The sequence below is a fragment of the Ambystoma mexicanum genome, chromosome 1p (assembly GCF_040938575.1).
Source record: "Ambystoma mexicanum isolate Mex_15411 chromosome 1p, UKY_AmexF1_1, whole genome shotgun sequence".
NCBI lineage: Eukaryota > Metazoa > Chordata > Amphibia > Caudata > Ambystomatidae > Ambystoma > Ambystoma mexicanum.
Genome location: NC_090921.1, coordinates 1,233,825,651 through 1,233,969,829, shown reverse-complemented (window position 1 = coordinate 1,233,969,829; position 144,179 = coordinate 1,233,825,651).

Genomic DNA, 144,179 nt, shown 5'->3' with positions numbered 1-144,179 from the left:
CAATGAACTGATCCTCCAAAATCCCCATTCATATACAAAGCAATGCAATTTAACACATACAGTACCTCTTCCTACAAACAACGTCTCTTTCAAATGTAACTCATCTATTCTTGAAGTGCCATTACTGTGGAATTAACAGACATATGTACTAACTTCCTTCTTTCACAATTGCAGTGAAGACCACACCCCTGAAAACCAGTAGCATCTGAAGTACAAGACAGAACCCAGAAGCAACCTACTCTTTGCATCCAACAAAGTAAATGCAATACTCTCTTAGTGTTCTGTTACTCAAACAATGTAGTATTCTAGTATTGTAGAACAAACAATTGTATTAACCCTGCAGCATTATATTCAGTATTACTGATTGCACCTCAGCAGGTGTACAATTTGTATTGTCATCTGAACACCAGTATACACGCAAATACGATAATATCCTTCCCAACCTGAAGTAACAGCCCATTTCACAATCAGACACCACTACATACATGCCTACCATCATACTCAGACACTCATGCACAATGCACACATAGATTGCACAACTTCCCAACCCATACTTTCTTTTTTCTCCAACAGATACCAAAGAATGCCTACCAAAAAGCAACTCTGTAGAAAGCAACACAGAAATAGAGCAAATCAAAATAAAAGTGTACAACATAAGCATCCACCTCTAGCAGAATGTATACAAAAAGGTCAAACAAAACATCTAATACAGTCACTAAGCGAAACTAAAGCAACTTGCAGTAAAGAAACTTTGACTCCTCTTTCAAAACATAAAGCTAAACAGACAGTTGTTAAGAAGACTACAGCTACCACTTGTGCTAACACTGAACCTATAACTCTTGATGTAGCCACAAGTAAGCATACCAAAAAAATGAATATACAAAAAATCTTCCACCACAGAGCTCTTCAGAACCTTATAAAAAGAGGAGAGAAATCATCCTCAACCCTTAAAACCTACCGCAGAAAACTAATCATGAAAGCTCTCATAGAAAGTGCAATCATTCTCAAAATGAAATTTTTTCTATGAGTTTTAAACAGAATGAAACCACTAACAAAACGAACTACTAAACTACAACAAGGACATCTCAACAAAAGGAATATCAACAAAGATAGCTTTGCAAACATCTTTGCAGGTGAGATGAGTCACACCACTAGCACAGAACCATATTTCAATGAAGACGCATACAAACAAAAGCAAACAAACCCAATTGCCACACATAGCAGTGGACGAGGGTATGGAAAGGTTAATAATACCATCATGGAACACGAAATGCTGCTCACACAAATATCTCCAGCAAACTTAGCATCAACTCTCCATTCCACTGAACCAATACGTTCAGTCTACAAATGGCTGTGCACATCAATGTGTAACAGAGGCAAACAATCTCATCTTTACACCAGTTCCTCAATCAATATGTGAGAGGCAAAGACAAATTGAAAATAAAACTATTACAAACTATGGATTCCTGTCCAGTGCGAAAATACACAGAACTACACGGACATTCATTAGCCTGCATTTCCGAACCTATTTGCAAAAGCACCTTCCACCATATCAAAATGATAGGAACACACCATTCAACTGTTCATAAACTGTACTATGCCAAACGTCCTGCTTTAGCACTGGCCAATTTAAATAACATTCTTCTACATGGTACAGCCAAAGAACTACTCGAAGAAATAGAGAACATCCAGAGGAAATATTTTGGAAGTGAAAACCACTTACAAAATTCAATATCTTTAGAACAGACTAGCAACAACTTTACAGATGGCAGCCTTCTACTACACACATACAAAAAAGAAATACTAAAGTTTAAAAGCACATCTGCTGAAGTACCAAACCATGTGTGTGAGTGTTGCCACAGGACTTTTTTAATAATAAATAGCACAAAAACTGTAGACATGATGTACAAAATAGAAGACAATGAATATTCCAAGTGGTTCCAATTGGCTCTCTACTTATAGCAGAAAAAATATATGAAGCTACTAACCCCTCAATACTTTGCAGATACTGCACTTCAAAAGTTGACAACAACCAAATACCTTCACGTGCTATCACTAATAAATTGGAATTATTCCCACTACCAAAACCACTGCAACAACTTAACTTCAATGAGAGCATTATGATTCAAACAGTGCACCCATTTCAAGCAATAATACGCCTTTAACCAAAAACAGCAAAACAACCTCCCTCTGAATTACTAAAAGGCATTTGTGGCAAAGTAGCTTATTTGCCATTAGATCTCAGTGAAAATGTACACACTCTGGGAGTGAAACGCCCAATAGATCAATCTTTGATTATCCTAGTAAATGGCATACATACAAAAGGCAAACATGCGTGGTGCAAAAGAATACTGGTTCTGACGACATGCAGAAGTACAGTGTATTGCAGAAGTACAATGTATGATAAGAAACCTTGCGCCACCCACACGGTTTGTGTCATTAAGTTGTGCAGAATATGTATGGGAATATTTGCACGATTTCCTACTCACAGCAAACAAAAACAAAACAAATATAGATTCAAAAACACCAGGAGAACTCTGCTCTCTAGATCTTGTAAATGTATCAAGATATTTCCATCATCGCTTTATTGTCATGCTACACTTCATTTGTAATAAAACAGTGCCTCCCCTCGGAGAAGTGCAACACTTCTTTTGGAGAAAAGATTACCAAGCCAGAGGAGCACCACACATCCACATGCTTTTGTGGATCAAAGATGCTCCTAAATTTGGTCAGGACAGTGATGCCACTGTTTCGCCGTTCATTCAGAAATATGTCACTTGTGAAATCCCATCACAAATTACACATAGTGACCTACATGCAGAAATTTTACAATTTCAAAGACACAAGTGTGGGAAGTAATGTCGGGGCAAAAAGGGAAATACTACACCAAATGCTGCTTTGGTTTCCCTTGACCAGTTTCAACAACAGGTCAACTGAACAACTTCATGTCTTCAGATAGACATAGTGTCACAGATAAATCACCCAAGAACATATACTGCATAAAAAGAACAGAATGATCAAGTACATCAATCATTGCCCTCCTATGGAATGTAAATATAGCTGTGCAATACATTGCAGACAATTCCACTGCAGTTGCAGAATATGTCACAGCCTACTTAACTTAAGTAGAAAAAACAGAGCTCAAAGACCTCTGGGACAACATATCATCTGACAAAACACTGACACAGAAATTGTACAGCTTAGGCAGAGAAATGCTCTCATATAGAGAATGTGGCTGCTACAAAGTCGCAGACTGTTTAACCAGTACTGCTTTGTATGGAAAATCTGAAAACATAGTATGGCTAAGCCTTGGTCCGGCTAAATCCAGAAAAAGTATTCTCAAATCATATGAAGACATAGAAACAATAGCCAAAAATGATCCCAACAGCCAACACATTTTGAAAACAATTTACTAGACACATACTACCCAAAAAGGAGTACCACTTTGGAACCATGTGTCTATACAACACAGCCCAAAACTTCACATACAAAAATAATATTAAACCAGATGACAAGAAAGGTAGATGCAGAGTCGAAAATTGTGAAGGCAGCCTATTGAAACTTACCGAACAAAACTTAATTAATCATATGAAATTATCATTAAAAACTCCTCAACATAAAGAACTGTATTACATGTCCCTACTACAACCTTTTAAACTGGAAGCCAAGAACCACTTGGACAGCCACTTATAGCAAATGAGGCTGAATTAGACATGACTGAAGTAGAAAACACCATGTACCAGTATGAAGGGTCTACAGAAGACTTTGCTATACTCAAATCACAATTAACCAATGAACAGCATAGCACTGTCCTAGAAATAACTAAACAAATTGAACATGGTATGCAGCACAGAACTAAACGTTTACCTGCCAAGACTACAAACCTATACGGCTATATGTGAGTGGTCAAGCTGGTTCAGGGAAAACATTATTAATAAAAATCATAAGCAAGTTCCTCCAACAATTGACAAACAACAAACTGTCAACTGTTGTAACTGCCCCCACAGGTTTAGCTGCCTACAACATAGGTGGTGTCACTTTACACTGATTACTACTCCTTCCAGTAGAACAGCAAAACAAATTAGACTACTACAAACTTTCTCCAGAAGCTGCAATAGAACTACATGGAGTTTTGAAACAAATGATAATGCTGCTAATAAATGAGGTGAGCATGATCATAACTCGTGAGCTACTGATGTAATTTTGGAAACAAAAATATAAACTGTATGTCCTTGATGCCAACTATTGCAAGCTGTGCGCAATTCAATGAAACAATGTTGAAAAAAGAAATGCAACCAATAGTTAAAATTTGCTCCACAGAAAAAACTGGACGTGCACGGTATGACACTACCCATGTGTGAACAAGCCACAGCACGACTAAATACCATAGAAAACTCTATCTCTAACACAGCTGGTTTAGAAAAAATATTAAAATTATCTTTAAACTGTAGAGTAATGCTCAAACGTAACTTTGACGTGGAGCAAGGACTATTTAATGGAGCACTTGGTACAGTTGTTGGCTTTCAAACATACCCACGTGAAAACAACATTCAGTTTGACAAACTGTCAGAGGTTAAAAGGATAGGGCGCTCAACAGCCCGATTCCTTCTTTTCAAAGACATGTGTGTGCACAGAGAATAATTTTCTCTATCTCTAGCATACGCAGTCGCAGTCACTATTCATAAATCACAAAGTCTTACCCTAGATCAAGCATTGATAAATATTGGCAGCACAGTGTTTAAAGAAGACATGAGCTATGTAGCACTATCATGCCTACGTACACTTGAAGGACTATTTCTAGTCCATTTTGAAGCAAGTAAATGTAAACGCTGATATTCCTTGCATTCTGGAATACAATAGACTATGTGCACTCTACGCACCCCATCTCAAAACATATCCTGTTCCTCAAAAAGCAAAAGTTTGTAAAAGAAAACTAGTTCAGACTAAAATTATACAGGATCTCACAACCATACCTACAAAGAAATTAAAAGATAATACTTCATCAATGACCACAACCGAAGAAGGATCTACTGCACAAACAAAACCAACTACCTCTTCAAAGAAACAACGCACACTTCCAACAAATGACTTAGATGCAGAACTGTCTGGTTCATTCACATTTTCAAATACAACTCGTCTAAATTGCTATGCAAATGTAGCAATCAATATTCTATGCCAATTGCTACCAATTATTGAAAACATTTACTTAAACAGGACAGACCAATCATGTTTGCAAATGTTAGTCCTTCACAGAAATGCAACCAACAATCCTGACAACACTTACAGTGTTTCTGGAATATCGCAGGAATTGGACTACTGTGCTGGAATGGTGAGATTCACTATAAACACACAAGTAGATCCACAAGAATTTCTAATGTACTTACTACAAGTACTGGAAAATTAAAACATACCTTTGAATTAAATCTTCCAGATTTCATACATATGAAAAAATATGAAAACATACATGTACTCTCTGCAACTATGTGGTACAGGAACAAATCCCTAATGAATGCTTTGTGTATATATCCATACCAAAATCAGCAACTTGTACAAAATGAAAACCATGGCAGATTATGTAATACTTGCAATTCTGATAATCGTTCCATCTAACAAACACAGTCACATAGTGAATACATAATAGTAATGCTTTTGCGTTACAATGCAGATGGTACCAAAAACAACTACAAGCTGACTGGATTCACACATGGACAAGTATCACTTGGTAAGAAAACCTTCACAACACATAGGCATAATGTACCACACAGGAGCCACAACCAATGCAGGTCACTACACTGCAGACATAAAAAAGAAATGTGGATGGTTCGAATGTAATGATACTTCCATTACTCTAAAACAAAGATTACCAGTAAATCTTGGAAATGCTTACTTAATATTCTTAAGACCAAAATGTATTCACTAATCAGAGTATAAACATCTACAAAATGTCCTTAATAACCATTAAATCCATAAACTAATAGAATCAGATAACAGCTATGTAACAGTAAAAGCTATTAACAGTTAGACTACGCCAACTGGTATCTAACTAGACAACTGCAATATACATTTTTCTAAGGAAACCCTACACCACTTATTACATATAAAAATGCCCTCAACAACTTCAGAACTATCAACAGTTAGAATATGGCAACAGGTATCTAACTGCCCCAAAATTCAGCAACAACCAAACAGATAAATGAATACTGCTAAAATGCAACAAGAAACACAAAGTTAGAATATGCCAACAGGTATCTAACAGCCCCACAATTCTGCAACAATCAAACAGATAAATGAATACTGCTAAAATTCAACAAGTAATAAACTATTACAATACGCCAACTGGTAACTAATTGCAACAATAGTACCACCACTTCCAAACCAAAAACCATGCACCTATTCAATTCCTCCTACTGAAATCAACCACCCAAAAATATTGTACCATAAAACCAAAAACTGTAAACCTATTTAATTCCTCCTACTGAAATCAACCAGCGGAAAATATTGTACCATAACGTAGAATGTTTTTTTTAATACTGTATGGATTTATTTTCCCACAGACCCAAGATTTTACAAAACACTGGTTTGAAGCAGAGTGCTTGTAAAGTGCTAACCATGAGGGTCGACAAACACTTGTGTATAGGCACATTATAAATGCTATATCATATCATATCATATCATATCATATCAAGTACAGAAATGTCAACTATGCAATGTAATAACTCATTACAATCTACCTCAACTAATATGTGATCTTTTCTTTTATCACAGAGAATGAAAAAACAATGTCTGCTCCAATTTCCCATATCATGAAAAAAACTGCATACAACCTCAAACAAAGCAAACCGTAAGTATACAATGATTGGAGTCACACACACAGCAACATAACACACCCATGAAAGCAAACCCTGACCACTCACCACAACCCAAAATGTTTGCTTGCATGGGTGCCTTATGCTGCAGTGGTTGTGACCAGTGCCTACAGTCTTGGGTGCATGGCATGGACAAAACACTGCATACAGCCTCAACAAAGCAAACAGTAAGTATACAATGATTGGAGTCACAACCACTGCGACATAACACACCCATGCAAGTGAACACCTGACCACTAACTACAACCCAAAATACCTACAGTCTTAGGTACCAACATTCTGAACACAATCCAACAAACCAACTACCACACACCATTTTCACTGTCCTATAAATACTTTTACACTAATGTCAACCAGTACACAAACTTTTGAAAAATATACCCCCTGTGCAGCCCACATACCACACTCAATGCACCCAAGACTCTAGGCCCTGGCCACAACCAACGCAGCATAACACACCCATGCAAGCAAACACCTGCCAACTGACCACAACCCAAAAACATAACACAACCACCTCAAACCCTATCCACTTCACTTGACATACTAAGACAGTACTTGCAGCCAATGCACAAACTCTTCAATGCATGTCCTCTCCACTCAAAACTCAACTAACTACCCAAAACCAATACATCAGAGCCTAATAAAATACCCAGTAGTGCAGTCAGTGGTTTGTATGTCTGCGAAAAGCCGCGTTGACCACAGACACCGCAATCACATCACAGCCTTCTTCCACCTAAACAAATACAGCATTTGACCCATCTCTCACCCCCCCACCCTCTCCAGCTACTCTTCCACACCAACACACTCCCCAAAATAAGATTTTTGTTCTGTTCCACGTCACGCTATCCACAGATGTTTGTGGATCCAACATGGAGGGCACATCGGCAAAATGTGACGCACTTCACGCTTCACTCCAACCAATCAGCGAACATGTTGCCTGTCCGTGGACATAACGTAGGCCCTCTGGCCAATCGGTGTCCTGTACATGGACCAAACAGGGAAGTGTTTCCGCAGAGCGGATCCAGATATCACTAATTTTTTTGGACCTATTTTTTGGTGGTTTTAAAAAAAACTACTGGATGGATTTCCACCAAATTTACAAAAGCACACTTTTGAGACCAAGCCGCCGCTCCTGCCACAAATTTGATAAAAATACGTCCAGTGGTTTCGGCTGTAGGCGTGAGCAATGTTTTTCTCTATTCAGTCTATGGGAAAAAAAGAAATGTTGGGACCCCCCCTATAAATTTGCCCCCCCTTGACCAAACCTCACCAAACTTTGCAAAAAAAACTCAGAGCAGGTCATAAACTTTTATTGCATAGTTTGGTGTGGATTCGTCCAGAGGGAGCGAAGTTATAAGCTCACCCAAAAAGTGCTCTTCCTATGAGATGAGCAACTTAACCATAACTACACGGCCGCTACCTCAGGCTGTGTAATATATAAATAGAAAGCACTTTTTCCGCGGTTTATAACTTTGGTGCCGTTCAATGAATCCTTACCAAACTTTGCAGAAAAAGTATAGGGCCACCTTGGAATGATGTTGTGAAGTATGGTACGGTTGCGTCCAGGGGGGCAAAGTTATAGGGGGGTTCCCAAAATCCTGAGACATAATGGAAAAAAATGTTGCTCATGCCTAATGCCCAAACCTCTGGATGAATTTTCACCAAACTTATCTGCGTGCTTTTGCAATTTTGTTGTAAATCTGTCAAGTCGTTTTTTACAAAATTGGTAAAAAGTAGGTACACAAACATTTGTGATATATGTGTCTGGTCCACTGACTTATTTCCTGGTTCGGTGTCCTCTGACATCTCTGGACCAATCAGGTGTTGGCTTGTTGTTCGTGGACATCAAACATGCATGCTGACTGGACGTTGAAAAATGTGAGGTGTATCATCAATTTTTTAACCAGTTGCCATACTGGATCCGTGGACCATGGCCTTTGACTGTGCGGTGAGGAAAAAGTCTACAAAATAAATGTGGGGTTTTTTTGTGGCCGAAAGAGTACCTGGAAAGACTGGGGGATTGGAAAAAAGTTCATATTGAGCTGTTTTTATTGGTGAAAAAAAGCTGTTCAGGTGTCGCTGAGTCCACAGTCAATTTTCCTTTTTGCGGGTGCAAACATATATCCACGGGTGTAATTGGAAATGAGGGACGGATGTTCTGGGTGAGTCATGTTATTTGAAGGTGTATTGCACATATTTATTATATGGTGTGATTCTATTGTTGCAGTTGTGACCAGTGGTCAAGAATCTGGACACTGGCTATGACAGTAGTAATATGCGTTTAGTAATTATGTGTACTGTAGGGGGAGTATACAGTATTTGTAATATGGTGGAATTATATAATTGAAGTGTACATGGTATTTATGATCATAGTACAATTGAGTATACTGCTTATGGAATGTGTACTTGTTTCTTTCCGAAGAAAAAAAAGTATAATGCTGGGTATGGATACTTAGTTGTGTATTGTAATAAGGCTGGAATCTCTGGTTCTTTTTCCTGTGAAGGAAACAGTATAATTTGTTCAACAAGATAGTTTAAAACCTTTAATTGTATACAATTGTACATATAGATTTACTTGTTTGACCCTCATAAATTTTATGTACAATGTTTGGTAAAACATCAGTGTGTGGTGCACTAATGTATTAACATTAACTGCCTGATTCATGGAATTATTTGCGTGAAAAACGCAGATTTGCGCACCTTTCTGCCCGAAAATCCCCATACTAGAAACAGGGATTCCATGAATCGGGCAGTAAGTAATCATTGGGTCATTGAGAAAAACATTCCATGGTGGATTAAAAAAAAACCTACTGTATTTACATGCAGTTTTTGGCATTTACATGGTTTTAAGTAATATGCATGTTACAGAATACATGTGTCTGGCAGCATGGATATATTATGTGAGTGTAAGTGTGATAGGACATTTGAAGTGTATTGTAATCATTGGTATGTTTAAAGTTGTTGCATACCACTTGGCATATTCTAACTGTCTTGGATTTATTTAAAAGTACTATTGTAGTATTATGGATGTATTTTGCAAGCATGTTTGAAGTGTGATCTAATTAAGGTATGCTTAAAGTAGTTACATACCCGTTGGCATATTCTTTTTATATTGGATTTTACAAGTAGTATTGTAGTAGTATGGATGTATATTGCAAAAAGTAACTGTGGTGGCATATTTTAAGTGCAATATAATGATGGGTATGTTTAAAGTAGCTAGATATCCCTTGGTGTATTTTAGTGTACAGCTAGTGAGATTGCAGTTATTTTTGGTACCATCCGCATTGTACCTATGAAGCATTAGTATGACATATTGCCCATGTGGTTTTATTTGTATCCTGTAACGATTGTTTGAATTGCAAAAAGGGCATAATATGCTATGATTTGTATACTGCAGAAGCTAGCGAAATGGAATGGATTCATAATTTCTTATGGATACATGGACAAATCCTTCATTAGGGATGTGCTGTTGTGAAACATGGTTGCAGAGTGTGCATGTATATTTCCACATGTATGAAATCTGGAAGATTTTGAATTATAGGGATGTTTTTGGTTTCTAGTACCTGTAGTAAGTACAGTTGGAATTCTTGTGGATCTTATTGTGTGTTTATGGTTACATTTACCATTCCTGTACAGTAGTCCATTTCTTGCCTTATTCCTGAGACACTGTAGGTGCCGTCAGGATTATTTGTGGCATTTCTATGAAGGACGAGCATTTGCAAACACAACTGGTCTGAGCCATTTAAGTAAATGTTGTGAACAATTGGTGGCAATTGGAAGAGAACCTTGATTGCTACATTTGCATAACAATTTACTGCATTTGTGTTGCTGAATTTAAATAGATCATAGAGTTGTGCCTCTGTATCCTTTAATGGGCCTGCAGTTTTTTTTTTAAAGAGACATCTGTTTATTTGTCTTTTGATGGATGTGCAGTTGCTGTACTAGAGAGTTTTGTGGTTGTATTATTTGATGGATCAGCAGTTATTTATTTTTAGTGGTATTGCCAGGAGATCCAGTATAGTTTCTGTTCGTATTCTTTTTCTTTTTAAAGGTTTTCTTTATTGAGATACAGGGTACATATCTATATGGAGGGTGAACAGTGCACATAGCCTGTTGTATTCTAGGATGTGAGGAATGTCAGCATTCACTTTGTTTGCATAACAGCTAAATAAGAATAGACCATTACGTGTACGGGGACATGAAAATGCTGCCTATCTCATACCTTCTTTGAAGACTTTGCTGCCAATGTCAATCAATATGTGATCTAGAGTTAGACCTTGTGATTTGTGAATGTGAAAGCATATGTAAGAGATAGAGAGAATTGTTCTCAGCGTACGTACATGACTTTGAAAAGAAGGAAACATGCTATTGTGTGGCCTATTCTTTTAACTTCTGCAAGTTTGTCATGTGGATATGTTTGGAATCCAACAACCGTACTAATTTCTACATTGAATAAACCTTGTTGTACGTCAAGGTTATCTTTTAGAATCACTCTGCAGTTTAGACACAGAATTCATAGATTTTCTAATATCAGCTGTGTTGGAGATGCATTTTTCTTAGCTATTTAGTTGTGCTATTGCTTGTTGACACATAGGAAGTGTCATGCCATGCACTTCTAGTTTTTCTGTGGAGCTGATGTGCACTATGTGTTGCATTTATTTATTCAATATTGTATCGTGGAATTGTCTACAGCTTGCAAGGGATGGCATTAAGCACATGCATTTTATATATTGCTGAGTTAATTGTTCCATGCCATCAGGGACAGATGTTTTTTGTACATATAGCTTATGGATTAGCCTACTTTGTAAGATGGATTTTGCATCTTTAGTAAGCAGTCCAGTTCTAATACTTTTAAAAATGTTAGCACAGATTAGATTTGCACATTGATGCATGCATGTAGCAAAAATGTTGGCAGAAATTTATATTTCGAATGCTGCCAAATTTATTATGGCATTGTTTGTGTCCTAATGTTTTCAAAATAGGTCGACCTATTACTGGTGTTATCTGTAGGAGGTCTCCAAAAAAAATAATGTGTTTTCCGCCAACCAGTTCTTCATATTCGGTTGGAAACCAGGCTTACTTCATCAATCAGTAGGACTTTCATGTGTTGAAGATTTCTGTAAAGCAGATTTTGCTAATAATTTTTAGTATTCTAATTTGTTTAGGTGTTCTGCTGGGAGGAGAAGTAGTCGGTGTAAGTTTACACCTCCTATGTTGTAGGTGCTAGACTTGTGAGGGCTGTTATAACAGCTGAAAGGTTGTTGTCTGTTAAGTCTTATAGAAATGTGCTGATTATTTTAATTAAGAACATTTTGTCAGAAACAGCTTCAGGAGCAGAGGTCTATAATGTTTACAACTACAAGTTTTAGTTTCATTTTTAAAACCATGTTAATTTATCTTCAGTGACTTCTAGATGAATGGCATGTTGTTCATCATTTAGCTGTGATTTCAGCACTGACAAGTCTTCTTCAGATTGTTTAGATTGATACAGGGTATTTTGTACCTCAGTCATGTATATTTCCACTGCATTAAGAATGAGTGGGTCTCCAAGTGGTTATTGTCTTCCTGTAAGAGAAGGTGACTGCCTTCAGGAGTGTCTTTATCCCATAGAATTCCAATGTATTCCTCTTGTTGGCATTCATTGTCCAACAATTGTTTGTATTGTTGAGGTTTCCTATACCGTTTAAAGTTGCATTGAATGCAGCTTCAAATGAGTAATTGTCACCTAATAATTCTTCTTCTTTTCTCCAATGTTTGAAAAGTTGTAGTAGGGCTATATAATACATTTCTCTGTGTTGCTGAGATTTAAATGATAACTTTAAACAATTCATTATGCTGGGTTTGGTAAGTTTTACTAGGCTTCCATCGCAAGTTGAGACTGAATATTTGCCAGTTGTCTCCTATGGTGTTACATTGTTTTTGTAGAAGTCATTTTGGGCTATGTTGTACAGGCACATGTTTTCCAAAGCAGTACTTTTGTTTGGGTAATATGTGTCAATTTCTTTTTTTTAAAATGTCCTGGCTGTTGGGGACATTTGTGGCTTTTGTTTTGATCTCTTGTTTGGTTCTTAGTACCCATTTTGTGATGAAGGTGGACCAAGGTTTAGCCAGACAATGTTTTCAGATTTTCCATATAAGGCTGTACCTGTTAAACGGTCTGCAGCTTCATAGCACCCGCATTCTCAATGGGATGGCATTTTTATACCAAAGCTGTACATTTTTTGTGACAGGGTTTTGTCAGATGATATGTCATCCCAGAGGTTTTTTAGCTCTGTCTTCTCAGCTGTGACATATCTTGCAACTGCAGTGGAATTATCTGCAATGTATTGGATGTCTATATTTGCATTGCACAAGAGGGCAATGATTGCATTGTTATCATTGATGTACCGGGAAGCTTTGTCGCTTTTAATGCTGAATGTGTTTTGACGGAATTTCCCTTTTACACTGTGTCTAACAGAAGACATTCTAACAGAAGACTTCAAGATATTTACTTGTCTTTTTGTGCAAACTGGTCTAGGGAAGCCAAAGCAACATTTGGTATAGTATTTATCTTTGTTCTTATATCAACATTAGCAGTATTTTCCACACATATCTTTTTGAAAATTTAGGTTTTGTTTACATAGGTCACTATGTTTGGTTCCTGAAGGGATTCCTCAGGTAATATATTTTTCAATACATTGTAAAACAGTGGCATCACTGTCATGGCCTCATTTGAGAGCATCTTTCATCAACAAAAGCATGTGGATGTGTGGTGCTCCTCTGGATTGATATTCTTTTCTCCAAAAGAAGTGTTCTACTTCCCTGAGTGGAGGGGTAGATTTATTGCAGATTAAGTGCAGCATGGCAATTAAGCGATGATGAAAGTACCTTGATACATTGACTGGGTCAAGAGAACAGAGTTCTCCTGTTGTTTTTATATCTATTCCCTCTTTATTTTGGTTTGCAGAATGTAAGAAGTTATGCAAGTCATCTCACGCATATTATGCACAACTTAAAGTAACAAACATGTGGGTGGGCATAGGTCTCTTTGCATACATCATACATCACTGTGACATCAGAACCAGTATTCTTTTGTACCACACATGTTTTCCAAGACATTTGTGATACTTGACTGTGCAACTTTATCTTTGTATTTTATCTTTTGAAGCAGTTGGGTAGTGGACATGTTTAGGAAATGAGAGCCTGTTTTAATGTGTTTGCAACTCCATAACAGAGTAGCTAGCTCACTTTCGAACAGGAGGTGGAAAATGTATTCTTCATTTTTTCTAAATCTTGGGTCTTCAGAATGCATTCATAAAGAGCAATATTCTGATTCACTAATGTGTGTGGATCTTTCATCATATCTTCCTCCTTTTCCTGTAGGAAAGAGTAGAGGAAAATAATGTGCTTCTACACTTTTCTCCCATATGCTCATTGGAGATCCTTTGACTTGACACAAAACGCACTCGCGATCACAGCATGTTGGATGCACCTGCACCGTTATAAACGGTGGCGGTGCATCCGTCCTCCCAATTCTCATTCAGCCCTATCGGGCCGAATGGGAACGGGATTTTTCCGGCACCTGCAAATGGACTATTAACGATTCCGGTAGGGCCGTAATGACCCAGTAATTGCCCATTCGCCCATTCACCCAGTAATTGCCCATTCGCGGGCAACAGAAATTTCTAATGATGCCCAATGACTGCAATGACTGCAAACATTTTAAAGCAAAGCCATTGAGAGAAGTGCTCATATGTTTCCAGAATGCTGTCTGCCACCTCTTTAACTTGCCCTGCTCACTTTCCCACGGTAAAACTTAATTTTAAAAAGTAGAGAAGCACGTGTGTGACTACTCGATCAGTCCCATGCAAATCGATAACGTCCACCCTATCAATGTCCTTGGATGATATTGCTCTCAAATGAGGTACTCCTCCCATTAACCGAAGGATGCTTGATCTATTCAATGTTATGTCTCTGTTCTCAGGTGAGAGACTCTCAAAAGGGACTTTGTAAGGTGGACTTAATAGAAGACCATAGTTTTGAGAGCCTCTGTCTGCTTCCTTATCAGGCTGTGGAGCAATAGGGAGGCAAGCACTCCAAAAACCGTTAAAACTGTCAGGCCTTTTGAATTTTTCAGCATGCTAAAGACTTGTTTGGACCCTTTCATCTGATCACCCTCACAGAATTTCAAGATATTGGTCTGATCTATGTTGCCCTGCAGTGTGCTATTGATAGTGGGTGGATCAGTGCAAGCTGTTCCATATGTCAACACTTCCTTATACGTTGGCCTTGCTCTGAATTCGAAGGCATTTACCTCGTGTAATGAGGCACCCGTCATGGATATGGGCATGGTAATGGAAATCTGAAATGCATCAGTTTGGACTGAGTGCGAAACACACTGTCTACCAGGGGGTGCAATTAAATACTTTTCCAGAGAAAGAACCACCATGTCTTCTTCAATTTGAGTATCACCTTCTCCATTTTGTGACTTACAACACTTGCTAGGCAGCACTTTACTCAAAGTGGCCATCAGCTTTGGTTGTCTGGTAAAGAGGACACGATCATTATATTGATGATTGTTTTGTTTGATTCGACAACGGTTTATTTTGAGGTTTTTTCTCAATGCCCACTTTACTTTTGGCTTTAACTGAGGTCTTTCTCGTTTTAACACCTGTTACCAATGTTGTGTCAATTGGGTGAAGGAGCACTTCATATTCCAGAGTAGGATCATTGGAACAAAAAACCCTACTAGCTCCACCGGCAGTCATAACATCATTCCCAGTCAACCAATCTAGAGTCATCATTATCATCATAAGTAAAATCAATGTCCCTGATTCTTTCAGCCCTCACGAAAACCCCAGGCAATTTCTCACTGCTTCACTGGATTGCTGGAGCCTATTGCTGAGAAGTAGATGGTTGCAGGAAGTCCTCAGTGCATGTTGTTCTAATTATACCAATTGGCTTGATTGTCCAGGTGGATTGCTCACACATAATGATCCTGATGATTTAACGGAACAGTCTATTAGGTGTTGCGAATTCAAAAATTCTTTAAGTTTATCATGGACACTAATGTTGTCGAACTTAAAGAGTAAAGAATGCAATAGGGTTGAACGGGTCCTGGATTCAGCTTTTTAACCCTCAAAGAGGGTAACCAGGACGCAAAAAATCTGATTCATTTTGTTCTGATTAATGAAACCACCCTCCCTCTTTCTCCTCCTTTCCTCTCTTCTCCCCCGATGAGGTCACAAGACAAGTCCAATCCATGAAAGCCTCATCAAAACAGGTCCATCCCTGTTCCTCTAAAACCATTAAGGACCACATCGATACCCTTGCTCCGGCCCTTGCTGATTTCTGCAACCTCTCCTTTGCCTCTGAGTCTTTCCCCTCCCCTCTGAAGCACTCCCTTGTGCATCCTCTCCTCAAGAAACCCACAGCTGATCCTTCTTGCCCGGCTAACTATCGCCCAATTTCCATAACTCCCTTTTGGGGTAAGCTCCTGGAAATGCTTGCCATCTCTCAGCTTAACCTTCATTCTGACTCTGTTGGCTCTCTCCACGACAACCAATTTGGCTTCAGATCAGCCAGAAGCACGGAAACTGCTCTCCTGAACATCTGTGAAGACCTGCTCTCCAACCTTGACTCTAACATTCCCTCTGTCTTCATCCTACTTGATCTCTCCTCTGCTTTCGACACAGTCAACCATACCACCCTTCTCAATCGTCTCTGTGACAACCTGGGTATCACTGATCAGGCTCTGGCCTGGCTGGCCTCTTTTCTCTCTGATCGACCCTCCCAGGTACAACGTGGGTCCTTCCTATCTTCTATGTCCCTCTCTAACTGTGGTGTTCCCCAGGAGTCTAACCTCTCGCCCTGGCTTTTCAACCAATACCTGGCAACTCTCGTATACTGCATTTCCATCTTTTGCTCAAATTTCCAGTGCTATGCTGATGACACCCAACTCATTTTCAGGCTTCCTTCAGCCACCTCCTCTCCTTCCCTCATCTCTGACTGTCTCATCGCCATTCAAAATTGGTGTGCTGCCAACGATCTCTGTTTAAATGCCAACAAGATTGAGATCCTCCTCATTGGTACATCCTCTCCATCCTTTCCCCTCACTCTCTGGCCAGCCTCCCTTGGCCCTCCTCCTGCCCCTACCTGCAAAACTAAGGACCTCGGGGTCATCTTTGACTCCACACTTTCCTTCTCCCCACACATCTCTGATGTCTCTAAAAAATCAAACTTCTTATTGCGCCTCCTTAGAGGTACTCTTCCTTTCCTCACTTTCCCTCAGAAGCTCACTGTCTCCCAAGCTCTGATTCTCTCTAAGTTGGACTACTGTAACAGCCTCTTTCTAAATCTACCTGCCTCTACTCTCCGCCCTTTACAACTAATCCAGAACAAGACTGCGAGACTTGTCCTTGGCCTCAAGCCCTGGTATCGTATCTCTCCAGCTCTGAAATCCCTTCAGTGGCTCCCAGTGGATGCAAGGATTACATTTAAAACCCTTTGCATTGTCCACAAGGCTTTCTGGGCCCTGGGTCCAAAATACTTTCAACTATCCCTCCGTAAATACCTCCCCTCTCGAGCCCTTCGCTCCTCTACCTCTAACTCCCTCAGGGTCAGTCATTTTTCAAAGAAACGAGCTGGAGGTAGATCTCTGTCTTCGGCCAGGGCCTCCCTTTGGAACTGTCTCCCTGCTACCTTGAAACTTGAGGAGGACCATCTACGGTTCCGGAAGCTCCTCAAGACCTTCCACTTTGCTTTTGCCTTCGCCCCACTTCTCCCCTGCTGATCTGCCTTTTTCCCTTCACACTCTGCACCTGGCCACCTTCTGCCCTTCGGGCCCAGGTACCTGCTCACCCTGCAATCCTCCTGCACTACCTCCGGGCCACCACTTGCACTGGGGCCTGTGTCTGTACCCATAACGTCCCCCCCACTCTTCTTCTGCACTTATCAGATACTCCCTATCTGACTAACCTAGCACATTTGCCTCTTACAGGCTGCACTACCACTGCTAACACTCTATTTAATTATTTATATACTTACTATTTATTTTGTTTCTCTCCTATGCTCTGCACTATCCCCCTTTTTCCCTTCCCCATGCACTTTACCCCTTTTTCCCTTCCCCATGCACTTGCACGTTCTCAATGCGCTGGGCCTAGTAAGATCGTGGTTTTTGTTTCTCCCCTGTTCCCCTCCCTTTGCCTGGTCGCGCTGTGAAACACCTGTGTAAGAGCGCGATATAAATAAAATATCATATCATATCATACAAGAAGCTGTCTTGACCGTGCCCAAGTTTCTCTGACACCTTGTTAGCTACTCTTTTCAGTATTGCAGATAATGAAGATTCCCCCTGCTAATAGCGCAGGGAGCTCTTGATTCTATTAAAGACAAGGAGGCGAGCATTAAGCTTTCATCTTCTTTATTTTCCACTCTCCAGCAGTTTCAACAAATATAAACTTTGTAAAACTTTCATTTTAAATTTTGACTTTTTTTTTTCTTTTTACAAATAAAACTTCAAGTCCCATCATTCTTGTAGTCCCCTAGTCTGTGGCCATGTGACCTAGTCCTTCCTGTTCCTCTGTCCTTCCTCTTCTTTGACTACTTGAACTGTAATCCTTCTTTAACTGCGTAACCAACTGGTGAACGTGTGCTGAACTTCCCGCTTTGTGCTGGATTGGTCTCTCACATTCGAACTTGCAAGTTTGCTCCAGACGACCTGATCTGATTAGGGCTTTCAGCTGTTCTTTTGCTCATCCCCTAAATCCAAGAAGAAACAAAATTGTGTATGTTAGGGCGGGAATACACACCCTATTCTGGAAGAAATAGTCATGTTAATTATCAACAATGCATCACATCATTTATTTCCTCATTGCATCCATTTGTGTATTCGGGATGGGAATTTAATGCTCGCCTCCTTGTCTTTAATAGAATCAAGAGCTCCCTGCGCTATTAGCAGGGGGAATCTTCATTCTATGTCAAGACGGAGGCGAGCATTAAGCTTGTTCAAAGCTTCTTACTACTACTTCTGCCATTGCATTAATAGGTCGGTAGTAAAATGTTCTGAATGTCATATCACTAGCCCAGTCTGCAGCTTTCATAATGTCTTGTAACGTTGCGCCTTGTCCTAGTGCTTTCGAGGCCATTGCTCCTCTAACTGAGTGTGCACCAAATCTTGTCATGTCTACGCCTGCTAAGCTCATGATGTTTCTGACCCAACGTGCTATGGTGGCTGTTGCTACTCCTCTGTGTGGTTTTCTGCACGCAATTAACAATTGGGTTGTACCTGCCGGTCTTAGTTCGGCTGTTTTATTTTCGTATTCCTTTATACATGCTGCTACACACCATTTCAGGTGCTCTTGCATGTACGGGTACGTGATGGTGCTAGAATCAGTTTTAGTCCCTCTGGCTAGGTTAAACGTTACGCCTTCCGGTCCGTACGTTCTCCTATTCCCTTCTAAAGCTCTCCCATCTGCTACTCTCCTGCATGACACCATGCATAATAGCATGGCCAGTTTTTCCGACAGCTGTCCTAGAGACAAATACTTGTTATCGGGCCAATCCGCTAGTAGTTTTAGTACCACTGATACGTCCCATAAAGATTCATATCTCGGCTGCGGTGGCTTCCTGAATCTTATTCCTCTTAGTAGCCGTATCACTGCTATATTTTCTCCCACTGGTACTCCTTCCACTGGTAGGTGACCTGCCGAGATCGCAGATCTGTATACCCCTATTGTTCTGTATGCTCTGCCGTCCTGGAGGAGTTCTGCTAAGAAATTGAAGATCTCAACTAAAGGGGCAGAAACGGGATGAATATATCTCCTTCTGCACCACGTCGACCACTTGTTCCAAGCTGCGTCGTAGCTCCTTAGAGTTGGTGGAGCCCATGACTCGGAGATGAGGCTTGCAGCTTGTGACGAAATGCCCGGGAGATTCCAGCATCTCCTGCTATCCTGCACGCCATCAATGGCAGTGCACCCTTCACTCTCAGAGGGCGAGATGACCCAACTGGGTCCGTGAGGAGGCGTTCTCCTTGGGGCAAGACTCTCGGGTAATCTGCTATTAGCTCCATGAGTGCTGGGAACCATACTTGTGATTTCCAGATCAGAGTCACTACTATCAGGTTTGCTGCCTCTCTGCGTACCTTTGCTAGAACTCGGTTCATCATTATAAATGGGGGAAAAGCGTAAAGTGTCTGCTCCCTCCAGTCTTGTAGGAAAGCATCCACTCTGGCTGCCGCTGGGTCCAATCTCCAACTGAAGAACTTCTCTTTCTGAGCGTTCAGCCTGGACGCAAACAGGTCTGTGTATATTGGACCCCAGAGCTTTTCCAGTTTCTGAAATATCATCCGGTCCAGCATCCAGTCGTTGGAGTCTGAGAGATGTCTGGAGTTCCAGTCCGCCACTACATTCAACAAACCTGATAAGTATTCGGCTACTGCCGAGATCCCTGATTCTAGGCAGGAATGCCAGAAATCCTTGGCTATTTCCGCTAGTAATTTGGATCTTGTTCCTCCTAAATGGTTGATGTGTTTGACTGCCGAAATGTTGTCCATTTTCAGCAGAATACAGGAATTCACTTTCCCTTTCGTAAATGCCCTGATCTCAAAGGATCCGGCTAGTAACTCCAGGCCATTTATGTGTAATTGGAGTTCCGTTGCGCTCCATCTCCCTCCTGTCTAGAGATCCCCGCAACAGGCTCCCCAACCTGCTCTGCTGGCATCCGATTCTATTATCAAGTCTGGGCGGTCGCCGAAAATGGCTCTCCTGTTCCAGGCCTCCATGTTCGCTAACCACCATTCCAACTCTGTTCTGGACTCTTGATCCAAGAGTACCAGTTGGTGGTAGTGTAGACCTTGGTAAAGATGTTGTATTTTCATCCTCTGTAGGGCTCGGTAGTGTAATGGCCCTGGGAAAATTGCTTGTATTGATGCTGCTAGTAAGCCTACTACTCTCGCTATAGTGTGGAGTGATATGCTCGTTTTTCTGAGACATGCCCTTATTTCTCTCTTTATGTCTCTGATCTTTTTGTTTGGGAGTTCCAATGTCGCCGACTTGGTGTTTATAACAAACCCCAGGAATTCTATCCGCCTTTCCGGAGTCATCTCCGACTTCTCTCGGTTTACTAGGAAGTCCCTCTGTACAGGAATCGTAAGATAAGCATCTTTCAAGTCTATCCTCGCCAGCCAGTCGTTCTGTCTGAGCGTGTCTCTGAGCTGGTGGATTCCTTCCATTTTGAAGTGGTTGTAGACCATCAAGCTGTTCATGTGCCTTAGATTTATCACTGGCCTCACTTTGTCTTTTCGGTGAACCAGGAACATGTTGCTCACAAATCTTGGTGGGGATATGCATGGTTCAATCGCCTGTTTCTCTGCTAGGCTTTGCAGTTCTGCGTCTAGCAGCTCTTTCTGGGTCTGTGTCGTAACTAAGGGGCGCAGTGCTTGCTCCTGAAAGGGAGTCCCTGTGAATTCTATACACATGCCTTTCAATGTTTGTAGGACCCAGGTGTTGCTGGAAAGTGAGCGCCAGTTTTCCCAGAATATAGCTGTCCTCCCCCCTACTGGCGGATATGTCCGATTTCTCACCTGTGGGGAAGTTTTGTCCTCTTCCCTGTCCTCTGCCTCGCCTTCCTCTAGGGAAGCGGCCTCTTGGGGTAAAAAAGGTATCTGGCTGCCTGGTCTCCCAGTATTGGTTTCTGTTGTTTTGAGGCCTTCTAGATGCTTGGTACCGACCGGTCTAGCGACCTCTGTAGCGACCGGTCCCGCCAAAAACTCTCCCTGGAAATGTTTTCTTCATCAAAGCCTGTGCTTTCTCAAGGGAGGTGTAGGTCCCTACGAACCTCCCCATCTCTTTACCAAATGTCTCTCCGAACAACAGGCCCTGAGCTGCCTCGCCGGCTTCATATGACGATAGATCTCCAAATTTACGGTAAATTTTCAGAAGGAGGTCTCTCCTGCGCTCCGATGAAATTGCGCAATTTGCGTTTCCTAAAATACATACGGCTCGTTGGGACCAATTCCCTAGAACTCCAGGGTTTACCTCCTCGCCTGTATCTTTGGCTCGCTCGGCCAGGTCCATTATTTTAGCTAGAGGACCGGCTAGGTCGAGGAGTTTTTCTTGCAATTTCTCCAGAAGCGGTCTATGTCGTTTCTCTGGTCTCTCTTAGATTTGGAGACAAACAACAACATTTTAGGGTCCAATTCCGGGGCCTCCGCGACCTTGCCTGGCAGGTCTGGTCTTGGACATTCAGCCCTCAGTCTTTGTCTGACCTCTTTTTTGAGAGCTTTCCTCAATCTCTGCGTCATGTATTTCGCCACTCGGATTTCTGATTTCTTCCGGTTGAAACATATCTACCGTTTCATCTTCTTCTATGTGGTGGAGTTTTCATTGCCTTTTCTTAGGCAGAGGCTGGCCCCCCTCATCCCCTTCATTATCTGCATCCTCTTGGGTGGATGTGGGGGATATCGGCAGCTCCTCATCTGGGAAGCCTTCTGGGGATTCCTCCTCTGTACAACCCATATTGTCTTCCCCTGGGTAGGGGGTCTGGAGGCTCGGCACCTGAGAATCTTTCATGAACGCTTCATTTAATTTGAGGAATGCGCCAGTAGCCTCTGGGGCTCTTGTACCTGCCCCTTTCGGTTGGCCCGGGGGGTCAGAAGAGTCTTTGCTCTTCCGGGCCTTATTAAAAGGTGCCCTTGTGGACGTGTTTTCTTCCTGCCTGGTGCGTTCTTCCTTCTGGCTCAGGAATAGTTCTATGGTATTTATCCTTTCTTGTAAAGGCCTCACTCCTTGGGCCACTGCCTCTGTCAGTGAATCTCCCAGCACCTCTTTTAAGCTATTGGCTAAAGGGTCGATTCATGGAATTAATGTGCGCCGAAAGATCCCGCGCAGAGGTGCCAAAACGTGCGATTCGCAGTAAAAGTGCGAAAATAGCAGTGCAAGTGCAAAAATCGCAGAGAAACCAGCGCACATCGATTCATGGAAGTCCGTCCGCGAGAAAAACATTGGATGTGCGCTAAAAATGTGTGCCGCGCACGCTGGTGCACAGGTCATCCAACAGCGTGCGCCACGGCCACTGCGAAATCGCACATAGCGCGGCGCACATCACAAAAGTAGGCGGAACACGAGGCGTAACACTCGGAATGGGGAACAACGTGTGAAAATATGGGCGTCATGGGGGAAGTACAGGAGGCAAGTGCGCGGAACGCCCACATGCTCGCCTACAACCCGTATTCATGGAATCGAATAGGGCAAACCAGCACACGGTCAAAGACGCGCACAGGGCCAAACAAGTACGCCACAAGAAAGCAGGCAGTAGCGCCCCTGCGCCTGAAAAAAATGTGCGCCAAAATGTGCGCTAACAAAAAGCACCCATATACAGCCATGATGAATGGTCCATACAATGTCCCTCTAGGACAAATGAGGTGCAAAGGGGTACCGACAAACACGGACACCCACTGTGTGAAAAATAGCGTGTGCGTGTGTTCCTGGGTGCGTGGGAAGTTCCACACGCGATTAGCCTAGGTACGTGTGTTTCGGGGTGCGCGGGAAGTTCCACACGCGATTGGCCTGGGTACATGTACTTCAGGGTGCGCGGGAAGTTCCACACGCGATTAGCCTGGGTACGTGTAATACAGGGTGCGCAGGAAGTTCTACACACGATTAGCCTGGCTATGTGTGTTTCAGGGTGCGCGGGAAGTTTGACACGCGTTTGGCCTGGGTATGTGTACTTCGGGGTGCGAGGGAAGTTCCACACGCAATTGGCCTGGGTACGTGTACTTCGGGGTGCGCAGGAAGTTCCACACGCGATTGGCCTGGGTACGTGTACTTCGGGATGCGCGTGAAGTTCCACACGCGATTGTCCTGGGTACGTGTACTTCTGGTGCGCAGGAAGTTCCAGACGCGATTGGACTGGGTACGTGTATTCTGAGGTGCGCGGGAAGATTCACACGCAATTTCAGCAGGGTATGTGTATTTCGGTGGTGCCGGGGAATGCTACATGTGATTTGGCCATGTGGGTCCTCCCAGGTGTTCCCTCTACACCCTCCACGGCCCCTGCTGGCAGCCCGCACCACAGGGGACTACCCTGCACCCCTGCTCATGTCCCACAGGCAACCCATCCACCATGGCCATGCCCACCAGCCAACCCACATGTCACCTTGCACTACTGATCACCAACACATGTCTCCCAGCACCCCCACCCCCCAGCATCCAGGGGCACCCTCCACCAGGCCCCCACACATGTCTACCACCACCCCAAACCCCCACTATCCAGGGGCACCCTCCACCAGGCCCCCACTCATGTCTCCCTGCACCCCCAAACCCCAGCCAGCAGGGGCACCCTCCACCAGGCCCCCACTCATGTCTACCACCACCCCCACCCCCCAGCAGTGCAGGGGCACCCTCCACCAGGCCCCGACTCATGTCCCCTATCACCCCCAGCCCCCAGCAGTGCAGGGGCACCCTCCACCAGGCCCCCACTCATGTCTACCATCACCCCCACCCCGCAGCCACCAGGGTCACCCTCCACCAGGCCCCCACTGATGTCCAACTCATGTCTCCCACCACCCCCACCCCCCAGCCACCAGGGGCATCCTCCACCAGGCCCCCACTCATGTCTACCATCACCCCCACCCCCCAGCAGTGCAGGGGCACCCTCCACCAGGTACCCACTCATGTCTACCATCACCCCCACCCCCCAGCAGTGCAGGGGCACCCTCCACCAGGCCCCCACTCATGTCTCCCACCACCCACACCCCCCAGCCACCAGGGGCACCCTCCATCAGGCCCCCACTCATGTCTACCATCACCCCCACCCCCCAGCAGTGCAGGGGCACCCTCCACCAGGCCCCCACTCATGTCTACCATCACCCCCACCCCCCAGCAGTGCAGGGGCACCCTCCACCAGGCCCCCACTCATGTCTACCATCACCCCCACCCCCCAGCAGTGCAGAGGCACCCTCCACCAGGCCCCCACTCATGTCTCCCACCACCCCCATCCCCCAGCAGTGCAGGGGCAGCCTCCACCAGGCCCCCACTCATGTCTCCCACCACCCCCACCCCCCAGCATCCAGGGGCACCCTCCACCAGGCCCCCACTCATGTCCAACTCATGTCTCCCACCACCCCCACCCCCCAGCAGTGCAGGGGCAGCCTCCACCAGGCCCCCACTCATGTCTCCCACCACCCCCACCCCCCAGCATCAAGGGCCACCCTCCACCAGGCCCCACCCATGTCTACCATCACCCCCACCCCCCAGCAGTGCAGGGGCACCCTCCAACAGGCCCCCACTAATGTCTCCCACCACCCCCACCAGGGGCACCCTCCACCAGGCCCCCACTCATGTCCCCTACTACCCCCACCCCAGCAGTGCAGGGGCAGCCTCCACCAGGCCCCACTCATGTCTACCACCACCCCCACCCCCAGCCACCAGGGGCACCCTCCACCAGGCCCCCACTCATGTCCAACTCATGTCTCCCACCACCCCCACCCACCAGCCACCAGGGGCACCCTCCACCAGGCCCCCACTCATGTCTCCCACCACCGCCACCCCCCAGCCACCAGGGGCACCCTCCACCAGGCCCCCACTCATGTCTCCCACCACCCCCACCCACCAGCAGTTGAGGGGCACCCTCGACCAGGCCCCCAATCAAGTCTCCCACCACCCCCACCCCCAAGCATCCAGGGGCACCCTCCACCAGGCCTCCACTCATGTCCCCTATCACCCCCACCCCCCAACAGTGCAGGGGCAGCCTCCACCAGGCCCCCACTCATGTCTACCATCACCCCCACCCCCCAGCCACCAGGGGCACCGTCCATCAGGCCCCCACTCATGTCTACCATCAACCCACCCCCCAGCAGTGCAGGGGCACCCTCCACCAGGCCCCCACTCATGTCCCCTATCACCCCCACCCCCCAGCAGTGCAGGGGCAGCCTCCACCAGGCCCCCACTCATATCTACCATCACCCCCACACCCCCGCCTCCGGGGGCACCCTCCATCAGGCCCCCACTCATGTCTACCATCACCCCCACCCCCCAGCAGTGCAGGGGCATCCTCCACCAGGCCCCCACTCATGTCTACCATCACCCCCACCCCCCAGCAGTGCAGGGGCAGCCTCCACCAGGCCCCCATTCATGTCTACCACCACCCCCACCCCCCAGCAGTGCAGGGGCACCCTCCACCAGGCCCCCACTCATGTCCCCTATCACCCCCACCCCCCAGCAGAGCAGGGGCACCCTCCACCAGGCCCCCACTCATGTCTACCATCACCACCACCCCCCAGCCACCAGGGGCACCCTCCACCAGGCCCCCACTCATGTCCAACTCATGTCTCCCACCACCCCCACCCCCCAGCCACCAGGGGCACCCTACACCAGGCCCCCACTCATGTCTACCATCACCCCCACCCCCCAGCAGTGCAGGGGCACCCTCCACCAGGCCCCCACTCATGTCTCCCATCACCCCCACCCCCCAGCCACCAGGGGCACCCTCCACCAGCCCCCCACTCATATCGCCTATCACCCCCACCCCCCAGCAGTGCAGGGGCAGCCTCCACCAGGCCCCCACTCATGTCTTCCACCACCCCCACCCCCCAGCCACCAGGGACACCCTCCACAAAGGCCCCCACTCATGTCTACCACCACCCCCAGCCCCCAGCAGTGCAGGGGCACCCTCCACCAGGCCCCCACTCATGTCCCCTATCACCCCCACCCCCCAGCAGTGCAGGGGCAGCCTCCACCAGGCCCCCACTCATGTCTCCCACCACCCCACCCCCCAGCATCCAGGGGCACCCTCCACCAGGCCCCCACTCATGTCTACCATCACCCCCACCCCCCAGCAGTGCAGGGGCACCCTCCACCAGGCCCCCACTCATGTCTCCCATCACCCCCACCCCCCAGCCACCAGGGGCACCCTCCACCAGCCCCCCACTCATATCGCCTATCACCCCCACCCCCCAGCAGTGCAGGGGCAGCCTCAACCAGGCCCCCACTCATGTCTCCCACCACCCCCACCCCCCCAGCCACCAGGGACACCCTCCACAAAGGCCCCCACTCATGTCTACCACCACCCCCAGCCCCCAGCAGTGCAGGGGCACCCTCCACCAGGCCCCCACTCATGTCCCCTATCACCCCCACCCCCCAGCAGTGCAGGGGCAGCCTCCACCAGGCCCCCATTCATGTCTCCCACCACCCCCACCCCCCAGCATCCAGGGGCACCCTCCACCAGGCCCCCACTCATGTCTACCATCACCCCCACCCCCCAGCAGTGCAGGGGCACCCTCCACCAGGCCCCCACTCATGTCTACCATCACCCCCACCCCCCAGCAGTGCAGGGGCACCCTCCACCAGGCCCCCACTCATGTCTCCCACCACCCCCACACCCCAGCCAACAGGGGCAGCCTCCACCAGGCCCCCACTCATGTCTCCCACTACCCCCACCCCCCAGCATCCAGAGGGACCCTCCACCAGCTCCCACTCATGTCTACCACCACCCCCACCCCCCAGCCACCAGGGGCACCCTCCACCAGGCCCCCACTCATGTCTACCATCACCCCCACCCCCCAGCCGTGCAGGGGCACCCTCCACCAGGCCTCCACTCATGTCTCCCACCACCCCCACCTCCCAGCCACCAGGCATAGCTCTCAACCATTTGTCTCGCAAAGGCGGGTGAAATCACCCGATTTTGTTTCTGGCGGGTGAGACGCCCATTGGAATGAATGGGCGTGCAGGAGACTTGGCGGGTGAGTCAGCCCTTTGCAAGGCGGGTGACACCCGCCAAAAGCGGGTGAGTTGAGAGCTATGCCACCAGGGGCACCCTCCACCAGGCCCCCACTCATGTCTCCCACCACCCCCACCCCCCAGAAGTGCAGGGGCACCCTCCACCAGGCCCCCACTCATGTCTCCCACCACCCCCAACCCCAGCAGTGCAGGAGCAGCCTCCACCAGGCCCCCACTCATGTCTACCATCACCCCCACCCCCCAGCCACCAGGGGCACCCTCTACCAGGCCCCCACTCATGTCCCCTATCACCCCCATCCCCCAGCAGTGCAGAGGCAGCCTCCACCAGGCCCCCACTCATGTCTACCATCACCCCCACCCCCCAGCCACCAGGGGCACCCTCCACCAGGCCCCCACTCATGCCTACCATCACCCCCACCCCCCAGCAGTGCAGGGGCACCCTCCACCAGGCCCCCACTCATGTCTACCATCACCCCCACCCCCCAGCAGTGCAGGGGCACCCTCCACCAGGCCCCCACTCATGTCTACCACCACCCCCACCCCCCAGCCACCAGGGGCACCCTCCACCAGGCCCCCACTCATGTCTACCATCACCCCCACCCCCCAGCAGTGCAGGGGCACCCTCCACCAGGCCCCCACTCATCTCTCCCACCACCCCCACCCCCCAGCAGTTCAGGGGCACCCTCCACCAGGCCCCCACTCATGTCTCCCACCACCCCCACCCCCGAGCAGTGCAGGGGCAGCCTCCACCAGGCCCCCACTCATGTCTCCCACCACCCCCACCCCCCAGCATCCAGGGGCACCCTCCACCAGGCCCCCACTCATGTCCCCTATTACCCCCACCCCAGCAGTGCAGGGGCAGCCCCCACTCATGTCCAACTCATGTCTCCCACCACCCCCACCCACCAGCCACCAGGGGCACCCTCCACCAGGCCCCCACTCATGTCTCCCACCACCCCCAATCCCCAGCAGTGCAGGGGCAGCCTCCACTAGGCCCCCACTCATGTCTACCATCACCCCCACCCCCCAGCAGTGCAGGGGCACCCTCCACCAGGCCCCCACTCATGTCTCCCACCACCCCCACACCCCAGCCACCAGGGGCAGCCTCCACCAGGCCCCCACTCATGTCTCCCACCACCCCCACCCTCCAGCATCCAGAGGCACCCTCCACCAGGCCCCCACCCATGTCTACCACTACCCCCACCCCCCAGCCACCAGGTGCACCCTCCACAAGGCCCCCACTCATGTCTACCATCACCCCCACCCCCCAGCAGTGCAGGGGCACCCTCCACCAGGCCTCCACTCATGTCTCCCACCACCCCCACCTCCCAGCCACCAGGGGCACCCTTCACCAGGCCCCCACTCATGTCTCCCACCACCCCACCCCCCAGAAGTGCAGGGGCACCCTCCACCAGGCCCCCACTCATGTCTCCCACCACCCCCACCCCCAGCATCCAGGGGCAGCCTCCACCAGGCCTCCACTCATGTCTACCATCACCCCCACCCCCCAGCCACCAGGGGCTCCCTCCACCAGGCCCCCACTCATGCCTACCATCACCCCCACCCCCCAGCAGTGCAGGGGCACCCTCCACCAGGCCCCCACTCATGTCTACCATCACCCCCACCCCCCAGCAGTGCAGGGGGACCCTCCACCAGGCCCCCACTCATGTCTACCATCACCCCCACCCCCCAGCATCCAGGGGCACCCTCCACCAGGCCCCCACTCATGTCTACCACCACCCCCACCTCCCAGCCACCAGGGGCACCCTCCACCAGGCCCCCACTCATGTCTACCATCACCCCCTTCCCCCAGCAGTGCAGGGGCACCCTCCACGAGGCCCCCACTCATGTCTCCCAACACCCCCACCCCCCAGCAGTTCAGGGGCACCCTCCACCAGGCCCCCACTCATGTCTCCCACCACCCCCACCCCCCAGCAGTGCAGGGGCAGCCTCCACCAGGCCCCCACTCATGTCTCCCACCACCCCCACCCCCCAGCATCCAGGGTCACCCTCCACCAGGCCCCCAATCATGTCTCCCACCACCCCTACCCCCCAGCCACCAGGGGCTCCCTCCACCAGGCCCCCACTCATGCCTACCATCACCCCCACCCCCCAGCAGTGCAGGGGCACCCTCCACCAGGCCCCCACTCATGTCTACCATCACCCCCACCCCCCAGCAGTGCAGGGGGACCCTCCACCAGGCCCCCACTCATGTCTACCATCACCCCCACCCCCCAGCATCCAGGGGCACCCTCCACCAGGCCCCCACTCATGTCTACCACCACCCCCACCTCCCAGCCACCAGGGGCACCCTCCACCAGGCCCCCACTCATGTCTACCATCACCCCCTTCCCCCAGCAGTGCAGGGGCACCCTCCATGAGGCCCCCACTCATGTCTCCCAACACCCCCACCCCCCAGCAGTTCAGGGGCACCCTCCACCAGGCCCCCACTCATGTCTCCCACCACCCCCACCCCCCAGCAGTGCAGGGGCAGCCTCCACCAGGCCCCCACTCATGTCTCCCACCACCCCCACCCCCCAGCATCCAGGGGCACCCTCCACCAGGCCCCCAATCATGTCTCCCACCACCCCTACCCCCCAGCCACCAGGGGCACCCTCCACCAGGCCCCCACTCATGTCTCCCACCACCCCCACCCCCCAGACGTGCGATTTGCCTGGGTACGTGTATTCCTGGGGTGCGCGGGTAATCTCCCATGCGATACCATCAGGGTACGTGTATTATGGGTCCACATGAACTTCCACACGTGATACCAGCGGGCTACGTGTTTCACGGGTTCGCTGGAAGTTCCACACACAATTGCCCTGGGTACATGTATTTCGGGGTGCACGTGAACTTCCACACGCGACTGGGCCTGTGAGAGTGGGGTATGTGTATTCCAGGGGTGGGCGGGAATATTTACTCGTGACTGGGCCTGGGAGAGCGTGCTACGTGTATTCCTGGGGTAGGCGGGAAGATTCACACGTTCGCCTACGACGCGCCGAAAAATAAATGGTCCAATCCTGAAAAAACGTACGCCAGCATGAAGCAGGCGTACGTCGACCCGCGCAGCATAAAAGTGCGCGCAAACAACAAACAAGCTCAGACGCCAGGATGAATATACCGTTCCTAGCAGCAGTGGCCGTGGGTTACCAAAGGAGGAGGAGGAGGATAGTGAGGGCCCGAATTTCCACTCCCAGAACCAGCCTTTTTGGGATGCCTGATGACCAGGTGTATGGGAGGTATAGGTTTCCACCACACATAATACTGGACCTGGTCAGTGAGTGGGAGGATGACCTCACATCACCCACCCTGTGCTCCCAAGCACTCAGCCCCCTTGAGAAGGTCCTCAATGTACTGCAATTCTTGGCCACAGGATCATTTCAGCGGACAAGTGCCATAGTGGGTGGGGTGTCACAGGCCACGCAGTCACGCTGCCTACACCAGGTCTTGAACATCATCACTGCACGCCCATCAGTCCGTAGGCACATATACCTGCCCAGGACACCTGCAGAAAGGCAGGCTGCCACCCTCGATTTCTACGGTGTGGTACAATTCCCAAAATTGCTAGGTGCCATTGACTGCCCCCATGTGGCACTACGTCCCCCCAGGGCATCTGAGCACATCTATAGGAACCGCAAGCACTGGCATTCCATCAATGTGCAGGTAGTTTGTAATGCCAAGGGAATCATCACCTCAGTATATGCCAACTATCCAGGGTCCACCCACGACAGCTTCATTTACCGAATATCTACCCTAAGCCGGGACGTAGAAGCTGGGCGGCATGGCGATACATGGCTGCTTGGTGAGTATGAATGCCACTGCACATGCATGCATGTCAGATGCAGAGTTATGTCACTACCCCACTAATGATACCCATCACCTCCTCACCAGGGGACAGTGCCTACCCTCTGAGCACCCACATGATGACGCCAATTCGGAACCCCATCATGCCTCCAGAGGTAAGATACAACACAGCCCATATTACAACCCTGGGCATAGTAGAGCGCACATTCAGAGTGCTCAAGTCACACTTTCGCTCCCTTGACCGTTCTGGCGGGCAGCTGTTATATGTGCCCCCAGTAGTGTGCAGGATCATAGTGGCAGCATGTGTCCTGCACAATGTTGCAACACGCCGGGGCCTGGCTGTGGAGATGGTGGTGCCCCCACATCCCCAACCACATGCACGCCCGCTGCGCATGGGAGGGGAGAGGGCATGGGGTGAGGCAGCCTGTACGCAGCTGGTGGCTAATTACTTCACATAGAAATCACACCCCTGTGGAGTGCACACAGCCCTGGCACATACCATCTGATAAGCAATGATGACTCGACCTGACAATTATGACGAACAAAGGGACAGTCAACTGTCAGAACCATAGCAGCCTGAGATTGTTCATGTGGAAGTGTCACAATGCGTGCATCCCTACCTACACAAACACCACCAATGCAGTGTCATCAAAAGACACACTTCCATGAAGCAGAAATGAATACCCACTTGCAAAATACTACATGAAAACAGTGCCATGTCACCCAACCCCTCCCCGGCACTGCCACACAACACACCGTGACATGTCATGCAATGTGAGAGCAAACAAATTAATCCCCACAACATGCCCCAAGTGTCACCAGCTACAGTGTCCCTAATGGAAACATGGCCACACATGAAATGCTCACAGTAATGCAGGACCTACAAAACACATGACCAAATACTTACCAAGAATACCAATCACCTACACAACCTCCAACCTACCTTAAACATGACATTACAGACTTAAAAATTTGCTAGCCTCATTACCTGATGATGCCAGCACTCCGAACACTTCCAAGTATACAGTGTTAGCGCCACGCAAGAGTGTAGGTGCACTGCTTACAACATGGACTCCAGTTCCAAGGTGGACCGCCTTGTGAAGACATGAGAAATGGACTTGCAAATTAGGAGGATGAGATGGATGCAGAGGCACATATCAATACACCATGCAGTGTACAATACAACAACAATATGCACTATGAATGTATACACAGTATTGACTACAGACTGCCCACACATCGAATGGGAGTCCAATGTCACCATGTACGTCAATGTCACTTGGGCACACCCTTTGCAAGCCCATGGGAACGGGAAGCAGGAGGGGTGTGTGTCACAAAAACCCAAGCTTCTGAACCAAATTCATGACAAGCCTGCATGTGCCCAGCCACAATGCAGTGTATGCCCACGGGAGCCACACAAGGCAACACACTGTCCCCAAAAAAAAAAAAAAAAAAAAAATGGCCATTAATGGGGGTGGGAGAGGCCACCCAGGAGGTCCAAGGACAGGGTGCACACCAAAACCCACCTTTGTGGATCTTGCAGAAAAAAAACACCTCCATGGGCTCATGGCCTACACGGCTACCCTATTGTGGGAGAATTACAGCTGTCGCTCTCCTCACCCATTGCAGCTGCATCAGGAGGTGGTGGCACTATGGAAGGCAGCCCACGCAAAGCCCTAGTCTGTTCCTCCATGGCTGCAAGCATGCGGGTGTGGTAGGTCTCGTTCTGGAGGATAATTGTGCGGGGGTCCCCATGCAACAACTCACGGGATGCCCGGACCTCCGCCCTAGTTGCCTGCATCTCAGCTGAGAGCGTACGTGTGAGATGCTCCAGCTGCTGTTCTGTCCTTCTGTTTGTTGAAGCCTCAAGCTCAACAAGAGTCATCCTGAGGTGAAGGAGTTCCACCCTCAGGGCTTCCCTGTGGCCCTGGGACTCTATGGAAATGGCTTCCTGCAGAGTCGCCAGTGCCGCCCGCCTGTCCCTGTTGGACGCCAACATGTCCTCCCTGTGTGACTGGCAGATGGAGTCTGTTGCCTGCTGTAGTCGCTCCATCAGCCTTTCGGGGGGGACAATGGAAATGGCCACCCTATCCATGGCCTGAGCCATCATCTCTGATGATGCTGCCTGTTGGGTTGTCATATCGTATATGGATTGCTCCCATGCGGTATTGCCAGGTGGCTGACGGCCACCACGTCGGCGGGCACCACACCTGTCTGGGGCAAGGCGAACTGCGCCTTGCTGTGCCGGCACTGCCTGAGGCTGCAGGACTGCATTCCCCCTCTGATCTGCTGGCCCAGGAACAGGATCAGATGTCGCGGAGTGTGACCCTGCATCCGTAACCACCAAAGGCGTACCTGCCAACACTGACATCCCCATTGAGGGTTCTAACCCTGGTGCAGGTGAGTCGGACAGAACAGAATCCCTCCCAGGAACACTCACCTGCGACGGCACATAGGTCTCATCATCTGAATCGACACCTGAATACAGCTCAGGTTAGGTGCAGCCAGAGACACCCCTTGCAGAGACCTGCAGCAGTTGTGGGTTCTCACCCACCACCACACCACGTCCCTCACTGGTGGTCGGTCGGCCCTCAGACCCCTCCTGGGTCTGCACCATCTCCACAACCCCAGCAGTATCAAGTGCGTCATCCCCTGCAAAGACATAAAAGAAAACAAATGGAAACAAGCATTAGCACTATGGCACACAATTAGGGCTGAGAGGCTACAGAAACAGTACTTGATTGACACATGTCCCACATGACTAAAACCCTCCCATGCATGCACCGTCACTGCGTGTGAAGGGTAGGCAGATGGCACACATTGATGACACCAAGATGGAAGATGAACACATTTGCTGCATGCTGCCTAGCAGTGGCATCACACATTGGCCAGTGATTGGCAGGTCAACTACACATGCCATCACACAGATGGCATGTACCCTAGCCATGAAGTGAAGAGGGAGAGGAGGTCACCAATTGTTCATTCAGTCCAGTGTGCTCATGAAATTGATTTTTTCATTGAAATGGTTCAAATGTTTAACCTGGAGCTGCCAGTCCAAAATGGTCCTATAGCACAGGGACATGTCTAAACAAATCATGTCCAGGAAACAAAGCCAGTCCACTGTACCATAGCCATGTCAGACATGTGACAATAGGACTGAGAAATCCCGAGTAAAAGTGGTGGTATGCAAACAATCTGCCTGAATAAACAGAGGTAAATAAGCAACAATGTTGTGGCAAGATGACACTTCAAGGGCAACTGGCGTGGTGTTGGTCTGGATGTCTAATGTTGGCAGAAGGGATGCTGCTATACCCAAATGCTGGTGCGCAGAATGTATAGGATGAGGCACATGGGTGACCCAAACCACTCAGGCACACACACCCTCACCTGGCACCCAAACAGAAGCCCTCCCACACACACCATGCACATGAATGACACACACATGCATGTGCACTCACCGGACAATGCCTCGTAATCTGCCAGTTCTCCCACGCCTTGGATCTCTTCCTCCGTGATGTAGGTCCCAGCAACCTGCTCATGTGGAGTGAGTTCTATGTCCTCTGCTGGAGACCCACCTCCAGTCACTAGAGTTGCGGCATGACTTGAGGCCAGCTTATTCTTTGCCCTGCGCTTCAGGTCATTCCAGTGCTTGCAGCATTCAGTAGCTGTGCGCCTCACGATTCCAAGGGCACTTATGATGTCTGCAATGGTCTGCCAGTGTTCCTGACGTTGTGCAGGTGTGGTCTTGGATCCTGCAACAATCACCATTTCACGGTCATGTGCGGACACATACTCGACAATTGCGTTCAGTTCGGCCTCATTGAAGCTGGGCTTCCTTGGCGGTCTGGACTGTGTAGCCGTGTCTGGGGCATCAGCCTCTACTGGACGAGCACTCTTCCTCTTCCGCTTGGAAGGAGGTGGGGATCCTGAGTGTCCTATGCCACTCTGGACACTAGGGGCAGGAGCCCCGGTAGACTCTGTACTAGGAGTGTGGGATTGCACACTCAGCATGGGAGTTGGTGCAAGCATTAGCTCAAGTGTGATGGTGTCAGGGGGAATGTCAGCATGATGGACTTGGACCGACACTGTCCTGGCTGGGTGTGTGAGAGGTGGGGTGGATGGAGCCGCAGCTGCCCCTGGGGCCTCCCCAGCCTGCCTACGTGGGGCAGCAGATGACCTAGTTGCCCCTGATCCACGTGGCCTGATGACACCAATGTTCACCGGCGCACGTGGCCTAGACCTGCTGACCTGGAAGTCAGCCATGGAGTCACCCTGTGCCAGGTCTGGTTCCACAGTGAGCTGGTCCAACAAGGGCTGAGCATGGATGGTGTCAGCCACGTTAACCTCAACCAGGGGGGGGCATGGGTGTCCCTGACTGCTCCTCCACACATGGGGGGCTAGGGGCCCCCTGCAAGTCACGGCCACGTCCCCTACCGGATCCACCACGGCCACCACTTGGGGCTCGGCCACCTTTGCCACCCTTACAGCTTGTTCGCCTCCCAGCCATGGCACTGATGTTATTGTGCCTATGGGAGTCGATGTGAACTATTGTCCTGGGCAATTGGGGGTCAAAGGGGTTGGGTACCAGATGGTAATCGTACCCTAGCGCTCTAGCAAGGCTGTATGTCACCCCTGGGGAAAGATGATGGGTCACGCAACGCACAGGCAGCCCAAAAAAGGGAAGTAAGGTGCACGCAACCCCTCCTAGACCACGTGCGTGGAAAAATAAACATGCACTACGCTGTGGCACCCAGAAACACAAGAATGAATGTATGCGTTTCACACGCAGCCTAGAATGACCTCTGAAGGGGTACGCGACACACGGGGCAAGCACAGATGTTAAATACGTGCACGACTCACCGTCTGCCAGGAACAAAAGCGTGAAAAATATGCGCGTGTGCACGATGGCAACACCCCCACCAAAAGAAGAATTGTACGCTGTCTGAGGAGACAGGACAACAGTAGAAGGGAACGCTGTTTGAGGAAACAGGCCCAGGAAAAAGAGGAAAAGAGAAAAAGCTGTCAGAGGTAACAGGGAGTACGAACTGGAAACGCCGTGAAGTAAATCGCGTGTGAACCGACAAGAAGTACAGATTTCACCCACTCGCGCTCCACGAAAAGCACGTACAAGGAAATGGCGTTCTACACGTACCTTTTATACACACGTCACAGACGCGCATACGCGATGAGGCCATTTCCACCAATTACACGCTTTGACACTCGGAAGTGTATCTTTTTTTTTTACACGCGCCATTCTCTACAGCCATGCGCGTGACGTCACAGCTGCACATGGGGGCCTTTGGGCCAATGAAATCGCGTATGCGTGCAGACGCGCTTACACGCTAAGGGCCTTTCCTCAAATTACACGCAGATGTGCAGGACTTTTCACGTGCCAAATCACTCCGTATCAAGCTGGCCATGCGTAAGCACACGGAAGACCAAGCTCCTGCTCAGAAAGCCGATTTACTGCTCCCCAGAGCCCCGAGCACGCTCCCACCTGCCATCTGCTGCTGCCTGACTGCCTGCTGCCCACGTTCCCTGCCATTTGCTGCCTGCACATCAGCCAGGGGTGCTGTTGCTGTGACCACCCCTGCTGGAACCGAAGACTCCCGACTGGGATTCCATCGCTCCACAGCCCAGCCCCAGGACCCAGTTGCCCACCCACTCCTGCCTCTGGGGTTGTCATGTCGGGCACTGCAACATCTGGCACCACTGACAACCCCCGGCCAGAGAGGCAGAGGGGCACCAGCTTCAGTGCCAGGGAAGTTGGTGTCCTGCTGGAGCAAGTCCTGGGGCAGTATGATGCCCTCTACAGAAGGTTGCGCGCCGACAAGGAAGGATGGACTCGGATCTGGACGGACATCGTGACTGCCATCAACGCGGAGGGGCTGGCAGTCCGCGACTTCCAACATGTCAAGAAGCGCTGGGAGGACTTCAGGTCCAGGACCCTGAACAAGGCCCGGCGCCTCTTGAAGGCAGCAGATGCTAAGGGGCGCCGGGGCCACTTGTCGGAAGATCAGATGAGGGTCCTGGAACGCATATCCCCAGCGCTCAACGTCCAGGTCCTTGAGAGGCAGACCCGTCTGGAGTCGAGCGGTAAGTGTACATGCATCATGATTGTAAGCTGTGCGTGTGGTGATGTGCCAGTAGTGTGCCGGTTGCACATCTGTTTGTATGGGGCCGAGTATGGTTGGGGGTATACAGGACCGTGAGGCTAACACATGCGAGCGCTGTCATGTGTGAGACATGGATGGTGCTTGTGTGTGTAGGCTTGCATGCCAAATGCAGTTGTGTGGGCACACATGTTTGGATGAATGTGTATGTAAGAAGGCATGTTCGTGATGTCACGCATGTATGTTGTTTTCAGCTGCATGCATCAGCACTGTGTACATGTGCATGTGTGTGTATTTGACAAGGGTGCAACAGTGATGCAACATGGATGCATGTGACAGCAGGATGTGGAAGCCTGATTGCCAGATGTGACATGGATGCCCATCGGAACACTGCGACAGTTGGCTGAGGTGTACACATGCATTGAAGTGTGGTGGTGTGCGTGCATATGTAGTGCACTTCCTGTGTTGCATGTGATGTCTGGCTCACCTTTGCCTGCTCATGCTGTTGTATGTGTATGGATGGTGCTGACAGTTGCGATGTGGCTGTGGTATGGCTCATGTGTGCATGTAGAAATGACATGTGTGTTGCCAATTGTGATGCCATGTCTGAGGTTTGCCAATGTCACTCATGTGCAACTGTCATGTGTGTATGTGCCCATTGTACAGTGCCCTGATGCCTGTGTTTTATTTCTCCCTGTCTGCAGCGTCAACTGATGAAAAGGGCGGAGAAGTTGCTGTGGAGCACAGCGGCGGGGATCGCACAGCCAGCTGGAGACGCAAGGCCCGGCTCCCATCCCAGGTTGTGATCTTGTCGGGGAGTGAGGAGTCCGGTGCCACATCCCAGGCCGCAGCTGCCGGGGGGAGGTCCAATAGGCGGAGGTCGGAGTTGGACTCCTCGGCAGCAGAAGGGGCAGCTCGGACCCCACAGGGACCAACGGGGGAAGATGGCACGGAGTCATCCAGGTTGGTGGGGGGTTTGGTGGAGGAGGAGGCCGTGCAAGCAACAGAGACGGGGTCTGGAGGTGGGGATTCCACTGGTGCTAGTGGAGCAGCGCAGGACCAGGGACAGGAGGCAGCACAGGTCGCCGCGGAGGTGCCTGTGTGCAATCCTGTCCCTGATCCTGTCACTGCATCATCTTGCACCAGCAGGGATGCCTACGTCCAGACCCGTTTTCAGGCAGGGGATGAGCTCACGACAACTGGCCTTCCTCTGCCTGCGGACGTGGCTATCCGGGTCCGGGTTGAGCCTGTCCTGACTGGTGTGGCGTTGCGTCAACGGGCCATGCGAGGTGACCTGCAGTCTTTTCATGAGGAGACTGCACGTCATCTCTAATGGCTCGTTGACCGCGTCGGCCTACTGGGACAGGTCACCCAGGCCAGATTCCTCCGTTTGATGGGGCTTGCTCAGACCCCCTCCTCAACTGAACCCCCTATGCGCCAGTCGTCCTCCGTGCCATCTTCCCACCCATCAGTCACCTGGGTGCCCTGTGGAGCTTCCTCTGACGGTGCGGCCAGGCTGGTGGAGAAGGCATCCCTGCCACAGTCGGGAGTCGGACGTCCAGCAGGGGGGGCCACATCAACGACTGCACCCCAGCCAGCAGAGGATGTGCAGGCAGCAGGAGGCAGTGCACGGGCAGAGGCGCAGCAGCAGCAGCAACATGGTGGCAGCCATGATGACTCGGGGCCTTCGATATCGGAGGGGCAGGCATCGGCCGGAGGGCAGGAGGACCCAGGACGGGAAGTGTCTTCCGTGTGGCATCGGTTGGGCCACGCCATAGATGCGGAGCGGCAGCGGGCGGAAGAGGCACGGCTCACGATGGTCAGGGCGGAGAACTCCATGCGGAGGGCCCTGAGGCGGGCCGAGTGCCTTGAGGCAATCCGCAGGGAGTTTGGGGGGAACATGTGGACGGCCCTGCGGACCCTCGGGGCCAGGGAGGAGGAGCGCCTCCGGGACATTGAGCAGGAGTTCGATGATGCCCTGGCCCGGAACATCCCGAAGTGAGCCGTCGGACTAGTCCGCTGCCCTTGTAAATAGTTCTGTAGTTAGTGTTAGGTTTCCTTTGGTTCAGCATTCTTTTTTGACCTTTTGGAAAATGGGCCACATTTTTGTATATATTTTTAGTTTTTTAGGTAGTGTTATTCGATAGGTTTAATTTCTTTGTTTGGGATCATGGACCCTGGATTGTTTATCTGTATATAGTTGACTTTTGGATTTTCATTTTTTTTTATGATTTCACCATGGAGCAATGGTTTTCGATTTTAATTTCCCATTAGATTTACTTTTGTGGACTGTGACTTTGGACATCTTTCGTTTGCATTATGATTTGTGGTTTTGCATTATTTCACGTACCTGCTGGGTTTTTTAAAAAAAAAATCCATTATTGTTTGTTTATTTTTGATTCAATTTATGTTGCGTTTAATACATATTTTTTCTTCAAACTTCAATGTGTAGTATCATCTCATTGGTTTCATGCATATCATGATATGAGTTTTGACATTCACTGACACCCATTGGGTGTATGTGAGGGACATGTGTTCATTTCCAAACTTGCAATTGGGGTTCTGTCATGTTTTTGCCATTTCTAAGTGGGTGGATGCAATACTCAGGTGGCTGTTTGGCATTTGGAGGCTGACCATAAGGGCCAGGGATCTAGATTGTGGTGACATGTTGGCTGGGGGACATGTGTGGGGGGCTGGTGGAGGGTGCCCCTGGTGGCTGGGGGGTGGGGGTGGTGGTAGACATGAGTGGGGGCCTGGTGGAGATTTGCCCCTGCACTGCTGGGGGGTGGGGGTGGTGGGAGACATGGTTGGGGGCCTGGTGGAGGGTGCCCCTGCACTGCTGGGGGGTGGGGGTGGTGGGAGACATGAGTGGAGGCCTGGTGGAGGCTGCCCCTGCACTGCTAGGGGGTGGGGGTGATGGTAGACATGAGTGGGGGCCTGGTGGAGGCTGCCCCTGCACTGCTGGGGGGTGGGGGTGGTGGGTGACATGAGTGGGGGCCTGGTGGAGGCTTTCCCTGCACTGCTGGGGGGTGGGGGTGATGGTAGACATGAGTGGGGGCCTGGTGGAGGGTGCCCCAGCACTGATGGGGGGTGGGGGTGGTGGGAGACATGAGTGGGGGCCTGGTGCAGGCTGCCCCTGGTGGCTGGGGGGTGGGGGTGGGGGTGGTGGGAGACATGAGTGGGGGCCTGGTGGAGGCTGCCCCTGGTGGCTGGGGGGTGGGGGTGGTGGGAGACATGAGTGGGTGCCTAGTGGAGGCTGCCCCTGCACTGCAGGGGGGTGGGGGTGGTGGGAGACATGAGTGGGGGCCTGGTGGAGGGTGCCCCTGGATGCTGGGGGGTGGGGGTGGTGGGAGACATGAGTGGGGGCCTGGTGGAGGGTGCCCCTCGATGCTGGGGGGGTGGGGGTGGTGGGAGACATGAGTGGGGGCCTGTGGAGGCTGCCCCTGCACTGCTGGGGGGTGGGGGTGATGGTAGACATGAGTCGGGGCCTGGTGGAGGGTGCCCCTGCACTGCTGGGGGCTGGGGGTGATGGTAGACATGAGTGGGGGCCTGGTGGAGGGTGCCCCTGGATGCTGGGGTGTGGGTGTGGGGGGTGATAGGGGACAGGAGTGGGGGCCTGGGGGAGGGTGCCCCTGGATGCTGGGGGGTGGGGTTGGTGGGAGACATGAGTGGGGGCCTGATTGAGGCTGTCACTGGATGCTGGGGGGTGGGGGTGGTGGGAGACATGAGTGGGGGCCTGGTGGAGGCTGCCCCTGCACTGCTGGGGGGTGAGGGTGATGGTAGACATGAGTGGGGGCCTGGTGGAGGGTGCCCCTGCACTGCTGGGGGGTGGGGGTGATGGTAGACATGAGTGGGGGCCTGGTGGAGGATGACCCTGGATGCTGGGGGGGTGGGGGTGATATGGGACATGAGTGGGGGCCTGGTGGAGGGTGCCCCTGGATGCTGGGGGGTGGGGTTGGTGGGAGACATGAGTGGGGGCCTGGTGGAGGGTGCCCCTGGTGGCTCGGGGGTGGAGGTGATGGTAGACATGAGTGGGTGCCTGGTGGAGGGTGCCCCTGGTGGCTGGGGGGTGGGGGTGGTGGGAGACATGAGTTGGACATGAGTGGGGGCCTGGTGGAGGCTGCCCCTGCACTGCTGGGGGGTGGGGGTGATGGTAGACATGAGTGGGGGCCTGGTGGAGGCTGCCCCTGCACTGCTGGGGGGTGGGGGTGATAGGGGACATGAGTGGGGGCCTGGTGGAGGGTGCCCTTGGATGCTGGGGGGTGGGGGTGGTGGGACACATGAGTGGGGGCCTGGTGGAGGGTGCCTCTGGTGGCTGGGGGGTGGGGGTGATGGTAGACATGAGTGGGGGCCTGGTGGAGGGTGCCCCTGGTGGCTGGGGGGTGGGGGTGGTGGTAGACATGAGTGGGGGCCTGGTGAAGGCTGCCCCTGCACTGCTGGGGGGTGGGTGTGATTTGAGAAATGAGTGGGGGCCTGGTGGAGGCTGCCCCTGCACTGCTGGGGGGGTGGGGGTGATGGTAGACATGAGTGGGGGCCTGGTGGAGGCTGCCCCTGCACTGCTGGGGGGGTGGGGGTGGTGGGAGACATGAGTGGGGGCCTGGTGGAGGATGCCCCTGCACTGCTGGGGGTGGGTGTGATTTGAGAAATGAGTGGGGGCCTGGTGGAGGCTGCCCCTGCACTGCTGGGGGTGGGGGTGATGGTAGACATGAGTGGGGGCCTGGTGGAGGCTGCCCCTGCACTGCTGGGGGGGTGGGGGTGGTGGGAGACATGAGTGGGGGCCTGGTGGAGGCTGCCCCTGCACTGCTGGGGGTGGAGGTGATGGTAGACATGAGTGGGGGCCTGGTGGAGGCTGCCCCTGCACTGCTGGGGGTGGGGGTGGTGGGAGACATGAGTGGGGGCCTGGTGGAGGCTGTCCCTTCACTGCTGGGGGGTGGAGGTGATGGTAGACATGAGTGGGGGCCTGGTGGAGGGTGCCCCTGCACTGCTGAGGGGTGGGGGTGATAGGGGACATGAGTGGGGGCCTGGTGGAGGCTGCCCCTGCACTGCTGGGGGGTGGGGGGGTGGGAGACATGAGTGGGGGCCTGGTGGAGGCTGACCCTGCACTGCTGGGGGGTGGGGGTGATGGTAGACATGAGTGGGGGCCTGGTGGAGGCTGCCCCTGCACTGCTGGGGGGTGGGGGTGGTGGGAGACATGAGTGGGGGCCTGGTGGAGGCTGCCCCTGCACTGCTGGGGGGTGGGGGTGATGGTAGACATGAGTTGGGGCCTGGTGGAGGGTGCCCCTGCACTGCTGGGGCGTGGGGGTGATAGGGGACATGAGTGGGGGCCTGGCGGAGGCTGCTCCTGCACTGCTGGGGGGTGGGGGTGGTGGGAGACATGAGTGGGGGCCTGGTGGAGGGTGCCCCTGCACTGCTGGGGGGTGGGGGTGATGCTAGACATGAGTGGGGGCCTGGTGGAGGCTGCCCCTGGTGGCTGGGGGGTGGGGGTGGTGGTAGACATGAGTGGGGGCCTGGTGGAGGCTGCCCCTGGTGGCTGGGGGGTGGTGGTAGACATGAGTGGGGGCCTGGTGGAGACTGACCCTGCACTGCTGGGGGGTGGGGGTGATGGTAGACATGAGTGGGGGCCTGGTGGAGGGTGTCCCTGCACTGCTGGGGGGTGGGGGTGGTGGGAGACATGAGTGGGGGCCTGGTGGAGGGTGCCCCTGGATGCTGGGGTTGGGGGTGGTGGGAGACATGAGTGGGGGCCTGGTGGAGGGTGCCCCTGGTGGCTGGGGATGGGGGTGATGGTAGACATGAGTGGGGGCCTGGTGGAGGGTGCCCCTGGTGGCTGGGGGGTGGGGGTGGTGGTAGACATGAGTGGGGGCCTGGTGGAGGCTGCCCCTGGTGGCTGGGGGGTGGTGGTAGACATGAGTGGAGGCCTGGTGGAGGCTGCCCCTGCACTGCTGGGGGGTGGGGGTGATAGGGGACATGAGTGGGGGCCTGGTGGAGGGTGCCCCTGGATGCTGTGGGGTGGGGGTGGTGGGAGACATTAGTGGGGGCCTGGTGGAGGGTGCCCCTGGTGGCTGGGGGTGCAGGAGGACATGCGTTGGTGGGCAGTAGTGCAAGGTGACATGTGGGTTGGCTGGGGGGCATGGCCATGGTGGATGGGGTGCCTGCGGGACATGTACAGGGTAGGCCCCTGTGGTGTGGGCCACCTGCAGGGGCCGTGGAGGGTGCAGAGGGAACACCTGGGAGGACCCACACGTGCAATTCACGTGTGGTGCTCCCCGCGCACCCCTGGAATACACGTACCCTGATGGAATCGCGTGTGATACTTCCTGCGCACCACTGAAATACACGTACCCTGCTGCTTTTGCGTGTGATACTTCCCGCGCACCCCTGGAATACACGTACCCTGATGGAATCGTGTGTGATACTTCCTGCGCACCCCTGAAATACACGTACCCTGCTGCTTTTGCGTGTGATACTTCCCGCGCACCCCTGGAATACACGTACCCTGCTGCTTTTGCGTGTGATACTTCCTGCGCAACCCTGGAATACACGTACCCTGATGGAATTGCATGTGATACTTCCCACGCACCCCTGAAATACACGTACCCTGCTGCTTTTGCGTGTGATACTTCCCGCGCACCCCTGGAATACACATACCCTGCTGTTTTTGCGTGTGATACTTCCCACGCACCCCTGGAATACACGTGCCCTGATGGAATCGCGTGTGTTACTTCCCATGCACCCCTGATGTACACGTACCCAGGACAATCGCGTGTGGAACTTCCCGCGAACCACTGAAATACACGTTCCCCGCTTGGCGTTTGCTGTTTGGCAGCCCTGTGAACTGGTCCAGGGTTAGCGCAGCCCTTTGCGATGATTTGGGGATTTTGAAGGCTTTTCCTTGCGCAAGGGCGTTCTTGGGGGCGTAACTGGCGCTGCTGCAGGGTCTCTGCGCCACTCTGCGCCACGGCTGGTTTCGGAGGCTGAAATCCATGAATACGCTGTGCGATGGAAAGGATTTTTTCGCACGCGGCTGGCGCAGTGTATCGCACGGGGACACTGTGCGCCAGCCGCGTGCGCCATTTTTGTGCGAATTTCTATGAATTACCCTGTAAGTCTTCTTGGTAGACTGCCTCCTGCTCCTCTTCGCTCCACTCGAAGATTGACATCTTTCTTTGTGTGCTGGCAGGTGCCTGAATCAATACCTGTCTAGGTGTAGTGGCACGTCCACTGATTCACTTTGCTTGAGGCTGCACCTTCACTATACAGTATGTATGTTTGCAGGACATATCTTGCCAGAGATTCCCTTCAACGTTGGGAAAAAGAATATTCTTGTTCAGATTCTGGCTGGTAATACTCTTGATTATGTTAATCACTCGCTCTAATCGTGTGTCTCCGCTCCGTACCGGCATCGAAATAAGGGAATCGATTCCCTCGGAGCATTGTGTATGAAGCCCCACCCCCGCCAATGTTGGGGCCGGTGCTAGGATCGCCGTGCCTTCTATTGGCGTATTCCCTGCACGTGGCCGCCCTCGCGAGGGGTGGACCTGCTCAACATAAGGGTGGGGGCTGTCCTCCTCTGCTCCGCTCGCGGGGAATCTCCCACTCGCGTTGAGCTCCACCCTTCCAAGGGCGGGGGCTGCATGCTCGCGGCTCTGCAAGGGAGTTCGGTATCTGAATCACTCTACTGCATTAAATACCAAATCACCAAGGCTGCTTTGCGCGCTTAACTACATAGGCTTATTCTATCATTTTCCACCGGTGTACAACTCCATATACGTTAATGACATAAAAACACGTTCTGTTAGCCAAACATTACGCTGCTAAGATAAACTGGTACTTATCTTATGGAGAGCAGGAAAAGAAGAGGAAGGACAGAGGAACAGGAAGGACTAGGTCACATGGCCAGAGACTAGGGGACTACAGGAATGATGGGATTTGAAGTTTTATTTGTAAAAAAAAAAGTCACCATTTAAAATGAAAGTTTTACAAAGTTTATATTTGTTGAAACTGCTGGAGAGTGGAAAATAAAGAAGATGAAAGCTTACCGCTCCCCTCCGTCTTTACATCAAATCTTCTAAACAGGCCTGGACTGACCCACTGGGAAACCAGGACTATCCCCGGTAGACCTCCTCACAAAGGGCCTCTTTTCTTGGGGGAAGGATACATAGATGAAGGTGGTAAATGTATGAGCCTGCACAGCCGCCCATGCATAATCACTTTACTTAAATGATGCTTTATAGGGAGACTGAGCTTCGTGTTCATTCGTGTACATAACCTCCCTGTTCTTGTGACTGCGGATGTGGGGGGGGGGTCTAGGGTGAACATGAGATCCAGATCCAGCCTGGGTGTGGTTAGCACTGCTTTCTGCCCGTGATTTGGTTCTCGCACCTACACATTGTGGAGGGCATCATAAGAAATGCACGTGCCCTAGTGTGCTCTCATACACATGCTCGGGTGCGGGCAATTCTCCAGGGATGAGCTGCATTTATGTGCAGCAAAGCGACCAGCGAGGCTCACTGTGGAGCTGAGGCCTGAGGCTGAGTCAAACACGCACCCCAAGCTTAGCCAGGAAGATGGAAGAAGACCTCTGGCAGGCCTCTGCTTCCTGCCTTGCCACTGCTGCTGCAGTGCCTCTCTGGCTCATTCAGGCCTGCTTGCAGCTGTCGGATTCTGAAACAACACGATCGTGGGTTTAAATCTGCACTGCAGTGTGCGTGGTATGGGTTTGGATGTATATTGGGATAGTACGTTTAAAATGATGGGCGGCGCATCATGAATGGCTGTCAGTCTGCCATTATCACTGCACTACGTGGTATGGGTTTGAATTTCATTTGAGAACGTTTAATTTAATGGGTGGCTCGTGGCTCACCGTCGAGGGCTGACGGTGCTGACTGGCTGTGCTGGGGTTCAGGGTCACTACTGCGTGGTATGTATGGGTCTGGATGGACCGTTATGCTAGAAAGTGTCCGAGCTATGGTAACAGCTAGGAGGGGGGTCAACAAAGGCAATGTTAATATATATAAACTGCTCCCTGTGATAGGAAGCTGTATGACAGGTTTGAAGTCACAAGCCCAGCTCTGCATCATTCCGAATTGTGCCTTGAAAATTAAGCGCTTGAAAACAACTAACCTGCAGTACCAGACGTTCCGCACATTGCTAATACACACATAAAAACAAACACACACCCTCGCATGTGAAGCAACACGTCATGGATTCAGGCTGCATTGGTGGCCACCGCCACAGGCTCACAATGTCCTGCTGTGTTGACTGACTGTGCCAGGGAGGGGGGTGGAATGGGCCGGGCATGGAGGAGCTGATGCTGATCTCTCGCATAGCGCCTAACAAGAAATGGTATAATGTGAGGACAACATAGCACTGAAACTAAGCAAAAAGAAAATGCGACCCAAACGAAGAAAAGCACACACATATGATATGATATGATATGGTATTTGTAACGCGCCTATACACAAGTGTTTCAAGGCGCGACGAGGCAGGGAGGGAGGGAAACAAGGGGAAGACGGACAAGCGATCCTACTAGGCCAGGTGTCATTCAGATCGCGCAAGTGCAGAGGTAAGGGGAAAAAGGAGAAAGTGCAGGGGGAGGAGGTGGGGGGAAAAGTGCAGTACAAGGTAAGTGGCGTAATGAAATAATAATGATAAATAATAAATAAAAAGGGCCAGCTGGTGGCAAGTGCGAGGTAAGTGCAGAGCAAGTGCTGGGCAGGGGGCTGTAGGGATACAGTGACAGTCCCACAGTGCAGGGGGAGCCAGGGGGGCAGTGCAAGTGGAGAGTGGCTGGGCCCTGGACCGAGGTCGCTGAGAGTGGCCCAGATGCAGGTTAAGTGCAGAATTCAGTGGGGAGTTAAGCAGGTTTAGCAGGGGAGAGGGAGAGAGAAGGCAGAAGCGAAGAGGAAGGTTTTGAGGTGCTTCCGGAACCGGAGATGGTTCTCCTCAAGTTTCAGGGAGGCAGGCAGGCTGTTCCAGAGGGAGGCCCCTGCTGCGGAGAGAGATCTACCCCCAGCGCGTTGCTTCGAGAAGCGGCTGACCATGAGGGAGTTAGAGATGGATGAGCGAAGGGCTCGTGAAGGAAGATATTTAGGAAGAGAGAGTTGAAGGTATTTAGGCCCCAAGCCCCAGAAGGCCTTGTGGACAATGCAGAGGGTTTTGAACTTAATCCTCGCAGCCACTGGGAGCCAGTGAAGAGATTTCAGTCCTGGAGAGATACGGTCCCTGGGCTTGAGGCCAAGGACAAGTCTCGCAGTTCTGTTCTGGATAAGTTGCAGAGGGCGGAGAGTGGAGGCAGGGAGATTAAGATAGAGGCTGTTACAGTAGTCCAGCCTTGAGAGAACCAGGGCTCGGGAGACAGTGAGCTTCTGGGGGAAGGAGAGGAAGGGAAGAATACCTCTGAGGAGGTGCAGCTGGTAGTGTGATTTCTTAGAGACATCAGATATATGAGGAGAGAAGGAGAGTGTGGAGTCGAAGATGACCCCAAGGTTTTTAGCCTTGCATGTAGGGGCAGGAAGGGGGCCAAGGGAGGCCGGCCAGAGAGCTGCAGGGAAGGAGGGAGTGGGTGCGCCGATGAGTAGAATCTCAGTCTTACTGGCGTTAAGGCAGAGGTCATTGGCGGCACACCATTCCTGGATAGCAGACAGACAGTCGGAGATGAGGGAAGGAGAGGAGGAGGCCGAGGGTAGCCTGAAAATGAGCTGGGTATCGTCCGCATAGCACTGGAAGTGGGGGCAGAGGGCGGCGATGCGGTGGGCAAGGAGTGCCAGATACTGGTTGAAAAGCCAGGGAGAGAGGTTGGATCCCTGGGGGACACCACAGGTGGAGAAAAAGATGTCAGAGAGGAAGGAGCCCATTTGGACCTGGGAGGGTCGACCAGAGAGGAAAGAGGTCAGCCATGCCAGAGCCTGACCAGTGATACCCAGGTTATCACGGAGACGGTTGAGCAGGATGGCATGGTTGACAGTGTCAAAGGCAGAGGAGAGATCGAGCAGAATGAGAACACAGGGAGTGTTGGAATCGAGGTTCAGGAGCAGGTCCTCACGGATGTTCAGGAGAGCAGTTTCCGTGCTTCTGGCCGCTCTGAAGCCGGATTGATGGTCATGAAGATTACCCACAGATTCAGCATGGAGGTTAAGCTGGGAGATGGCCAGTTTCTCCAGGAGCTTGCCCAGGAAGGGAGTAATGGAGATTGGGCGATAGTTGGCCGGGCAGGAGGGGTCGGAAGAGGGTTTCTTGAGGAGGGGGTGCACAAGGGAGTGCTTGAGGGGGGATGGGAAGACTCCAGAGGCGAATGAGTGGTTGCAAAAGTCAGCCAGGGCAGGAGCCAGGGAGACGATGTGGTCCTTGATGGTTTTGGAGGAACAGGGGTGAACCTGTTTAGACGAGGCTTTCATAGATCGGACTTGTCTGGAAACCTCGTCAGCAGAAAAAGGTGGAAATGAAGAGAAGGAGGGCGGAGGGGCGGCTGCAAGAGAGCAAGAGGAAGAGCCAGGAAGAGAGGGAGGGAGGAGAGGGGAGGAGAGTGAGGACAGGATGTCCTGAGTTTTTGAGATGAAGTGCGAGGCCAGTGCAGTGCAGAGGGCCTGTGAGGGGACAGGAGAGGTAGAGACTGCAGCAGGGTTGGCCAGCTCCTTGCAGATTTTAAAGAGTTCGGCCGAGTTGTTTGATGCCTCAGAGATGCGGGCTTGGATAAGGGCTCTCTTCTTAGTGAGAACGGAGAGCCGGTATTGCCTTTGGAGCAGGCGGCAGGCCAGTTTGTCAGAGGATGAACATGAAGCACGCCATTTCCTCTCTGCCACCCTGCACTTGCGTTTTAGGGTGACGAGATCCGAGTCGTACCAAGAATTACATTTGGCTTTGGGCTTCAGGCGGATTCTCATGACGGGGGCAAGGATGTCGAGAGTATCAGATATAGAGGAATAGAGCATGGAGAGGGCTGTGTCGGGGTGGGAGTCAGCCGAGGGGGGAGGAGGGGCCGAGAAGGTGGCAGCGAAAGCCTCAGCTGACACGCGCTTCATGGGTCGGATGACCGAGAAGGTGGGTGGCAGTGAAGAGGGTGGCTTTGCCTGTGGGGTAGGGAGGGAGAGGTGGGAGGATAGAAGAAAGTGATCACTCCAGGAGAGAGGAGTGGAGAGAGGGAGGGAGAGGGGAAGGTCAGAAGAGATCAGAGCATCAAGAGTGTGCCCTGCAGAGTGAGTAGGACCAGACGGGAGAATAGAGAGTGAGAGAGAGTTGCAGAGTTCGCGAAAGAGACCAGTGGGGGGACAGGAGGCATCAAGGTGGATGTTGAAGTCGCCGAGAAAGAGGAGTTGGGTGGTTGAGGACAGGAGTGATGAGGAGAGATCAGCCCACTCAGAGAGGAAGGAGGAAATTTGACCAGGTGGCCGATAGATAGTAGCCACGGTAAGGGAATGGCTAGGAGAGAGAGAAAGTCGGCAGACAAGACATTCAAAAGAGGAGTAGGTCTGCGTAGGAGTGACAGTGGCAGGAATCCACTCAGGGAAGATAAGGGCAACACCACCCCCTGAACGGTTGGGCCTGGGCACGGAGAGGATCTTGTAGCCGTCAGGTAGGAGTGTGTCGAAGCTGGTGGCAGAGCTGGCAGTGAACCAAGTCTCAGTGAGACCGAGGATGTCGAGGTCCAGTTCCTCAAGAAGGCGACAGATATCAGAGGAGTGCTTGATGGCAGAGCGAGAGTTTAGAGTGGCAATGTGGAGAAGGTTGCCACCCTTGAAAAACTTCCGGGGAGGGGTACAGATCAGAGGTACACCCTGCGGAGGTGTTAGAGAAGGAGTTGAAGAGGGAGCAAGGGAGGGGGCAGGGAGGGAGGGGGGAGGCAAGGTAGCTGAGGATAGAGGAGGGGGGACAGCGGGAGCGGAGAGGAAGTTGATGAGGCATGGGAAGCGTCTATCAAAGAGGTGAAGGTTGGCCTGAGGGCCTTGGACCAAGACGGTCCCGTTAGCATAGACATTAATGATGGCTTTAGAGGAGTGGAAAGGGGCCAAGAGGACATCCCAACGGGTGCCACCATTAATGGGAGAGGTGGAGAAAGGAGAGAGCACATCGACCATGTGAAGGGTCCATAGGTCAGGTGAAGGCACGAAGAAGAGAATGTCAGTGAGAGTTTCCTTGGAGCAGGCGCTCGTGTAGGTGTCAGCGATAGGGAGGCCTGGGTTGGAGACCAGGATGTCCTTTTTAAACTTTTTCCTACCGGATTTAGTGAGGAGAGCAGGATAGTCAATGGAGAAGCAGTTAGAGTAGATAGGCGAGATGGAGAGCACCATGGAATAGGAGGGGAGGCGAACGACACGAGTATGCAGACAGGAAGTGAGTGGAGGGCACTAGTTTAACACAGTGAAGAGCAAACAGTAATACATAGAGGGAACATTTCATGAATGACATGTCTCCTTTTCAAGTCCTGCTCCTCCGGGCTCATTTTGTACATTGTCTATTTCCCTGCTATGTCTGCTGTTGTGGCAACATGTAATGTGGGTTGCTGTAATTGAATTATCTTTTCCGTATTGAGAGCACTGCAGTCCGTGCCTGTTTCTCTGTGCTCATGCTGTTCAGCCTGGTTTCGTGTGTACACTTAACATGTCTCTTGAGGCTTCTTGTTTTGTGGCACTAGGTCATAACCTGTGCATTTGGTATTTTCGCCAGAGAATTGGCAGGATTCCAGAGTCCATTTTCTAATTGTTGGTTTGGCACATCCCGGATTCACTGCGTCCTTTCCAGATTGCAATAGCCACAATGAGAGCCCTAGACTCCCGAAGGACCACTCATTTCTGTTTCCTTAGTGATGATGTTCCAAGGAAAAAAGGATTTACTTGGATAAAGGAGTCTGTCTAAATGTCCACAGAAGAGGTTGCATTCATTTCACTGAATACCAACCATGGGGTGTTGGTTTTGTCTTTGGAGGATGAGGTGGGCATAACAGAGCCCAGCAGCAGCCACCACATTTGCCGACTGAGCTATCCAGTACAGTGTTGTGTTGGTGCACAGGGCGTCATGTCGAGGTTTTTGCAAGGTATTTCACGTGTTTAACACAGTAATGCACACGTGACACTGGGACAGTAAAAATACTCTGTTGGCCTCATTACGACTTTTGAGGTAGCCATGGCGCAATTAGCGCCATGGCTGCCTCCAAAATGGTGTCTGGGTCCGACCTGGTGGAGTGGGGTCTTACCTGGACATTCCGCCCTTGACAGACCCGGTAAGTCCCCATTCCCATTTGAGCCCCCATAGGGCTCAATGGGAATGGGGAAGGCGCTAATTACGGGCCTGCTAATGGCAGGCCCGTAATTAGCGCCCTGGTCCTGTAACGGGACCCGTAAGGGATGTGTGGTCCGACCACACGTACCTTGCGGTTCCCGCTAAGGGACCTCGGAATTGGGTGGTAAGGGATTACCGGCACCGGTCTCCTTACCGGTGCCCGGTATCCCTTACCGCACACCTCGTAATGAGGCCCAGTGACTTTTGTCTGCGACACGTGATAAGTAGTACAGAAGCCAAGAGATATTATCTTAATGAGCGGGTTCTCAGTCAGTATGGCAGTGTGCACTGCTCTCCCCAACAGCCGGCCCTCACTTTAGACGATAAAAGGAGTCCTGTGATTCGTTTTGCTGCTTCTAGATAGTTGTTTTAAAAGTTTGCGGTTTTAGAAGACTTGTACTCGACGGCTGTTACTTGCATTATTTCAGGGTCTTTGGTTTCGAATGTGTGTGTGTGTGTGTGTGCCCTAGGCAGGGAGACTGGGAGTGGGGTTGCATGCTCCATTGTAGGAGTTATAGCCAAAGGTGTGCTGTTTGTCTTCAATGTGTGTGTTGTGGGACTGCTGTTACACCACCATCTTTGTTGGTTTAAGGAGTGGCTGCTATTTGAGGTTAACCTTAAGGGACTTTAATAAAAATGAAAACAAATCAGGTTCTATCCTGTGTGTCTATTTGGTGGATGTTTCATTGTAATGATACAAGCTAATGTTACGCTTCTAGATGGCTGCTTTTTCGGGACACTGGGCCTCATTACGAGGTAGGAGGTAGCCATGGTGCTGTTAGCATCATGGCTACCACCTTACCGCATTCCGGGTCCGGGTTCCCGAAATAGGGACTTACCGGGTCAGACCCGGTAAGTCCCCAAAACCAGGCATTAAGGAAGAGACCCGCAAAGGGAACTCATAGTAGGGTGGTAAGGGATTACCGACACAGGTGCCCTTACCGGTGCCAGTAATCCCCTACCGCCCACCTCGTAATGAGGCCCACTGTGTCTGTTCAGCTACTCAGTTAACAGCCGTTTAGGTGGCTCGGTTAGTTGCATAATTGCATAAACTGTTTGCACTGTGAAAAGGGGAAAAGTGCATGGAAGGGGCGAGAAGAAGAAAAGTGCAGAGCAGAGCAAAAACAGATAAATAATAAATAAATGAATAAATAATAACAAGCAATAAACAGTGGAAATGTAACCAGCAGGTGGCAAGTGCTAGGTTTAAGGTAAAAGACAGGGTGAGTCTAGTAAGAGCAGAAAGAAAAGGGGGGACTGAATGGTTACAGATACAAGCCCCAGTGGAAGGGATTGCCAGGAGGCAGTGCGGTGGGTGCCAAGGTGAGCAGGTATCTGGGCCGGGAAATCAGAAAATAAGCCAGGTGCACAGTGCCAAGAGAGAGCAGATCAGCAGGGGAGAGGAGGGGTGAAGGCAGAAGCAAAGAGGAAGGTCTTGAGGTGCTTCTGGTACCAGAGATGGTTTTCCTCATGTTTCAGAGCGGCAGCGATGCTTTTCCAGAGGGAGGCCCCAGCCGAAGGCAAAGATCTACCCCAGCTCGTTTCTTTGAAAAATGACTGACTCTGGGGGAGTTAGAGGTAGAAGAGCAAAGCGCTCGAGAGGGAAGGTATAAGCAGAGGGATATCTGAAGGTATATTGGACCCAGGCCCCAGAAAGCCTTGAGGGCAATGCAAAGGATTTTTTTAATGTAATCCTTGCAGCCACTGGGAGCCAGTGAAGAGATTTCAGAGCTGGAGAGATACGATCCCAGGCTTAAGGCCAAGAACACGTCTCACAGTCCTGTTCTGGATAAGTTGCAAATGGCGGAGAGTAGAAGCAGGAAGATTTAGAAAGAGGCTGTTGCAATAGTCCAACCTAGAGAGAACTAGGGCTTGGGAGACAGTGAGCTTCTCGTGGAAGGAGAGGAAAGGCAGATTACCTCTGAGGAGGTGCAGTAGGAAGTTTGACTTTTTAGAGACTTCAGAGATGTGGTCAGGGAAGGATAGTGCGTAGTCAAATATGACTCTGAGGTTCTTCGCCTGACAGGTAGGGGTAGGAGGAGGGCCAAGGGAGGCCAGCCAGAGAGTGAGAGGAAAGGAGGGTGAAGGTGTGCTGATGAGGAGGATCTCCGTCTTGTTGGCATTCAGGCAGAGATCATTGGTGGCACACCAATCCTGAATGCCAGATAGACAATCAGATATGAGAGAAGGAGAGGAGGTAGCTGGGGGAAGCCTGCAAATTAGTTGAGTGTCATCAGCATAACACTGAAAATGGGAGCAAAAAATGTGGATGCAATGAGAAAGAATTGCCAAGTATTGGTTGAAGAGCCAGGGTGAGAGGTTAGACCCCTGTGGAACACCACAGGTAGAGAGGGAGATAGATAAAATGAAGGACCCAAGTTGGACCTGGGAGGGTTGATCAGAGAGGAAAGAGGTCAGCCAGGCCAGAGCTTGATCGGTGATACCCAGGTTGTCACAGAGACGGTTGAGCGGGATGGTATGGTTGACCGTGTCAAAGGCAGAAGAGAGATCAAGTAGGCTGAGGACAGAGGGGATGTTAGAGTTAAGGTTGGAGAGCAGTTCTTCACGGATGTTCAGGAGAGCAGTTTACATGCTTCTGGCAGCTCTATAGCCAGATTGATGGTGGTGGAGACAACCAACAAAATCAGAGCGAAGGTTAAGCTGCGAGATGGCCAGCTTTTCTAGGAGTTTGCCCAGAAAGGGAGTGATGGAGATTGGGCGATAGTTAGCTGGGCAAGAACGGTCGGCTGTGGGTTTTTGAGAAGATTGTGCAAAAGAGAGTGCTTCAGAGGGAAAAGGAAGGCTCCTGAGGCAAAGGAGAGGTTGTAGAAATCAGCCAGAGCCAGAGCGATGGTGTCAATATGGTCCTGGATGGTTTTGGAAGAGCAAGGAAAAACCTGTTTTGATGAGGCTTTCATAGATCGACTTGTCTAGAGACCTTGTCAGTGTAAAAAAGGTGGTAGGTGCACCAGAGTTCAGAGAAGAAGGGGGAAGGAGAAGGAGAGGGGATGAGAGGGTGGATAGGCTATACTGGGCCTCATTACGAGGTGGGCGGTAAGGGATACCAGGCTCTGGTAAGGAGACTGGTGCCAGTAATCCCTTACCGCCCAATTCTGAGGTCCCTTAGCGGGAACAGCAAGGGACATGTGGTCAGACCACACGTCCCTTACGGGTCCCGTTAGGGGACCAGGGGGTTAATTACGGGCCTGCCAATAGCAGGCCCGTAATTAGCGCCTTCCCCATTCCCATTGAGCTCTATGGGGGCTCAAATGGGAATGGGGAATGGCATTTGGAATGGGGACTTACCGGGTCCGCCAAGGGCGGAATGTCCCGGTAAAGTCCCCACTCCACCAGGTCAGACCCACACACGATTTTGGAGGCAGCCATGGCGCTAATTGCGCCATGGGTACCTCCAAAGTCGTAATGAGGCCCACTGTGTTTTAGAGATGAAGTGGGAGGCAAGGGCAGTGCAAAGGGCCTGGGAAGCGACAGGAGAGGTAGAGCCTGCAGTACGGTTGGCCAGCTCCTTGCAGATTTTAAAGAGTTCGGCCGAGTTATTAGATGCCGCAGAGACACAGGCTTGGATGCGGGCTCTCTTCTTAGTCTGGATAGAGAGTCGGTATTGCCTTTGGAGCAGGCGACAGGCCAGTTTGTCAGAGGATGAACAAGAGGTGCTCCATTTACTCTCAGCACCCTTACACTTACGTTTAAGTGTAGCAAGGTCAGAGTCATACCAGGAATTGCATTTGGCTTTCGGCTTCGAATGGATCTTCATGACAGGGGCAAGAGCATCAAGTACATCTGAGATAGAGGAATAGAGCATAGACTGAGCTGTGACAGGATGTGAGTCAGCCAGAGGTCGGGGGGAGTGGTGGCGAAAGCATCAGCTGACACATGCTTCATAGGACGGATGTCCGAGAAGATAGATGGCAGTGTTGGGGTAGGCTTGGCCTGTGGGGAAGGGAGGGAGAGATGAGAGGATAGGAGGGAGTGATCGCACCAGGAGAGAGGAGTAGTCAGAGGGACATAGCGGGGGATGTCAGAGGAGATCAAGACATTAAGTGTGTGCCCTGCAGAGTGATTCGGGCCAGAGAAGAGGATAGAAAGGCAGAGGGAATCGCAGAGGTCACGAAAGAGTACATACGAGGAACAGGGAGGTCACCAAGAAGGAGGAGTTGCATGGTTGAGGCCAGGAGGGAGGTGGAGAGGTCAGCCCATTCAGAGAGAAATTAGGTGATCTGACCAGGGGGCTGCCATTCAAAAGAGGAGTACGTCTGCATGGGGATGATAGAGGATGATACACATTATCACAGATTTGCATTTATTTCATGGTTGCTTCTGCTTGTATGTACTTTTGCTTTTGGGTTAACTGCTGTTGAATCCTCTTTGTATACCAATTTCGTAGGGGGATTGAGTCATGGCTTGTGTATTCTATGAAGTAGGGTGTTGTTGCTGCCCATGTTTGTTACATGGCTTTTGTTTTTGAGGTTGGATTTTGGGAGTGACATACTGGCATTTCCCCTTTGGCCGGATGAGGAGGTGACACCAATACATATTCAATCATACTGATAATGTGTGTTAATAGGAATTGCAGGTCCACAGGCCGCACTGTGCTCGGCCTGCTGACAGGCAGTACAGAAAAGTGGTTTCGGCAGGGCTCCTGTAAACTCTGGTTTGGACTGACTGATGATTCCCAGCAGCCCTCTTTACTGTGGGGTGGGCGGAACTGGAAGGGAAAGCAGTGCTAGGTGCAGGCAGCTGAGGATTTAAAAAGTCCACTGGCAATGGGGCCGCTTCAGACAATGGACCCATATTCCTGGAATTTTTCTGAAATATACCCCTGTGGCCTTTGCAATGCAAATCGAGGTTACAATGTCATTAGTACTTTACAGCTGGTAGGGGGGACTCAGATGTATGTGCAGGCTGTGGACATTGAAGACCTCTGTGACCACTGGATCCAAATGTGTTATTTGATATGTTTCTTACTGTTATTCCGACTGAAATTACACTCGTGGTTTGTCCCATTATCATTGAAGATCTACTTTGAGAGATCATGAACCTCTTTAAAACGTGACTTTTTAATCCATGTATGTTTACAACATGCTTTAAATGCACTAATTATGGTTAATTGTATTCACCATTTTCTTGGGGGATACTCCCAAACCCCTCATTGAAGGGTTGGGCTCACACGGCATGCTCTTTCATTTGGCGAAATATGGGGCTCCTTTGAAACATTTTCCAGGGCCACTTTTGGTTCCCAGTCCACCCCTGGTCCTAAGTGGAACAGGTGCTGGAGTAGGAACATAAGAGGAAATGGAGGTATCAGAATCAGAATCATGCACCAACACCTCTAGTAAATCTGGAGACAATTCTTGGAAACCGTAATCTCTGGCTTCATGCAGTGATCAGTAAAGTCTGCAACACTTCATAAGAGTTCATCTGGAATCATCAAAATGTGATTTGGACCAAATTATATTCCGTGGCATTTTTAACAAGTCTGTCATCATTAGAAATCTGTAAGGTCTGAGGTACCACCAGGTTAAAGAAGGAGGTCATTTTAGCCGATGTTATACTTTTCACAGTTGGTTCTTGTAAACTTAACATAGTTGTGAGTTTAGCAGTACCAATGGAGTCACCTTCAGTACCCGAAGTGCCTTCACCAGGCGACAAAGGCAGGGGGAGGTCTTTGGCCATCTGCAAAGCAGTTGTTAAGTCCTGATGCATTAGGGCTGACTTATCCCTGCTCTGTCACTCATGCATGCATGGCTGGCGCGCCAAGACAAATATAACACAAAGGAGAATGCACTCACCCCTTGGACTCAAACAGTCCATATGAAAAACCTGCAAATTGACGTTTCCTCTTGGGTGAAGCAATACGAGAGTAGCCTGTGTCACCTCTATCACAAACTGCCAAACTGTTTCTACACACTACTCACACGGCACAGACTCTGTGCTCTTTGTGGGTATTTAATTGTTCACTGGTTTGCTTGCTCACCCCTCCTCCACAGTAGCAACTGAAAGCAGACTCCCAGTTGAGCAGAATCATCATTCATCTTCTCCTGCCCAACTTCTTCCACACACACTACACACACCCTGCTTGCCCTGCGCTGTGTGTGAGTATTTATTCACTGGTTCGCTTGGTTGCTCCTCCACTGTAGCAATTGAGAGCAGACTCCCGGTTCATCGTTTGGCTTCTCCTAAAACCACTTCCACACACGACACACCACTTGATTTACTTGGAGGCAGACCGAAGTATTGCATTTTCTGAATACACCAACCTATTGTTTTGGGATCAATTCATTTACTGGATACTATGAGCTGAAATATATGCTCCATGATTTAATCTTTTGTGTAGGATCTGTGAATTTATTGAACATTTCCAGCTGACATTTTGCACATCAAAGCAAAGCATTTATTGAGCATTTCAAGCTGATATCTTTGGCCGATGGTTATTGCGATGCGTGTACCTTACAAATCTTCAGAAAGAAAATAAAATATAAAATTCAAACAAGCTCTTGTGACACATCCCTAACAAATCATGTTGCTCTGGAAGGTTCCCTAAATAGAAATACCAAAGCTCATCAAAGTATGGCTTGGGATTTTAATGTAGGCTAGTAACTCCCTATACCCGAACAGCCAGCTCACATCACTCCAAAGCACATTCAAGCTCCCCTTGACCTCTCACTTGCGACCATAACTACACCTTCATATGACCAACTCCCTAAAACACCCCCACTTCTTTCCCACCAACTACTGGGCGCCCAAAGATTTCTCAAACTTCTCGCTAGAACAAGCACTGATAGTGACTGTCTGGAAAGATTTTCTTACCCCATTGTGAGTAATCCTAGATGCCTAATATTCTCCTCTCATACATCGGCCCTTCCACTCCCCTCATACACTAACAGGGATCTCCCACTTAGCCAGCCCGGCCAACCCTTGGCCAAGTGACCAAGATGTGCTTAAATGCACACTCATTAATGTACACTCCCTTGGAGCACACACACCTGAAATACATGATCTCATCACAGATCAACACCTTGATATTCTCTCTACAGCTGAATCTTGGATACACAGTGCCTATGGCCCTTTGCTCGTACTTGCCCTGCCCTCAAATTACACTATATTTAGGGCAGACCAAACAAGCTCGTTAGGAGATGGTGTAGCTCTCATTGCTGAAACGACTCTCAATAGTAAAATCTCTCCTACACCCCTCATTATGGGTAATGGAACACTGTTACTTAAACTCTCACTCAACCCACAGACCACCTACAACATCCTTCTCCTTTATCTGCAGCCTAACTCTGCCAGCTCACCCGACTCCGCCATCCCTCTCCTGATTACACCTTTAATCAAATCTGCTACAAAATGCATCAACCTTGGCGACTTTAACCTAGGTTACAGTGATCCCTTTGATCACAAGCAGCATCACTCGAACATTCACTACACAACATGAGCTTCATGGAATGGGTCTGCTCCCCCACTCATACCAGAGGACGTATCCTTGAGTGGATTCTGACCACTAATTCTACTATCAGCACTTCTCTCATTACTCAAGTGCCCTGGTCAGATCATTACCTAATAGAATTCAACCTCTGCCATGCCAAACTCGCCCCTCCCACTGCACCTGCGCTCAACCACATTATGGTTAGAAACACCAGAAAGCTCACCCCTGAGACCCTCAGACCTATGCTTTTTGAAACCCTAACTTCCATCCCCATACCCACGAAGAAACCCGAAGGATTCACTGACCTCTACCACCAGGGCCTCCTTCACACTATAAATCAACATGCCTCCTTGAAACGCAAAAATGCGTAAACCACACTTGCCAACCAATATCTAGTTCTCAGAGGAACTCATTATCCTCCGCAGAAATAAGAGAGCATTAGAACATGGCGCTAACCTCTCCAATGCCTCCAAGACATACAAGGAAGTACTTATTTATCTTCCACAAAGCAATCTCCTATGAGACTAGAATCTCCAATGTGAGTTCCAACACCAAGGAATTATTTGCCATCCTTAGAAAGCTGGAAAACCCTGTTCCTTCCAATACCCTGACTAGTTTTGACAAAACCTGGTGCACCAATATTCAGGACACTGTCTCCAACCAGATTGATCTTCCATGCAATAAAATCAACGCTAAGAAAAATACTTCTTGCGGATAAATCTGCATCCGGACCATGTCAGCACCCCTTTCCCATCCTGTCCCTGCCCCACCATCCCTGTTCCCCTTCACACAAGTTACCCAAATCATTGTCCTGGAAGTCATCCAAATCTTAAAACCCTTGAATTGGAAGAGAGGCACCTGCCCCACAAATATTGTTAAACTCTGAGCCCCTACTGTGACTCCCATCATAACTGACTTTGTGAACACTTCCTTCAAGACTAATATGGTTGCTATCAGTATGAAACGGCATGAATTACCCCACTACTCAAAAAACCATCACTGGACGCCTCCCTATCCACCAACTACTGCCTGATCATCACCGTGCCCCTCCTACTCAAAATCCTGGACCGCATTGCCTACCGGCAAGTTCAACAATTCCTTGAAAAATACCACCTCCTGGGAGCCAGACAGTTGGCTTCTGCCCGAAACACAGTACGGAAACAGCACTACTTGACCTTAAAATACAATTTGACAGTATCTGCACCTCAGGCAACCTAGCCATCCTCCTCCTTGACGTTTCCGCAGCCTTTGATTTTGTGGTCCATGACACTCTCTCCCAACACCTCAGCTCCCACTTCCACTTTTCCAAAGCCACTGTCAGCTTGATCAAATCCTTTCTCATTGAATGAACCTCCAGAATTTTCATTGATAATGCTGCATTCGATCCCAGTCCAGTGCCCTTCGGTGTTCCCCGAGGCTACGGCCTCTCACCCAGTTTATACAACACCTACACCAAACCTCTGCTTGACATCTTGGATTTGCTCGACATAATCTATACCAACTTTGCTGATGACACGCAAATCTTTATCCCTCTCTCTCGCAAACACCATGAATATTCTGTCACTATCAACAATGTGTATTGCTCCATTCAGAACTGGATGGCTACTCATAAACTCTACCTCAATGATGATAAAACAGAGCTACTCATTGTGGGCTCTCCCCATCGCCTCATATTACATGACTCAGTTTACTCCTCCTTCTCTATTGATTGCACCGCTATTCCAATCCTCAAGCAGGTTAAAACCATAGGGGTTCACCTTGACGCTGAGCTCACCATGTCTAAGCACGTAAACGCTCTCATCTCTTCAACTGCTTATACCCCCAAACTCATCACCGCGAGTAGACAATTTCATTCTCCAAATAACTGCCTCCTGCTTGCTAGAGCTCTGACACTCTGATAAACTAGATTACTGTAAAGTTCTCCTCAAGGAAACGTCAGCCACCAACATCGCTAAATTTTAACTTCTACAAAATAAAGCACTATGTGCAGCAATGGGGCTCTTCAAACTGATCAGATTGCAAAACTGATCACAAAGAAGCTCACTGGCACATGTGTAGACATGTTCATTTATAACCAAACGGCCCTTCACTCAGTACACTGCTTCCATCAAACAGATCTACTACCATGGGCAATGTATGCCATGATGTCCAATTCCCATCACATCGAGTTCTTGCCTTTTCATCAATTCCCTCATTTCTATGGCCTCTATGCAAGATCAGGATATACACATTGCTGTTGATGCCAGCGCTTCTTGGATGGCTGTGCAGGACTTGGTTCCTATGCCTTCTTTGCATGGCTGTTTTTTTTCCCACGTCTCCCTGTCCTTGTGTGGCCAACTCGTCTTCTCTGGATGTGTCTATCCCTAGCAGTTTTGATGTTGATTGCAAGAATAGTGCAGCAGGGCTTGTTCCTGGAACTGGTCACAGCTAAACTGAAATTTAGATAATCATCTGCACTCTCAGTAACATTGCTATCGGCAACAGAAGCCTTTCTCTTCTTGATGCTCCTCTTGGTCTATTCATGCTGTTTCTTTTGACCCTCTCATTAACTTTGGCTACTTGGTTGATGGCCTTCTTGTGTGTCTATCAGTCATTACTCTTAGAGTCCAACTAGCATCCTTTAAGGCCATGGGTTAGTATTGCTTCCAATGAGGTTTTTGCTTCTTCGCTCCTGCAGGCTTCTCTATTGACTCAGTCCTGGTAAGATAGCCTGCTTCCATCTTTCTTGGCTCCCTACCGGTGCCCCTTTGAGCCTCTTAAAGAGGCATTCTTAAAATGTGCAACTTGAAAGGTGGTGTTTCTTATGATCATTACACCTGCATGTTGGTTGTACAAATCGGGGGCACGTCCTTGGCCTCCTCCTTATCTTAGCTTTCTAATGGAATGCTGGATGTTGTGACCTTCTCCCACCTATGTCCTAAAGTGGCATTTGCCTTTCGTGACACTTAGGATGCAATCTTACCTTGTTTCTCTCCCTCGGATGCCCGTCTTCTTCTACCAGACATGACTTGGGCTGTCCGGTTATATCTGGACTGCACTGCTTCTCTTTGCTCAACTGATGTGCTGTTCCTAACTTTGGCCCAGGCCAAGAAGTCTTATACAGCCATGTTACTAGGCAGATTAAGCAGCCAATATATGAGCAACACCATGTCCCTTTGTCCAATTCCCATTACAGTAAATCAGCTAGGAATAGAGAGGCCATTTGAGCTGTGGTGCAGTGCTCCTCTCTGTCAGAGGTTAGTAAAACAGCCCCTCTGGCTTTTCCATCAATGTTTGCTCAACATTATAGTTTGCAGTAAAGTTTAGTAGGAATCAGAGTGGTGAAGATGACCAGTAAGAAAACAGAGCACTGACCTTCAACAACATGTGGATGGAGGGAGAACTTGGGTTGACCCTCCACCTACATTGCTGGGTACACATAATAGGCCTTAAAGAGCCCATCTCTCGCCATGCTAATTTCGCTTCTCCCTGACTTTCCTTCTCAGGCTTGAACATATAACAACACCAAGAATGGGCGTTTCTATTTTGGACACAGCAGTGCTGGCAGAGTTCTCTAGGTCTGGCTTGCAAAAGTGAGGCCGAGGAGCAGGCAAGGTAAAGGTACATATAAGAAAGACACCTTTTGCGAGGGATGCGTTCTGACATGCACATGCCACACCCGCGACTCACCCAAAAGGTCACACACTTTTGCGGCTGAAACTGCGCCAAAGCCTTTGTGCAGGCAGTTTCCTTTAAGAGAATTCACCCACGGCGAAGTGCCGTGATCCCATTCACTTCGCCCTTGTGTATAGGCGCGTTATAAATGCCATATCATATCATATATCATACACGATGCAAAGACATACTTTGTAATTTCTATTTTGAAATAGTGTTTCTTGTTATAAAAAGGGTTGGAAGAGAAATAAATGGGCCCATGTTTTAAATAACTTATAGGACAATAAAACGACTTAACAGTATTGGCAAGGAAACAATGAGGAGGCCGGTCAATGTTGTTAGACCGCGTGCGAGGCTGCACGAGAAGCATATGAAACACTGGAGGATTGATGGCCCATACCGCGAGAGGTTAGTTGATTCAGAGAACTATCGTCGGCCAAAAAACAATATTCACTGTAATAACGCTCAACAGACACGAATCAGAAGGGGAAACCTATGATTTAGGGAGTTAATAACAGGAAAAGATTAGGAAAGGCCATATTTTACTGTTCTAAAACATCTGCAGATAGCAAGTAATAGCAGCAACAGACTATACCATCAGTCAAGCACACCGCCTCTGCACATGCGCAGGTGCACGGCGTTTGTCCTTCCTGTTGATGGATCCCTCCAATCAAATGTGATGGAATCCAAAAGTGGTGGTGAACAATTGCCCTTTCCTCCAGAAACAATGGTCTGATGGAGGAAGGGCCGGACTTAGCGGTGGCAGCTCCCCAGGCAGCAAAACAAAAATGTGGCTCGCCCGCATGCCCCATGTCATGCAGTGGGCGGCATATTGTTATTACATGCACCCTGTTCATGAGAGGGGGGCGCATTTCATTTCAATAGAGCACCTGCCGTGCCTTCTCCCGCCATGGGGGATACCTTGGAAGACTCTTGCGAGCTGGTGTGGCGGGGGGCTAAAGATGCACCGGGCAGTCACCTGGGCAGCCCTGCCCTAAGGCTGATCGTAGATGGAGGAGTCGATTTTAGGCAAGTCGAAGGTGGCATTGTCTATTCCTACTTGAGCATGTGTAATGCGTGCACTGACAGCCTGTTATAGATATTGAGGCAGATATTTAAAACATAAAAATGCGGGTTATCGTCCAGTAGGATGGCCATTGATTGTCTGACCCCTGCGCAGCTCGGCCGACAAACAGACAGTGCGAAACGTCCAACAGTGTCTCACAGTTTCTGTTGTATTCTGGGATTACTGTCACAATTTTCGTCATCGTTAACTGGTATAGAGGTCAGAGTTGAAATGAAACGCTTATTTATTGTGTAACTAAATAACATTTCTTTCAGCTTTTCAATGCGGACCTGTCCAACGAGAACATTTCACATTTGGAAAAGGGATATTAATCAAACAGAATATTGGGATCTAATATGAACGTGGACTTGCAGTGTTATCAAGCCATAAAACGCTGCTGTATCTAAGAGTGAAACTAAGCAAGGAGCATTGGCAAGGACTTGAAAGCATGGTTTTGAAAATGTGTCTGTGCCGTGTTTTTGGAAAAGTGTCATAATGTAGCTACAAAAAAATAATGATATACATAGCTCTCAACCATTTATGTCGCAAAGGCGGGTGAAAACAACCAATTTTATTTTTGGCGGGTGAGTGGCCCATTGAAAGCGTGCGAGTTGAGATCTATGGATATACCATTGGTTATTGAAGTATAGCCGGCGGCCAGGCCATGAACAGTGGGCAGATTGTCGGAGTCATGGCCAAAGGCCATGAGTCAGATAATCTGGCTACTGGCCATGACCACAATAGACTGGCAATGGGGTTAAAGTGGGCATGTCCACCAGAGACTGCCTATGTGGTGATGGAGACTGCCTATGTGGTGATGTTGTTGAAAATCGGGATAGGTTTGAATGGGAGAATAAATTCTGCCCCAGGCTAAAATTGTGTCCGTGGCAACTGCCCGAAGTGCTGCACATGGTGTCGTCAACAGATTGATGCGACTATCGCTGCATAGACTCTGAGACAACGTTAATCTGCAGATAATTACCAAGCTCACCAAAACAGGTGCCCACGTGGTCGCCAGGCCACCCCTTGAAATCATTACCCGCCCTTATGTGCGACCATAGTGGGACAAAATAATGGCTTTGGATGCTGGTTTCATTTCCACAACCTCACAGTTATGACTGGCCCACAATCCTTAAGAAAGACTCTAGAGAATTGAATTACGTGTCGGCTGAGTTCTAACAATAAATATGGCATCAATAATGGTCTTGAAAACTGCTTCATTATGACAACAGTTACTTATTGAATAACCGAGTACTGTGGTGAACAGGGCTCACTTTCCTATTCCAAACCTAACACTTGAAGAAGGAATGGCACCTTCACAACAGAACCCCATCACCATCAGCAGGGTAATCTGTTTAAAGTACTAGATGAAGCGCAGTGATCTACCCATTCTACCACCCTGCAATAACTTGATAATCGTGTACTCTGATTTCATTATTGGGACATGCAGCATGGCCGTACCCTAGGTTTGAATGGTAAGACATATTTTGCTTTAGGCTACAGCCTGAAGTGCTGTACTGAATGACAACAATCCTACACAAGGTGCATCAGCAAGGACCTGAAAGCATGGTTTTGCAAATCTGTTTTGTGCTTTATTTTTCCAAAGTGTCCAAATGTAAGCACAACAAATAGTGATATAAGTTTGGTGCATGGCCAATGGGCCTGGACCTTGGCAAGGTCAAATGTATACTTTAATTTACTTATAGGGGCATACGGCATGGCTGTATGTTTAAATGGGAAAAAATAATCCACTTGTGACTGCAGCCCGGATTGCTAGACGAGATTGCAGCAAAGGTGCAGGCATGCAGCATGGCCAAAGCTGTAGGTGCGGCATGGCCAAAGCTGTAGGTTTAAATGGGGGAAAAAATCTGCTTGTTGCTGCAGCCCGGAGTGCTGGAAGGGATCGCAGCAAAGTTGTGTGATGAGCATCAGCAATGACCCGAAAGGTTGCTTTTGGAAATTTGTCCTGTGTTGTCGAAACGTTAAGTACAAAAAATTGTGATATCCCTTTACGGCCGTGGGCAGAGGGTCTGGCCTTCAGCAAAGACAACTATCTACTGTGATTTGCCTATTGGGGTACGCTCTGCTGATAACGACTCACATGATAACGACTCACATAAGTATGTGTTACAAGAAATATGTTTGTTAAAGTATGTTTATAGTTCTTTCATGTATGTTAAAAGAGGTATTATTAATAACTTATTGACTGTGATATAACATTATGAAACATTTTCACTTATAGAAACCTATTCAATTGACAGAAAATACTCTGTTAAAGGGACTCTACGGCTAAAATGTACCCCACCCGGTGGACTCCTCTTCCCCAGCAGTTAGCTAGTGGCCTCCGATCTTGGGATCTTTTGGCACTTCCTCCCTGGGCTCACATGAGCACATGTCCATCCGTACTGCCCTTTTATTAATGCCATTTTGTCACTGTGCATTCATAGGAGAACTATGTTAATTTTTTTGGTATATGTATGGGAAATGCAGATGGAAAAGATTTGTAGAACATTGTTAAGTGTCAGTTAGTGCGTGGAAGTTTAACATGTTGAAAGGATATATGTAGAATTTTTTTAAGTGATTGGTGCATATATATGTGAATGGTTTAAAACAGGTAATGACGGAGTGTTACAAACATAACAGTAAAAAGAGTAGAAGGGCTGTTATGTGTGATGGTGTGCATGTGCAATCCAGGTTTCCTAATAAGGCATAGGCTAGACAGGGGAATGCGGAGACTGTCGATAGTTATAAACGGAAATGGATTATGGTGTTTATTGTATACTAGAGAGAAGAATTTCAGACAAAAATTTGTTTCTGCGCTTTTTTCTTTTTCTCTAGTACAAAATTGTCCATCTCTGCAAGGTCGTGGATCGTTGGTTAGTTGCATCACATAGAAAATACATTTATTACCCAATGATAAAATGGACTGTATAGTCAAGGTTGTATACAAATATCTACTTTATTATTACTACAACAGTTCTAGCACACTACAAATACGACCACCCTGTAAAGGAACACAGAGGACAGACAGTTTCACGAAGGAAAGGGATGCACTCTGGATACTGACAGAATCGTAGTTGGCAAAGTAATCAGTCTTACTGCTCAAGGGTATTCGGTTCCGGCACCAATAGGGGCAAAGGGTTGTAACTGTCTCTAGGCGCCTTCAGAGAAGGATCAAAGGGCCAGAACCACAACATACCTGGTGCTGAAGAAGTTCTTATTGATCGACAGCGTTGAGGCGGTTCCAGTGCACTTTGCAGCCCTTGAGACAGAGTTAGTGGTGGGAGACAGCTGCGGGTACCAGGTAGCAGGCAGTTTGGCAAGCGAGGCTGGATGGACGTCTGCAGGCTGTTTGGTGTAGCGGCTCGGTACTAGAATCATTTCTGTGCTGGTTCGGGGATATAGGAATGCTGATCGAGGCGGCTCGGATGGCTCTTGTGACTGTGGCATGACAACAGTCAGCAGTGAAGCCGGATGCAGTTCGAGGACTCGACTGTCTTGAAAATGTCATTAAAAGTTGGATGCTGGATGATGCTGGTGTAGCACTCCTCCTAGCTTCTTCGCACAGCTTGTGTTGTCCTTTCAAGGTGGACGACCCAAAGCTCAGGAGAATCTTTGAGGGCATCAATCTTGTCTTTTGTCCCGAGACTCTCTGGCACTTCCCAACTAGGAAGCTTGCTGGAGGAAACTAGCAGGGCATGCTCTGTGCTGGCTGGGTATGGGTTTTGGAGATGCTGGATGGGTCCTCTGAATCCGGTATCTCCCTCTGTTCTCTGGGAGATGTTTAGGGGTGGGATCTTGTTTCCCTCTTGGAACACCTGGCCTTCCTTCACTGGCGGAAGAAGTAAGGTAGACTGTGTGTTCAGCTCAGGTCCAAATCAGTCCTTCTTACACCTTTCAAAGTCGTCGGATGATCTGATAAGTGAGGGGTTCAGCCCTCTTTTAAAGCCATATGGGCCCCATTGATTAGTGCAGGCTAAGCCTACCTCAATGAACCTATCCCCACCAACAATCTTCTGTTATGTATGAGCTCAGGGCCAGAGTGCTCTGCAACAGGACAGACAAAGGGTGAAAACATATACCCAAGTCCCACCCATCTTCCTGTCTGTTGTAGATCAAAGTGTCTCTCTGGTTAACTGAACCCTCTGTGACTCTTGAATAAAGCACAGGTTTCCCTTCAAATTTTTGATGGGACCAGACTTCCTGTCTCTCCCAAATCACATCCTTCATCCCTCTAAAAGTGGTCTGCTCTGCAGGGACACCTGCGGTATCTGCTGGTCCCAGGCAGGCCATGCACTGCCTTTCATACAGAGAGGTGGGATCTAGCATCAAGTTGACACCTTGCATACCAATGGGACATTAGTCCCGCATTCCTGTTGTTTGGCTGGCAATCAAGCCTCTCCTCCAGGCTTGCTTCAATTATCTTGTTAGTATTCACTGGCACCAGCCGGGGTAGACAAAAGGAATGCAGATCCATGGAGCTTTTGATATTTAAATTAGGCTGCCCATTGGCTTGAAGAAAGTGTGCCTTTCCCACTTCTTGAGATGCTTTGATGTACCTGGGGCTGTCACATTCCAGGTGAATATGACAGGGGAAGACGGTATATGTAGGCTGTGTCTTCCCAGAGTACATGTGACTATGCGTTTTGTGCGAGAAGTAGATGAGATGTGCATGGAATGGCCTCACACATTTCTCAGAGTTTGGTCTCCCATTATTCATTTTCACTTATCAAAAAATCAAAAAAGCACAGGTGAGGGCACTCTCCCCGTGCGGATGGTAGAGTTCCTCACATGCAGAACCAGCCTAAACATGTGAACTACCACCCTACTGAGGGTCTGGTTCGTCAGCAAGGTGAAAGTACCTGCTTAGGCCATCTGCATTTCCATGCTGGGAGTCTGGCTTGTGCCGGATGGCCATATCTAATCCTTGTAAGGATATGGCCTAACGCAGAAACATAGGGTTCTCCCATTGCATGGTCATTAACCATAGCAGAAACCTGTGGTCCGTCTGGATCGTAAAGTGAGACCCAAATATGTAGACCCAAATATGTAGGGTTTCAGCTTCTTTATGGCCCACATGACCACCTACACCTCTTTTTCTATTTCTCTTTTTCCCTTTTTTTCAAACACCTGGTAATGTAGGTGACAGGTTGCTCTACACCTTTAGAGTTCAGCGGTGCTAACACTGCTCCATTCCCAAAATTACAAGCTTCAGCCTGGATAATGAATCCTGACCATAGTCTGGTACTTTCAAAACTGGCGCCCTGCACAATCCATCCTTTAAATCCTAAAAGGAGGTTTGACAGGCGGGGGTCCAAGTTTCCTTCTTTGGCATCTTCTTGAATGTTACATCATTCAGGAGCATGGCAATGTTACCTTACCTTCTGATGAACGATCAGTATTTCCCAGTGAGACCTAGAAAGGATCTCACCTGTGTCTGTGTGATGGGGATGTCCAACTCCTTCACAGCCTGTACCTTTGCTTTGAGAGGTTGTTTCTTACCTCCACCAACTAGGTGGCCTACGTAAGTCACGGTACCCTGCGCTATCCAGCACTTCATGGCCTTGGTAGTCAGGCCTGCATTCTGCAGTGCCTGACGCACTTGTTTCAGGTGGGATACATGATCCTCCCAGGTGTAGCTGTACACAGTAATGTCATCTAAATAGGTGACACAGAAGTTTTCAAGTCCAGACAAAACCTGGTTAACCATCCTCTGAAAAGTGGCAGGGGCATTCTTCAATCCGAAGGGCATCACAGTGAACTGAAAATGTCATTCTGGGGTTGAGAATGCCAGCCTCTCTCTCACTCCATCGGTTAAGCCGATCTGCCAATACCCTGCTGTGAGATCAAAAGTACTCATGTTCTTGGGAGCGCCAAGCTTGTCAGTACCACTGGGCTATCCCAGGGGCTGTGGTATGGCTCTATCAGTCCTAGGGGCAATATCTTGGAAACTTCCTCCTTGATGGTGTCCCTGACCTTGCCGGACATCCGGTGAATCCAACTCTTCACCGGCTTACTGTCTCCAGTGTCCACATCATGGGTGCACCAATCCAAGTGAACCGGAGTCTGAGAAAACAGACCAGCAAACTGTCCCAGTAACTGTCAACAGTCTGTCAGTTGCTGTTCTGACAGGTCCGTTGCAAGGTTGACACCTTCAACTGACACATCTGTGGTTTCATTGTGCAAGGGGTCTGGGATGAGATCTATCTCCTCCTCAGTCTCTCCGTCAGTCACTAAAGCCATGACCGAGTCATCCTGACTATAAACAGGTTTTAGCAGGTTGACGTGAAAGACCCTGCACATCTGATTAGGTCCTTTCACGTCAATGAGATAATTCACCTCACTGGCCTTTTCCAGCAAACATAAGGCCAAGTCCACAAGTCGTGAAGGGCACTGGGTTTGACAGGCTCCATAATCCACACCTACTAGCCTCGAGAATAGACAGTCACTGTGGCCTTCTGGTCATGCCAGTGCTTCATCAGCTCCTGACTGGCCTGTAGAATCTTTGTCGACTGTTCCATGTACTTTGCTATTCTAGACCAAAGGCCAAGTACATAGTCCACCAGATCTCGTGACGGGGATGAGGGCTTGCTTTCCCATCCCTCCTTCACTAGACTGAGGGGACCTCATACATGGTGCCCAAACAGAATTTCAAAGTGGCTAAACCCTATTCCGTTCTGTGGCACCTCTCATTAGGCAAACAGAAGTCATGGCAGGAGAATATCCCATTTCCTCCTCAGGTGCTCTTCCAAGCCACCTATCATGCCTTTCAGGGTTTTGTTGAACCGCTCAACAAGGAGGTAGAGAACAGGTAGCTGACTCCACACTTTTCCCACATACCCTTCATATGTGCTGACATGAAGTTTTATCCCCTGTCAGAAACGACTTCATTGGGGAATCCAACATGGGTGAATATCCCAATCAGAGCCATCACAACCACAGTGGCTTTGATGCTCCTCAGAGGGACAGCCTCAGGGTATCTTGTGGCCTGGTCCACCTCCACCAAGATATATCTGTTCCCTGAGCTGGTATGAGGATCTAAATGACCCACAATATCCATGCCTATTTTATCGAATTGCCGCCCAACTATGGGTAGTGGATTTTAAGAGGGCCTTTGTGGCACCACCTGACTTGCCAGAAGCTTGAGAAGTCGGGCAGGACCGGACAAATTGCTTAACGTTTACGCCAAACTGCGGCCAGTAAAAGTGTGCAGACAACTGGTCTGATGTGTTAGTCACTCCCAAGTGTCCCGCTGAAGGAATTTGGTGAGCCAAATCCAAAAGGAACTTTCTGTGGCATTGAGCAACCACCAATCTTCTGGTGTCCTCAGAATCCTTTGGCTCACTGTACACAAGTCTCTCCTCCCAGTACACTTTGAACAGTCCAGGGCCCTCACCCTCAGCCTGCTCCTCCACCTGCTCCACAGACACGCCAGAGTGGGACACTCTTTATGGGCTGTGTAGAAGTCAGTCTAATCTAGGCCCCAGCTGATGCGGACTCATCCAGCTTGGGCAGCCCCTCAAGATCTGTGCCCACCTAGTCATCCACCTCAGGTTCCTGCGCTGTGCCAGGCAACTCTGATCTCACGGGGTACCCTGCTACCAAAGTAGGGTCCACTGTGGCTACTAGCCCCTATCCCAAACGAGTAGGTGACTCAGTATTCTGTGGAACTGGGGCAACCGGCCACGCCGATCCTTCCAACATGACCTCTGGAATCACTCTTCTGTTATGTACGAGTTCACGACCAGAGTGCTCTGAAACAGGACAGACTAGGGGGTGACAACATATACCTAAGTCCCACCCATCTTCCTGCCTGTTGTAGATCAAAGTGTCCCTCTGGTTAACTGAGCCCTCTGTGACACTTGAATAAAGCGCAGGTTTCCATTGACATTTGTGATGGGAGCAGGTTTCCTGTCTCTCCCAAATCACATCCTTCATCCCTCTGAAAGGGGTCTGCTGTGCAGGGACACCTGCTGTATCTTCTGGACCTAGACAGGCCATTCGCTGCCTTTCATACAGAGAGTTGGGAACTGGCTTCAAGCTGACACATTACATACCACAGGGGCGTCAGTCCCACCTTCCTGTTGTCTGTTAGGCAATCAAGCCTCTCTTCTAGTCCTGCTTCAATTATCTCCTTAGTATGCTCTTGCACCAGCCGGAGTTGACAAAAGGAATGCAGATTCATGGAGCCTTTGATCTTTAAATTAGGCTGGCCATGGCTGGAGAAAAGTGTGCCTTTCCCCCTTTTTGAGATGCTTTGATGTACCAGGGGTTGTCACATTCCAGCTGAATATGACAGGGGAAGACGGCGACTATAGGCTGTGTTTTCCTGGAGTACATGTGAGTAGGAATTTGGTGCAAGAAGTAGATGAAATGTGTGTGGAATGGCCTCACACATTTCTCGGAGGTTGGTCTCCCATCATTCATTTTCACTTATCAAAAAATCAAAAAAGCCCAGGCGAGCGCACTCTCCCCATGCGGATGGCCGAATTCCTCACAGCAACCTAGTCATTATCTTTTGCTTTTTTAAATGATAAGTTTAAATTAAGTTTTCTGTTGATTGGAAGTGACATTTCTATTTGTTTAAATGAATGTTTAAACAAGAAATAAACAAAACGTAAAGAGAAAAGCCAGCAGCATTGTGATTGTGCTCATACAAGTAATGTGATGATTTTAACTCATTCAGCTTCAGATTTTATGTGACGTTCATAACAAATAAAGTATGCCACTGATACAGAAAATATTTAAATATGTATGGCTGTTAGGCAAAGTTTGAATGCAGTACCCTCTGGGAACATTACAAACAACTCTGACTACAGGTATAGGAAACCCAACCTTTGGTATAAGCTTGTACAACACAGTTTTGTAGCGTTTTGAACAGCCAGGCTTATCTCAAGAGGGGTCAATATGAGCTGTAGGGGAGTTACACAGAGATTCACAGTGGCAAGTATTCAAATAAACACTAATACTCAAGGTTTCATGAATAAACAATTATTAATTTATTTATCAGTCAGTTAGAATAAGCCTTCTTCAAAAGGGAGCAATATAAAAGTAACACACAAATACACTTCAATACTGTACACTCTTAGTTTCTAAATGAGTAAAGACCCTTTTGGGATGGCCCACAGACACAACCTACACCCTCAGGTGACTTCAATAACTAGGGTGCTAGGGACATTAATATCTTACTTTTAGCATTTAGAATATTGTTATATGTTTGGTAATAGGAAAAGATTAGTAGAACAACAAGAGACCACACAAATTCTTAAGCAGGCAAATACTTTTGGATCCCCTAAGCAGCGTCATTCAGTATAATAGGCTAGGCCAGAGTCAATGGTCAAAAGTCCTATATAGGATGAAGCACTTCTGGTAGGTAAGTAGAAAAGTCTTCGCACAATGTTTTAGAAGTCTTTGAAGAAAAGAAGAATCAAATGTAGGGCCACAAGCCATTAGGCTTATGATAGGGTAGAAGATGTGAGCAAATCTACAGCAAGAGGTACGTTCTCTCAGACTTTGAACAGTACCTTTGAATTAACAAAAAGTGCAGCAGATGACATGTGTTCCTGTGCAGCTCTGCAGATCTCACTGTTCCTGGGCCTCAGTTGTGGGTACAAGAGGGAGGACTTCTGGGGACTCCTGCACTGCAATGGGATGGTCACCGCTCACAACCGTCAATCTTCAAATCAGTGGCTGTTCAGTGTTTCAGCTCCTCGTGTCTACCGCAAATAGCAACACCGCGGTTTCTGGCTGTTGAGATGGATTTCCCTTGCTTCTGGGATCCCGCACTCTGTTGAGGGGGCTCAGGCTCTGTCAGTTCTGCTTCCTGGGAGTCTGGAGGATCTTCCTGGAGCTCTAGGCCAGCTTAAAAGCAACACACACAATCTGGTGTTCCTTTCCCTAGCTATACGGTTTCCAGCAGCCAGCTCTGAGGACGATGTCCAGGTGGCTTATTTTGGAGTTGATTGGTGCCACCAACTCAAGGGGAGAAGTCATCCTTGCAGTGGCTTCTCTGTCGACACAAATTTGGAGTTTCAGCAAAGCAGCAGGGCTTCACCGGGCAAACTAACGCCCAGTGGTCGACTCTGCCTTCCAAGCCAAAAGCCTTGCCTTTTATTCCGTTCTCTCCCATGCATTCCAGCCCAGCTGTCAGTCACCCAGGAGGGTGGCTGTCCTTGCCGGACAGTCAGCCGGTCAATCACTACAGAGTGCATTTGGGTCTTGTAGGAGACTAAGCACAGGGAGTTTTGGGAACCTCCCTTACTTGCTACCTATCCCAGACACCCTGGAGCCAGAGGCGGGCTTCACTAGTGAATCAGGCCAAAGACAAACAGAACAATGGGACCAAACCTGGTTTGGCGCGCAGAGTACATCTCAAGAAGGACCTTTCCACAAAGAAATGGCGAAAAAAGAAGACCGGGCCATTTTGACAAAAATTGCACCCTCGGGTGCTTTATTGCAGCTGCGAACGCAGCCCACGGCAAATGCACACCACGGTAGTTAAAATGAAACCACAGCCACCAGCCATTCAGTGAGGAAAGGGTAATATAACTGTTACATGAGAAGATAGACAAAGGGGATGCAAGGTAACCCCTCAAGCACCTCATCGTATTGTAAGATAGTGTGTGCTGGGTCTAGAAGTTACAAATGTAAGTATTGTCAGTTTCCCTTTACTGCTCTGGGAAAGAGTAGTTTATCCCAGAAAAGGTATTTAAACCTTGGGGAAATCTAACAGACTTCCCTGTGCCACTGCCCTGAAGGTGATGTGTGACACAATGTAAAAGATGATGCCTATGGAGTTTGTCAGACTCCACAACCAAAAAAAACACAGTGTTCAAAAATCACATTAAAATACGCGAGAGAGTGGGAAAAAGGTTCTTACTGTCTCCAGGTTAAAAAAATCAAGTCCCCAAAATCCAGCAAAGTTGCTGTGGGCCTTTAAGGTGGAGGGAATTACAAATTTCTAGGAATTCTCCCTAACACTGGCGTGTAAAATTGTTGGTTAATAGTTGTTCATGTCTGGATACAAACATTTGAAATGTAAGTATATATATTTAAAAATACCAATACTAAATGAAACTTTCAGAGTGGACATTTTTAGCTGTGATATGTTTAAAGAAAGGCCAGTGCTTTTCAGTGCATCATTTTCTTCACACCACTTCACCCATCATGGTCATGTCCCGAGCACAGCTGCACTTAAAAATGACCAATGCTATTGTAAGAAGCTCACTGCTTCCAGTCAAATCTGATTTCTTATCTATTGTACGTTCGTTTGTGATCAAAAGACCATTGTTCCTGCTGTATATAAAAAAATATAGATACACAAAATCAAATAATGTTTCGAGCAGCAATGATCACTTCACAGCTATGTGTACTTGCATTTCTGCATGTTTGCCAGTTGTTACTTAGGAGCTTTGATTTTAACATCCTGGCTGGGCTCATTGGGCACACTGTCAGCACAGGCCATTCAGATTACACCTCTGACCAATAAATCTCACCATGTGAAGTGAGGAGCTAAGTGTTTGGTGGGAAATGTGTGTACTAGCTGGTCACCAGTCAACACTACTGTTGCAATCTTTTCCATGGATTTTATCTTTGGATCTACTTTAAGGAACACTTTCCCTTTAAGAAAGGATCTCCTACATAAGCTCGAACCCATGCAAAGCATGCACGCAAAGTGAGCAGCTAAGTGTTTGTTGTTTGGTGCGCGGCAGCGGAGCAGACGCTTTTATAATGCATCAAGGTGACTGTTGAATCTTTCCCTTTACTTCTACATACTACCCGCTGTATAACTAATCATTTTGCTATAAAGTGAGTGCAACTACCTGACTCTGATCACCCGGCTACTCTACCATCATCAATGAACCCAGGAGGACTTAAATCAGTAACATGTCATGCAAAGGATGGGATGCGGAATAACTCTTACACCAAATAATAAGACTGACTCACAAAGTTGGAAAAGTCTCATATGACTGTTTTGATATCAATTATCGAAAACAGGGAGTTACAACGGACATCAACGGACATTCACTCAAGCTCTCAAACATTTTGCATAAAAAACACACTTATATACAAGATATTTGTCATACTATGTGGCAAACTAATAAAAACCTACAGGGTGTTGTCATACGCTCAAGGGGAACATCTAAGTATACTTTATACATAGGAATGGGTTGTGATTGTTTCTCAACAGTCAGGTGGACAACTTATGCCCACCCGTAGTGTGAGTCATCTTCATTAGTTCTTAGATACACAGTATATCATTGGCTATCAAACTATAAGGCCCTTTGTTATATGGGCCTCTTCAATTGGTTCACACTCTCGTGCCTTTCTGGAACATTCAGCTCACTAGCAGCACGTAAACTGGTACCCCAGGTGTCAGTGGGTGGACTTGACTGTGTCTCCCCACCCAATTAGCCCAACACCTATCATCGCTCATGCCTCTGCCATTCTGAATGACTTTGAACTCGGCCTTGCAAAGTATCCTTGCTCCTGGGAATGAAAGGGAGTACAGGCACACGCTAATCAAAGTTCTGGTCTGCAAGCCCAACTCCTATTTCCATCATTGGCTCACATGACAAGAGACCGTATTTTGGCCTGTTTTGCAGCATTTAATTGTCTTTAATTAATAAACTTGTCACTCATGGTGTTCATTCCTTGCACCTTAACACAAGACAATTCAATGTCTCACCAGTTCTTGGCCACTTCATCTTTTGACACCAGGCCAGACAGCTCTTCCAGGCCTTTCCATGCTCTTAGCTTCATGTTGTGGTGACACAGCTTTCCCAATCCATCTTTTTCCATCAATCTGAGCTTACTAAATATGTGAACTGATGTCCAGCTTCTATATAATGCTGGCACGACCTACAGCCTATTTACTACGTATAGCTATCCCTTAAGATTACTCAGTCTACTTGCGTTGCTGCATGTGTACAGTTATTAAATGACTTGCATTTTCTGTAGTGCTCTTCACACATGCAATTTTTATTCCGCATATGAAAGTTTACTCAGTTCTTTATTTCATCATCAAATTCCATACTGTCCATACATCCTTTTCTTCAGCCACTCTTCTCAGTGTGCCACGCTTGCTTCTTGTGATGTCGCCAACTTCTCTTTCTCTCATCTTCATATTCTTTCGGGGATCTCCTCCAAGAGATGTCATCTCTATGGGGATACATCAGCTAGGGTTTTCTCAATGGATACCTTTTCTAGAAGGCTCTCCGTGGATTAGGCACAATCACTGGTGTAATGCACATCGTGACTTTTGGCTTCCGACATATAGGAAGGATGGGGCAGGACTTCCTGAAGAGGCATTCAGCTGATCCTCTACACTACCTCCTCTGGTTGATTCCTCAACCACTCTTTCACCAATCTTCACATCTTGACATCCTCTCTTGAAGAAGTGTTTCTTTGGAGTCCAGATCTTTATCACTCCTTTCAGGGACCTTGCTGATTTTACATTTTCATCAACACTCTAGGTCATGTAGCTGCACTGTCCATTTGGACTACAATAGACCCATCATCCTACATAATTCTTGTGATTTCTCGGATGCTGGAACTTTGTTCGCTCAGGTGCTAAGATGCTGGTCTCTATATATTTTCTGATCTCTTCATCTGTCAACTTCTTGGGTCCAAACCCTGATTCAACGTCAATCACGATCTTCTTTCCTACTGCCTTCTTTGCTGTCTTCTTGCACTGTGTAATTATTATCCTCAGCACAAAGAATCCAAACATCACCATCACCAATACTGCTATGAGAAGCTTGAAAATTTACCCAACTATTATCTAACCCATGGGAAGATAAACTCAAACCAACTGTCATCTGCAATGCCTTACATGTCATTTTCCATCATACCATGCTGTTTTGTCAGCAACGTTATGGCCTTTGGCAAAGTCCCATTCTCGTCATCATGAGAAGGTATGAACGTGCAACATGATGGCATGATATTTTGGCGCAAACTCCTCCATCCATCGCTGTGATCATACCAAGGACATATCTGTTCTGGAGGGTCATCAGTCTTATGGCCCTCAATTCTTCTTTGATAGCATTCAGTCCCTTTATGGAAGTGTTGATTGTCTGCAGGAACTCCCAGCAAGTGATTTGCAACCACTTCGCACTGGCCATCGCCTGGATTCCAGAGATAAAGATAGTTGTGAATAATGCTGAAGTCTGGCTGAGCAGCCTGTGCTCATATTGAATAGCATCAAAGGCTTCTATTGATTTAGCTGAAATGTTATTCTCATTGTTTGTTAGTTTGAGAAATTGGAGTGCTCGTCTCCTCCTCTAAGGGGCATCTGCTTTTGGAAACTCTCCAATATTCAGGTCACTCTTAGGAATCACTTATGCTGGAACATGGATAAGCACTATAGAGCACATCTTTCCCCAATCTTTTTGCAGCCTCATGTAGGCTCTGGACCCACAAGCCCAATAACGATCCATTAGGATGGCTGTCCCATCCTTCATGCCTGGTACATCACAAATTCAACCACACTGGTGATTTTCTCCAATTTACCTTGTACCATTATTTCTGAAACAGAAGTATGTAGTTTTAAGGGTTATTATCTACAATGGTCCTCCCTTATCGTTGACCCATGTCAACAACTTTGTAATCTTTGGCCATTGATCCATGCATTCCTTTTCTGTAGTTAACACAACTTCTTCTGACCGTCCGGTTATTGCACACAACCAATCCTTCATCCCACCCTTCGCGTTTAAGCACTGTTCCTTTGATTGGTAGTTGGCCTCTTTCCCAACATATCCGTATCTCCACTTTATTCTTGCCTTGGCAATTTAAAAGATTGTTTTCTTCAATCCTGATTCCTGCTCCACCCATTTCAGGCTGGTCATATCTTATTACTTGATGCCTTGTTTCTGGCTTCTTTCTTGTCTTCAAATCTTGCACATAATTATCTTCTCTTTGATTTTCTGCTTTATTCATCCACACCAAGGATGCTGTTCAACCCTGGAACTGTCCTCTTATCATGCACAGTGCGAGATGCATCAGGCAATGAGCTTTTTTCACTGGTACTTCTGTAGCTTTGAATAATTTGTAAGTTCCCATGGCATGAGAGATGAGAGCGCAGACGGAGTAACTTTCCTTAGACGTTCTTTCTCCCACCTTTTTCATATGCTGGTACCACATGTTGTTACCCAAGTGTGCTGTACTATCTCAATACGTATTTATCACAGCATTGTCTTCCTCTGTACTCCTCCTTTGTCTCCATAACAGAGTGCTTGCAGCCATTGGAAACAACTCTAAAGCAGCTTTACTATGGGGAGACATCACAAGGGACTTTGGCTCATTGGTAATGGGAAAATCTACAAGAGTTCCTGAAGTAAGTAGGATCAAAGGGACATCTGCTTTATTTGGATCCATGAAATAAAAGAGGCAAATCAGAAGGAACAAAAAGACAGAAACCGTACTTGTGCATATGTATATCACAAACTAACATATTAATCCCCACCACTTGTGGCAATCTGGAATTTTTTGGGCTTGCTCATTCTCTGAAATCATACCATCTTCAATATTCCTCATTTTTACTTCAATTATTTCAGAAAGGAAAAATATTTTTACTCCAACAACTGCAGTAGATCTGGCAACTTTAGTAATTCCTCTACTATCACTACAAGCAGCCTTCTGAGTATTGGGCCATGCTTAGGATCCTGTAAAGAATTGCGTATGTCAACGTATCTTCTGACAAGACAGGATAAGCTCAAAGGATAAACACAAAAACAGCAAGTACAAGTCTGTGTGCATCTCCGTCTGATAAGACCATAGGGCTAGTTAAATAAAAGCTCAGTGAGAAACTAATCGGGTTAAAGCATTCCATGATTAGAATTTTCAATTCTAATCATGTGTTGTCATTTAGGCATAATCTTCACGCATCAATATTTTGCTAAAGTTCATTTTCAAACGATTCCTGTGACTGTGGGCAAAAATTCGAACACCTGCTATAATATCTATAAGAAGTGTCCAAGTCCAAGGGGAGTCAAAGTCCAAACGCAAATCTGCATTTTATCAATCTATAGCTTTATCGTCCTTCTTCCTCGTTACCGATCAAGTCTGCACATGCTAAAATTCTTCTTCTTGTCTTGCTTCTGGAACGATAGCTGGGGATGCTGCAGTCTCGCTGGCGTATATCTTGATGTCGGTCAAGTGTTACATGCCAGCCTGCCTTGGCCTTTTACTGCTGAAGGAGTCACATTTTCTACAACATAGGGACATTAAATCTCAGCTCATGCCACTTCCTAGTGAAGTTTTTAATTAGCACGGTGTCACCAACAAATAGTGTAGGTGCTGATAATACTTCACTTGATCCGGTTGCTGAATGGTTTCATCTGTGTTCTAAGACCGACCCCCCTGGCTCTTGATTTGATCTGAAATGAGAGAGATGCTAGAGGTCAAATATATCAAATATCCCTGTAACTAATTTCCTTACATTTTTGCTGTACTCTGGGCATCACTTCTACTCCTTTATAGAGGCGTCAAAGGCATTCTCATTCACCTTCCAGTCACTAGTTCATGGGGTGTGAGGTGGTGGTCTGAACCAGGATGATTCCTTAGGGCATATAAAGTTAAGGGCAGGCAATATAGACATCCCTTCTTCAATGTTAGCTTGAGCTTGGCAATCCTTTCTTTAAGGGGGCCGTTGAGTCTCTCACATAATTTGTTCGCTTGCTGGTGATAAGCAGACAAAAACTTGTGTTTAACATTCAATAATAGTCCTATCTGTTCAAATATTTCCTTCACAACATGTGGCCGATTATCAGATCTCAGCACTTCACATAGTCCCCAACTTGGAAAGACTTCACATACTAAAAACCTCACTTGTGCAAGTGGCATCAGGTTGTGCACACAGACCTGCTTTGATACACCTGGAGAAGGGACACACCACCACTATCAAATACCTGTATCCATTACATACTTGCAGCATATCAACATAGTCAAAATGTAAATGCTGAAAAGGACCATTCCGTCAAGGAATTACTCCTCTAATTGTTCGCAGTGTATGCCCAGCGGTATACTTTTGACATACAATGAAGTTTACTTCATAAAATGCAACGTGTTCCAACAAATTTGGAGTAAACCAGTCTTCCACAAATGTTGCAGCAAGACTTTCCCTAGTTATATGCGCAGGGCAGTGCAGCTGTTCAAGTGCTACCTTTAAAAATTATACTAGCATCACCGGCTTTCCAGTGCTAGCCTGTTTCCATAATGCTTCAGTGGGGGATAAAGAACACCCCATTCGCTTCCATAATTCCTGCTCTTCCTGTGGTGCACTGCCTTGAATCTTCATTAATTGGGTTTTCGTCAAATGATTAAATACTTCTTTCACTACCATAATCATGACTACCTTCTGTTTGATATCAGGAGTATCTGTCATAAACCACCGATTGTGGCCCTTCTGGAATTCGTGGTCCATGATGCACCACGGCATGAGGTTAGTGATTCTTCCAACAAGGCTGACGTTCCAGAAACGTTGCGCTCTAGCCTTTGAGCGCAACACTCTGCTTCCTAGAAAACAGGCATGGCCCTACGGCTTTGCGCGTCTCAACGCAACTGCTTGGAGTTGGTAGGTGTGTGTTTCGAGCCCGTGTACCGTACTGTCTCCAACTCCTTACCCCCTTCTCCTCCATCCTGGAACCCTCTCCTGATTCCTGCAATCCATATCCCCTCATCCCGGATCCCGTATTGTGCTCGGTGCGCGGTCTGCCGGGCACTCCCCGAGCATAGGATACCTGCCCTCCTCCTTCCTGGATCCGTCGCTAAACATTCCTGGATACTGAACGCTATCCGGCTTAAGACGCTGGAACCCGAAGACTCGCGCTCCAAACTGTGCAAGTCTCGAACAGTGAGGAAGAAGGAAAGCGCTCCCAAGAAGACCACAAACAAGGAAAAACAGGTGAGAAAGAAAGAAGCTTGTGACAGATTGAGACGCCTAAAACCTGATATAGAAGTAGACATGGAAGCCACAGTTCAAGACCTCATGAGAGGTATGCAAGAATTAAGTACAGAGGTTCAAAACCTCAAGGCCAAAAATGCAGCAATAAAACAGCTTGTCTTGTCTGGGGATTCTGCGGACAAAGAAAGCGTCCTGGTAGGGGGTGTAGTGGACATATATGATGGATCTTCCAAGTCCCTGCGTTCCTTCCTTGATTCCTGCCTAGTGCACTTCACGTTCAAACCTTACTATTTCTCCACGCCACGAGCTAAGGTTGGATTCATGATATCTCACCTCACGGGAAATGCCTTAACATGGGCGACTCCCCTAGTCAATTCGGGAGACCCACTCTTGGATGATTACGATGGGTTTGTGGAAGCCGTTAAGGCTATGTTTGATCGACCGGAACTTGTCTACAGTGCACAAGAAAGACTTCTTGAATTGCATGCAAGGGTGGTCAGGATATGCTTATTTACGTGACTCGCTTCAAACAGCTAGCTAAAGAAGCGGATTCGTGTCAAGAAGCCAGTTTCACTCTATTCTGAAGGGGATTGAATGATGAAGTGAAGGACGAGCTGATGGACCTTTCCTTGGTGTCCAGTCATTTGGTCGACTGAAAACTGGTCGAATGACATTTGGTCGACGCAATTTGGTTGAAAACCAAATGGTCAAATTTTTTTATTTATTTATATATTTATTTTTTGGGTTTTCGTTTTTTAAAAAAAGGGTTTTTTAGAGAAAAAGGGGGTTGGGGGGGACCCCCCCAAAAAAAATAAAATTAAGGGATGAAAATAAAAAAAAAAAAAAAATTCGACCATTTGGTTTTCGACCAAATTGGTTCGACCATTTGTCTGGTCGACCAATTTTTTTCGACGAAATGTCTGGTAACCCCTTTCCTTACAGATAGACTTCAGAATCCAGGAGAGAAAAGCGTAGAAAAGAAAAACAAAGACAACACCCCCAAAGATAACCATAGAATATCCTTGTTCCAAAGAAGCATCCGCTCCACGTTACTCAGATCCAGAACCTATGCAACTGGGTGCCTTCCGTGGACCAATTTCTCCCCAAGAAAGGATCCGTAGAATCAATACTGGACTTTGTATGTACTGTGCCTCTGATAAACATCTTGTGAGAGAATGCCCAATAGCGCACCCCGACGTTCGGGAAATGCCAGCTTCCGATCCTAAGTGAAGCACAGCCTCGGGAGAAAGATGCCTGCTCTGCACCCATGTCTTCCTTGAATACTCCAGGAGAGAACACCTTAGTGATTCTCCAGACAATCTTGTCACCTACTGAGAAAGTATCCTTCCCCATCCTGGCCCTAGTGGACTGCGGTGCCATGGGTGTTTTCATAGACCACGACTGGGCTGTCAGTCACAACCTTCCTCAAGAACCGAAATAAGTAATATAAACCGTTGAAGGAATTGACGGCAGACCATTGTCTTCTGGACCCATTACTCACCAAACCAAGGAATTACTAATCTTGATAAACAACCATCAGGAAAGGCTCTGTTTTGACATCATAAAGGCCGCTCACTAACCCATGGTTCTAGGCATGCCCTGCCTTCAGAAACACAATCCTTACATCAACTGGGCAGCTGCATCCCTATTTCTAGGCTCGGAATTTTGTATGTCCCATTGCTTGTCTCAAGATACATTGCAAAACCATCCTGTGAACTCCTAGAATCACAAACAATCATCCTTAAGTGTATCCCACATAATCAAAGTACCAGAGATCTATCAAATGTACTCTGATGTGTTCTCAACAGCCATTGTTCAGGCTCTTCCACCCCACAGACCTGGGGATTGCGCCATTGGCACAGATGCTTCAGCAGTGATTCCATTTGGGAGGATGTTCATATTATCCGAACCCAAAAAAAGGGCCCTACGAGAATACCTGGATACCAACCTGGCAAATTGGACTACACGTCTTTCAAAATCTCCAGTCGGTGCTTCTCTATTCTTCGTTCCAAAGAAAGACAATAAAGAACTTTGGCCCTGTTTGGACTACCGTGGTTTCAACCAATGTACTCTCAAAGATCATTATCCACTACCACTCATTTCTGACATCCTGGAGGCATTTCGGGGTGCTGTCACCTTCAATAAACTCGATCTTAGGGGTGCTTATCACCTCATTCGAGTAAAGGAAGGCGATGAATGGAAGACGGCCTTCAGAACTCCCTTTGGTCACTTTGAATATCTGGTAATGCCCTTCGGTCTCGCCAATGCCCCTGTGGTCTTTCAACGGTTCATGGATAGAGTTTTCTCTGATATGCTGTTCCTTTTTGTCTTTGTGTACCTGGATGATATACTGATTTATTGCAATGACCCCCAGATCCATCAAGAACATGTAAAAGCAGACTTACAATGTCTATGTGAACCCAAACTCCTGGCCAAACCAGAAAAATGTCTCTTCCATGTCCAAACCATTCATTATCTTGGATTTGTGCTGAGCCCCAAAGGAATTGGAATGGATCCTGCCAAGGTCGACTCCATACTTTCATGGCCAGCACCCACCACTGTAAAACAGATTCAATCCTCCCTGGACTTGCAAATTTCTACAGAAAATGCATTCCTACATTTTCTGACATAGTGCATCCCATAGTAGCACTCCTAAAGAAGGATACACCGTTTAAATGGTCTACTGCTCAAGAGATGGCCTTTCAACAACTGAAACAAAGATTTACTCAAGGTCCAATCCTGGCCCAACCCGACATAGATCGGCCCTTTTTGGTGGAAACAGACTCATTTACTACGCCATTGGTGCGGTCTTAAAACAAGAATTCGAAGACAAGATGGAACATCCTATTGCCTACCTATCCCGCACCTTGACTCCCAGCGAGAGCCACTACTCCGTCCTGGAGAAGGAGTTATTGGCCATCCGACAAGCCTTTACCATATGGCGCCATCTACTCTTGGGTGCTAAACATCCAGTGCAAGTACGAACAGATCATCGAAACTTGCAAGTCCTACAGTCCCTGGAATGCAGAAACAGTTGTCAAGCCTATTGGGTGTTCTTTTTTTCCCAGTACCAATTTCATATTCATCACTTTACTGGAACTAATAAAATTATCGCAGATGCCTTATCCAGGGGTCCTGACTACGAGGCTGTCGAAGCTCGTGCCCTTCTGAAGATGTTCCCTTATACTGTGTTTGTGGCACAAGCAAATTCCCTCCCGGAAGACGTCCGAGCCAGAACACCTTCTTCCGATCTCTGGAAGGAATACATCAGGAATAATCAATGGAACTTAGTAGCGAAAGATGGTTATCTCTTCAAGGGCAACCGACTGGCAATACCCACACAAAAGCTGAGAGACAGAATCATGAACCTCTGCCATGACATTCAGGACATTGTGGTAGCACTACCACTCTCCACCTTATTCAGAGACAATTCTGGTGGCCGAAGATGATAGCTGATGTAAGAACTTACATCCAGTCTTGTGCAGTGTGTAATCAGAACAAACATGATACGGAAAACCTGCAGGTCTCCTACATCAACCCACATTACCAACACACCCTTGGGAAATTATCGCCACAGACTTCATCTTGTAATTAGCCCATCCAGAGAATATAAAACCATAATGGTTACCATTGATCTGTTTACCCATATGGCTCACTTCACACCTTTGTTCAAACTACCATCCTCACTTGAATTGGCTGGAATATTCCTAAAACACATATTTAGGCTTCATGGATTACCTTCCGAGATCATCTCCGACAGAGGACCTCAGTATATATCCCAGTTCTGGAAACAACTATGCCAAATTCTAGGCATCCAGCGTGATTATCTTCAGGATATCATCCTCAGACTAATGGGGCAACAGAACGAGTAATTCACACCCTAGAACAGTACCTCTGCTGTTTTGCAACCAAGGTCCAGGATGATTGGTCGCTTTTGATTCCCATAGCTGAATTCGCTTACAACACTTCTGACCATTCAGCCATTAAGACAAGCCCATTCTTTTGCAGTCAAGGATTTCATCCTTTGGTTCTACCATCTGTCCTACCATATCCTACCCCGGTTCCCGCAGTTGATTCCTGGATTGAAACACTGGTAATGTGGGATGTTTTTACCCATGCATCCAAGCCCTACCATAAAACTGGGCAGTACTGGCATGGAAAACCTCATGATGGCCAGAACTCCCCAGAGAGTGCACAGGGAAAACATGAAGAATAGGCTGCCACCCATTTTTGCCTATGTTGTGAGCACAGGAGGACAATGCTTAAAACCACCATTGGGCTACACACACAGTAGCCTGAAACCATTGGGAATGGCAATGCTGATTGCAACAAAAGCAACTCAGAACTGTGGGGAATTAATTTTCTTAATCCCAAAAATGGTTGCATTACCAGTACTCACCACTATCAGAAAGCCGGGGTTTTAAAGCCACCAGACTTTTGTGTAAAAATGAACAAATGAAACAAAACCAGACCAAGGAAAGACTTGCTAAGAGGTGGATACAATGTAAAACTATATTCTGAAAGGACTTGAAGGAAGTAATTATTTAATGTATATGTAAAAATTGTCAGTTTGATTTGAATGTAGAAAACTGGGAACAAAAAGTGACATTTAGCTGAAACATGGCTTAATGAAACTGAATTCTGCCTGACAACTACCCCCGACAGGAGTTGAAACTGGATCAACAGCTGTGTTCCCAGGCCTGGCTGCCAGGCCTGGCTGCATCCTGAGGTCACATGGCCCTGTTGATTGAAAGGGGAGTGGCAGCTGGGGACTACAGGGTGTTGAACAAAGGCCTGTCCTGGACTCAGGCAAATGTTATATTGAGGGGGGGGACGTAAAGTGGCTTCCTCTTAGGGGAAACTGGGAGGGGCAGTGCCTCTGCAAGCCAGCTGAGCTTGGGGGAAGTGAATAAGCCAGTTATTCCACCCTGTGATGTGGGAAGCCACACCCCTTTTTGACCAGAGCATAATTTTAAAAAGATAGATAACTCATAGTGCGGACTTGTCAGAATTATATAAGTAATATCATTATTTTTGTGATTTTTCTGTGAACATTTTAAGAGGTGTTAAGACCATGTGGTGTATTCTAGGGGGTTGCTAGCGGAAAATAGGGTCTCACTCCAAATGTATGCATGTTAAAATTCTAACACTTTATCATCTGTAACCCATATCCCTGGTGCACATTTGTGTAAAATCTGGAAAGGTTTACAGGTCGTTATCTGGATGAAAAGGGGAGAATTCTGTCATCAGTGGACACAAAATCATACAAAGACAGGGATCGGATGGTTTGGTGCTACAGAACATATGTTAACTGGACCTATAATATTAGAAAAATGGTACATAGATAAATATGTATTTGGGTCAGAAATAGATTTGTGTGCAATCTGACAAGGGGAGGTTCCTCTGACCATAAAACCTACAGAATCACTCTGACTCACATTTCCTTCCCCCAATCAAGGGAGAGAGGAGGAATTGGCCAATGATAAGTGAGAGGGGCAGGTTTAGTTATGACCAACGCACACACCCACTTTCCAAAACACATAAAAAGAGACTGCTGGGACAGGTAGAGACATTCAATTCCATTTGCTGCGGAGCATGCTGACCAACGACTTCACATCCAGAGATCCAGACTTCAAATCCATCAATCTCCAGAACCTGTAGCAGAAATTAACTCCAGAATTTGTAGCAGAGAGGCTTGAATCCACCAGCTGAATCCTCTTCAGCAGGCCTCAAAACTAAGCAAACTATTCAACAGCCGGGCAAGCTGTTTGAAGTTTTGCCGAGAATTTTTGCAAGAACCTGTAGCAGTACCCAGAAAGCAGTGTTACATCCAGAATCTAGAGAGGCTAGACCAGCAGAGCAGAGCTGACCCAGATCGCTGTGAGCAGAACCGGTGCCTGATTGACTCGCCGAGCAACAGAACCGCAGCCGGACGTGTTGAACAGATCCGTGACGAGGCCTAGTTCAAATTTATATTGTGAGTACCTAGCAGAACTGTGTAGAACCAATATCTTAGTTAAAATGATCTAATCCAAACTATTTTAACCTAAGTAGAACTGCCTCCTAGAAATCGTGTCATCTGTCATTTTTAAAGCTGCACAACTGTCACCTGTTAATTCTGCAGCTGCAAGCTGTCACCTGTCATTTTGAGTTTACTTTAAATCTGAAAAACTACCTAATCTGAAAAACTACCTTTATTTAATCGTCCATATCTCTGGAACCGTTTGGGCTAGGAACAAGATTTAACTTTCCTCTGAAAGCTTAGAATCTAAGCTTTCCAACAAGCCTAGATCCGACTACTCCTTATACTTTTACCGCAATCACGATTTACGCACTCGCGAAATTTACCGCGATTTGCGATTTTGGCTCAATTTCTCCACTTGTCAAAATAGCAGCTCCATTCTTTCCTTTGTTAAAATCCGTTGCAACTTGGTAATAACTCATAGAGCATTGCTAAAGTGAGCCTGAACTAATACCAACACGCATCTCCCACTCACCCTGAATCTCTAGAGGGAATTAAATCAGTTGGCACATTTTCCCATCCATTGCTATCACATTTAAAAAGCATTTTGGGCCTGTGTTTCAAACTCCTACCTTTTTCCTCTAAGCTTGCTGGGGGGGAACTGAATTTCGTATTGTATTTGATTGCATTCCTGAGAACTGTGTGCTCCTCTTTCCATCTCCTTCCATTTCTTACATTGCATAGGGGAGGGGGGTGAATTTCCAGAGAAAAAGTGATTATCTTATCTTATGCTAAAATCATATCAAGTATTTCTGTACTGCATTTTATTCCTCATTGCTTTTCCCTTGAAATCATTAAAGTATTTTTGCTACTTTATCCATCCTATACTAACTCCTCATTGATTGTAAAGAAGTGTGCTAGTGCCAGATTACCCATTGTTGATCAACATCATATGTCTAAGTGTACTATCAGATATTCATTTATTATAAAGTGTGATATATATATATATATATTGTTTAAATTCTCAAATAAACCTTTTAATTTGCAAAACAAACCTACTTCTTGGCTCAGTTGGGTCAGGGGGATTCTAAGAGGGGGGTGTTATACAAGGGTGGTCATCCAGAGTACTGAACTACACATAACAATACATTAATAAGGGTTTTCCTCAGCATCCCAGACTAGGCATTGACTTGGCTGTAGTGTTGATTGAATATCGCTTATAAAAGTGGGGGCTCGGAGCCACGATTTTCTGGGTTAGATTTACCACTTGTGCAGATTAATGCAGTATGCCAACTGACCAGATACACATATCCGGTTAGATCACCACGCTGTTTTACACTGTGAAAGCATCCCTCAAAGGAACGCTCTAAGGAAACGGTCTGTTTTGCAAAATAAAATACAAACTTCTGTAAGTCAGGAAGGAACTCAAATTCCAGAATGATGACCGTGGTAGATATGAAAATAGCGAGGGAGCACCTCTTACATAAGCTATTTGTGAGAGGTGAGTGGACTCATCAGGACCAGGCGGTTTGGTTGCAGGCAATCGCGCAACAGGTCACTGAAACAGGGTTAGATATCTGGAGAGATCAGGGTCCCCTACATGTGGCCCTGAGTGAACTATATATGGCCCCTAAGGCAAAAGATGAACACAATAAGATTGCCAGGATAGCGGCATATTTGTATCTATATATGGGAGCCATGCAGGACAAATGTGCTGAAGGCCAAGATTTGGCAAATAGGCAACAGATGGCGTTAGAAAAGGCCCAATCTGACCTAGTCTCTTCTGAGCAGAGGCTGCAGAGGAGCCAGGAGTCAGAAAATGATAGCAGACAGTACATCACTAAAATAAAGGAGGATATGGATGTGCTGCAACAGGAAAAGGCAGACCAGGATACCAGATTTCTGGCCTTGCAGAAGGAGTACCAAGAAGGTTTGGACTCCCTACTGCAGAGCCAGAAAAAGCTGGAGCAACAATTAGATTTCAATAGGGCATGTGCTGAGCAGGTAGTCACCCTGCAAAGCCACCTAGATAGGGAAAAAGAGGAAAGCAATAAATTGATTTTGAAAGACCTGGATACCCAGGCAGAGTTTGACCAGGAGCGCCAGAAAGCTGGTGCCTTCCAAAGGCAAAGGGACAACCTGGCGGCACAGATGCAGGCTCTTAGTCAGGAAAGGGATACCTTAGGCCAGGAAGTCTGCCACTTAAAAAGGAAAATGGAAGAAAATCACCTGGCCCTCCAGGGACTGGGTGACCTCCAAAAAGAACACCAGAACTTATTAGAGCACACCAGGAGGGTGGAGGATGCTCTGGCAAGAAAGGAGCAGGCCAATAGGGACACAGCTCAGGAGGTAACCCTCCTGCAGCAGAGACTGGCCCAGTACTCCAGGACCAATCAGGAGGCACAGAGAGAAAATGAGGCTCTCTGTCAGCACAATGATAGGCTCCAGCAACAGGTAGCGATGCAGGAGAGACTGATAGAGTCTAGTAAGGCCTTAACTGAGGAACTGAAAGCGCAGGCTATTGCATTGCAACAGGAAGCAGGGGCGGATAGAGATGAGGTTCGCTGGGAAAGAGAAACTCCTGAGCATAACCTCAGGAGCCCTAGTACCAGAGGTCTTCATCTCTCCCAGTCCCTAGACTCTACCACCCCCTTGTCCCCTCGCGCACATGAGCCCAGGGCCACGGGGATGGCAGATTACTATCCAGCTAGAAGTATGGGGCTCATAGGCCAGTACCTCCCAAGAATGGATGGGCGGGCATCCGGGTATGGGCACCCAAGCACAGTGCAATTTAGTGGGGAACCCCAGGAGAGTAGGCCCATTAAGGGCATCCTGAAAACCTCTGCCCAGTTAGGTCAGTGGGGGTACCCATCAAATCCTGGCAGCAAGGAGGGGTCTGAAGACTCCTATGAGCATTACAGGACACAGGAGACCAGGTCCCCACATTCTGCCAGCCATTCCCAGGCTCGCAGAATCCGGGAAAACCTGGAAGATCAGACGGGCACCTCTGGGAGCAGCGCTTCTGAGTCGGAGGATGAATGGACCAGGGTTACCCGAACCAAAAAGGCCAATAAGGCAAAAAGGGCCTTGCTTAAGGACCCATTGAAACAAATAAAGGCAATAAGGAGTGTCATCACGCCTTATCATAAGAACGCCAAGTATTTTGTTTGGGAACACTTGGAGCTCTATGAGCAAATGATGGAGACTTTCCATTTGAAGGACAGCCAAAGCTGTATTCAATATGTAAAGTGGACCTTCTCACCAGAATACTCCAGTTTCTTTGCGGGGCTGGAGGATCAAAACCATTCAAGGTGGTCCACATACAGGGCGGCCATCTTGAAATATTTTTCTGTGCACAGAAATCCTCAAGAGGCTCGCAAGGCAGCCTACAATTTGCAATGTGGGGAGGATCAGGCCCCACAAGAGTTTGTGCAAGAATTAAAGCGTGCTTTTGCGCAGACCACCAGAAGGGTGCGCACGGATAGCAGAGAATGTATCTATACGTTTTTCCATGCCTTACCCAAATACATAATGACCCACCTCGTGAGAGATTTTCATGAGAAAAGATCTTTAGACTGGGTCATTGAACAGGCTACCCGGATCTATGAGGTGCAGAAGCCCATCGAAAATAAAAATAATGCGCCGAAAAACCCCAAAACCAACAGCACCCCTGCTGCTGCCAAGGTGGCAGAGGTAAAGGCTGCCCCCGTTTTAGATTTGGAGATGGGGGGGCCTAAAAACCTGCCTGCACCAAATAATTCACAGCCCAGAAGGCCCTCGGGCCAGTCACAGACAGGGAGTCGAGGAGGTAGTCCCACAAATGGGGTCCCCCACCCCCCTGACTATGTAAGTCCCCGCTACAAGGGAAACCGACCAATCCTGGGTTATGTGTGGACTCCTCCAGCCCAAGGGGGGGATCCAGCCAAGCACCTGACCCGGGGAACATCCCTCCCAACTTCCCACAGGAGGGCAGAAATTCTCCAAATCCTGGGCAGAACTTTTTCCCCAGGTATCCACCCAATTTCCAGCCACAAAATCATCCATCCTTCTTTCCCCAATTCCCTGAGCCCAGACAACCTAATCGGGAGAGGGGAGGCCAAGGGTGGAGGGGTACCAAAATCTTCCCAACCAGGGGTACTACCAGAGAAGGGATAGCTACCCTTCCCGGGATCAGCCCAGGGGAGAAAATAGAGCCCCGTATCAGCCTGAGCGGGTTTCACAACTTGAGCGCCAGGTCCAAAATACGACACGGGATCTGGGTCACATACTGAGGGCTCAACAGAACCCTCAGATGAGCATGCCACCGCAGAATGCCCCAAACTCTGGACCTGGTGCTCCAGAACAATGACGGGGGCAGCACCCCGATAACCCACCGGTTCCCAGGGAGGAGGCACAAGGGCAAGGGGTGTGTAAAGCCTTGGAGGAAGCTTCCTTCCCAATTTGTAAACAGCCCCTGGAAAACCAGGAACCGGAAACAAAATCTCTTACCCCTGAAAGTCTGCCACCCAAGGAGCAGAGAGGAGGTAGGAGAAAAAAAAGTACCCAAACAGGCCCAGTTTGTGGAGGAGGTACAGATCTTCCAATTTGAGGGAGAGGGATCCTCAGAGGATCCTGGGGAAATAATCTTCTCCTTTAGAGATGGGGGAACTCCTCCCAAGGAAAAATGGGTCCCAAGGGACGCCAATTCAGACTGGGGAGATGTGGAGACTGAGCTACCGCCGCCCATCATCTCATCCCAGAACCCACAATACCGAAATCCCCTGGTTCAAACCCATCCTGGTGACTGCCTCCAAAAAGGGGGGGTGGCCCAGAACCGGAACCAGGGGAACCCACAATGGCTCTGACCTCCAGTTGCCAACTTTTTCTTTCAGATTCCCAAGACTCTCCACAGAATTCTGCCCAAATCTCTTCTCTCGCCATGTCCAAAACCAGAAAGTTAGCCCACCAGTTGTCCAAAAATGTGCATTATCTGTGCCCCCTTGAGAAGAAGGAAGGAAGATACTATGCCCCGGTACAAGTACAGGGGCAGGGTATAATTTTGGCACTGGTGGACACTGGATCCCAAGCTACCCTTCGGTACAAAAGGGCCTTTGAGGAACTAAATGCAGGAAGGGGGGAGAATTATCGTATTCCTCTCACCTCTCTTCCTGGACAACTGCAGAACTTTGACGGGAAGGAAATTCCTATCGAGGGGACTGCAGATTTGGACATCAAAATTGGGCGACACAAGGTGAAACACCCGGTCATAGTAGTGACTCCAGAGGGCACCCCTTGTTTAATAGGGAATGACCTCCTGAGAAGGTTGTCACCCCTAATAGATTGCATAAACAAGGTCCTCTGGACCCAGACTAGCCAACCAATAAAATTAAAACAGAGTGTCAACCATGTTAGTTTAAACGGCACATGCCACATGGTTGAACAAAAATCTGGCCAAGTAGAATTTCACTTCCAGAATAGCCAAATTCCAGACGTGACAGTAATAGCAGTAGGACAACAGACTGGTGATGGGGGGTCCTCTCTATTTCTGAAAATCAACCTTCCTTCCAGTTTAAGGTGGTATTCCACACTGGAAGGAAAAACCCTGAAATTCTTTACTAATCCACAATCAGAAACTCCCACTCCTATAGTCCAGAAAGATGTGAAATCAGCTCAGAGCCTGGCTGATATTCAGCAAATTGGAGAGCAGTTGTTCATCCCTGTTCAGTTAAATGATGGGAAGGACTCTGTTCTCGCTCGAGTGTGTGTGAACAACGGTAAGAGCTTCATCAGCGAAGCCATGTTCCGCCAACTCCCAAAAGATCCAGCCATTCCCACATTCAAACTGATAGACAAATGGGAAATGGACCTGGAAGCACCCATTTCCAAACATCTCCTGCCAAGCAGGTGTATGCTCAAAATCTCCATTGGCAACAAGAGCATAGTCAATAATTGTTGGGTCGTGTGAGACGTCACTGCAGCCTTTTACTTAGGCAGTGTCATTCTCAATCGCTTTGCCATTAGTTTGGACCTAATAAACTTCAAAGCTTGGTCCCGATTAGCGGATAATCCCATGGGCTTTGATAATTCAGAAAAAGCATTTAGTTCAGCTCAATTGCTACCTTATGCAGTTGAAATTCAGATTAAAGAGGAAGTCACCATCCCAGAAAGGACCCGACAATTCTCCCTGGAAGTGAAAGTTAAAAGAGGACAAAAATGGCAAAACCCTGATGCTTATATTCATCTAAATGCTTCTCTCCAAAAGCAAGGGTTAGGGGTAAACCCAACACCATTAGTCAACATAGAACATGACACCATTCCAATAGAGGTGGATAACAGCGTCTTACAGAGTATTACTCTAGCCGCAGCACCACTATTGGAATGGCGGTTGATGACCGACATTTCTCCATTGATTTAGGAAATGAACTGTTAGGACCAATCCCCAAGGACTGTTTTGACAGTGACAGTGAGGACAATACAACACCAGGCAGGATTTTCACCCGGCATGGGGGGAACTTCCTGGTGTACACTTCTTGCCCTTATGGTAAGGAAGATGTGACTTGTGACTTCAGGAGGGATCAGGTGATTTTCCAGGTCCATGAGGGCTGCCTTTCCCACCTGAAGCCTCCAGTCCAAATCAGCACTCTGACCAGGGACTTCTCCACCCAGCTGGAGGAGGCCGCTGAGATAGCCAAACCAGAAGTCTTTCCAGGCTTCAGGCAGATGGTGGAAGAGAGAGTCAACCTAGCTGATGCCTGTGTGACTCTGGAACAGAAGCAAAAGTTGAAACAAGTTTTCTTGGATTTCCAAGATCTCTTTGCGGTAGACTCATATGACTGTGGTCGCACCGACATCCACACCACAACAATTCCCACGGACCCTGGAATGACTCCAGTGTTTGTGAAGCAATATCGCTTGCCTCTCGCATCCATGGAGTCCCTTACTGAAATAATTAAGAACCTTGAGTCCCGGGGAATAATCCGTCCAGTCCACAGCACTTTCAATAATCCGGTGCTGGGAATATTGAAGCCAAACGGCCAGTGGAGACTCTGCGCCGACCTTAGGGAGCTCAACAAACGGGTCCATACTTCCCGATGTCCTCTGCCCTATATTTACCAAGGGCTGGCCCAGATTCAGGGGTCACAGGTATTCACAGCAATAGACCTGACCAATGGATACTGGACCGTGCCTGTCAGTAGGGAGGACCAATACAAACTGGCTTTTACCTTTAGGGGCCAGCAGTACACATGGACCCGGACTCCCTTTGGATACCTCAACTCCGGCAATGAATTCAACATTTTCCTACATAATTCCATGCCCGACCTGGGTGCGAGGGGTAACCTGGCTTATATAGATGATGTCCTCATCAAAAGTTCATCTGTGGAGGAACACATAGCAGAGATCCGTTATGTTCTGACACAGTTGAGGGCCGCCGGAGCAAAACTTTCCTTTCAGAAAGCACAGTGGTGTAGAACCCGTGTTAATTTCTTGGGGCATGAGATCACTCCTCAGGGTCTCTGTCCCCAAGAAAAGAAAGTGGAAGCACTCCAGAAACTGAAAGACCCCACAACTCTGCGGGAACTAAGGAGCCTCCTTGGACTGACTAATTACAGCAGAAAGTTCACTGAAGGCTACGCAGAGATCACTAGACCCCTGATTCATCTCTTGAAGGGGGGGTCAAGTTGGAATGGGCTCCAGAACAATCCGAGGCGGTAAGACAACTCAAAAGAAGCCTCTCACAAGCGCCTTGCCTAGCTTACCCTGTCAGAAACAAGGGGTTCTTCCTGGAGACAGGGTTCTCTAATACGTGCTTGACGGCAGTATTATACCAAAAGCATGACAAGATCAATAAAGTAATCTCCTATGCAAGCAAAACTTTATCCTCTGTGGAGGAAAAATTCAATGATTGTGAGAAGGCACTCCTGGCAACGGTGTGGGCATTGAAGAATTACCGCCCGTTTATCCAGGGGGAACACATCATAGTAGAGACTCCACACCAGCCTCTGCAATATCTCCAAAGTGACAGAATCCGGGCCGGAAATGTGAGTAATTCCCGAATTACTTCCTGGATTCTGTCAATGCAAGGCTTTCATGTGGAGGTCAGATATGGCCAAAACAAGAAGAGTCCCCTCCCGCAAGGCCTGGCTGACTTGCATGATTGTGTCAGAGAAAACTGTCTCGAGGACGAAAGTCTAAAAATCAAGGACAACATGGAGGCGTACCTTAATTCCCCACACAAAGTCTTTGAAGAAGACAAGTGTGAGGGAATGCCCACTGTCTATGTGGATGGATGCTCTTACCATGTTGACCACAACGGGGAGAAAGAACTGGTGGCCGGCGTAGGGAATGCATGGGTGAAGGAGTTTCCAGAACCCTCTGCTGGATACAAAATTGGTGCCTGAAGTAGTCAGACGGCAGAGTTGATGCCGGTGCATCAGGCCATCCTCACTGCTGTCCAACATCAACTCCACAAATTGGTCATAATCACAGATTCGGATTATGTACGGAACGGGTTCGTGGAGCACCTGGTTAATTGGAAAACCAGAGGCATGTTATGTGCTAATAACAAACCCTTGAAACATGGGAAGTTAATCCAAAACATAGATGATCTGGTCACATCGAATGGGATGACCATCTACTGGAAAAAGATCAAGGGCCATTCCAAAGTAGAGGGACCAGACAAAAGTGGAAATGACTTAGCTGATCAGCTGGCCAGAACCGGGGCCATCCAAGGGGATCTAATAGAGATAGAGTCCCTGTTGGGGGAAATCCAGGTCACTGCTATCACTAGGTCCCAGACAAATGCTCACAATGATCTTTCAACTGCACAATGGAGTAAGGAGACCCCTGATGCTGATTTAATTACAGCTCAGAAGGGGGATCCAATAATTGGTAAGTTTTACCAACACCTTGAGGACCCTGAGAACTTTCCCCTGACCGATACCGATTACATTGGGAAAGAGGACCTAAGAGTGTTGATGAAATGTCCAAAAATGTTCCGAATCCAAGACGGTTTGCTGGTAAGGAAATCCAAAGCTGGCCACGATCAGTGGGTGGTTCCTACCTCATTCCGAAGCCTGATGTTAAGTCACGCCCATGATGCGGCCACCGCCGGTCATAGGGGGTTTCACTCGACACTGGAAATATTAAGAGAGGTTGCATACTGGCCACACATGGGGCAGGACCTCGACCAATACTTGAAGGGGTGTCTTGTGTGTGCACAATTTCAGCCATCATCCCTCACACACCGTGTGCCTCTCCAAAAGAGGGGGATGACACTGCCATGGTCAGATTTGAAAATCGACTTTGTAGGCCCTGTAATCCGCTCGTCTAGAGGAAACAAGAACATGTTGACCGTTACATGCTTGTTTACCAAGTGGGTGGAATGTCTCCCGGCCCCAAATTGCAAGGCAGAAACAGCAGCTGCCCTGATGATTAACCACATCTTTTCCCGTTTTGGTCTACCTCAAAGGATTGAGTCAGACAGGGGTAGCCACTTGACCAATGAAGTAATGACAAAGATGTGGGAGATACTGGGGGTCAAAAGGAAGTTACATATTGCTTACAGGCCAGCTTCTTCTGGAGCAGTGGAGAGATACAACCAAACCATTGTGAGCATATTAAAAAAGTTTGTGACAGATTGTGGGCCAAGTTGGGATATCCAATTACCTATGGTCCTAATGGCCATCAGATCTACCCCTTCATTTGCAACCAAAATATCACAATTTGAGTTGATGACGGGGCGCAAGATGGTGCTTCCCCAGCATTTGCTCTACAGGACCCAAGAGCAGACACTGATAAATGCCTCCACAACTCATGAGTATGTGGAGAATTTAAGGAAACACCTTCAACATGCTTTTGCCTATACTCAGCGGAATCTAGAAAGATCAGCCGAGAGCATGAAGACCCACTATGATTTAAAAACTACCCAAAAGGAATATAAGGTGGGTGATCGGGTCTATATATACAATTTCCAAAGGAACCAGGCCAAACAGCGAAAATTCTTGCCTACATGGAAGGGACCGTTTGAAATTATAGACAAGATCTCCCCTGTTGCCTATAAGATCTGCATCCCCAAAGGCAGTCTGGCGGAAGGGGAAGACAAGTGGGTACATATAAATCAGCTAAAGTGTTGCCATCCCAGGCACACTCTGCAACAACTGGAGGAATCCACTAGATCCCAGAGGGGGCCGCTCCAGAGTAATTCAGTTCCAACCCTAAAATATTCCACATATAGCATATAAAATTCTGTGATCCTTGTATATATAAATGTTCTTGTCTCCTAATTTAAAAAAGAAAATGTATATGTTCATATCTTCTGATTCATAAAATGTATATGTTCGCCACACCATTAATAGTGGTGAAGAAATGTCTATGAATAGGTATTGCCGCTCTCCTTTGTCGTCCTAGGAGAAAGAAAACATGGAGACTGACCACGGAAGGCAACCAGGGGACCGGGAGCGAAGATCCGAGGGGCCCGGGGTACCGCCCAATCCTCCCATCAGGACCAACAAGGAGAAATGATTGATCGACTGGAGGGAGGAAAAGATGCTGAACTGTGCCACCTATGGAATTGGAAGAAGAGGAGGCGAACATCCCAGATCTTGCGAGTTCCATTAGTGAAAGGACAGAATGGCCATCGCAAGAGGGGGGGCTTGTGGGATGTTTTTACCCATGCATCCAAGCCCTACCATAAAACTGGGCAGTACTGGCATGGAAAAAATCATGATGGCCAGAACTCCCCAGAGAGTGCACAGGGAAAACATGAACAATAGGCTGCCACCCATTTTTGCCTATGTTGTGAGCACAGGAGGACACTGCCTAAAACCATCATTGGGCTACACACACAGTAGCCTGGAACCATTGGGAATGGCAATGCTGATTGCAAAAAAAGCAACTCAGAACTGTGGGGAATTCATTTTCTTAATCCCAAAAATGGTTGCATTACCAGTACTCACCACTATCAGAAAGCCAGCGTTTTAAAACCACCAGACTTTTGTGTAAAACTGAACAAATGAAACAAAACCAGACCAAGGAAAGACTTGTTAAGAGGTGGATACAATGTAAAACTATATTCTGAAAGGACTTGAAGGAAGTAATTATTTAATGTATATGTAAAAATTGTCAGTTTGATTTGAATGTAGAAAACTGGGAACAAAAAGTGACATTTAGCTGAAACATGGCTTAATGAAACTGAATTCTGCCTGACAACTACCCCCGACAGGAGTTGAAACTGGATCAACAGCTGTGTTCCCAGGCCTGGCTGCCAGGCCTGGCTGCATCCTGAGGTCACATGGCCCTGTTGATTGAAAGGGGAGTGGCAGCTGCGGACTACAGGGAGTTGAACAAAGACCTGTCCTGGACTCAGGCAAATGTTATATTGGGGGGAGGCATAAAGTGGCTTCCTCTCAGGGGAAACTGGGAGGGGCAGTGCCTCTGCAAGCCAGCTGAGCTTGGGGGAAGTGGATAAACCAGTTATTCCACCCTGTGATGTGGGAAGCCACACCCCTTTTTGACCAGAGCATAATTTTAAAAAGATAGATAACTCATAGTGCGGACTTGTCAGAATTATATAAGTAATATCATTATTTTTGTGATTTTTCTGTGAACATTTTAAGAGGTGTTAGGACCCTGTGGCGTATTCTGGGGGGTTGCTAGCGGAAAATAGGGTCTCACTCCAAATGTATGCATGTTAAAAATTTGACACTTTATCATCTGTAACCCATATCCCTGGTGCACATTTGTGTAAAATCTGGAAAGGTTTAGAGGTCGTTATCTGGATGAAAAGGGGAGAATTCTGTCATCAGTGGACACGACATCGTACAAAGACAGGGATCGGATGGTTTGGCGCTACAGAAAATATGTTAACTGGACCTATAATATTAGAAAAATGGTACATAGATAAATATGTATTTGGGTCAGAAATAGATTTGTGTGCAATCTGACAAGGGGAGGTTCCTCTGACCATAAAACCTACAGCATCACTCTGACTCACATTTCCTTCCCCCAATCAAGGGAGAGAGGAGGAATTGGCCAATGATAAGTGAGAGGGGCAGGTTTAGTTATGACCAACGCACACACCCACTTTCCAAAACACATAAAAAGAGACTGCTGGGACAGGTAGAGACATTCAATTCCATTTGCTGCGGAGCATGCTGACCGACGACTTCACATCCAGCGATCCAGAGATCCAGACTTCAAATCCATCAATCTCCAGAACCTGTAGCAGAAATTAACTCCAGAATTTGTAGCAGAAAGGCCTGAATCCACCAGCTGAATCCTCTTCAGCAGGCCTCAAAACTAACAAAAAAATTCAACAACTGGGCGAGCTGTTTGAAGTTTTGCCGAGAATTTTTGCAAGAACCTGTAGCAGTACCTAGAAAGCAGTGTTACATCCAGAATCCAGAGAGGCTAGACCAGCAGAGCAGAGCTGACCCAGATCGCTGTGAGCAGAACCGGTGCCTGATTGACCCGCCGAGCAGACAGAACCGCAGCCGGACGTGTTGACCAGATCCGTGACGAGGCCTAGTTCAAATTTATATTGTGAGTACCTAGCAGAACTGTGCAGAACCAATCTCTTAGTTAAAATAATCTAATCCAAACTATTTTAACCTAAGTAGAACTTCCTCCTAGAAATCGTGTCATCTGTCATTTTTAAAGCTGCACAACTGTCACCTGTCAATTCTGCAGCTGCAAGCTGTCACCTGTCATTTTGAGTTTACTTTAAATCCGAAAAACATACCTTTATTTAATCGTCCGTATCTCTGGAACCGTTTGGGCTAGGAACGAGATTTAACTTTCCCCTGAAAGCTTAGAATCTATGCTTTCCAACAAGCCTAGACTTCCTACTCCTTATACTTTTTCCGCAATCACGATTTACGCACTGGCAAATTTTACCGCGATTTGCGATTTTGGCTCAATTTCTCCACTTGTCAAAATAGCAGCTCCATTCTTTCCTTTGTTAAAATCCGTTGCAACTTGGTAATAACTCATAGAGCATTGCTAAAGTGAGCGTGAACTAATACCAACACGCATCTCCCACTCACCCTGAATCTCTAGAGGGAATTAAAATCAGTTGGCACATTTTCCCATCCATTGCCATCACATTTAAAAAGCATTTTGGGCCTGTGTTTCAAACTCCTACCTGTTTCCTCTAAGCTTGCTGGGGGGAATTGAATTTCGTATTGTATTTGATTGCATTCCTGAGAACTGTGTGCTCCTCTTACCATCTCCTTCCATTTCTTACATTGCATAGGGGAGGGGGGTGAATTGCCAGAGAAAAAGTGATTATCTTATCTTTTGCTAAAATCATATCAAGTATTTCTGTACTGCATTTTATTCCTGATTGCTTTTCCCTTGAAATCATAAAAGTATTTTTGCTACTTTATCCATCCTATACTAACTCCTCATTGATTGTAAAGAAGTGTGCTAGTGCCAGATTACCCATTGTTGATCCACATCATATGTCTAAGTGTACTATCAGATATTAATTTATTATAAAGTGTGATATATACATATTGTTTAAATTATCAAATAAACCTTTTAATTTGCAAAACAAACCTACTTCTTGGCTCAGTGGGGTTAGGGGGATTCTAAGAGGGGGGTGTTATACAAGGGTGGTCATTCAGAGTACTGAACTAGACATAATAATACATTAATAAGGGTTTTCCTCAGCATCCCAGACTAGGCATTGACTTGGCTGTAGTGTTGATTGAACATCGCTTACAGTAAACATACATAGAGATGCAAAGGAAAACCTGGAGAAAGCCAGGATAGACGTCAAACGATATGCAGACAACAAGTGGAGACCTACCCCTTTATATAAAGTTGTGGATAAGGTTTGGCTATCCTCAAAACCTATTCCTCGACATTTACGGCCTAATAAATTGGCTCCCAGGTATTATAGACCTTTCTCCATTAAGGAAATCATTAATCCAGTGGCCTTTCGGCTTCAGCTTCCAGAATCCTGGAAGAGGATACATCCGGTCTTCCACACTTCCTTATTGAAACCGTATGTACGGTCCACCAGAACTACTCCTAGACCTAACCCTGTGCTCATCAATGATCAGATTGAGTTCGAGGTCTCCAGGATATGTGATTCCAGATATTGACGGGGTCAGCTCCAATATTTGGTGGAATGGAAGGGATATCCCCCCAGCGAGCGCACCTAGGAACCAGTCTCAAACATGAATGCCCCCCAACTAATACAAAGGTTTCATCGAATTCACCCATGCAAACCCGGTGGTTCTGGTTTTAGGAGGAGGCATACTGTCATAAACCACCGATTACGGCCCTTCTGGAATTCGTGGTCCATGATGCACCGCGGCATGAGGTCAGTGATTCTTCCAACATGGCCAATGGGCCAGAAACGCTGCGCTCTAGCCTTTGCGTGTAACACTCTGCTTCCTAGAAAACAGGCACGCCCTTGGCTCTGCGCATCTCAATGCAACTCCTTGTAGTTGTTAAGCATCTGTTTCGAGTCCGTGTACCGTACTGTCTCCAACTCCTTACCCCTTTTTCTTCCGTCCTTGAACCCTCTCCTGATTCCTGCAATCTTCCAGCTGTCCATATCCCCTCATCCTGGATGCCATCTTGGGATGCCTGCCCTCCTCCTTCCTGGATCCGTCGCTAAACATTCCTGGATACTGAACGCTATCCGGCTTAAGGCAGCCGGCTACCTCACACTGGAACCTGAAGACTCATGCTCCAACCTGTGCAAGTCTCCAACAGTGAGGAAGAAGGAAAGCGCTCCCAAGAAGACCACAAACAAGGAAAAACAGGTGAGAAAGAAAGAAGCTTGTGACAGTATCAAAACTTGAAATAATGTGGAATATGCAACCCTTTGTCTTTTGCGTCTGTGACTTCGTCTCTGCAAGAAATAAAGTCTCTGCGCTTAGAGTTAGCGGCACATTTAACGAACGCTATCACTACTGAGAGCTGAAGTACCTTAATAATCCTGTCTGAAAAGGATAGGTGCTGCAATGGATTGCCATCCGCTCAGATGTAGCCCCTCCTTTTCCAAACTGCTAGCCCTGCATGTACGATTGATGTCATATAGGTGGAGTTATTGTACACCGTCACTTCCTGCTCTTCATGATTCTCAAGCGTGACAATAAGTGCTACCAATTCTGCCGATTGCGCCAAAATGTGAGATGGCAGTCTTGCACTAGCGACAACCTCAAACTCGCATATTACTTTATGTCTCACTAGAGCTGCGCCAGAATGCCTTTCTCTACTCATTTGATTGATTTTTGAAAAACCATCAATCAAGAGAATTTCCCCTCCTGACAACGCGTTTTCTTTTACACGCAGTATATCATCATAGAATTCAACATAGTTTGCACAATCATGCACATGGCCACTCTTTGTCACTGGCTCAGCTATAAACATGGCAGGATTCACAATTTTAGATCTGACCATTTTAATTGCTGGGTTTCAAATCATCACTTCATAAGCAGAAGCTCTCTGGGATGTCAATGTACCTTTACGTTTCTCTAAAATGGCAAACAGAGCATGCACCACACAAAGAGTCAAAGAACAACCCATTACAATGCTTGTAGATTTTCTCAATTGCAAATGCGGCAGCTGCCAATGACTGTTCGCAAGGAAAGGGTCCTTTCATAACTGGATTTAAAATCCCACTATAATATGCTAGGGGCTTGTACCCAATGTCGTCACTTGTATAAGCAATGCTGTCATGACTTTCACATTTGTGTGAAAATAAGAAAAACTCCTCAGCATAACTGGGAATTCCTAAAACAGGAGCTGTACAAATTGCTTTCTTCAACTCTTGAAACCCTTCCTCCATCCCCTCAGTCCATTCTATTTGAACACTGTTTTCCTGTGCTTTCTTCAAAGCCAACAAAAGGGGTCTTGTGTATGAACTGTAGTAAAAAACCTAGGCTCTTACATAATTGCATAGCCCCAAAAATTGTTCCATCTGTTTCATTGTATGCAGTGTTGTGGTTTTCATGATCGCCTCAGCCCTTTCCGTGTCACCTTTTTTACTTCCCGTGAAATCAATTGCCCTATGTATAACACCTCGTCTTGACAATACTGTAGCTTTTCTTTGTTTACTTTGTATCCGTTGTCAGCTAGAATAGTCATTAACTGAATCGAGTCCTGTCTGTACTCATCTTCTGTAGTGCTACAAATTAAAATGTCATCTATTTTCAATCAATATTGCCTAAGTCCATCTGTAGGACTCTACTAAAGATTGATGGAGACTCACAGTACCCTTGGGGCAGCCTAGTATGTTTCAGACGAGTCTGGCAGAACGTAAATTAAGTCAAATCTTGTCAGTCTTTGTGCAACGGGATTGAGAAAAATGAATTTTTCAAATCAATCACTAAGTAATGTCATACTTCTACAATCTGGTTGATCGGTCTCATGTCCTGTATGAATCTCCACTACCCCCCCACCCTTAACTTCTTTACAGGATACATTGCAGTGTTGCACAATGATACTGACAGTACCAGAATACCTTTTTCCATCAGTGCTGACATAGTCTTGAAAATACTCTCATCAGCCTCTTGAAACATGGGGTACTGTCTTGCTTGAGGTAAAATTGCTCCGAGTTTAAGCTTCATCTTGACTTCCCCTATGTCATAGGGCCTGTAGTCCATAACATTCTTGGCACCTTTTGCAAATCTTTGTCAAAGAATGCTGGACGCTGCCGCATTATTGCTATTCGCTGTGGGATCTCCCTTTTCTCTATTTTTATCCATTATGTAATGCTCTCAAATAACTCTACCTCATCATCTGTTGGATCATCCCTAAACATGTCATCATCAGTAATGTCAGTCAACCTGTACCCTTCCCCAATAGCTATCACTGTTTTCCATGGCCTATACTTGTCATCCGTTCCTTTGAGCATTGCCATTTGCCCTCGCACTTTGGCTGCGTCTAATTCTATAGGGATCGACTGTCCCCCGTCTTCGTCCATGGGTATCTGTGGTCTAAACAAAAAATAATCAGGTATTCTCATAGTTCTTCTCACTAAGCCAGGTAGCCATGTCAGTAGAATGCTCACCCCATAAAGAAAACCCTCTGGCTCTACTGGAATGCCTCACAGAGCCACTTGCCCTGTGAATGCCATTATACATTTGCCCAATTCATGTAGTGTATTCCAGGAGTGAAACATACTAATCTCTTTACAAATATTAACTGGTGTCTGCTGAGACTACAACAATGGAGCAGACATATCACATTCTCCTATAGAGACTGGTAATTCATCAGTAAAAGGAACTCGACTCGTAGCTCTAGCGAACCCTTGAGCATTCATGGCAATTCCCGACATTGGACATTTTCCCTCTCGTATACATGAAAAAGTAGCTACAGTGTCCACTAGAAAAGAAAAAGATTTGTCTCATATAGTCACATCAACCCTTGGTTCCTCTTGGGGGACTGGTGTCACTGATAGTACTGAACACATCAAGTCACCTTGTGAGCTGTCCTATTGTTGATACATGCATACCCCTGTACCAGTGAAAGGATTTCCTCCCACCACTATTCTTGGTGTCAACAATTGTACTGTGTTTGCATACTGCTGTGTTTGCAAGGGGGCATGTTGTGATTGCCCTTGCAGTGGATTCTTTTGTGGTTTCTGTGGTTTCTGCGCCTGTTGAATTTGCAGAGTCTGTGTTTGATACACTGTTGAATCTTACGCAACCCCTTCCCTAGCTTGTTAGCTCTATGCTGTAGGATAAGCTATACCCGCTCTTGAGAATTGGCCATGCTGTACATTCCCTTGGCTTCCACATATGCGTGCAATGTGTCCTGTCATCTCACAAGTCCAACACACAGGAGGAGCCTGCCTGATTAGCCCCCCTTCGTTAAATCCTTCTTTTGCATTTTGATTCTCACTCTGTGCTTTCTGAAACCCACCTTGATTGTTTTGGAATCCACCCCATCCTCTATAGCCCATACCCCTGCCTCATGGCATGAACCCATTCCTTCCTTGGTCCATCGCTAATTATTCACTGCTTGCTGTATTCCTAACCTTTCTCTTCTTGTCAACACCGCCCCTTCTATGGCATATTTTGACAATTTCTTCTGAACTAATTTAGCTTCCTCAAGTTTCCTAGCCTTATCTTTCTTCGGATTTTTCTCCTGTAACAGCCGACAGTGATTCACTATCGTCAACTGTTTTTCAGCCCATGGCTATTCTTCCATTACCACAAACTTATTCATTTGCCTCTGTACTTACTCAGGCAATCCCTGATATAAAATGTGCTAAAATAATGCCATTGTTTTTCCCCCGATTCCCTCATTTCAATAGTCCAATGCTCTTGAATATCCTTTATATAAGCAAGAGGGTCTTCATCTACCTTCATCTTACGTGTCATGATTGCACCCATGTCTGATGTGTCAGGATACTGTACCCTGAGAGCCCTCCAGACATCTGCTCTGCTTTGAATGGTGCTCCATTGTGTGCTCTGTGCGATGCTGTCACACCTGAATAGCCTGCTCTCTTCCATATGTCATGAGCTCTTTCCCCAAGAATAGCTGCCAAGACACCCTTGATGTCTACCATGGCTAGCTTGTTTCCTCCTGTGATTTTATCTAATGCATAAAACTACTTTCCTGCACCCAATGACAAACTCCGGAGTTTGCATCTTAAATTTTCCTTATCCATCTGTGGCTATAGAATATACTGTGGTCTTCCACCCCCTTTTTCCAATAAGGGAAACTGCATGAACCCTAACCCACAATCGGCTCCCATTGTTTGCCTATCCTTGGCAGGGACAATGGTCCCTGACCGTCTCTTACCTGGCAATGATTTTAACCTGCTCACATATGGCTGTGATTTTCCCTTCTCACTATATGGTTGTCCTCCAGGATGCTCTGGATATGCTATGGGATCTGGCATACTATGCTTAGTTTGCTCTAGATTAGACCATATTACTTCCTTGTTCCCTCTCCTCGTCTGACACGTCTAGTCCCCAACTAGTTTGACTCTAGTGCCGTTCATCCTTATCTAAGCTTATTCTACTTAAAGATAAGGCTATGTGCTCGAGGCTGAATGGGTTTTCCTTGTCGATTCTTGATTGGAAAGCTAGGGATTGATCTCATTTTAACTCTTGATGAGCCTTATCGATCCTATTTCCAATACTCCCTATATGAAAGTTCTCTTCTACAGCCTCTCTAGATGGCCCTTACATTGCTCCCTTTAATGGAAGGAACTCTTCCCTCCTGTCCCATCGTATTGTTGGACTTGGCTCCATTAGTTCCTTTTGAATGCAGTTAATATCAAGCTCCCACGGACTCCTCTTACGTTCTAATTTTTCATCTAATTCTCTTCACTTTCTCGCTTCCCATTTTACTCTCTCCTCTTCTTATCTTATCTCACCTTTCCTTACCCCTGCTCTTCTTTCTTCCTCTTCTCTTCATCTCTGTATTCTCCTGTCCCTTAATTTCTGTGATTCCTCCTCTTCTCTCGTCCTTTCTTGTCTGTCCTGTTCTTCTATTGCTCTCTGCCTGTTGCCATGTTTTCTGTTGTGTTCTCTCCTCAAATGGCAAGGCCAGTAACAAGTAACAATCAGAATAAATTACAATATGACTTTATCCAAATAGGAAGGAAGTCATGAACTGCTAACCCATAGTAATATAAAACCTTCCCAATGAGATCCCCTACCAGGTAAGATGAATGTGAAAAGCTAGATGACTTTATCATTTGGAAGGGAGCGGGATCCGATGCACCGGAATACACCAGGCTACAAGCCTTTGATTTTATTATCTTACATGAAACATGGCTCATGGAAACCCTGGTGTGGGAAGGTCATGTCTCATCTCTGTTGCCTGCCAAGAAAGGATTACTGGGTTGACCGACAGCAGGCCTTTTAGTAGCTGTAAAATCCGAACTTCATTATGCATGAGAGCCTTGGGCATCCCCAAAATACTTTACTCAATTAGTTAAAATAAAAACACCCTACGGATACATGGCTATCCTTAACTTGTACTGGAGTCATAATGGGCTTGACGGTAATGTATTTTAACAGGCGTTTCTGAAATGCTAGATCTGAACACTGCAGATCCAACCATCATACTTGCAATAATTGCAGGTGATCTAAATGTAAATTGCATACAATCTAAAAAGGTAACTCTAAGTCAAATAGCTAAAATTTGGTTAGGTCTAATGAAAGAAAGGCAGTTCTTAGTGCTGAATAGTACCCTAAAAGGAGATATCCCTCATAAGCAGATGTGGAAAATGGGACATAGTACCTTTACTATAGATTTGTTACTATAGATTTGTTCAACGTTCCACATATAATTTAATACAGACATTGAAAATATTGAACAAACCAAAAGTGATCATAATCTCTTATCTTGCACCTGAAAATGGCCATCTAAATTGCAAGATCCTGACTGTTATCTACCTGAGTTGATCTTGACAGGTGGGAGGACTAGACTGAGGTGGATGGATGAGTCTCTAGCTACCTTTAACTAGATCATACAAAACCTGAATCTAAACGCCGATCCTGCAATGACAAACTTACAAGGTAGATATGTTGCATAATGACTTTATTTAAACTACAACCGTCGTATAATTCTAAACCGTGTTTCAAGCATAAACACACCTTTGAAAGGGAATTAAAAGGGAGAAAATAACTATTGCACAGTAACTTAAGGGCTGCTGCCCATCACAAACTTGCCATCAGATTGCTGCTAATTCAAACTTTCAAATTGGGGCAAATCCTTTGCCGCCCTTATGATGCAGAATGAGGGCGAACAGATAGTCAAATTAATTGCATCTAAAAATAGTATTCCAATTAGGCCAACTTTAAATAGCACTGTTCATGACACCCGAACTCCGTTTTGAATAAACTGTGGGATGTTTTTGTCGGGGGGGAAATTCTGCCGGGGTCGGCCGGGCCGTCCGCAGACCTCCGGGCAGGGAGGCCCCAACTCCTCCCGTATATCCCAAAAGAGATAGAGTATGAGACACACGCAAGAAGCAAGGTGACTCTGCTGTTTATTAGACAAAACGGCAGGGATGGGTCAAGGAGCGTACGCGTCCGTCCTGACACACACACACTCGTGGGGCTCGCAAGCCCTTTTTACCTTAGTATGACGCGCTACTTGCGTCATCTTACAAAGTTTAGTAAAAAACCTATTTCCACTCTGGATTGGTTACTCGAGTGGTAGGGTTAGTATAGCGCACATATAGAGAATGGTGTTAGTGGCTGAAGGTTAGTCAGGTGGTATTCCTGGGCTGTCCGTTCAATTTGATACATGAAAATTGTTACATGAAGACCTCTGAGGATTGGTCAATGTTAATGGCGTCAGTGATAAGAGCCCCATGTTCTAATTGGTCCGCTCGCGAGCCTCCCAGTCTGGGACTATCGCTGTTCCCAGCTCGCGGTGCACCTGTCATATGCAACAATGTTTTAATATGGGTAGGTGTAAACAATGTGAGGATTTATTTGTATGTTGGGAGGTTGACTACTCCCACTGCTGCAGATGTCCAATGAGTCTTTTAATTGTATCTGCCTGTGTCTTCAAACGTGGGATTCAGGCGTCTCCTTTCTCCTTGGCTTGGCATCTTGTCAGGTTTGGCTTTGTCACGTGAGGTGGGACCGTGTTTGAAGCAAAATTCAACATAATTAATATTGTTTTTCCTACTGTGTGCCTGGTTTATCTTGCAGGTGCGACCTTGGCGTTGGCTTGCAGCGTGCGAGATTGCAACATCGTGCCCTTGGCGGTGTGCTTTCGCCGGGCTCATTTTGCAGGGTCAGCAACCCAGTTCTTGCTCATTCAATGTTCATGGAAGCTTTTGCTTGCGGCCTACTTGGGCCTGGTGCATAGGTGGAACCATTTGATGCAGAGCGCTTTAGGTTACGGTATCATATTGCTTTATCCTCAGTATCGTGTCCCCGTTATAATCTTCATTATGGTACATGGATCTTAGAAGAAGCGTGAGCAAGCCTTATTAGATAAGTTCATGATGCGTCTTGCGTTTCTGCATTTTGAGAGCCTATGTGGAAAATAATAAAGATGCACGTCCGTGAGTATGTCTGTCGCCTACGTCATAGCACTGAGTATATTCTTCGTGTGGATTGGTGTGGGAGTGTCCGGTGTGTATATTTGCACAGGTGTGCTGACCGTGGCTAGGTCGTCATGGCATCTCTAACGACATGTAGGTTTAGTCGAGTTGATCCGTGCCGCAGGTGTCGGCATGGACAGGGCGGCCTGCTGGGCAGGTAGATGGGCACATCCGTATGTTCCTGTACCAGGGTATTTGGTTGTCTGGTAGATAGGCAAACTCCTCTTGTGGCGGGTGTCTAGGCCGTGATCCTCTAGGCCAAGCGCGAGGGGGGAGGGGCGGGAGCCTGGTCTTCCATTCTCCCACTTCAGTCCCCCCTCTGGTCGACTTGTCGACCACAAACATATCCTTTTCTTTATCTCCTCTTACTCTCCATATTTTAGTTATTCCTCCCAAATGTCCATAGTGGTTAACATGGTCTTCAAATGACCAATAAATATATTCACAGGTTCCTCCAGGAGTGCAGTATACCCATTTCCCTATGTAGCTCCTTGGGTTTCTTGGGTTTTCGAGCTTGACAGATGCTGGGTCCAGGTGGTTGGTGATGATCTGGTTGCGCAACTTCTCTCTCTCTTTTATGATTGTGCCTGTGTGTTGGCCGTCATCTGTTGGCATCAAGAGGTGTATACCAACCATTTCGATCATCTCGTCTGTGGTGCGTGCCTTCCGGGCTTTCCAAAATCTTATTATGATCAGTGTAGCTCCAGCCAAAATAGTACATCCAACTATAATCTTCAGTCCATCTGACAGCCAAGATGGCATCCATGACCATAATATTGAAAACCAACTCTCATCCTTTTTCACACCTTTACTTTCATCCATCATTTTTGAGTGCATCTGGGCCAATTGTGATACAGCTTCCGTGAGTGTACCATTGTCAGCATCGTTAGCAGGAATGAATGTGCAGCATGATTGTCCTATCTTTGCGCAAACTCCTCCTTCCATTGCTGTGAGGAGGTCCAGTACATATCTGTTCTGTAGTGCAACCATTCTTACTGCTCGCAATTCCTCTTTTATTGCGTTGAATCCATTTACTGTAGAGTTAATTGTCATCATTAGTTCCCACATAGTTATCTGGAGCCATTTCGCGTTTGCGTAGGCCTGCAGTCCAGGATGTATTATTGAGGAGAAGAACATAGCTGCTCTGCTGAATAGTCTGTGTCCCGGCGGAATTGAGGTCAGTGCTGTTTCCGACCTTCCCCACAGGTAATTTCCTGTCAGAGGTTCTCCTTGTCTTTTCCTTCTGTTGAGGACAGTGTTGTTGCCGTTGCGTCTGTTCTCTGGTCCTTTCCGAGGCTGTGCAGATCTCTTCTTCCTTTTGTTCCCTTCATCCATCTTGGGGAAATTCGCCATGTTTACATGCTTCTGGGGTACCACCAGTGATGGTACATTAACGTGTGCTATAGTGCATACACCATTCCACAAAGGGGGCAGTGTGTGGTACGCCTTGTCTCCACAGGCCCAGTAATGGTCCATTACTACTGCTGTTCCTGCTCCCCCCTCAGGTAGCTCCATCACGCTTTCACAGTTGGTATTGTATCCTACATCCACCTCTCCCTTATGTTGGTAGCATACCTTAGGCGCAGTTAGCGGCAATATTGTTATTGGGTCTTCATCCTTCTCCATCCATGTGAGCATGGGTACGTACTTGATCCAAGTCATCCAACATCTATGGTGTCGGGGGGGAAATTCTGCCGGGGTCGGCCGGGCCGTCCGCAGACCTCCGGGCAGGGAGGCCCCAACTCCTCCCGTATATCCCAGATGAGATAGAGTATGAGACGCACACAAGGAGCAAGGCGACTCTGCTGTTTATTTATACAAAACGGCAGGGATGGGTCAAGGAGCGTACGCGTCCGTCCTGACACACACATAATCGTGGGGCTCGCAGGCCCTTTTTACTGCATTATGACGCGCTACTTGCGTCACTTCAGAAAGTTAACAAAAAACCTATCGCCACTCTTAATTGGTTGCTCGAGTGGTAGGGTTAGTATAGTACACATATAGAGAATGATATTAGTGGACAAGGTGTAGTCAGGTGGTATATCTGGGTTGTCCCTATAATTGGATACATAAGAATTGTTACATGAAGGCTCCTGAGGATTGGCTAATGTTACTGACGTCTGAGATAAGAGCCCCATGTTCTGATTGGTGCATCCGTGAGCTCCCCAGCCTGGGACCACCGTTGTTCCCAGCTCTCGGTGTACCTGTGTTTGCAACAATGTTTCAATATGGGTACGTGCAGACAATGTGAGGATTTATTCATAGGTGGAAGGCTGATCGCTCCCGCTGACCGCTCCCACTGTAGCAGGTGTCCATTGAGCCTTTCAAGTGTCTCGGCCTGTGTCTCGTAGTGAGGGACCCAGACGCCTTTTCTCTCCTGGGTTTTGGCATCTCGTCAGATTCGGCTTGGTCACGTGAGGCGGGACCGTGTTTGAGGCAGAATTCTGCACAATTAATATTGCTTTTCCACTGTGTGTCTGGTTTAATTTGTAGATATGACTTTAACGTTGGTACGCGGAGTACGAGGTTGCAACATCGTGCCTTTGATGATTTGTTCTTGGATGTGGGCTTGTAACATTGCGACCTTGGCTGGTTGCTCCATCGGGTTCTTTCTGCAGGATCAGCAACCTGACTCTTGCTTTGTTAATGTCCACGGGAGCTCTTGTTTGAGGCCTACTCGGGCCTGGTGCTTAAGTAGTCTGTTTGGTGCATAGGTGCTTTAGATTATAGTAGCATACATTTCCATGACCAGTATCGTGTTTCCATTATACCTCTCATGGTGGTAACGGGTTTCAAGGGAAGCGTGAGCAAGCGTTATAGATGAGTTCATGATGCATCTTGCGTTTCTGCATTCTGAAAGCCTATGTAAAAATAATAAAGATGCACGTCCGTGAATATGCCTGTCGCCTACGTCAGAGCACTGAGTATGTTCTTCGTGTAAATTGGTGTGGAAATGTTAAGTGTGTATACTTGTACAGATGTGCTTCCCGTTGTCTAGGTCGTCATGGCATCTCTAACGACGTGTGGTTTTTAGTCTAGCTGATCCGAGCCGCAGGTGTCGGCATGGCCAGTGCGGGCTGCTGGGCAGGCAGGTGGACACATCCGTATGTTCCTGTACCAGGGTACCTGGTCGTCTGGTAAATGGACAAACTCTTCCCGCGGCGGGTGTCTGGGCCGTGACCCTCTAGGCCAAGCGCGAGAGGTGAAGGACGGGAGCCTGGTCTTCCATTCTCCCACTTCAGTCCCCCCTCTGGTCGACTTGTAGACCACAAACATATCCTTCTCGTTATCTCCTCTTACCCTCCATATCTTAGTTATCCCTCCGAGATGTCCATAATGGTTTACATGATCTTCAAATGACCAATACATGTATTCACATGTTCCTCCAGGAGTACAGTATACCCATCTTCCTATGTAGCTCCTGGGGTTCCTTGGGTTCTCAATCTTCACTGATGGTGGGTCTAGATGATTGGTGATGATTTGGGTGCGCAACTTCTCCCTTTCTTGTATTATCACACCTGTATGCTGGCCGTCATCTGCTGGCATTAAGGGGTGCATTCCCACCATTTCCAGCAACTCGTCAGTCGTGCGTGCTTTCCGGGCCTTCCAAAATCTAATTATGATCAGGGTAGCTCCAGCCAAAATAGCACATCCCACTATTATTTTCAGTCCATCTGACAGCCAAGATGGCATCCATGACCATAATAGTGAAAACCAGCTCTTATCCTTGTTTACACCGTTACTTTCGTCCATCATTTTGGAGTGCATCTGGGCCAATTGTGAAACTGCTTCTGTCAGTGTACCATTGTCAGCATCGTTGGCAGGTATGAACGTGCAGCAAGATTTTCCTATTTTTGCACAGACTCCTCCTTCCATTGCTGTGAGAAGGTCCAATACATATCTGTTCTGGAGTGCTACCATCCTTACAGCTCGCAGCTCCTCTTTAATTGCGTTGAACCCATTTACTGTTGAATTGATGGTCATCATTAGTTCCCACCTTGTTATTTGGAGCCATTTTGCGTTTGCGTATGCCTGCAGTCCCGGATGTATTATTGAGGAGAAGAACATTGCTGCTCTGCTGAATAGTCTATGTTCTGGCGGTATTGATGTTAGTTCCGTTTCCGACCTTCCCCACAGGTAATTTCCTGTCAATGGCTCTCCTTGTCTTTTTCTCCTGTTTAGGACAGTATCATTGCTGTTGGTCCTGTTTCCTTGCTCCTTCTGAAGTGGTGCAGATCTCTTTCTTCTCTTATCCCCTTCATCCATTTTAGGAAATTTCGCCACATCGACATGCTTCTTAGGTACCACTAGTGATGGTACATTGACGTGTACCATTGTGCACACACCATTCCACAGGGGAGGCAGTGTATGATATGCCTTTTCCCCACAGGCCCAATAATGGTCCATTATTACTGCTGTTCCCGCTCCCCCCTCAGGCAACTCCATCACGCTTGCACAATTGGTGTTATATCCTACGTCCACCTCTCCTTTATGCTGGTAGCATACTTTAGGCGCAGTCAATGGTAGTATAGTTATCGGGTCTTCATCTTCTTCTACCCACGTGAGCATTGGTACATACTTGATCCACGTCGTCCAACATCGATGATTGTGTGTCTCGATAGTTGAGATAGTTTCTTTTGTTACCATGTTGCTGCCAATCACTCCTATCTCCCAGCTGTTGCCCAGGAACACCTTTCCTGTTATCGTCAGTAGCGGCCTCTCCCAGCATCCTTGTTTACCCGGAACTTCAGTTGCGTACCAATCACATGGTAGGTACTGCAGTGTTACCTTCTTTGTTTCTCCTTTAGCAGGGCCACTTGTTATGTACCTGAATGCTTCAGCATGTAAACTGGTCTTGTGATAACTCAGATAGGTCTTGAGGAAGTTGTTTTCATATGGGTATGAGTCTCGTGTTTTCCATGTCATGTGCACTACTGTTCCTTGAAATCTTCCTTTCGTTTGGAACAGGGCCAAATATATTATGCACTGTGCTGTTTTTTCATCTATTTCTGTGGCAACAAATGTTCGTGAAGCGCTCATGGCGTATGGTATTAATGAGCAAACGTAACAGCTATCCTCAGTTGTCTGCTTACCAATGCGGGTCATGTGTTGGTACCATATGTTGTTTGTGACGTGTGCTGAATCTTGTACATAATTATCAATACCTTTATTGTCTGAGTACGTGCTGCGTTTAACTCTATTTTGCTTGGGTGCAAAATTACGATTACCACCTGACGTAACACCTGTTGCAGCAGGGGACGGGGGTATATTAAGTTTGGGTGCAGCAATAAAATCAATAGCATAGCTGTACTGCCAGACAGAGGCAGCCAAGAACCCGGTGATCATAAAAATCCCTATTATTTTTATTACATATGCTAATTTCACCGGCATTTTGCTCTTACCTTGCTGCGGTCCTGGCAGCTTATTCTTGCGACGTTACAGTTGCCCGCCTAAAAATTCTCAAAAGTGCTCGTTATTAAATGTTAGTTTTGTTTCCTTTAAGCTCTCCCTATCAAGTGGTCATTCAGTGCCCAGGCGAAGAGCTGCTCCCACGCTACTCTAAGTGATGGGTCTCTTAGGACCGGCAAGTATGGGCGGAGGTGGGGCATGTAATATTCTATGGCCAGGAGGAAGGCTGTGTAGTACACACGTACCCTTCTCCTTTTTAGGTATGTTGGCCTCTTTATTTCGTATACAAATTGGTGTGACAATTCTTCTGGGTAGTTATCGTCTGGCAGCACCATCTACGCCTGTACACTGAACTTGTTAATCAGCTTTTCTTAACAATACAATATTACGCAGTTCCTGTATGTGCGAGAGAAAAAAAAGAACATTCACGTGTTTACATGTGTATTAGTGCAAGCAATGTCCTTTAGTTTTAGTTACAACTGTACTTAGGAGTCAATGGGGGGGGGTTTGCGCTCAGATGGCGGAAGTATTTTTACTCTTTGAGCGCGTGACCATGGGGTGGGCAGTATGGGGATCACCCCTTTCTTCGTCAGTTATCGTCTCCGAGGGAACAATTGGGTCGTTGTCTGTGGTGGAACTTTCTTCCGCTGTCGGCGATGTTGTTGCTGTTCGTCCAACGGACCTGTCGTTGGCGCTGGGGCGGGTCTGCAGTTTGTAGATCTTTACGTCATGTAGGTGGTTCCAGGCACGCTTATCCTTTAGTTTTACTGCTCTTGTTGATACGTCCTCTACCAGATGGGGGCCAGTGAACCTCTTCTCGTGCCACCTTCTATTGAAATTGCGAAGTAGTACGTGGTCACCTTTGGCAAGTTTGCACGAGTTCTCCTTTCCCAATTCCGTACTTTCGTCTTTTTCTTGATTGCTGGTAGACCCGCCCCGTGTGCGCTCGAGCTGTTGAGACACAAACACGACACTAGTAATCAAAGAAGACACATATTGATACATTTCATCTCCTAACATATTCGCTGAACTTTCGTTATCGGTGAATGCCCTTGACGTTGGTGTTAGGGGAAGGCGCATTTGACGTCCAGTAACCACTTCGTGAGGGGTGAGGTGGTGGTCGGACCCTGGCCTGTTTCTAAGTTCAAACAATGCTAACGGAAGGCAATACAACCAACTTTTCTTTGTTGTTTGTTGTATTTTAGCAATTGCCTCCTTCAACAGGCCATTCAGGCGTTCACATACACCATTAGCCTGTGGGTGGTATGCACATGCAAATTTGTGTTTAATGTTCAGCAGGGATGTAATATGCTGGAACATTTCATTTGCGAAATGGGGGCCGTTGTCTGATCTTAACACCTCGCACACTCCCCACCTGGGGAAGACCTCCCTTACTATGAATTTGGCTGCTCTAAACGCATCAGGGTGTGAACAGGGCCCTGCTTCAATCCACCTAGAAAATGGACATACTACTACAATCATATACCTATTGCCTTGACAGATGTTGATCATATCAACATAGTCAATGTGAAGGTGCCGAAAAGGTCCTTCTGGCCGGGGTATTGTACCTCTTATCACTTTTAGAGTATGACCGGCCGTAAACTGTTGACATGTGAGGCAATTGCTGATAAAATTTGACACATGGGAGGTTAACTCGGGACAAAACCAATCTTCTCTAATTCGTGCTGCAATTATTTCCTTGCCTGTATGGGCAGGGTGATGTAATTGGCTCAAGGCGGTATTTAACAGTGCCAACGGTATTACAACTTTCCCAGTGCCACCCTGGCGCCATAGTGCGTCGGTTGGTGACATTGTGCATCCTCTTTTCACCCATACTTCTTTTTCGGCCATTGGTGCAGCCGCTTGTAGCTCCATAATCTGTGTTGCTGGGAGATGGGTGTACCCTTCTCTTATTAACATTTCCCTCGCTATTCCCCTCCCTCTCCCTCTCTGTGAGTCTGTGGGGTTCCATATCTCACCAAAATATGCAGCATATTTCGCATGTGCGTCTGCTGCTGCATTTCCTTTTGAAACGTAGTCTTCTCCATTGGTGTGTGCGGTGCATTTTACTAGGGCTAGTTCTTGGGGGTCGTTTATTACTTCAATTAGTTCAGCCAACAAGAGGGCATGTTGTACTGGAGTGCCATCAGCTCTCCTAAACCCTCTCCTTCTCCATTTTGATAGCCCTGAGTGGACAGTGGATGTAACATATGCACTGTCGGAATATATAGTTACTCTTTTATTAAAACTTTCCTTTAATGCCAATATTAGTGCAACGAGTTCCGCCGCTTGAGCAGAGTAGTGCTGTGGTAATTGTACACACTTCATAGCCACACACACCGGCGCCTCCATCATTTTTACTACTGCTGCCCCAGTCCTTCGTATCCCATCTCCTTGATCAATAGTTGATGACGCATCAATAAACAAAAGCTCACCTCCCTCTAGTGCGTTTTCTTCAACTTTCCTAGTACATGAGTATATCTCAGTTACTTGGGTGCAGTCGTGGGCGTAATCTCCCTCTTCAATTACTTCTGCTAGGAACCTTGCAGGGTTAACCGTGCTACATCTAACAATTGCCAGTTCAGCTTTAGACAAAATAATCTCATAACCTGATGCCCTCTGTGTCGTTAACGTGGACTTAGGTTTATTCAATATCGCAAATAGTGCATGTTCCACAAATAGTGTAGTTGGACACCCCATAGTTATTGCTGATGCTTTTTCTACTGCAAAAGCAGCTGCAGCAAGACCTTGTTCACAAGAGAAGTGGCCTAACATTATAGGGTCTAAGTGACCGCTGTAAAATGCTACTGGTTTATAGCCCATGCTAGTTTTTTGGGCCAATACTGCTTTCATCACTGCTGAGTCGCAATGTGAAAATATAAAGAAGCGCCGCTCATAGTCTGGGGATGCAAGTACTGGAGCAGTTGATATCGCGTCTTTTAATTCGTCAAATGCCTCCCTCATTTCCATAGTCCATCCCAACTTTTTCTCCCCTTTATTTGCTTCCTTCAAACCCTCAAGCAGGGGTCCTATGTATGAGCTGTAATCAAATACCCATGCTCTACAGTAGTTGCACAGCCCCAGAAATTGCTGCAGTTCTCTCACAGTCTGTGGCACGGGAGTGCTTGAGATGGCCTGTGCTCTTTGTGGTGCAATCCTTCTTCCATGTTGGGATATCAGTTGACCAATGTAAAGTACCTGTTCCTGACAGTATTGTATCTTTTCCATGTCTACCTTGTACCCCTTTTCTGCCAGTATCGTCAACATTTTTAAGGAGTCCTCTCTACATTTACTTTCGTTTGTACTGCAAATTATTATGTCATCCACATACTGTAACACTGTGCTTTCCACCTCAACGTTACCCAAATCCATCTGTATTACTCTATTGAAAATTGAGGGTGATTCACAATACCCCTGTGGTAATCTGGTATGTTTCCACTTTGTATTTCGGTAAGTGAAGCTTGTCAAATCTTGTGAGTCTGGGTGTAATGGTATTGAGAAGAAAGCATTTTTAAGGTCAATCACTGTAAATCGTGATGCTTCTGCTGGAATGCCACACAATATTGTGGCCGGGTTTGCTGTTACTGGATACTCTGCTTCTACTATGTTGTTCAAGGGTCTGAGGTCCTGTATGAAGCGCCAAGACCCCCCTTTAGCCTTGCGCACCGGGTACACAGCTGTGTTACATGGTGATTCTGAGGGGACCAATATGCCATTGTTTATAAGGGCCGTTATGGTTTCAAATATGCCCTCATCTGCCTCTTTTGACAATGGGTACTGTTTAACTCTTGGTAGTATCGCACCTTTTTTCAATTTTATCCTTACACCCCCTATGCTTTTTATGCATCCCACGTCATAAGGGCTAATAGTCCATAATGATTTGGGCACCTTTGACATATCCTCCTTAAAAAATGGGACTGGGGTGCCTGCGGGTGCCTCAAGTGCCATTGCAATTTTCTGTGCTACTTGTTTGTGAGCCACTCTTAGCCATATTTCTACACTCATCATGAACACCATTTCATTTTCTTCCTTTTCTTCTGAGAACAGCTCTTCATCTGACACCTGGGTCAGCCTACATCCTTCTGCTAGTGCTATCACCGCCCTCCATGCTCTCCCTTCTTTATCTTGGGCGTGCACAGCAACATAATCAGCTGTTGCAATAATGCTCTCAATGTCCACTACAAACACCTTCCCTTCTAGTTCATTACCTGGTGTTTCTGGTCGGAATAGATAGGCTGCTGGTCTCCTCCATATTTTCCCTTCTATCCCTGGCATCCATGCAAATGCCATGTCAGTGCCATATTGGAATATCTCGCCATCTACTGGCTCCGCCCTAATCGCTGTCTGTCCACAGTATGCTTGCAAAATCTGTCGTGCTGCGAGCATGTTAATCCCTGGAGTAGAGCAAATTATGCCATCCTCTGTAAAGGAGATCGTCATGTTCAACCTGTTCATTATGTCCCTCCCCAGTATATTTACTGGTGAGGCACTATAATACAAGAGTGGAACTGACAGATCATAATCTCCAATAGATAAGGGAACATTATCAGTAAATGGAACCAACCCTTTAGCCCCAGAAAATCCTTGGGTGTTCATGGCTTCGCCTGACATCTTAAATTTACCTTCCCTTATGCAAGACCGGGTTGCCCCGGTGTCAACAAGAAATGATAATTTTTTGTCACCTATCGTTACCTCTATGCGTGGTTCCTCCGCACTATTAGGTGTTACTGACAGGATGGGACACACCAAGGCCGTCTGTGGGCTGGCCTATTGGGGGTACAATGATTGGCCATTCCCTGTGTAAGGGTTGTGTCCCAACACCGTCACCCCACCCAATTGTGTTCGTTCATTTTGGGGTGGTGGTTGTATTAACGCTACTTGTTGTTGTGGCGGTGGCAGGTACTGTGTTATTTGTTGTTGTGGCAGTGAATAGGTTTGTGGCTGTTGTGTTGTTTGTTGTTGTGGGTCACTCCCCTTTTGTGACGTCTGCTGTTGTTGTATGCCCTGCTGTTCTTGTAATGTCCTGGGTTGTGCTTGTTCATTCCATGCTGGTGTTCCTGGCCTGACCCTACATGTACGTGACATGTGTCCCAATAGTCCGCAGCTCCAACACACGGGTGGTTCCCTGTTTTGCCATGGGAAGCTCCCTGTGTTGTCCTGGTATACGGGTTGCCCTGTGGGGTAGTTATTTCTTAGTCCCCCAGCCTGTTGTTGGGTATTATATCCATATCCTCTCCCCCTCATAAACCCTCCTCTCCCTCGGTTATAACTATAATACCCAGTTCCTTGCATTGGGTACCCTCCTCCCATGTTTGGTGCGTGTAATTGCAGAGGCGGCACTTGCTGTATTACACCTTGTGGAGGCGTTATTTGTGCGGGATCTTGTGCAGCCACTACTTGCGTTGGGCTTTGGGCCATTGGTGTGGGCGTAGTTATTAGTGCCCCTTCCATTGTGTATTTAGTAAGTTTTTTCTGTACTAATTTGGCCTCTTCTGTTTTCCTATCCTCTTCCTTTTGTTTCATTTTTCCTTGCCATGTTCTGCAGTGATGTACTATAGTCAGTTGTATTTCTGGCCATGGTTTTGCTTCCATCCCCACTACTTTCTTTAGTTGTTTTTGAACTCCTTCTGAGAGCCCTTGTACTAGTATATGATAAAATATGGCTGGTGTTTTGTCCCATTGTTCTCTAGTTTCCATGCGCCACTTCTCTTGAACATCCTGGATATAATCAACAGGATCCTCATTTTCACCCATCTTACGGGAAGTAATGGCTCCTATGTCTGATGTGTCTGGGTACTGCACTCTCAGTGCCTGCCATAGCGCATGTCTGCAGTTTGCAAATGGTGCCCCATCATGCGATGTGTTCGTTATTGTTACCCCATGGAATCCCGCTCTTTTCCAAATGTCATCCGCTCTATCCCCTAATATTGATATTAACAGGCCCTTCACATCTCCTACTGCTAGTTTCTGTCCTGCGGTGTGTTTTTCCATTTCATATATCCACTTACCCGCACCTCCACTTAGTGATGGGAGCCTACATTTTATATTTTCCTTATCCGTATGTTTCCAAGGTACATACTGTGGTCTAACCCCTCCTCTCTCCAGCAGTGGCATTAAATTCTGTCTTGTGTCACCCTTTATGCTCCATAATGTTGAGTCTTCACACCCCTCCTCTTCCCCCATTTCTTTTACTACTCCAAATTCTTCCTTACTACCTCTGCTCCTACCTCCCTCTTCTTCCTTTCCCCTTTTTTCATCATTTCCTGTGTTCAATATGGGTATGTTTATTTGTCTGTCTTGCCTGCGACTAGGGAGGTCCCTAAGCCGACATGCATACGGTGTAAGTTCATTCATGAAGGGCGCGAGCTTTATTCTGTGCAGAGAGCGCGCGGTAGTTGAACATGTAGGGCGTGACGTGGGAGGGTGCGATGGTGATGTGGGTGGCGTGGTTTCATTGGTTTGTGTTTCCCCTATTCTTTTCACTTCCTCCTTACTTCTCTCCAGCTCCTCCCATCTTCTACTCATCCAGGGCGAATCTATGTTTGTTCTAGTAAGGTATAGTTTATCTAAGCTTTCCCTTTCACTCTTCCTTCCATCCTTCTCCACTCCTCCTTCCTCCTCACTACAAAAATCATTCATAAATGGCACCCCCCACTCTGCCTTTTTTCCTTTCATTGTTACTGTTTTTAAGTCTATTAGGTCTCTTTCTCCCTTTCCGTTGTTACCAACTGTTCCCCTTTGTGCTGATGTTGTTGCTACCTCTCTACTTTTATTTACATCTCCCCATCTTTCACTCTCCCAACCCCTCTCTTCTCTTCCTCCTTCACTCCTCTCCTCCATTTCCCTACTATTTTCCTCCCTTTTCCTTTTCAACTCCTCCATTACTTCGTTGCTCATCTGTTCCAATATCCTTTCATCCTCTTTCTTCCTTTCCCATTTCACCCTTTCTCTTTCTACTATACTCTCTATTACCTTCCCCTCTTCATATTTCTTAGTTGCCTCTGATATTATCCTCCTCCTCCATATTTCCATTTCTTTTTCCTTTTCTTCTTCTTCCTTCTTCTTCTCTCTCAGCACTACTCTTGATACCCTATCTGCTGCTCCTTTTACCCTTTCAGCTTCTCTCTTTTGTTCCTCACTTCGTTCCCTTAATTTTTCCAATTCGTCCTTACCTTCTTTCCTTTTCCTCACTCTCTCTCTTTCCTCCCGCTCAAGTTGTTTGATCAGTTCATTCTGCTCATCCCTTAGTTCTGCTAATCTTTCCTCCAAAATCTCTTCCTTCTGCCGTAGTAGCTCCTCTCCCCTCATTTCACTCTCTCTGGCACTATCCTCGTTTGTTCTCCTTACCGCCTCCCTTTCTTCTCCAGTTAGTGAGCCTCGTAATTTCAACAATATCTGTGCAGCTATCCACTCATCGTTTCCTATCTCTACAGTCTGCTCTTCTCTAATCCTCCTGTCCCCCATTGGTATCTTCCCATGAGCCACATATGGTGGAGGGCTGTATGCCGGGTTTGAGTATCCTTCAGCCGCCCTTAACTGTCCTGTTATTTCTCCTAATTCTCTTAAAGGGTACAACCCTCCTCCCTCTGTTTTCACTCCCGGTGTTATGGGTATCCCATTGCTCGGTTCCTTTTTTATGTCGTCTGATTTATCAATCTTTTCTCCTTCCTGTCTTTCGTTCCCCGTATTCTTTGTGCTTTCGCACTCCTTTTCCCCACCCGTTCCTTCTTTCTTAATCTCCTTTTCTTCCGGTGTTTCCCCCATAGTGAACATTCCATTTGGTCCTGGTCGAGACCCCTGGAACATCCTCCATAAGTTAAACACCTCCACATGGTTTGCCAACTTCTTCCCCTTGTATGTATTGTGCAGATGGTTCAGTAGTGAATGTTGGGCATATGGATCGAAACTACCATTAGGCGGCCATGGTGTTAACATTTTGTTATCTGTCCCCTGGGTCCACTCTATGCTGTACTTAATTAACTTCTCCCTATGTGGTGGCAGTGTGGTGCATATGTGCTGTAGTGGGGTAGTGAGGGTGTTCCCCCACCCTCCCGACCCTCTCCCGTATGACATAAATTCACTCCCCTTGTTACCCTTCCCCTTACTAGCAGTTTACGATATACAACCTTGTATTGCTTACCTCGCCCCGCAAATGTGGGGACTTTCGACAATCCTTTTGACAAATTATGCAATGATAATAAATATGATGTTATATTATATTCCTTCCCCTACGGCCCCCTGCGGCCGAAGCGCACGCAGCCCCCTGCGGCTGCGTACCCCTTACGATGATCTTATACAGTCGTCCTGTTTCTCCGTTCTCCTCCCCCGTTTACACTTGCCGTGGCCGGCGTTCTCCGTGCGCAGCCACGCCCCTTTCCCCTTGTTTTCGATCCACTGGTTTATAGTTTATCTCCGTACCAGCTCCTTTATCATGCTTCTCTTCCCCACCACTCTCAAACCCAAAATTCCTTGTGCTCGCGATATCCTATTAAATCCCTACTGGTGACGTCACCGATTTCTTCGAGCTACTGGTATATTCTTGTTATGTTTTTTAAGTTCAAAATACACTTGCAATCTACCCCGCTAACCCTACAGCTGTCTTCCTGTCTCTCCTGGAACAAGGTAATCTCATCAATAATATAACCGGACTGCGCACGCTGCGTCGCCTCGCGTGTGATACGCCCCTTAACAGGAGGGCTTAACCAGCCAATTATCTTCCGTTTTGGGCAACTATGTAACTAGCTACCGCCCACAGGGAAACGTCATCTACCTATCGAGTTTCTTGCTCGAACAATAGGGAACCTCATCTACTCATTGATCAATAAATGTCAAGTCGTAGGAAACCACACACACCCACCCTCACACTTAGTCGCAATTTAGACCATCAGGGTCTTACGAGCGGCTGCACGTGATGTTTTCGTGCCCCGCCCCCCTCTTTCGCGTAACGTTAGCTGACTGTTACGAGCGGCTGCACGTGATGTTTTCGTGCCCCGCCCCCCTCTTTCGCGTAACGTTAGCCGACTGTTCTCGCACTCGTTTTCCTATCATTCATTCCATTAGCAACACTCAGTTAAACCTTCGCCGCACATCTCTACAATACCTCCCCCCTCCCTTATTTACTTCCTCCCCCTCCCTCACAATTTCGCATTGCTTGTTGTGCGTGTCATGCTCACCAAGTTCTCTCGATGCAGGGCCGCTCGACTGCGTGCACCCTCCAAGCGGCTCGCCACCTCCCCTCGTCTGGACCACGTCTGGACACTCGCCGACCGCGGGCGGGATACTTCTCAACCGGCTCCCGAGGGCCAATATCCGGATTGCGCTGTCCGGTCTTCTCGCGGCTCCGCGATGGTCCTGTAGTCCTCAGAAGGGGGCAACGGCAGAGGGGGCCGCGCCGCCGGGCCTCCTCGCAACGGGAGTGCCTGGAAAAACTAAAAATAAAAGTTGATCTTAAACAGATCTCAGCAGTGCCTCCAACTTGTCGGGGGGGAAATTCTGCCGGGGTCGGCCGGGCCGTCCACAGACCTCCGGGCAGGGAGGCCCCAACTCCTCCCGTATATCCCAGATGAGATAGAGTATGAGACGCACACAAGGAGCAAGGCGACTCTGCTGTTTATTTATACAAAACGGCAGGGATGGGTCAAGGAGCGTACGCGTCCGTCCTGACACACACATAATCGTGGGGCTCGCAGGCCCTTTTTACTGCATTATGACGCGCTACTTGCGTCACTTCAGAAAGTTAACAAAAAACCTATCGCCACTCTTAATTGGTTGCTCGAGTGGTAGGGTTAGTATAGTACACATATAGAGAATGATATTAGTGGACAAGGTGTAGTCAGGTGGTATATCTGGGTTGTCCCTATAATTGGATACATAAGAATTGTTACATGAAGGCTCCTGAGGATTGGCTAATGTTACTGACGTCTGAGATAAGAGCCCCATGTTCTGATTGGTGCATCCGTGAGCTCCCCAGCCTGGGACCACCGTTGTTCCCAGCTCTCGGTGTACCTGTGTTTGCAACAATGTTTCAATATGGGTACGTGCAGACAATGTGAGGATTTATTCATAGGTGGAAGGCTGATCGCTCCCGCTGACCGCTCCCACTGTAGCAGGTGTCCATTGAGCCTTTCAAGTGTCTCGGCCTGTGTCTCGTAGTGAGGGACCCAGACGCCTTTTCTCTCCTGGGTTTTGGCATCTCGTCAGATTCGGCTAGGTCACGTGAGGCGGGACCGTGTTTGAGGCAGAATTCTGCACAATTAATATTGCTTTTCCACTGTGTGTCTGGTTTAATTTGTAGATATGACTTTAACGTTGGTACGCGGAGTACGAGGTTGCAACATCGTGCCTTTGATGATTTGTTCTTGGATGTGGGCTTGTAACATTGCGACCTTGGCTGGTTGCTCCATCGGGTTCTTTCTGCAGGATCAGCAACCTGACTCTTGCTTTGTTAATGTCCACGGGAGCTCTTGTTTGAGGCCTACTCGGGCCTGGTGCTTAAGTAGTCTGTTTGGTGCATAGGTGCTTTAGATTATAGTAGCATACATTTCCATGACCAGTATCGTGTTTCCATTATACCTCTCATGGTGGTAACGGGTTTCAAGGGAAGCGTGAGCAAGCGTTATAGATGAGTTCATGATGCATCTTGCGTTTCTGCATTCTGAAAGCCTATGTAAAAATAATAAAGATGCACGTCCGTGAATATGCCTGTCGCCTACGTCAGAGCACTGAGTATGTTCTTCGTGTAAATTGGTGTGGAAATGTTAAGTGTGTATACTTGTACAGATGTGCTTCCCGTTGTCTAGGTCGTCATGGCATCTCTAACGACGTGTGGTTTTTAGTCTAGCTGATCCGAGCCGCAGGTGTCGGCATGGCCAGTGCGGGCTGCTGGGCAGGCAGGTGGACACATCCGTATGTTCCTGTACCAGGGTACCTGGTCGTCTGGTAAATGGACAAACTCTTCCCGCGGCGGGTGTCTGGGCCGTGACCCTCTAGGCCAAGCGCGAGAGGTGAAGGACGGGAGCCTGGTCTTCCATTCTCCCACTTCAATGGTTATGTCCATCAATAGTTGAAATGTTTTCTCTTGTTACCATGTTACTGCCAACCACTGCTATGTCCCATTTGTTGTCCATGTACACCTTCCCTGTTATTATAATCAGTGGTCTTTCCCAACATCCGTTTTTACCAGGGACTTCAGTGGCGTACCAATCACATGTAAGTAATGCAGTGTTACCTTCTTTGTTTCTCCTTTTTCAGGACCACTTGTTATGTATTTGAATCCTTCAGCATGTAAACTGCTCTTGTGGTAACTCAAACAAGCCTTGAGGAAGTTGTTTTCATATGGATATGTATCTCGTGTTTTCCACACCAGATGCACCACTGTCCCTTGAAATCTTCCTTTCGTCTGGAACAGTGCCAGGTATATTATACATCGTGCTATTTTTCCATCTATCTCCGTTGCAACAAATGTTCGAGAAGCGCTCATGGCATATGGGATCAATGAGCAAACGTAGCAGCTGTCTTCTGTTGTCTGCTTACCAATGTGGGTCATGTGTTGATACCATATGTTGTTTGAGATGTGTGCTGAATCTTGTACGTAGCTGTCAATGCCTTTATTATCTGAGTATGTGCTGCGTTTAACTCTATTTTCCTTGTGTGGGATTTTACTAGTACCACCTGACATAACACCTGTTGCAGCTGGGGGTGGGGGTGTATTAGGTTTGGGAACAGCAATAATATTGATAGCATAGCTGTACTGCCATACAGAGGCAGCCAAGAACCCGGTGATCATTAAAATCCCTATCAATTTTATTACAAATGCTAATTTCACCAGCATTTTGCTCTTACCTTGCTGCAGTCCGGCAGCTTATTCTTGCGATGTTACAGATGCCCTCCTGAAAATTCTTAATATGCTCGTTATTAAGGTTAGTTATTGTTATTAAGCTCTCCCTATCAAGTAGTCATTCAGTGCCCAGACGAAGAGCTGTTCCCACGCCAATCTAAGCGATCTATCTCTCAGGGCAGGCAAGTATGGTTGGAGGTGGGGCATTGAATGTTCTATGGCCAAGAGGAATGCTGTGTAGTAGACACGTACCCTCCTTCTTTTCAGGTACGTTGGCCTTCTTACTTCATATACAAATTGGTGTGACAATTCTTCCAGGTAATTATCGTCTGAGGGTACCATCTACTCCTGGGCAGTGAATTGGTTAGTTATCTACTTTCTTAACAGTACAATAATACGCTGTACCTGCATGTGCGAGAGAAAAGAAAGAGAACATTCAGGTGTTTACATGTGTATAGGTGCAAACAATGTCCTTCAGTTCAATTGTTACTACGGTGGCAGGGGGTCAATAGGCAGAGGGTTTGGGTTTTAACTGGCGGAAGTCTCTTTACCCTTTGATCGTGTAACCATGGGGTGGGCGGTATGGGGATCACCCCTTTCTTTTCTAATAGTTGTCTCTGGGGGATCTGGGGGGTGGCAGGGTATGGGGACACTTAGGCTGTTAGTCGTGGTAGAAGTCTCTTCCTCCATTGGTGATGCTGTTGTTGTTCTTCCAATGGCCCTGTCGGTGGCGCTGGGGCGGGTCTGGAGTTTGTAGATCTTTACGTCGTGTAGGTGGTTCCAAGCACGTTTGTCCTGTAGCTTTACTGCTCTCATTGATACCTCCTCTACCAGATGGGGGCCAGTGAATCGTGGACTGTTCCACTCTCTGTTGAAATTGCGAAGTAGTACGTGGTCACCTTTAGCAACTTTGCACAGTCCTTCCTTTTCCAATTCTTTATCCACGTCTTCTTGTTGATCGCTGTTAGACCCGCCCCGCGTGCGCTCGAGCTGTTGAGACACAAACACTACACTAGTAATCAAAGAAGACACATATTGGTACATTTCATCACCAAGAACACTCGCAGTACTCTCGTGGTCAGTAAATGCTCTTGATGTTGGCGTTAGGGGAAGGCGCATTTGACGTCCGGTAACCACCTCGTGAGGGGTGAGGTGGTGGTCGGACCCTGGTCTGTTCCTTAGCTCAAATAGGGCTAATGGGAGGCAATATAACCAACTCTTCTTTGTTGTTTGCTGTATCTTTGCAATTGCCTCCTTTAATAGGCCATTCAGGCGTTCACATATACCGTTGGCCTGTGGGTGGTATGCACATGCAAACTTATGCTTGATATTCATCAAGGATGTGATGTGCTGGAACATTTCGTTTGCGAAATGTGGGCCATTGTCTGACCTCAGTACCTCGCACACTCCCCACCTGGGGAAGACCTCCCTCACTAGGAATTTAGCTGCTCTAAATGCATCTGGGTGTGAACAGGGCCCTGCTTCAATCCACCTCGAGAATGGGCATACTACTACAATCATATACCTATTTCCTTGACATACGTTAATCATATCAACATAGTCAATATGAAGATGCCAGAAAGGTCCCTCTGGCCGGGGTATAGTACCTCTTATCACCTTCAGAGTATGGCCGGCTGTAAAATGTTGACATGTGAGACAATTGCTGATAAAATTTGACACATGAGAATTTAACTCGGGGCAGAACCAGTCTTCCCTAATTCGTGCTGCAATTACTTCCTTGCCTGTGTGGGCTTGGTAGTGCAGTTGGCTCAGGGCGGTGTTCAATAGTGCCAGTGGTATCACAATCTTTCCAGTGTCACCCTGGCGCCATAGTGTGTCGGTTGGTGACATTGCGCATCCTCTTTTTAGCCATATTTCTTTTTCGGCCATTGGTGCAGCCGCTTGTAGCTCCATGATCTGTGTGGCTGGGAGATGGGTGTACCCTTCTCTTATCAACATCTCCTTAGCCACTCCCCTCCCTCTCCCTCTCTGTGACTCTGGGGGGTTCCATATCTCACCAAACTATGCAGCATACTTCGCATGTGCGTCTGCTGGTGCATTCCCTTTTGAGATGTGGCCTTCACCATTGGTGTGTGCGGTGCATTTGACCAAAGCTAATTCTTGGGGATCATTTATTGCTTCAATTAGTTCAGCCAATAGGAGGGCATGTTGCACTGGAGTGCCATCAGCTCTCCTAAACCCTCTTCTTCTCCATTTCGACAGCCCTGAGTGGACAGTGGATGTAACATATGCGCTGTTGGAATATATGGTCACTCGTTTGTCAAAGCTTTCCTTCAACGCCAAGATCAGTGCAACTAATTCCGCTGCTTGAGCGGAGTAATGCTGTGGTAATTGTACACATTTCATGGCCACACACACCGGTACCTCCATCGTTTTTACCACTGCTGCCCCAGTCCTCCTTACACCATCCCTTTGGTCGATAGTTGATGACCCATCAATGAACAAGAGCTCACCTCCCTCTAGTGCGTTTTCTTCAACCTTTCTAGTACATGAGTACATGTCAGTTATTTGCGTACAGTCGTGGGCATAATCTCCCTCCTCAATTACTTCTGCTAGGAACCTTGCAGGATTGACCGTGCTACATCTAACAATTGATAGTTCAGCTCTGGATAAGATGATCTCATAACCTGATGCCCTTTGCGTGGTTAGGGTGGACTTAGGTTTATTCAATATGGCAAATAGTGCATGTTCCACAAACAGGGTAGTTGGGCACCTCATGGTGATTGCTGATGCTTTCACTACCGCAAAAGCAGCTGCAGCGAGACCTTGTTCGCAAGGGAAATGACCTAGCATCACAGGATCTAAGTGGCCGCTGTAAAATGCTACTGGTTTGTAGCCCATGCTTGTTTTTTGGGCCAACACTGCTTTCATTACTGCTGAGTCGCAATGTGAGAATATAAAAAATTGTCGCTCATAGTCTGGGGATGCCAGTACCGGAGCAGTTGATATCGCATCTTTCAACTCATCAAAAGCCTCTTTCATTTCCATTGTCCACCCCAGCTTTTTCTCCCCTTTATTAGCTTCCTTTAACACCTCAAGCAGGGGTCCTATGTATGAACTGTAATCAAATACCCATGCTCTACAGTAGTTGCACAGACCCAGGAACTGCTGCAGTTCCCTCACTGTTTGTGGCACTGGTGTGTTTGAAATGGCCTGTGCTCTTTGTGGTGCAATCTTTCTTCCATGTTGGGATATGAGCTGACCAATGTAAAGTACCTGTTCTTGACAGTACTGTAACTTTTCCATGTCTACCTTGTAACCTTTCTCAGCCAATATAGTCAACATCTTTAATGAGTCCTCTCTGCATGTTCTTTCGTTTGTACTGCAAATTATTATGTCATCGACATACTGCAACACTGTGCTTTCCACTTCAATGTTACCCAAATCCATCTGTATTACTTTGTTAAAAATTGAGGGTGATTCGCAATACCCTTGTGGCAATCTGGTGTGTTTCCACTTTGTGTTTCTGTAAGTGAAGCTTGTCAGATCTTGTGAGTCTGGGTGCAATGGGCCTGAGATCCTGTATGAAGCGCCAAGAACCCCCTTTAGCCTTGTGCACTGGGTATACAGCCGTGTTGCATGGTGATTCTGAGGGGACCAATATGCCATTATTTATAAGGGCCGTTATGGTTTCATATATGCCCTCATCTGCCTCTTTTGATAGTGGGTACTGTTTCACTCTGGGGAGTATTGCACCTTTTTTCAATTTTATCCTTACTCCCCCTATACTTTTTATGCACCCTACATCATAGGGGCTAGTAGTCCACAATGATGTGGGTACCTTTATCATATCCTCCTTAAAGAAGGGGACTGGGGTGCATGCGGGTGCCTCAAGTGCCATTGCAATTTTCTGTGCTACTTGTTTGTACGCCACTCTTAGCCATACTTCCACACTCATCATAAACACCATTCCACCTTCCTCCTTTTCTTCTGAGAACAGCTCCTCATCTGACACCTGGGTGAGCCTACATCCTTCTGCTAGTGCTATCACTGCCCTCCATGCCCTTCCTTCTCTGTCTTGGGCATGTACAGCAATGTAATCAGCTGTTGCTATAATGCTCTCAATGTCCACTGGAACCACCTTCCCCTCTGGTTCATTGACTGGTGTTTCTGGTCTGAACAGATAGGCTGCTGGCCTCCTCCATATTTTTCCCTCTATCCCTGGCATCCATGCAAATGCCATGTCTGTCCCGTACTGGAAGAGTTCGCCATCTACTGGCTCCGCCCTAATCGCTGTCTGTCCGCAGTATGCTTGCATAATCTGTCGTGCTGTGAGCATGTTAATCCCTGGGGTAGAGCAAATTATGCCGTCCTCAGTAAAGGAGATCGTCATATTCAACCTGTTCATTATGTCTCTCCCCAGTATATCTACTGGTGAGGCACTATAATATAGAAGTGGAACTGACAGGTCATAATCTCCTATAGATAAGGGAATGTTATCAGTAAAAGGAACCAACCCTCTAGCCCCAGAGAATCCTTGGGTGTTCATGGCTTCGCCTGACATCTTAAATTTACCTTCCCTTATGCAAGACCGGGTCGCCTCGGTGTCAACAAGGAATGATAACTTTTTGTCACCTATCGTTACCTCTATGCGTGGTTCCTCCGCACTATTAGGTGTTACTGACAGGATGGGACACACCAAGGCCGTCTGTGGGCTGTTCTATTGAGGGTACAATGATTGACCATTTCCTGTGTAAGGGTTGTGTCCCAGGACCGTCACCCTACCCAGTTGTGTTTGTTGTACTTGGGGTTGTTGTGTTATTGCTACCTGTTGTTGTGGCAGTGAATGTGTCTGTGGCTGTTGTTGTGTTATTAGTTGTTGCTGTTCATTTCCCTGTTGCAACGTCTGCTGTTGCTGTATGCCCTGCTGTTCCTGTGTGGGCCTTGGTTGTCCCTGTTCACTCCATGATGGTGTTCCTGGTTTTACTCTACACGTGCGTGACATGTGCCCTAATAGTCCACAACTCCAACACACCGGTGGTTCCCTACTCTGCCATGGAAAGCTCCCTGTGTTGTCCTGGTATGCTGGTTGCCTTGTGGGGTAGGAATTTCTAAGTCCTCCCACCTGCTGTTGGGTATTATATCCGTATCCTCTCCCTCTCATAATTCCGCAGCACCTGGCATTGAATATCCTCCTCCCATGTTGGTCGTGTATGGTTGGAGTGGCGGCACCTGTTGTGTTATAGTCTGTGAAGGTGGTATTTGGGAGGGATCTTGTGCAGCCACTACTTGTGTGGGGCTTTGGGTCATTGTTGTAGGCGTAGTTATTAGTGCCCCTTCCATTGTGATTTAGTAATCTTTTTCTGTACTAGTTTAGCCTCTTCCGTTTTCCTGTCCTCTTCCTTTTGTTTCATTTTTCCTTGCCATGTCCTGCAATGATGCACTATAGTCAGTTGTATTTCTGGCCATGCTTTTGCTTCCATTCCCACTACTTTCTTCAATTGTTTCTGAACTCCTTCTGGGAGCCCTCGTACTAGTAAATGATAAAATATTGCTGGTGTTTTATCCCATTGTTCTCTAGTTTCCATGCACCACTTCTCTTGGATTTCCTGGATATAATCAACAGGATCTTCGTTCTTATGCATCTTGCGTGAGGTAATTGCTCCTATGTCTGATGTGTCTGGGTACTGTACCCTCAGTGCCTGCCATAGTGCATGTCTGCAGTTTGCGAATGGTGCCCCATCATGCGATGTGTTTGCTATTGTTACCCCAGAGAATCCCGCTCTCTTCCAAATGTCATCTGCTGCATCCCCTAATATTGATATTAGAAGGCCCTTTACATCTCCCACTGCCAGTTTCTGTCCTGCGGTGTGTTTTTCCATTTCATATATCCATTTACCCGCACCTCCACTTAATGATGGGAGCCTGCACTTTATATTTTCTTTGTCTGTATGCTTCCAAGGGACGTACTGTGGTCTAACCCCTCCCCTCTCCAGAAGTGGCATTAAGTTATGTCTCGTTTTACCCTTTGTGTTCCATAAAATCAAGTTCTCACACCCTTCCTCTTCTTCCCTCTCTTATACATCGTCAATTTCGTCTGTATTTCCCCTGCTCGTAACTCTTTCTTCTCCATCTTTTCCCGTTCTTCCATCACTTCCTGTATTTAATATGGGCATGTGTATTCGTCCTTCCTGCCTGCGTCTAGGGAGGTTTCTAAGCCGACATGCATAGGGTGTCAGTTCGTCTGTAAAGGCGCAAGTTTTATTGTACTTGACGAGCGTGAGGTGGTTGAGCATGTAGGGTGGGACGGGAGAGGGCGTGATGGGGACGGTGTGGCCTCATGTGTCTGTCTTTCCACTATTCCTTGCTCTTCCTCCTCACTTCTCTCCAGTTCATCCTTTCTCCTACGGATCCATGGTGAGTCTGTGTTGGTCCGGGTGATGTATAGCTATCTAGGCTTTCCCTTTCACTGTTTCTTCCTTCCTTCCCCACTCCTTCCTCTTCTTCACTACAAAAGTCAGTCATAAACGGTAACCCCCACTCGGTCTTTTTCCCCTTAATTGTTACTGTTTTTAAGTGTATTAGCTCCAGTCCTCCTTTTCCTCCTTTATCAACTGCTCCCCCTTGCGCTGATGTTGTTGCTACCTCTGTGTCTCTATATACATCCCCCCACAGTTCACTCTCCCTTCTCCTATCTTCTCTTTCTCCTTCATTTCTCTCCTCCATCTCCCTACCATTTTCCTCCCTTTTCCTTTTTAATTCCTCCATTACTTCACTACTCACCTGTTCCAATATTCTTTCATTCTCTTTTTTCCTTTCCCATTTCACCCTTTCCCTTTCTAATATACTCTCTATCACCCTCCCTTCTTCGTATTTTTTAGTCGTTTCTGATAGTAATCTCCTCTTCCACATTGCCATTTCTTTTTCTTTCTCTTCTTCCCTTTTCTTTTCTCGCAGTACTGCTCTTGATACCCTTTCTGCTGCTGCCTTCACCCGTTCAGCTTCTCTCTTTTGCTCCTCAGTTCGTTCCCTTATTTTTTCCAATTCGTTCTTACCTTCTTTCCTTTTCCTCGCTCTCTCTCTTTCCTCCCTCTCGAGCTGTTTGATCAGTTCATTCTGCTCATCCCTTAACTCTGCTAGTCGTTCCTCCAAAATCTCTTCCTTTTGCCGTAACAGCTCTTCCCCTCTCATTCCACTCTCCCTGGTATTATCCTTGTCTGTTTTCCTTACTACCTCCTTCTCTTCTCCTGTTAATGAACCTCGTAATTTTAATAGTATCTGTGCAGCTACCCACTCATCATTTCCTATTTCCACAGTTTGTTCTTCTCCAGTCCTCCTCTCCCCTGCTGGCATCTTCCTATGAGCCACATATGGTGGAGGGCTGTATGCCGGGTTCGAATACCCCTCAGCCGCCCTTAACTGACCTCTTTCTATTTCTCCTAACTCCCTTAAAGGGTACAATCCCCCTCCCTCTGCTTTCACTCCCTTTGCTAGGGGTATATCGGTGCTCTGTTCCTTTTTTATTTCATTTGATTTATTATTATTTTCTCCTCCCTCTTGTCCGTTCCCCGTATTCTTTGGGTCTTCACCCCCCTTTTTCCCATCCTCTCCTTCCTCCTTAATCTCTTTTTCTTTCGGTATTTCCCCCACAGTGAACATTCCATTTGGTCCTGGTCGGGACCCTTGGAACATCCTCCATAAGTTAAGCACCTCCACGTGGTTTGCCAACTTCTTCCCTTTGTATGTATTATGCAGATGGTTTAGTAGTGAATGTTGGGCATATGGGTCGAAGCTACCATTAGGCGGCCATGGTGTTATCATTTTGTTGTCCGTCCCCTGGGTCCATTCTATGCTATACTTAATCAGTTTCTCCCTATGGGGTGACAGTGTGGTACAAATGTGTTGTAGTGGGGTAGTGAGGGTGTTCCCCCACCCTCCCGATCCTGTCCCGTATGACATAGTAGCGCTCCACTTGTTACCCTTCCGCTATTTGGTAGCGGTTATCTCACTAGCAGTTTACAATATACAGCCATATATCGTTACCTGGCCCAGTAAGTTTGGGGACTTGCGATAGTCCGCTAAGAAAAATTATTAAAATATAGTATTTACATTTATATATTTTCTTCTTTCTTTCTTCCTATACACAACACCCTTACGGCCCCCTGCGGCCGAGGCGCACGTAGCCCTCTGCGGCTGCGCACCCCTTGTGACGTTCTTATACAGTCGTCCTATTTTCACTTGCTCCTCCTCCTTCTTCTACACTTGCCGTGGCCGGCGTTCTCCGTGCGCCGCCACGTCCCCCGTTTCGCCTTTCCTTGATCAATTCATGACTGTTTATCTCCGTTCCCACTCCCTTACCACAGTTCTCTTCCCCACCACTCTCAGAAGGAAAGATGCCTTGTGTTCGGGGTATCCTATGAAAGCCCTATTGGTGACGTCACCGATCTCTTCGAGCTACTGGTAAGTTTTTCATATATTCTTTAAGTTCAAAATACACTTGCAATCTACCCCCGTTAACCTCACAGCTGTCTTCCTGTCACTCCTGGAACAAGGTAATCAATAATATAATCGGACTGCGCACGCTGCGTCGCCTCGCGTGTGATACGCCCCTCGACAGGAGGGCTTAACCAGCCAATTATCTTCCGTATTGGGCAACTGACTAGCTACCGCCTACAGGGAAACGTCATCTACCTATCGAGTTTCTTGCTCGAACCATAGGGATCCTCATCTACTCATTGATCAATAAATGCCAAATCGTAGGAAACCACACACACACACCCCTACACGTAGTCGCGACCTAGGCCAATCAGTGTCTACGAGCGGCCGCATGTGATGTTTTCGTGCTCCTCCCCCCTCTCTCGCGTAACGTAGCCGACTGCTCTCGCACTCGTTCGGCTACCATTCATGTCATTGCCAACACTAAATTGTCAAAACCTTCGCCGCGCACCTGTGCAACACCTCCCACCTCCCGTATTTTAATTCCTCCCCCCTCCCTCACAATTTCACATTGCTTGTTGTGCATGGCATGCTCACCAAGTTCTCTTGATGCGGGGCCGCTCGACTGCGTGCACCCCTCCAAGCGGCTCGCCACCTCCCCTCGTCTGGACCACGTCTGGACACTCGCCAACCGCGGGCGGGATACTTCTCAACCGGCTCCCGAAGGCCAATATCCGGATTGCGCTGTCCGGTCTTCTCGCAGTTCCGCGATGGTCCTGTAGTCCTCAGAAGGGGGCAACGGCAGAGGGGGCCGCGCCGCCGGGCCTACTCGCAACAGTAGTACCTGGAAAAAAGTAAAAATAAAAAAAGCAGATCTTAAACAGATCTCAGCAGTGCCTCCAACTTGTCGGGGAGGGATTCTGCCGGGGTCGGCCGTGCCGTCCGCAGACCTCCGGGCAGGGAGGCCCCAACTCCTCCCGTATATCCCAAAAGAGATAGAGTATGAGACACACGCAAGAAGCAAGGTGACTCTGCTGTTTATTAGACAAAACGGCAGGGAGGGGTCAAGGAGCGTACGCGTCCGTCCTGACACACACACACTCGTGGGGCTCGCAGGCCCTTTTTACCTTAGTATGACGCGATACTTGCGTCATCTTACAAAGTTTAGTAAAAAACCTATTTCCACTCTGGATTGGTTACTCGAGTGGTAGGGTTAGTATAGCGCACATATAGAGAACGGTGTTAGTGGCTGAAGGTTAGTCAGGTGGTATTCCTGGGCTGTCCCTTCAATTTGATACATGAAAATTGTTACATGAAGACCTCTGAGGATTGGTCAATGTTAATGGCGTCAGTGATAAGAGCCCCATGTTCTAATTGGTCCGCTCGCGAGCCTCCCAGTCTGGGACTATCGCTGTTCCCAGCTCGCGGTGCACCTGTCATTTGCAACAATGTTTTAATATGGGTAGGTGTAAACAATGTGAGGATTTATTCATATGTTGGGAGGTCGACTACTCCCACTGCTGCAGATGTCCAATGAGTCTTTTAATTGTATCTGCCTGTGTCTTCAAACGTGGGATTCAGGCGTCTCCTTCCTCCTTGGCTTGGCATCTTGTCAGGTTTGGCTTTGTCACGTGAGGTGGGACCGTGTTTGAAGCAAAATTCAACATAATTAATATTGTTTTTCCTACTGTGTGCCTGGTTTATCTTGCAGGTGCGACCTTGGCGTTGGCTTGCAGCGTGCGAGATTGCAACATCGTGCCCTTGGCGGTGTGCTTTCGCCGGGCTCATTTTGCAGGGTCAGCAACCCAGTTCTTGCTCATTCAATGTTCATGGAAGCTTTTGCTTGCGGCCTACTTGGGCCTGGTGCATAGGTGGAACCATTTGATGCAGAGCGCTTTAGGTTACGGTATCATATTGCTTTATCCTCAGTATTGTGTCCCCGTTATATTCTTCATTATGGTACATGGCTCTTAGAAGAAGCGTGAGCAAGCCTTTTTAGATAAGTTCATGATGCATCTTGCATTTCTGCATTTTGAGAGCCTATGTGGAAAATAATAAAGATGCACGTCCGTGAGTATGTCTGTCGCCTACGTCATAGCACTGAGTATATTCTTCATGTGGATTGGTGTGGGAGTGTCCGGTGTGTATATTTGCACAGGTGTGCTGACCGTGGCTAGGTCGTCATGGCATCTCTAATGACATGTAGGTTTAGTCGAGTTGATCCGTGCTGCAGGTGTCGGCATGAACAGGGCAGCCTGCCTGGCAGGTAGATGGGCACATCCGTATGTTCCTGTACCAGGGTATTTGGTCGTCTGGTAGATAGGCAAACTCCTCTCGTGGCGGGTGTCTAGGCCGTGATCCTCTAGGCCAAGCGCGAGGGGGGAAGGGCGGGAGCCTGGTCTTCCATTCTCCCACTTCATTTTGACCCACTCTGCTATACTATGCAGTATCACTCTGCTATCTATGGTGCAAGAAACAATAAAGTGGTGGCAAAATCCTTGTGCACACCCAAAATCTCCAAAATCGCGATTTCCACACACAAAAAGATGGCTGTACAACCTGCCACCCATGATGCATGTGTGGTGGAACAGAGCACACGCTGAAGAAATAAGTGCCAGTGGGCTCCATGACAAGTAAACATGGAGTACAGAGGGAGAAGCAGCCCTTCGCCAGTGAAACTCCAAAATGTGCCTGTAAATGACATCTACTTTGCTGCTGAAACCACAAAATACCTGTACAAAACACTCTCCAACACTCAAAATCTTGCTTGGCACTAAAAAGTCACTTAATCTAATGAAGCACTGTGAATTTACAAGGTCCTCAAATGTTATGAGTAAAACATTTTCTCAGCAAAACCGGATCTGTGAATGACAGTTCCTGTCAAAATTCTGTTTGCAGCCACACTGGGCTACCTGTGAGTGACAGCCCCTGTCAAATGTGCTCTCCTGATTAAACTTAAAGTTGTCTAAAACTAAAGATCTGCTAGATTAGCAAATATAAAAGGACTGTTGCTGAAAGGAACATGGATCTCAATTGTTTTGATCCCACAGGTTTAAAGCTTAGAATGTAATTTATCTATGTCATCTGATGCAACAAGTTTGTTTTGTGCTGGATTTCAATGTCAAGAAATTAAAATTTTACTTAGGCTGACTGAGCCTGTAAGAAGGGGAGGGTATTATTCTCAGCAGATGCTCACTGACATATTATAATTGTGGGGTAGGACAACTTGTGTCTGCTCCCAAGGACTGAACAATGGCAGATTCTCCAGGCCAGGAAATGGACGTGTGAAAGGTCGTAAACTAGGCCTGCAGAAGGAAATCCCAAAGGTGGGGGGGCTGCTCTTTTAGAGACTTATAACTCGCTATCAAAAGTGGTGAAAAATCTAAAACGGGCAAATTTGTTACTCTAATTTTTGGCCCCACATTTGAAAACATGGTGGAACTCAGAAGCATATTCTGAACAGGAAGGGCAATATATGTGGTTTTATGGGAACTGTATTTATGCTAGAATTGTTAAACTTTGCACACTCATTCCTATGGTAAACAAACATATTTGTGTAAATTTGGAGAAAGTTTGGAAAATGTTTTCATGGAGAAATGGACAAACTGCTGCAGAATGGCGAAACAAGTTCTCACAGCTGCAGGATTTTGAGGAACAGATATTACATAAAATATGTAATTCTTGTATGTGATTTTCATAGAGGTTACACATGTATAAATATGTATTTAGGACAAAATTAGATTTTGATACTACTGGCTAGGGGAGATTTGTAAAAAGCAAACCATAAAACTTGACATCATCTGTCCTTGATCCAATCACTCGGGTGCAAAGCGGAGATGAGGCTCTGATCCAATTCCTATTCCAATTCACAGGGGCAAGCTTAGTTAAGCCGGCTCATACACCCATTTTTGTGATGTCATTTGAAAGGATAAATAGAGACATCTGACAACACATAGACAATCTCTCTTCTGATTCCAGCCAAGCACTCTGATCCAGCATTCAACATCCCGCCTTTAACATCCTTCCAGATCCAGATGCCAATCACCAGGCCAAGCAGTAGCTGAACCATTTTCAGCTAGGCCTCTATCATCAATTAATCCTTAACTAATCTTTACAACCTAGTGGAGCGCTGTGGCGTGGGGAAGCATCCTGAAATTATCTGGCTTTCTACCATAATGCTTGCCTGCTGAACTCGCAATCCCACTGATCCAGAAACAAGAATGGCAGATCTTGTGCAGTTCCGGTAACCAGCCTAGCTGATCCTAACTGATGTGCTGTCCTTCCCTGATAGACTGATCCATTGACCAGAATCTTGACGGGCCAAAAATCTTAAATCCCAGTGGATTGTGAGTATTAACAGGATGCTAATAGAACTATTGAATACCTTGCCTTATCTTGCTCCACCCTAAATCTCGGAACTACCCTTACTTCCATATCCTGTAACGGTGTCAAAATCTTAGTGCTGTCTTATCCTGTCTATTTGCTAAAGCGTCATTTTCATAGTCATTTTTATTTGTGTAACTCTTCTGCATAAATCCCACTTTGAGTGTTTGGACTTGTTCCACCGGGGAAGGCGATGGGGATTATTTATTTATTTATTTATTTATTCGCATTTGTTAAGCGCACAGAATCAGCCCTGAGGCATCGTGGCGCTGGTTACAGAATAGCGCTGGTTACAGGGAAAGCGCGTCTTAGTTACAGCATACAGAGGCATACATGCATACAGTTTGGGCAGTAGCAATAGTTAGCAGTGTGTGCCTGAATGGCAGTAGGTAGAGGAATTTTAGTTAAAGAGAGAGGTTTTGAGTTTTTTTCTAAACGCTGTGAGGGAGCCTTCTGCTCTTAGAGCGTGGGGGAGATTATTCCAAAGTTTTGGTGCTATGTAGGGGAAACCCAGCCCCCCGGCTGTAATCTTGTGGATGCGTGGTACAGTGAGTTGGTTAGTGTAGCAGAGTCTGGTAGGTCTGGATGAGGTCTGTCTGAGAATGGTGTCTGAGAGATATGATGGTGCAGTGTGGTGGATACATTTGTGGGTAGTAGTCAGTACCTTGAAGGTGATGCGTTCTTTGACAGGGAGCCAGTGAACTGATTGCCTTGCCAGTGAGATGTGGTCCCTTTTGGAGATGTTTAATGCTGCTCTTAGAGCGTTATTTTGGGTGACCTGGAGTTTGTTTAGGTTTTTTTCAGAGGTGCCGGCTAGAAGTGCATTGCAATAGTCAAGTTTAGCGCCTATGGTAGCTCTTGCTATTGAAAGGCAGTTTTCTTTGGAAAGGAATGGTTTAATGGCGTTGATGAGTTTAGTGCTTAGTGCAGATGCGGAGACAATGGCACTAACTTGTTTGTCCATGGACAGGGTTGCATCAATGTAGACCCCTAGCGTTTTCACAGAGGATAGGACTGGGATAGTGCAGTTGTCGATGTTGAAATTGGCGTAGCAGCTGTCTAGCCTGGCCAGTGTGGATTTTTGGCCGAGGATAAGGATTTCAGTCTTATCCCCGTTAAGACATAGGCCGTTAGTGGCCATCCAGGCTTGAATGGTGGCATATATGAGTTTTAGAGCTAGGGCGTCTTTGTGGTATGAGCCTGATAGAGGGAGGAGCACTTGGGTGTCGTCGGCGTAGTTGGTGTAGGCAATCCCAAGTGCATCAAGTTTCTCGAATAGGGGCTTAGTGAATAGATTGTAAAGCGTAGGTGCTGTACAGGAGCCTTGAGGGACACCGCAGTGTATTATGGATGGTGTTGCGCTCGAAATGTTTGAAAAGACTTTCATGGCCCTCCCTTCAAGAAATGAGGTTATCCAGGAGGTGGCTTGGTCAGAGAAATGTGCGGAGTGGGAGAGGTGTGAGGTGAGGGTCTTGTGGTCCACTAGGTCGAAAGCCGCAGAGAGGTCGAGGAGAAGTAAAAGGGCGGGTTTACCTTTGTCCAATATCTTGGTTATTTGGTTTTTTAGGTCCAGCAAAGCAGTCTCTGTTCCATGACCTTTGCGGAAGCCTGACTGTCTGGTGCCTAGGATGGAGTTAGATTCGAGGTATAGTTGGATTTGGCTGTGTGCCACTTTATCTAGAATCTTGAGAAGGAAGGGGACAGTTGTTATAGGTCTGTAATTGTTAGGCATCGTGGGGTCGAGAGTGGGCTTTTTTAGAAGTGGGCGCACCCAGGCTTCTTTAAGACTGTCTGGGACAGAGCAGGACTTGAATGAGGCATTAATGAATGCGGTAATGATTGGGGCAAGTGGTTCAGCGCAGTCCTTGATTAATTTAGGGGGGCATGTATCGGCTTTGCAAGTCGATGGTTTCAGATGTTTCAGTATGTCCAGGACTTCTAGTTCTGAAACTTCTTTAAAGGCAAATTTGGGAATGTTAGTGGTTTTGCTATGGGATTGGGAATCTAAGTGTCGACTCTGTTTTGGCAAGGTATTGTAGTGGTCGCGGATTTTGTTTTGTAAGAGGTCTATTTTGTTGAGCATGGCGGCTTGGATACTGTTGCACCAGCCTTCATCCTTGATGATCTCGTCAGAGGAAGTGGGAGGCACTGTGAGCTCTTTAAAGATAGAGAAGAGTTCTCTTGAGTGGCACTTTGAGTCTAGTATTCGACGGTTGTATGATTCAGATTTGGCATTGAAGATGGCGGTTTTGTATTTTTTTGCAGTGACTTTGAATAAGTCTTTGGTGATGTCGCATGGGTTGGCCTGCCAGTTTTTAAGTGCTTGGCGCTTTTTGTCACGCAGAGCTTGGAGGTCCTCTGTGAACCATGCGTTTGAGTGGAAGGATTTTTTTTCTTTTTTCTCTTCTAGAGGAGCGATGGAGTTTATAGCATTGGTGAGCGTATCCTTGAGTATGTCTGCTAGGATGTTAGGATCTTGAGGGAAAGGAGGGGCGAGGCATGGGGTGTTGAGAAGGGGGAGTAGATTGTCTGCAGTTAACTTTTTGGAGCTTCTGGCTAGGGTGGCGGATTTATGTACTGGTGTTTTTCTGGTAGGTAACGTAGGGATAGAGAATTGTATGCAGCTGTGATCTGTCCAAGGGAGGAATGTGTTGGATGTGATAGAGGAGTTACAGTTATGGTCGGCCAGCCAGTCAAGAGTTCTGCCTTTGGAGTGGGTGGGTGTCAGGATTTTTTGTGTGAAGTCTAGGTTGGAGAGGTCCTTGAGGAAGGAGGTTGCTGTTTTGTCCTTTGGGTCATTATAGCCTAGGTTAAGATCACCTAGGAGTAAGGTTTTGGTGGATTTTTTTAGGTTTTCGCTGAGAATATGCGTAATTTGCCCTTGAAAATCGGTTGGGAGTCCTGGAGGCCGGTAGATGACGTGAATGTTAATGGTGTTGTTGTGAGAGAGGGATGGATCTGTTACTGAAGTCATGAATCAGTCTCAGAGCTTACTTCGTCCCAACTTGGTTGTCTAGTCTGAATGCTCTAGTCTTGAGTAAAAGCATAACCCATATTTTCTGATTTTAAACTGAAGTGCTTGTCCAAATTTGTGTCTTTATTTCCGAAAAACACCTTTCACTAAAACCTCCATAACTCCCTCAGTTTTTAAGATAGAAACAAAAGATATCTAACATCCCCAGCTATCTCAAAAACTAAAAGCTGCATCGCGGAACAGTGTATTTGACCCGTTTTTGTCAAAAATCGCATAGTAAAAGTTTGCCACGACTTCATGTACGTTTTGCAAAAGTTATACACGCGTGAATTGCCTTTACATTATTTCCCACTTTGCCTTTGAGATTCCAAATGTTTTCTTTTGATTAAATTATTGCTTTTGCTTGCTTGCATCTGTTCAAAGCGGCTCCCGTAGAATGTATAATAATTTAAGCAATTTTGACCACATTTAGTGTTTTTTCTCAGCCAGTTTCAAAGCCATTCTGACAGTTGAGAAGTCAAATCCTTTTTTCATGTGTTAAGGGGGGTGGCAGTGATATTCTGTTTGTTCTGTATTATTCCTGAGTACCTGCTCTCTCCTCACATCTATTTAAATTTCCTATTGATGGGTTGAGGGGTTTTGCAGGGGGAACCACTAACCATAGTGCTATCTGTTCCAAATCAACCAAAAATATTCTTCTCCTTGCTGCATTCTTTTTGTGTTCATAACCTGATTCCCAGTGCATTAAATATATTATTCATTGTTCCTGTCACCCCATTGGTGATTGTTGTTACCTATTAAAAATATATTGTGATTCAAATTCTAATCCATAAATAAATATTTACTGTTGCAAACTAGCCTGATTGCTGTTTCAGTGTGACGGGGGGAAGGAGGGGGTATTTTGAGAAGGGTATGATATGAGTGGTATATCATTCAGAATATTGAACTTATAGATAAAATAAACAAGGGTTTCATGGGTGCACTGCATGCTAGGCGAGACTTGGGTGTGTGCCTGATTGAAATCCCTTACAAAATGCGGTACGGGAAGTGAGTTGGATTTCCTATTATGACACGCTATATGGATCTTCCATCAAAAATTGTAATGTAACAAACGTGTCTTGGGTAACCAAAGACACGCTTACCTTTGATAGAGATGACATTTTGATTCAAATAGCCAGATTAAGTGCCTCTCGAGCCCCCGGGCCCGATGGCATAATAAACACCATGTTGAAGATCCATCCAGACTCTTCGGCTGATATTCTATTTAAAATATTCACTGATGTCATACAAAATAGACAAATTCCACATACTTGGAAAAAATCCATCATCATTCCAATTTTCAAAAAAGGCAACCGACAAC